Source organism: Pteropus medius, unplaced genomic scaffold (assembly GCF_902729225.1).
Source record: "Pteropus medius unplaced genomic scaffold, Ma_sr-lr_union100, whole genome shotgun sequence".
Lineage (NCBI taxonomy): Eukaryota > Metazoa > Chordata > Mammalia > Chiroptera > Pteropodidae > Pteropus > Pteropus medius.
The window spans coordinates 27,344,986-27,489,164 of NW_024354875.1; the positions used below are offsets into that span (position 1 = coordinate 27,344,986).

The following is a 144,179-nucleotide window of genomic DNA, read 5'->3' on the forward strand; positions in this document are numbered from 1 at the left end:
TGTTTTTTCACTACTTAGCACAATAATTACTTAATAGTATAGAGTTGAACAGAGTTCCCATATGCCCCACACCATTTTTCTATTACTAACATCTTACATTAATATGGTACATTTGTTATAATTAATTGACCAATATTGATAGTCTTATTAACTAAAGCTATGTTCGATTAATATTTTTTAGTTTTTAATTAATTTTATTTTCTATTTCAGAATCTCATTCAAGATAGATTACCTTTAGTTATCATGTCTCCTTAGGCTCCTCTTAATTGTGACACTTTCTCAGACTTGCCTTGTTTTTGACGGCTTTGACAGTTTTGTGAAGTATTCTTCAGGTTTTGTAGGAGGTCCTTTATTGTTTTTTTCATAATTAGACTGGAATGTAGATTTTTGAGAGGAAGGTCACAGAGATAAAGTACCATTTTCATCACTTTATATCAAAGATACATACTATCAACATGATTGATCAGTTGCTGTTGACTTTGCTGATTTGCTGAGGAAATGTTTGTCTTCTTCACTATAAAAATACTCTTTTTTCTCCTTTCTATATTGTACTCTTTGGAAAAAAGTCATTATGCATACAATTAAGAAGTGCAGAGTTATGCTCTCCTTCTTGATGACAGAGTACATAAATTATTTGGAGTCTTATGCACAGGAGATCTCTCTCCCATTTGTTTATTTATTCAATCACTTATCTATATCAATATGGATTCATGGATATTTATTTTTTACAAATTGGGTTATAACCCAATATAACTTTATTTTGTGACTCAGATTATTCCAACTTTAGCCAATGGTTGCTCTTTCAGTTGGTTTCTGTATACCTCTGACACATCATTGTTTATGTGGATTTTTCTTTTCTGAGTACTTCTTTATATTCTGGTATTACAAGATGTTTTAGGCCCATCTTTTACATTTCCTGTCTTAGTCTTAGAATCAGCCATATCTGTGAGGAGATCTGGTTCTTTTTATTGGAGAATGGTATTAGAAACCAAGAGCTGAGCATGGGGGTGGATTTAACCTTTTCTAAGCAGTTAGAATAAAACTAAAACTAAAACTTAAAAAAAAAAAAAGTTTTATAATAAAATTATGTAAGTGGCTTCAAATATAGTGGGGAGTTTGGTAATTCATCTCCTCTCTCTTTGGTAAAAGCAATGTTCTAAATCTGTATGCCTCCAGTGAATTGCCTGCTCTCTGCCAAGCATGTTTTAGAGAGTTGAGGTACAATGGAGAACTACACAATACTCCTGCTGTTGTCAAGTCTACATTCCAGTTTATAAAGATAATAAACTGCAAAACAAGTAAATGAACAAGGCAATTTCTGAGAATAATAAATGCAATGAAGAACAGAAAACAACAATATTTTTAAAAAGGACATGGTTGCATGAGGGCCGGGCAGTTAACTTTGGCTGGTTAGGGAAGACATCACTGAGGAGGTAAAATTTGAGTTGAAGTAAGTTTTCAGCCACGAGATCATGGTCGTGTGTTTCAAATAGAAGGAATTGTGAGTGTAAATGCCGTAAGGAAAGAGAGACCAAATTTTATAGGTGTTTGTAAATTATTATAATGGTTTTATCTTTATTCAAAATACGACTAGAAACCATCGGCAAGATTTAAGTAGAGACTCACATAATCTGATTTGTGTTTTTAAATAATCATTCTGAGTTTATGTGGAAAATGGGTTGCAGAAATAAAATTAGTGAAATCATTCATGAGACAAGTTTAGTAACCCAGGTGAGCCAGGGTTACTTTAGTAAGCCAGTGCTAGAATAGACTATCTAGTAGCCGTGGTGATAGAGACATGTGAGCAAAGTTTAAGGTATCTTGTGAATAGACATAGTAAACCTGACTCTGGGTGATGGGGCTAAAGATGAAAGAGCCAGGGTTAAATTTGTCTGTTGTCTCCCCAGTGACTGTGGGAGAAGCCTTCAGGGAAAAGCCCTTTTTCAGGAGCAGTCCCAAGTCAACAAAGACTCGATCGAGATTAATTCCTTAAACTATCCCTGGCTGCAGCGCTAATTGCAGAGTTTCACTTTCTCAGTATGGTTTCAGTGAAACATCACTGGATCACAATGTCTATTTCTTCTTCCCATTAAATTTAAATTAATTTGAATTTCCCCTTACCAGAAAGGTAATGTATGTTCATTAGAGTTCATTTAGTAAACACATACAAGGGAACTAAAGGACATATAATTTATCCTTACATTTTCTACCATAAATATGTTTGTTAGTTGGTTAGTTCTTTTATAAATGTGCTTATGCTCTACTTGCTGGTTTTTTTTTTAACCTGATTTTTTTGCTTGTCATTAAATGTTTTTGTATGCAATCATTTTTATGTCTGCATGTTATTCTATTATGGGAACACCAAAATTTATTTAGCAAAAGACTTGTTGAGCCCTTGGAGTTTTTCAATATTCCATTGTAAAAATATTTCAACAAGTAGTATGTAAGCTAAATATTTACTTACATTTTTATTGGGTTCTTTTGCTAGATTTCCAGATCTTGAATTGCTTGATTAAAGGATATAGATATTTTCAAGGTTCTATATGATTAATTGCCACATAGAAAAATTGTAGTGATTTTACATTTTTCACAGCATTGCATACAAAATATCAGTTTCTTTTATGCCAGTATGCCCGTACTGAGTAGAAGCATTAATTTTTTTTTTCAAATTTGGTAGTCGAAAATGGAGTTCCTTTGCTTAATTGGTGATGAAGTTAAAAAGTTTGCCCGTTATTTTATGAGGTCTTGTATCTTTCTTTAACTTGTTGTTTAGTCATATCTGTTGCCCAGTTTTTTTCTATTGTGATGATGTTTATTGAATTATATGAGGATTTTTGTATTTAAAATACATAATTTAAAAATAAATCTGCTATTATATCTGTTGCAATGGTTTTCCAATTTATAGTGTCTTTTAATATTTTTATATATACAGAAATTATATGTTTTATTTACATATGTTATATTTATTTATATTATGTTATTTGCATATATATAAAACTTTGATGGTCTCTCATAGTTGAATACTTAGACTACTCACCCAATGACTATATAAATGTTTAGAATTTTAAGCATTTTATGTTTTTAGTTTTAGTCTATCTAGTGTCTATGGTAGTAAAGAGTATGCTAGGGATACAGTTTTTTATGTTAAGAATTAAACCGTAGTTCCAAGACAATTTTTTTGTCAATGTCCCACACAGCTGGGAAAGCTGGGCGTTCACTCCCTTTCTTGCAAGGGAGAAATCATGGCTGAGAAGGTCTACGCTGTGCCACCTTGAGGGAGGGATGATGCAGGCAAAGTCAAGCTGTTCCTCTTTTCCATTCCAGTGTATCCCAAATCATATATATAAAGGTTTTGCTCTATATATTGGTGTGCTAGAAATTCTCCTCTGGAAACCTGGATTTCCACAAAGGCTCTCTTGTCTGTAAATAACTTCCTGAGTCAGTATTCTCCAGCTGCTCCTGGACTGTGGCTGAGTGGGACTAGAACCAATTCATAGGCTTCTGCAGGGACCACAGCTGGTACTGAAGTCCAATACAGGTGGGTGAGATGCCTCCTTGGTCTATTGACATATCATGTTAGATTCCACAATTCCCACAGAGATACCTTTGTTTGTGGATGGATGCTGGATTTTTGTTGTTGAATAGAGGAAGGGAAATTCAAGGGATGTCTTATGCTATCATAATGCTGACATGACTTCACTAAACCACTAGGATTTAATTGGAGTTAACCAGTTTAGCCCTCCTAAAGAGTCTTAATGCATGTCTTCTTCTAAACCTCAGCTTAGTTATTTGTCCTTGTTAAAGGCCTAATGTCTTTATTACTTTATTCTTAGAAATCTCTGTCTAACATAAATATGCTAACTCACTATTAGAAAATGTTTCACTTTCTGCTTGATCATATACTGAAAAAAATTTCCACTGAATATGTTTCTGTCTTCAATAGAGTCCAGCATTACAGTGAGTTTTTTTTTGTGTGTGTGATACCCAGTGCTTCTGAAAATACATATGAACTTTCGTCCTAATTATATGTAATTCAAATGTCACTTCCATTAAATGCTCTCTCTAATGTTTTTGTACGTAATGTCACATTGTCTTCTGTACTTCCATCACATCCTGTAGCTATCTCTACACTTGTCATGCTGTGGACTAGCCAGATATCGGTGCACCTGGGTCATCTCTTATGTGAACTTGTGCAATGCGTAAGGTCGGACATCATGTCGTGGTTCTACCAAGCTACCCAGTACCTACATATACTGCCTTCTGTAGGAGGTGATCAATAGATTGTTGAACTCGAGTCATTTAAAATTTTAATCAGGCTACTCCTTGAAATTTATTATTTTCATAACATAATTATATCCTACTTCAAGTGACTTGTTAAAACAGCTCTCAATAGTTTATTTTAATATAACTGCCTCGAATAGCTTTTAAATTTAGTGTTATAGTAGACTACCTGGTGATTTGTAAAAGAATATGAATGCAGTATACGTAAAATTTTCAGAAAAAACAAGTAATAAATATAATTGTGGAGAGGTCTTAGTCTCTCTGTCTCTCTGTTTATCTGTCTGTCTGTCTGTCTGTCTCTCAAAAATCTCTATTTCCAAATCTCAATTATAAGAAATTCTCTTATTCCATGAGTAAATAATTTTTATAAGTAATAAGAGAAGTAATCAACAGTCATACATATGCTTTTGCATACACACATAAATGCACACATTCTATCCCCTCCAATCATTTTCTTCCCAATTCAACCAAAAAATAATAATAAAATGACCTAGCTTCTATAGAAAGTAGTAAAATATAGATTTCAGTATTCTGTCATTATAATAGCAGGGAATGTGTGTCTTTTTTCAAATCATTAATTGCAGAAATGTTTGAGACAACACTTTACTCAGCTAATAAGTTTAATCTCTGATCCCATGTAGTTCATCATTTTCCCCTGAGCTTCTGGTTTCTCAGATTCCTGACCTTGGTTAACTCTTCAAAAAAAAAATCTGCTCATTATTAAAGACTTAATAGAGATATATATGAAACAAAATATGATTTAGTAAGTCAATATAATACATTTTACAACTCAAGACATTCTAGGAACATGTAAGTAGATTTGTATATATTACTATCTTAGTTTTTGTGACAGTGTTTCTAGCAAATGAAGAGAAATGGTGTTTCATGAGCTAGTGTTCTTTACAACAAGTAATAGAAATAGATTAAGGAAAATGTTCACAAGGAAAGAAGGAAGGGGAGGAAGGAAGGAAGAGGAAGAAAGAGGAAGAGGGAACGAGAAAGAAAGGAAGGAAGGAAGAGAGGAAAAGAAAAGAAAGGAAAGAACCTGTTGGCTGGGTATAGAAAAGCTAATAGACATAGTGTCAGATAAGACATGTACTGGGATAGTCCAATAAATAGATGGTAAGAACCAATGGAACATTAGCGATTCTGGAAATGAGTGGTAGAAAATAGAATGAAACAAACTATAACAATAATAATAAAGAAAAAAGTCAATGGGAGTTATATTTTTACATTTAGACTTTCAAAAGAGATCATGACAACTCTTTGTCCCAGAAATTTTATGCAGAGTGCTGTGTTGTTTATATGTTGGGTGTCTTCCAGCCCAGTGGTTCTAGTACCTTGCATGGCATAAAGTTCTCCATGCCCCCATAGCTTAACAAATAAGTATTGATCTGAGAAACCTTAAATTTCCCTTGGACTAGCCACTGGTAAGTGTCAAATTGAATAGAAAGATTAACTTTTCTACTGCATTTTGAGTTATAATGTAAATTAATGTGTTAACTTTATATCTATTGGTTCCTGGGGGAAAGAAACAGATTAAAAAGAGAGGCAGAAAAAGATAATTTCAAGAGTACGTAGCTTTTAATGTGTGGTTTTCAGTTTGTAAACTGAGAACTTTCATAGCCTTTTATGGTAGGCTGTACAATGGCCCCAAAGATACCCATGCTCTAATCCCTGGACCCTGTGAATGTTTACCTTATGTGGCAAAAAAAAAAAAAAAAAAGGACTGTGGATGTGATTAAGTTAAGGGTCTCAAGATGGGGAGAGTATTCTGAGTTATCTGGTTGGGTCCTAAATATCATCATGAGAACTCTTATAAGAGGGAGACAGAGGGATATTTGAGTACAGAGGAAGCAGGAAATGTGACAACAGAACAAGAGGTTGGAATAATGCAAGGAAGGGTTCACAGAGCAAGAAATACAGGCCTCTAGGAGCTAGAAAAGGCTTGGAAACATAATCTACCTCAGAGACCCTGGAGGAAATGTGGCTCTTCCAACACCTTGATGTCAGCCCAGTAAAACTCATTTCTGACTTCTGACCTCCAGAACTATAAAGAATAAATTGTGTTATTTTCAACCACCAAGTTTGTGGTAATTTGTTATATTAGCCATAGGAAACTAATACATTGTTGTTAAGTATGAAATTATTAAGGCATCAGTAAATTAGAATCCTTAATGCCATAACCTGTATTTTTCATGTGAGCCAACTTCTGATGATTTAAAGAAAAGGAGCATTTTGCATATTACTAATGTTATATATTCGTTAAAAGCTAATTTGAAAAGCATCTTTTCACCTTTATAATCAAAGGAAGAAGATTAATTTTCTACTTTATCAATGGCTATTGAGTGAATTGAAGGCATAGGTTGGATTATTCATATTCATCTCATATTTCTTATCATTGTCAAGAAACATATTTGGGGCATTTGTGGTTTGGAGCAGCAAATAGACATGGCAGTGAAAGGTCATAGTCATACTTCTGAACAAAAAGATAATTTGAAGAATGATGATGAAATAGTAGCTATGTTGTATACACCATATTCTGAGACCTGAAGGTTCCTTGTTGGCACTGTAACAAGAGGCAACCATAGCCTGTATCTTCTGGCTGGGATGGCCAAAGATAGGCACCAGCAGGGATTGGAGAGCTGAAGAGAATGAAGTTAGGGTATTTATTCCTCACACCCCTTCCTGACAGATTCCATGGTAGAATGTGAAGATTATAACTCCTTCAAGGTGACCCCTACTCCCTCCTGATTGCAAGAATCATTACCTCTTGCTTCCTACTGTTTCTAGCCCTGGGGGAAGTATACCATTCCTTTGTTGGTTTCTCTTAACCCTAAAATGCCTTTATGATTAGTCTTTTTGTTTGTTTGTTTTAATCTTTTCAATTAAATTCTCCTGTGTCATCTATGGTTCTGCCAAGAATATTTACTATACTACAGACACTAGTGAAACAATTCACATGATTCAGATTATTTTATCCTCACAATGACCCTGTGAATTAGGTACTGTTATGATGACATTTAAAATATGAGTAAATTGGGTTCATCAACCTAATTCCAGTGTGAGCCCCTCACCCCCACCTCACATCAGCAAACAATTCTGAGACACCTTACTGGTGGCTGAGAATTTAACTCAATTCTGACAGTATCTACCAGGAGATAGCATCAGATTCCACAGATTAAGGGTTTAATCTTACAAGACACCCTCAACGTGCATTCTCACCACACACTTCAGATGCCAGTTACAAGTCCAGACTACCTGTTCTTCTGACTGACTGCCTACAGATTGAATGACCCTCTCTAACTCAGAATGCCAATTGCAAGTCCAGATTATTACATGTACTTCTGACCAAATGACTATAAATCAGAAGATCCCACAACACCGTCCTTGGGTTCGATTAATTTGCTAGAATGGCTCACAGAACTCAGAGAAACATGTTACGAGATCACTGTTTTTTTTGTAAAAGGATATAACCCAGGAACAGCCAGATAGAAAAGATGCATAGGACAAGGTATGTGGGAAGGGGCACAGAGTTTCTATGCCTTCTTGACGTCTACTACTCTCCCCACATCTCCAAGTGTTCACCAACTCAGAAGCTCTCCGAACCCCATTCTCTTGAGTTTTTATGAAGTCTTCATTACACAGACATGACCGATTAAATTACTGGCCATTGATGCTTGATTATCCAACCCTTCTCACCTACCCTCTCTGGATGTAGGGGGTGATGGGGAAAGGACTAACACTTCTAATTCTCTAATCACTTGATTGAGTCTCCTGGCAACCAACCCCTATTCTTTGTGTTTTCTAAAAGTCACCTCCTTAGCATAACAAATGACACCTTTTTCACTCTCAACAGATGGGAAATTCTGAGTTCCTGGAGCTGTGAGCCAAGAATTGTGGATATAGACCAGATAGATATGAGAAATATATTTTGGTCATCCAAATGACCAAATTTATATTTTCTATAAATCACAATATTGTGATGAGGATACTAAAAAACATAGAGTTTAAATAACTTGATGGTCATATAACTAAGAACTGTCTAAGCCAACATGGAATCCGGGGAGTTTGACTCCAGAGCTGAATTTAGATGTGGTAATAAGTTAATTAATATATTTTTAAAGATAATCTCATATTTTTAGTGTTCATATAAATCCCATAGACAAGATGTAAGTACAGAAAAGAATGGAATAAGTAGAAACAAGTCAGAAAATTTAGTTCATAGTTAATAAAACTAAACACATAAGACACAGAAATCTAGATTTGGAAATGGTTTATACATGCATTCTGCATATCTGAATGCTTCAGGATGTTATTTAATATCTTAAGTCAGGCAAATAATGGCACTAAGAGGGGCAGCATTTTCTTTAATATACCAAAAATATCCTTTTATTATACAAATTGCCAAAATCTATTGCTGTCTGTGATCATTTTTCAGTGATCAAAAACAGTTAATTAAAGGCGAAAAAATACTGCTTAAATCTCTAAAGATTTGCTAATGTAAAATCAATAAATGCATTTTACTTATCTCCCTGAAAATGCGCATTGTCTTCTTCAATTGCCTTCATTAATTTTTTTAAAAATATCATACAGTTAGAAGATGAAAATTTTATTTCCTGGAAAATTCTTGCTGATCTTCACATAAGGATGTAACAAAAATCACATCAGAATTTATTGTTATTTCATCTATAGAAACTGGAAGAGAAGATGCCATTTGTTAGACCCCTCAGTGTCTCCTGAACCTGTCCTTCCTAACCTTAATATTCAAAATTTTCTTCCCATTTATATATAAATGTTTCATGAAATTTATGAAACTTATGAAATTCTTCATGACATGACATAGGTTTGAGAGTGCCATTTTGGTCTGCATGATACCTAACAGATTGATTTGTGATAACATCACTGGCAGACCACTTACAGCCTCTATTGAGGGCCAGCAAACTATGACCTTCTATTGGCTTTTTTGTTTAAAATAGTTTGGAAATAAAGAGGATATTTTATGATGTAAAAATTATATGAAATTTGAAGTTTAGTGTCCATAAATAAAGTTTTATTGGAACATCTATGCTCATTTTTTTATTTATTGTCCATGGCTATTCAGGCTACTACGTACAACACAGTAGCACAGTTGCAGCAGAGATCAGGTGGCTCACAAAGCCTAAAACACTTACTAAATGGCCCTTATAGAAACTGAGTTGCAGACCTCCAACCTATATACTCACATTGCAATACAATTGTAAAGTATACGTATTTGACAGTATTTAAAGTTCTGAATGAATGCTCTTACACAGTGAAATGTATATTGCAGATACAGCCTATTGATTTGACCATTTTTAGTTGATTCTTTTAGCTTTTCTAGGTACATAATTTTATCTGTAAATAATTATGATAATTATATCTACTCTTTTCCAATACTTTTAATCAACGTTTCCTCTACTTCTGATCATTGGTAGATTTTCCTGGAGAAATCAAAAATTAAAATTTCTAGCTTTATCCTAATTTTGATAAATATCTATAGCGTTTTTCATCACTAAAATATATTTACATCAGTGTTCATAGTGATATAAGTGTATTGATGTAAATTTGATTTGAGACAGATAGACTTTATCATGTAAGGGGATTTCATTTATTTCTCATTAGAGAGAGCATTTATAATAATTTACAAATAAATGTGAGACTTTCTAAGTGTCTTTTAGCCTCTGGCTGTAGTTCATATTTTTTATCGATCCATTGATATACTGTATTTCATTAACATATTTTCTGTATTTCATTATATATATTTCATTAAGATAATTTCAATATTAATAAAATATTGCATCATTTTTGTATTGCTATTTTGGATGTTATTTTTGATGCATTATTTTATTTAGTAGCTGATGAATTTTATTTAAGATTTTTATATCTGTATTCATTAGCGATGTTGGTTGTAGTTATCCATTTTTGGTAAAGTTTTACCATAAAATTTATATTTTTTTCTGAAAAAACTTTTGATAATTTTCTATTTTTCTATGCTTTAGTCAGTCGTTTTTTTAAAATGTGGGAATAACGTGTTTGTAGATAGTGTCAATATTGATTTTTTAGAAGAGATCGATAAGTCATCTATAAAACAATACCTTATTGGTAAAATAGTTTTACTGTTTTTCGTTTCATTTATTTATAATTTTCCTGATCAAGTTTTCTATGTCTTATACAATTTTAACAACTTCATTTTGATACGTGTCATCTATTTCATAGAGAATTTCAAAGATTTATAAAGTTTAAAATAAGCTTTATAAATTCAATGTATTGTTGTCAAACAATGTGGAATAGGTCTACAAATTCTACCTTATTTATTGAGATGGGATTTTTTGTTTGTTTAATTGCTTGTTTGTTTAAAAGCTTGCAGCTTTGTTACTGTGTAATTGATCAATTTTAGAAATTATAAAACGAAATTTTCTTTATACAGTACAAAGTTTGGTACAGCTATTAAAATAACAGTAATAATTATTTTTACTCAGATCTTCAATGCCTTTACTTTGTTTTCATATGTGATCTCTCAATCTCTCAAAAACAGAGAAATGAATTTCTAAGAGTTTTGCATAATAGGATACTATTATTGTTTATAAATTTATGACTAGTACATCTTTATTGAAAGATTAACCTTTATAAATAAAAATTATCTTATTTATCCATTGGTTATTTTTGCCTTGAAATGTATTTTGTCTCTAATAACATTGCAAAACCTACATTTTTGTTTGTATTCGATTGGTATATTTTTGCTTATTTTTTATTTTTAATCTTGGCAATTTGTTCCATGCTTCTTTTAGATAAACAGCATCTGTTCAACTTTTGCTTTGTGATCTAATTTGGTATTTTTTGTTATTTAATATGAATAAACCAATTCAATATTTATTATCGTGTTAGGTATACTTGGACTTTCTTCTCATCACTTATTTTGTGGTTTCTACTTTTATTCTTTATTATTTTTCCTGATTTGCTTATTGGACTATATCAACTATAGTTTTTCCTTCTTTTTTTCTCCCTCTGTTTTTTCTAATTATTCGGAATGAATACATAGCCATGCTTTCATTTTGTTGTTTTAAAAGAAATTGTCAGCATCATAAATGAAAGAGTATCTGTTAACTATCCCCATGTAAGATTAAAATATTAATTTTTTCCTTCTCTGTTCAACTATGTTCTATTTTTTTAAACATAATTTGGCATTTCATACTGAAGAAATGTTCTGCATAAGCGTATTGTTTTATAACCATGTTGACTGGTTTAAACTTAGCCCTGAGGTATAGCTCCATGTCCTGAGAGTTCTTTTATATTACAATTTCTTCATTCTTTCTATCATCTTCTGTAGAGCTGAAGTATACCTTAAAATCGTCTTTTCATAAAGGATGCGTTGATGATACACTCGCTTAGCTCTTGCTGTATGAGAATGTTTTTCTCATGCCCTCATATAGGGATAACAATTTGTTGGCAAACAAATATTTTTCTCTAAAATTTCTTGTTCTTTTATTCTCTGATATCTAATCTGAGGAAGAGTTTGCTTGTGTTTTTCCCCTCTTTGGACACTAAACATTTTCCTCATTGGAAATTTGAAGAATTTGTATTTTTATCTTTTAACCTTCTTTAGCTTAACAAGATATGTCTATATTTTGGTTTGTTTTAATTAATTTACCTATTATTTGGTGGTCTTTTTTGATTTAGAGGCTCTTTTGATATAAAGATTTCATTCTTTCTTGAGATTAGAAGTTATTGCAACTTTGATGTTTTCTTTAGTTTCTCCTGCTGAAATTATTCTCTTTAATTTTAACATCTCCCAGGCTTTTGTCTAATATATTTTTTTTATATTCTTAATAATAAATTTTTATATTTTCTTCCTCTGAGAGCTGTAGAAAATTATTGAGTTTGTCTTCCATTTAATGGATTTAATTTTCTGAATTTTCAATCTGCTGTTTACTGTTCATATTGTACTTACGAATTTAGCTATTTTTAAAAGTATCCTTGCAGTCAATTGGATTCTCTTGCTAATTGTTTGCTTTCGTATTTATAATGTCCTCTTAATCTTAATCAGACTAAATTTTGACATTAACATGTCCTTTTCTGTTTCTTGCAGCAATTATGTTTCATTTTAAGGAGGCATCTGCACCAATTTTTAAGAACATGCCCCTTATTTTGAACAATGACATCTTTTTATGTCTGTTGATTTTTCTCTGCTTACTCATCCTGACAGAGAGAATTCTATGCTGTGTATCATTGGGATTTGAAATGGTTCTGTCAAGCATTGTTCATTTCCTATAAACATCTAAAAATATTTTAGGCAGAAAAGAAACTCTAAATTCTCAGTCGTTATAACTTTGCCATGTCCAATAGCTTAAAGAAGGTGAAAGCTAATCAAGGCAGGGACTGTGTCAGTTCAGCAGCCAGAACTGAATCTTAGGAAGTGAAGCATTATTTTCTGAATTTAATTGCCTTCATAAAGAGCTGTATTGCTGTTTTGTTGTTGTTGTTGTTTTTGTTTTCGTTTTTGTCTGGAATGTCTGTTTGCACCTGTTGTAAGCCAGGCACAGACTTCGCAATCTGGTGGATATCTCAGAAATATTGGTGAAATCTGCAATGTCCTACTGCTGCAAAAAGGTTTCTTCCTCTAACCCTGGCCATGGGATCCCATTGTGATTATGGTGTTCTATTGGCATGTCTTTCATTCATTTCTGAGTTATAGTGATCATCCTTATGCCTGCAGTTCTGCAAAGTTAGGTTTTCCTTCAGTCTACTCCTAATGGACCAAATCTAGGAAAGACACTTATGGCATGTGCATATCTTTCTTCCTGGTTTCCAATGATACACATTTGCCCTTCTCAACTCATTTCAGAGTGTTCAATGCTCTTTGAACTAGCATCTAGCAGCTAAGAGGGTGGGATATAGGAAGAAGAGGAATTAAATGTCTGTGATCAGGAGTCTATATTACTCTAAACTACATGCCTTCAGATCCTAAGATCTTCATGAATAAAGGAAAGAGATATAACAGAAGTATTCAGTGACCCTAATAAATATGTATTTTTATTTACTTAATAGAAAAGAATTCCCATTTTTAACTTTCAGATTAAATAACTTTTGTTTTTTTTTTTCTTTTAAAAAATCTCAAAGCTTGTTCTTTACTTTAGAAATAACAAATTATTACCAGTAAAAAGAAGACTGGACAAGGAGTCAGAAAATTAGAACTCTGGTCCCATATCTGACACTAAATACCTATACTCTTAAATTCTATAAGCTTCGATTTTATCACTATTAAAGTGAAAGGAATGGAGTACATTCTCTCTAAAGTGCTTTCTAGCTCTGTGTTTCTTCTAGTGCACATGAATAGCACCATTGTTGATTCTATCCATGTTTAAAAGTTATAAAGTAAATCAGCAAGAAGGGATGAGGTTATTTCCTCATTTAAAAGACAAGAGGTTGCTCAATACTCCAGTTCTGAATTACTAGTAAAACAGAGAAGTTAGACGCTAGGTAACCGGTGTACTGTCAAATGGTTTAACCTTGGCTTTGCACTGTTAACTTTCTCTGTGCTATTAATTTCATATTATTCGTGGAAATAAAATATGCTAACTACCTTAAGTGGGGGTACACCTATAGTGATTCAGACGATGCTCCATGTGGACCTTTTTGCTGTAAATAGTCTCTAACAGAGAATATTGCTGATTCTACCACTGCCTTTCATACCTTGCCAGAGCATCCCATCATTTTAGTCACTCTGCATTACTATGTATGATGTTGAATGTATTTTAGTTGTTTGAAAGGAGAAAAAGGATGATCTTTCAGTCATACTAAAGTGTTGGTTTGTAATAAATAGCAATTATTTACTGTTTCTCTGGGTATTTTGTACAATATAAGAGACTCTTCAGGGCTTTGGTTATCTCTCAAATGGAATGAACACTTTTAACCGATAATTATTGAGCAATGTCTCAAGTGCAAAGAAAGTTTCAGTAAAGGTCTTAAACCCAACTAGTGTTTTATCCAGATATCTATTCTGCCTGGAAATGGTAAAAGAATACAGACTATGATTCATAAAATATCAAGATCTAAATGATTTGCTCTTCTGGGTATGTGTATTTCATGCTTATCTCTAATAATTATTGGAACTTTTTAAACACGCTCTTTTACCAAGTCCCTTAGTGATCAAGTTCTCTTCTGTTAAATTATCAAATAATGGTGGCCTTTTTAAAATTTATTGTTATTATTGGCCTCTTTGGTGGAGCAGTAATTCAATTTTCCTTTAAATAAAAATTTCATTCACTCTTTGTATTGACTGCTTAAAATGTCAGAATATTCTTAATACTATTTTTATGTTCACCCAGACTAACAAAATTTAAATAAAGGAAAGGATTATTTTTTTACTTTTTCATTGTATTTCTTTTTACTATATGTTTTAAAAAATATTTTATTTCTGTTAATAAGTGAATCTAATTTTAATACTCTTTCTAGAAAGATCATTTTACTCTTTGTTATAGAAAAAGTTTATGAGAGTCTAATGAACCATGGATATATTCACCTACTCTTAAAAAGTGTATTTATCTTTATATTAATCAATGCTATGTCTATTGGCCATTCAAATTTCACTCAATTTTTTTAAATGAAATAATCGGATGTATTTATCGTTTACCACATTCCCCCTCCTCACACCTGCAATTTAATTTCCAATCAACTTAGGTTTCTTCCTGTAAAAGATTCCTCACTAGTATCCTTGATTTTAGGCTTCATCTTGCTCCGGTATCTCAGAGCAGAATAAATTTTTTAACACAACTTTCATTCTATTTTCCTCCATAAATTTGGGATTGCTTTATATGAAATTGGACTTCAAAGAAGATGAAGACTAAAGAGGGCTGGGAAAACCAGAGTAGGTGTCTGCCTTCAGTGCATCAAGTCCCACCAAACAAAAACCGTGGAGTCACCTTAAGCTTCTGTAGCTCCTTTTCCATCATTGTGCAGTCAAACCTCAAATTTTATTGAAGCAACCTCAGAAATGCTCATTCATCACTTCTTTATCCTATTGCTTTTGCTCCATTCTAACATTCATGGTCTCTTGTCTGGGCTCTTACAATAGTCTTTTATCGTATCTCCTGCCCCATAGGGATTTATATTCTAGACCATTTTCATACTATCAGAATGATATCTAAAAAATACACCTGGTTGTGTTACTGTTTTGAATAATATTCCCCAATGATTTTTCATGTACATTATAAAATCCAGATTGCTTAACTTGCACATTAGGCAACTCTACCCCATGGACTTTATACTTTAGCATGTGGTTCTGTTGGCCTGGGAGGTGGTAGCAGTCACAGTCTGTCCTGATAATAATAAATGTAAAATAAAATTTAGAAATTTTAACACTGTGATAAGAAATAAAGCTATGACTGACATTTTACAGTTTGCATATGTGACTAAAGTCACATGGTGGTTAAGAACTTGGACTCAAGGCATCAAGTTGTCCCAGTCCAAATTCCGAATTCTGACTTCATCACTTACTGATCTGTTCTTGGGCAACATATAAACGTCTTTGAGCCTCCTCGTGTAAAATAGGGTTGATAATTGTTCTTACCTCACAAGTTATCATGAAGATTGAATTTAATAATACAGTGTACATGTGAAACACTTAGAACATACTTGGCCTTAGTAAGATTTCAGCAAATATTAGCTTTCATTGACTAACAATAACAACAACAAAAGTATTGATCATTATGATGTTCTGTTTTGCTACATTTCTGGAGTATTTAGATAGAAAAATTTTTCTAATTTTGAGCCTAAGTTGACTTCCCATGAGGACATCATATTCTCTTTTAAGTGGGGAAAAATACTAGTTTAATAGTTAGGGATCCTATATATGTATGAATTATTACCTAAACTTACCTGTTTATCAATATCAAGTCTCCACAACGTCTATATTTTTATTAAACCATCTTTTGCAAACAACTGATAATACCCATTTCTTATTATTACCATTGGGATGATCTAAATCCATTGTTGCCTCAGTGGCACCGAGGGGACCTTGGTTATTTCTGCAGATGCAATAAAGAATTACAGATCAGCAAAATTTAGGAAAAGTAGGATTTGCTAAAGTACATTTCAAGAGAGAAATGGGCTACACAGAATTCAGGAAGAGTCCTTTATATTGGCCCTAGATGGATGGTTTCGGGGTGGGGGATACTAGATGATTGGCACGTGAGGTCACTTTGATTGACACTTGACTGTTGAATAACTTTTTCTACTATGCATGCAGTTACCCAGAATTAGTCTGTTATAATTAGATTCATGAACTTCTGGGCATATATATGATATTATAATGATGGTATAAAGAGGCTAAGGTTAAGGAAGGTCAGAATACGTACTAACTTCACAGGCGCTTGTGGCCGGACTAAACCAGTGATTAGCTTTGTGGTTTTTAGTTCCTGATACTTCAGCATGCAATGGTAATCTTTAACCATAAAATGGATGTTTTGAGAAGGTCCTAAGGGAAGTCTCTGGGTTGGGCCTTCATTCCCCTGTCATTCATGTCTACTTATCTGTCTAACGTTATCGGTGGTAATTCAAAATGGCCTAATTATTCTTTCCTGAATGTTTCAGTACAAACTCTTTTAATCTAACTCTTTTTAAGCACTACCTGGCGTAGTACTTTACTCAAAAAGCTGAAATGATCGAGTGAATTTGATCTCTCTTGTTAATCTTAATTTAACTGTATTTTCATCCATTTACACTGACATTCCCTATACCTAAGATTATTCCTCTTGATTTCAAAGCTTAATAATTTTTTCTTTGTTCTTGACCCTATTGTATCATATTCCAAGAGAAAGTCCCCTTAAGGTAGTACTTTCTCCATATCTTTGATTTCTTATTCTTCATTAACTCCTTTTGTTATGCCTTCAAGCAAGCATGGCTCCCTCTTATGTTAAAAAATGAACTCTGGTTCTATTTTGTTTTTCTTTCCTTAACAGCGAATTTCTTAAACAAGTATTTTGCACCTAATTTTTATATTTCTTTATAAGCCACATGTTGCTATCTACTCTCACTACTGTACTAAAATTATAATCTTAAGTATGTATTAGTATTTTCATATCAATATTTTATAATATTTAAGATATTTTATAATATACACTTTTCTTTTTGATATTTCACTTTCCTTAAAAGCTTCGGCAAGGAGTCACTGACCTTTGGCATTGCATTCAACACCTTCTCCGTTCTAGCTCCTATTATCCTGCCCCGATTAGATCTGCAACTTGATCTAGTCAGGAATCTCCACTCCAATCCAACTGATTTTTTATTTGCTAATGTCCTGACCTACCCTGTTTTCTCTTGTAGGTCAGAGCCAGACCCTGCTTGCCACTGGGCCTTTGCTCATGATTTTCCTTTCTAGTGGAATGTCCTTCCCTTTCAGCCCAATATTTAAAGCCCACCACAAATTCCACCTCATCCAAGAAGCCTTTGCTCATCACTTCAGCCCTCAATGCCTTTAACCCTTTTCAAATAGCAAGGGATACAGACTGAATCCTTCTTGGCGTGTGTTTGAGGGTGAGATCAAATACATAAGTTGCAGTCTTGCATCTGTCATTTATTTGCTGTGCCCACTGACATAAGCTGGCTAAAAACATAGTTTCTTCATCTGTAAGATGAAGTTATTTATACCTCTCTAACTTACCTCCCAGGGTTGTTATAAGTGATAAATAAAATAATGTATATAAAAATATTTTGTAAAATTAAAAATATATATATTCAAGCTTGCCAGTGTTATCACAAATAAATCATATACTGCTTTGTATTGTGTCATTTTGTTCTCTTATGCCTTTACTGGACTCAGTACTGTTATTAAATTTCCATGTGTTTATTTTGACCACCTAATTAGGTTTTGAATTATTTGGGGGCAGGGAATATTGATGGTATTATGATCGAAGACCCAAAAATAGTCAACTCCCAATTATCTTAAAGCTAATTTTCTTAGAGGCACAACTGGGCTTGTACCTCCCTATATCAGAGAAATTTATAGTCTTATCTTGGCCATATAGAGATATTAAATGAAGATACCTGATAGAATCTCTCTCTCTCTCTGTCTCTCTCCCCCTCCCCACTCTGTCTCTGTATCTCTCTGTCTCTCTCTCAACTAAAAGAAAATTCAGTTTCAATTTGTGATCATGACTTCGACTTTTCAAAAACTGTGTGAGTCATATCTTGCCCTTTGATAATTTCCAAGTGAGGCTGCTTACAGATCAGTCCTTGCTTTTAATGATTTCAGTGTATTTTGTTTAGTCGGAAATGAGAAAAATAAATGAGAAATGTCATTCATGAGTATGGGCCTGGAAATGAATATGTAGAAGGCAAATGATCACTTCATTAGGGGGAGGTGGTATGTTTTCCTCAGCCTTTTGCCCTTTTCCCTTCTCAAGTCTGCTGTTTTTCCTGCTTAGTTAGCAGATGAAACTAGTAGAGCAATATGGTGGGATGGAAATCACATGATCCGACATATGTGAGCTTTGTGTCTATGCACACGATAGAGAACTGTCCAAAATCTACCCGTCTTATGAATTCTAACCATACTTTTATAATTCACATGCATGAAGTTATATAGGGAAACTTTTAAATATAGAATGCAAAAGATCATTTCTTTTCATTTGAAATTCCTTTTCTCCATTTATTCCTGCAGGCAAAATTGATATTTTAATAATATTAAGAAAAAGAAGAAAATGAATTTGCCTGTAATGCTTTGCAGTTCAAAAAAAAAAAAAAAGATTTACTTTAAATAGTTTGAATTCATTCCAACAGCAGCTTTATGGATTTGACTAGCTTAGGAATTATTGTTATCCTAAAGAGAGGAGGGAAAAAAGGAAGAGGAGGAAGAAAGTAGAAGAAGACAGGAAAAGCCTAAGGGTCAAGAGACTAAGTGAACTGAGGAACAGAGTGGCTAATTCTCTATTTGTTCTCTCTAAAATTTTTTAGGAGTGATCGAAAGTAAGAGAATGTGCTAGTGAGAGTAGCTGCCAACATGTTAAATAGACAAGTACATTTTTCACAGATGAAAACGAACACATTTTTTACACGTGAAAACAAAAATTTTTGTAGCAATATCTGTTTTGTAGCTATATCTTTTAAATGGTGCACCATGGTACAAAAAAAATCCCTTTTCTAATTTTTTAAAATGTCAACAAATATTTCTAGGCATTTAGATAGGCAAAATTTTGCTTTGTCTGCTTCGCTAATGTGGAGCCCTTTCTAGCTGCTAAATTTAGCTGCTGTACTTTCCATATCTCTAAGGCTGTTCTTGGGTACCCCCTGAAGACAGCCATCCAAGTTTAGACTTTGCTGAGCAGCCAGGCATGGCTATCCTGCTTTCTACATACCTTCTCTGTGCTCAGGCTCAGGACATTGAGAAGCAGTGAGCTTTCCTTTATTTCTGGTCCGATTGTTGCCTCTCAGGTTCTGGCCTGGGCTCTGATCTTGACATTTATGTCACAGGTGTCACCGGTGAAACTGCTGGGAAACCAGATGGCAGGCCTAATAGGTTGGCAGCATCTGCTATTGTACTGATTGTCCCTGCTACCTGCTCTACTTTCTTCTTCCTGTTGATGTTATTGCCTTGTGTCATTTTCATTATTTCAATGTTATTTACCTTTCCATGGGCCTTTCCAAATGTGAATACTTTTCTATATCTCATTCATTTGCTCTGCTTGGAACCTGATCACCCAGAAGGCTCATGACTCACGGACTTCCTTGGGACCTTCAAGGGCTTTTGCTTAAATGTCACTTCCTCAATAAGACTTGCTCTAAGCACCCTATTTAAATTTACAACATACCAATCTCCTCACTCACCTCCTACCCTGATATTTTCTCTCTCTTTCCTGCATTATCTTTTTCTATAGCAGTTAGTGCCACCTGCTATATTCTATTTTTAACTTACTTACACTAGGATACATAAAACAGAAGCTCCATGAGGGCAAAGTTTTGTCTGCTTTGGTCTGTTTGGTTAGTTACTGTATTCTAAGCATTCGGAAGAATGCTGACCCATGATTAGCACTTTAAAATTTGTTTTTTTAAATGGTAAACTGTAAATTCTGAAAGGTCAGACTTCTAACTTTATACTTGATATTATTCATTTTGCTTAGTACATTGCTATGTGTAAGAGATGAAGGGCATAGAGAAAAATCCAATAAATACCATCTGCTGTGTATGCTGGGTATTTTACTTATCTTCTTTAATACTCACTATAGTCCAAGTCTTTTGCCCAAAGAAGTGCAGATAGAAATTAACAGTAAAGAGACAAACTAGTTCTGTCTGGCTCCAAAGTTACAGCCTTTTTCTTCTGAAACATGGTGCCTACCAAATAATAGTAAGTCAATAAGAGCCCTTTAAAATGAATGATAGTTGCATAGATCAAATGTAGCTAGAAACTGAGTGCCAAAAATTCTTGGTTAAAAAAAAAAGAACTATAAATCAGCTTCCTAAAAAAATAAGTGACAACCCCAACAGAAGGAAATCCAAACCTGTTTAGAGCCATTCCACTCTTCAGTTAAGTGTCTGGACCCCCTAGGTGACTAATTTAAAAAGGAAGATATATATCTGGGCACATAATTTGATGTATTTGCTAAAAATATATTGTTTACAATGTTAACTCAACAAAGACAGATTCATTCTTGGCCCTAAAAAAAGAAGAAGAACTTCATACCATTGCTCTTCAATGTTTTCCGTTTGGAATCCAAGAAGTGGTAATTAATTGTATTATTAAAACAAGCCAGATTTTATTGGTAAGATCCTTTTCACTATGACTTCACATTGACCTCTTTTAATTTAGTTACGTGAATGTAAAATTAGGTCTCATATTTAATTCACACATTTACGGAGAAACCGCATGATGCAATAAGCACTGGAGACTGAAAGTGGTCAGCAACCCAGACCAATGCCCTGTCCTCATGGGGCTCACGGCCAAGCAAGAGCAGCCACTGCTCAGGGAGATAACATGTTCTGTGACCATCTTCTGGATCTTACGTTATCTCTAATCTAGAATTTATGGAAAAGCCCTTAAAAATTAATTTAATTGTCTTCCTTTTTTTTCACTTTAGTAAAAGATGACTTGATGCTCTGTATTTTAGGCAATCATAGAATCTGGGGGTTGGAAATATTTTTGGAATTATACATTCCAATTATTTACCCAGGCAAGCATCCTTTCTACAGTATCTGCTTGAGTATCTCTGGTAATTGATAACTATTTCTTATTAAAGAATAGGCATTTTGTTTTATGCAGGTCTAAGAATTTGAACAGTATTATTTATATTGAATCAAATTGTTCCTTTATATAACATCCATATTCATCTTAGATCTGTCCCTCTAGAGTGACAATAGTCTGTAGCACATCCAGGCCCCCTTCAACATGACAACTTGTTCAATACTGTATCTCTCTGAAATTTTCTATTATTCAATTGTTTTATTGAGTTTCTACTTTGTGCAAGATATTACTTTATGTGCTTCAAGAGTTACAAAGAGGAGTACATTATAGCCTTACCTCAAGGCAGTTACATAAATACAACAAATAGAATGTGAAAAATAAATGCTATTGAGTTTGAAAAAGTGAAAAGGCATACCCAGCTGGAAGGATATGGAAATATTTATGAAAAATGTAGTATTTGAGATTTAAAACTACTATTGTCTCATTGGGTTGAATTTGTGATATAGTGAATTTCAGGTCATGAAATGAGCATTTGTAACAACTGGGAAGTAGAAACACAAAGATCAGGATGCAAGTTAAGGAAAACTTGAGCAATTTCTTTCTTTTTTTACCATAAGGTACTGGTAGGGGTTGACAGGAGATAAGACTAGAAAGGAAATTTGGATCATTCTTTAAAGTCAGGGAGAGGAATTTGTACTTTATATGAATGATAATGGAGAATGATTGAAGACTCTTGGGTAAAGGAGACAAATGTAAGATTATACTTCTATTAAAATTGACCTAGAAATACTTTCTGGGAAAATTAAAGCAAAGAAAAATGTATGTAGAGGGATGCATTAAGAGGTTAATACTGCTATCTTTTTCTCTTTAAGAATAATGGAAAGGATGAAAATGAAGAAGAGTTTCCTTAAAGAAACTTTTCCAGAGTGGTTGCACCTGAAGAATTGATAAGATTGGGAGAGGCAAATAAGTGAATATTGAACTTTCTGGGCTGAGGAAATAAAGGACAGGGGCAAAAACAAGCATATGTGTGTATACGTGCATGTGTGATATGTCCCTGTATGATGGAGAGACGAGCCAGTGAAGAAGGTAGTCTGACTTTAGGTTAAGGGCATGTATTAGGAAAGATAAGGTAAGCTCAATCTATGGAGGTGACATAGATGTATATAGAAACAAACAAAAAACTCAGAAGCCTAGAATTAGCCTGGCATCACGACACAAACTATATTGAAGAGAAAGAAAATGTACTCAGTGAAGACAACAAGAAAGCTCCTGAATAAATATAGAGTTATGGCTGTTAATTCACCAATGATTTACTGGATGGTTTATCTCAAGTGAGATACTATGCTGGATACTGTGGCAACCACAAAGAAAGTTGAGATCAGATAAACAAGATGCAATAATAGGTTAGAAAGGCTTTGCATAAATAACTTTAATAAAAAAGTAGAAATGACAAACCACTAAAGTATATCTAAAAAAATGAAAATAAACTCACATTTAATAAGCATCTACTAAGTCCCAATTATAGTGCTTAGCTTTTTCTTACAAATTTATTTCATAAAACTCAAAATGAGCCTTCATTTCTACTGATAAGAAAACTAAGGTTCAGAGAGTTGAAGTCTCATTCCAACAGAAGTCAAGCTAACCTCACAATAGCAAGAATGTAAGAGGAAACAGTTATTCCTGTGGGTACCGGTTTGTTTAATAGTGGTAAACCTGTGGTAGTCTACAAATATCTTAGGTGTAGGTAGGGATTCAGTGACTTAAAAACTCAGACGTAATTCACACTACCTGTCTCAACTTGTATATCAGTGGTACATTTCTCACTTCTGAGGAAAGTGGGACAATGAAGTGTATTTAGAACTTGAGATCAGACACATTTGAGTTTAAATCTGGCTCTGTGTGGCAATGGCAATAAACCGGGATCACCACCACACTAGAAAAGTGACATTATGTCTTTCACAAAATATTACTAGAATTAAATGAGATAGCTAATATCAAGAACTGAGTAGAGTGCCAGAATTTTGTCATATTAACATGACATGAAGAAACAAATTCATAGTTTCTTATGTTCTCATTCTCTCATCTCTAATTCTCTCTCTCTGAGACAGACACATGCTTATGTGCGCACACGTGCATATGTGCGTGCTCTCTCTCTCTCTCTCACACACACACACACACACACACTTTGTATCTGTCTGCTTGTTTTCTCCTGGGGAAGATGCCCAGACATTCAGTCTAATACCCCACTGAGGAGGTTAGAGGCTGCCTTTTTCTCCCCAATAGAAGACGGTGGTGGCTGAGGGGGAAGGTTTTAAGTAGAAGTCCTCGATCAAACAGAAGGAATGAAGAAAACTAAGCTGGGAATATTTAGGCATTTGGAACAAATGGAAATGTCTCACTATCATGGGGATGACCATACTTTTGGAAACCTTCCTTACCTATTAATATCCAGAAGTGGAATTCCATGATTCTAGTATAATCAATCTATCAAAATCAAACGAATATGTAATCAGATTAGAGGTGGCTTTCCAGCCAATAAGTCAATTAGAAGGGGTTGAAGTAGTTCATGGATGTCTACTAACATGCATTTAATAAATCTAAAAATTAAGGATGTAGAAACATGTTGCTAGTCTACCTGTAATAAAATAAAAATGTTTTATAAAGATACAGGCATATCTCATTATATAGAATGTATTTTTTCCCAGGAAAGTTGAGTGTAAAGTGATTATGAGTACATTTAATAATATTTTTCAGGGATCGCCATGAGAACATTGACATGCACTTCTGTTAAAGACAAAATGTGTTTAAAAACATAACAATAAATTACAGGAATACTTATACTTTTATAAGAATATTGCTCAACAAATATAATATGAATACAAAATACTGAAAATAAAGTTTTTTTATGTTGTAACTAAACCTAGCATTTAAAGAAAAATGACGGTTTGTCTGAACGGTACATACTGAGCCTTTGGCTACATTTTCTATTGTGTTCTGTTCCTAATCTATAATACAAAAACATCTAAGCCTAGTTGTTCAGAAATTTCTCTCTCTTACGGAAATTGTTAGCTACAGAAATGAGCTAGTGGGTCAAGGTTTAAGAGGAAAGGATATGCAAAAACCCAGTGACAGTAGAAAAGTTCATGAGAAAATAGTCTCAAACCTATGGATTAAGGAAACTGGAAAATCCAGAAATAAATCTTTTATTTATAACATTTAGTAAATCTTCTTAGTTTATATTTCCAGTGTTACTCTAATGTACTGAAGAAAACTGAAAATTACACTTGTAAAATAGAATTAAAAGATCACTTTCAGAAAAAGACATTTCTTATTATTTCTCAGCTTTCTTAACTTGGGGACAAAAATCCTCTAAGTTTTTTGAGCACCTATCCACTGTCATTAATTATATAGTTATTATATAATTATTTCCTTACCTATGAGATTTAATAAGCAAATAATTTGTTTTTAGTATAAATTTAACTTTAGAGTACTCATTATTAGAAATGTGAATTTTTGTGGTCATATACTCTTTACTACTACATATCTTTGTTTTGTTATTGCCTTGTCTTTTATATAACTTTAACTATTTTTTGTGGACGTCATCATATGTAATAACATAGCTTAATTTTTATGTTTTAATTTAGAAGATTAATTTTTCTATTTTATAAGTGAAGAAAATAAAGAAGGGACTGAAAGGGAAACATAGAAATGTCAGCAGAATTTAGAAATCTAATTCTTAATGTTCTTTCTTTTCTAACTACTTAAAATAATATTGTTTGTCTTTCCCATTATTTATAGATTTTCCAAATATAGTGTCTGGCCTTAAAAGGTGTAATACAAAATCTTCCATCTGAAAAGTAGTATAACTGAATGAAGTTTAAAAGCCACGTAACATCTGTTATTTAGCATTCTAATAAAATATCATTACAGTGTTAACAAGGGTCAGAACAAACGGGAAAAAAATTAATATGCATGACTTCCGAAAAACTTGTCCTATGATATCAGAAAGAAGAGACTATAATTCTTATTTCAAACCTATATTGCATAAACATCTTTTTGAGATGGAAAAAATATTCAAGTGTTGCTCATCTTATGTCTTCTATGTTTTGGCAAAACATTTTATGTTCACCCTTTTAAATATTTTAAGACACATCCACTGGCTAAGATCAATGAGAGAGAAAGGGGTGACCCTACAACTTATATATTATTTTGGTATGTTTCTGATAGTGAGTGATTCTGGAAAAGGCTTGAGAAGCATTGCATAATGGTTAGGAACATGGATGGATTCTGTAGCCAGACAGCCTGGGTTCAAATTCTGATTCTCCTACTTCCAGCTGTGAGAACTTATGCATATTGCAAATTATTTAATGTTTTGGTGTCTCATTTTCCTCATGTTTCAAATGGGGATGATCACAGTATTTACTTCATCAGATTGTTAAGAATTAAGTGGTTTTACAGTTCTTAAAATAGTGCCTGCCAAATTAAGCACTATGTGTTATTAAAATACTTGGGAAATCACTTTGTAAAAGTCGAACTCCTTAGTTTATTTTTTGAATTAGAATCTTTTGTGCAACAAGTTAGCTTATTTTTGAGCATATCTGTAAAGTAAGACCAGAACGTTCATATATTCATTAGATAAATGAAGATAATGCTAATCCTAACCATGGAGCTTTTAGAAGTATTCAAACGCAGTAAGACAACTTCCTTTGGGGAAGGAAACTTCTAAATATCTTGTCTGGTTTGTAAGTCCCAAACATGGAATATTTATCTGTAATGAAAATGGTGAAACTAGGAAAAAAAAACCAAAAAACTTGTTTGTTTTTATTGACTAGCACCACCGCCCCCCCATTCTAGTAATAGTACCCCAACTCTACTTTTAAAGAATGTTTCTATACTATCACCACAACCCTGACTTCTCATACATTTCAAGTGAAATTTCCTCATAGTTCTGAGGGTGGGGCATTTGGCTTAGGGGAAGCCATTAAAGCACATAGCATGGCATACCCCTCCCCCTTCCACAGAGTGATTATTTCAGGGATGGACATGTGACCCAACTGTAATCAGTGAGATACAATGAGAGTTTTTCTGGATCCTTGTTCCTATTGGATTTAAGTCTGGGAGGTTGGGAGGCTGAAGCTGCTACAGCATTTTACTACAATAAGGAACAAATCTCTAGAAAAACTATCACCATGGAAATCAGAGCGAAAGGATACAGCATAACCAGGTGCTGGTAACATCAGTTGAGCTTCCAAATCATCCAAAACTTAAAGCCACTATAGACAGTAAATCTTGAATCAACGAACTCTCTTCTTCCTTCCTTCCTTCTTTTTCTCCCCCTCCCTTCCTTCCTTTTTTTCTCTCTTAAGCCAATTTGAATCATTCTTTTTCTCATAAGCAAGAGATTTGCTATAGCGACTAAAATTTTGTTTTTGACTATATTGTCTTCTTCCTCATTTCCAACAAATAATATTTTTAATAAAAGTGATGAAGCTACAAAATATGCAAAATATATCAATTTAATAATTATGACCATTTCTGATCATAATTGGTGCCACTGTTTGATTTTCATTTAATTTTTATTTTAAGCTTTAGTTGCATGAACAGATGTTTCAAGGCTGCATAAAGTTAAGAGATTTTTGGTGTCAGACCTTAAGTTTGAATTCTACTTGTAGGATATTTGGTGACTTTTTCTTAATCTTGGTGTACTTCCTTTCTTCAGTTTTTAAATAAGGACTATGAAAGTATTTATCAAACAAGATTGTGGGGAGGATGAAATGATACAGCACATGCACACATAATAGTCCAGTCAGTGACTCACACATAGTAAACCCTCAAATCTTATAACTGTGTTATTAATAACTGTGTTATTAGTTGAAAGACTGGCATTTAGCATTCCACTGTCTTCCATTTTCTTCTGGTTGCTTTTCAGCTACTCAAATCAGAGAAAAAATTAGATTGGTGTCTCATCAGGGTTATTTTATGTCTAGAGAAAGTTAACTTGTATGACACAAAAGCCATCTCTGTTGAATCAACAAAGCACTTTATTGGATTTCAGATACTCTGGGGCTGAGACTAAATTACACTGTATGTAAGACTTTCATTAATAAAATTGCTGTTTTATGAGTTTCTATTTTTACCCCTTCATTATTTACTTTCTTTTTACTTTTAATTTGAATTATTTGTATTGATTGAATAACTTCTGGTTTATCAAATAAAAAGCATGAACAGAAGAATTATTGGTTAACAGAATTAATAATTGAAATCAGCAGTCTTAATGTTTTGTTCTAAGAAAAGCCTGAACATCAGAGCTCTATTTCTGAAAGCTTTAGGCTACTTCTAACATACCTCAGTGCATACATTGTGTTTCTCTTCACGGTCCCCTCGCCCTCTAGTGGTAGTTATAAGAATGCCATCTTGTAGTCCCCGCACAGGAAATGCCTGTTCTTACTTCAGTTACCAGAATCCTTTTACAGGAAGTTAGGTGTGTGTCTTTGAAGGAGAATTAAAATGAAAAAGAAAAAAAGCATGATGGAATTTTAGCTGCAGTCTTCTCGTTGCCAGTTTATCAATCCCAAACCCTGGGTGTAAAAGATTCTGCAGGGGTAATGTTTTAACATTCTTATTATGCTTATTCTCTGTGATGCTTCTCTGCCTTTACAGTAGAATCCTTGGGGGAATCTGCAGAGGACCACTTTCATTTTGAAACTGCTGGCTGCATGTTTTAGCATGTCTTTTCTATTAGAACATCCAGGCATGACAGTTCCCTCCCTGGAGTGTGCAAAGAAGGAACTGCCATGCCTGTTGCCAGGCATGAGTCTCTGGGGCTGGGTGAGGAAAATGAGAGATGTTTTGGAGGCACTGTGATAGTCTGCTAGCTGGTAGCTGAAAGGTCCTACATAGTCGACTTCAAAAAAATGTGGAGATGGTACAGTAGCTTATTATATTTTAGATTACACTGTTTGATCTGGCATATACTATAGAAATGATCCAGATATTAATGAATTTTACTCTTAGAAAATGCACTTCATATAATTAAATGGCAATTCTCATTTTTGTAGGGTGGATGTTAAAATGGACTGACATTTTTAAAAGAAGGAAAATTGATAAGTGATTGTATACAGATGGCATTCCGGAGTCAAGATTTTGGTTGTATTATTTCGAAAAGCGTAGAAACTCTTGCCACTGATTCAGAGATAACATTTGGAATGATTGGTGTGCTTTGTTGAGTTACACATGTTAGTCCAGTAAAATATGATTAGAATACAGTAAAACTGGATTTATTGCAAATGCCAATATAATAGGAGTTTGCTTAAAAGATAAACTATGTTCAACTTATTATTTTGTTCAAGTTCAGAGCTGCTATGTAGATTTTATGAAATGGACACTATTTGAGAAAATGGGCTATCTCTACCGTATTTCCTAAGGAACTACAAATTTGGTCATTTAAGAAGCAATTACACTAGCTGGCAGCAGGTTGCTAAACCAGGGGGTCCAAGCACCAGACCTCTGACGTGGGTGACTTCCTGCCCAGTTTGGCAGGAGCTGGATCCCTTCCTGTGCAGCTTCCAAACAGTTCCAAACGCAACCGGGCATCCCCTGCTCCTTCCTGCTCCCTTGTTTTCAAGCAGTATCCACCTATGTCTCCACAGCCTGGCATTTTAGAATTTCTAGAGCTTTTTACCAGGTGCGTTGATATTGAATAAGCTCTTAAGAGTGGAAAAGTAGGCCAAAGGGAACATAGAAAAAAATGGAGAGATATATGCGAGATCCTTGCACAGCCCAGGTTCTACAATTTTGAGTGATTATTCATCTCTTGTTTTGGATCTCTGATATTTTTTTCAGAAAAGATGTTAAAAAAGATGGCTGCCAAAATATTCACACAAGTGAAATAGCAAGCATGAACCAGTATCCTCCATTTCCTAGTTCTGAATTGGATATTTCCACTTAAATCATTTTGGAAGTGAGAGATGAGATTACCTCATAGACATATATTGAATATGAAAGATCTCCATGCAGGCAAAGGAATGCATGCGTGAGAATTCCCTGGATGCCAAATACAGCTTCCTTAGTAAAATATTATTATAGATAGCTTGGTTTATATATTTTATTTTAGTAGCATGTAATTGTCACAGTAACCTTTTATCCTAATGACCATTGCTTTCTTTTTTTCTCTCTCGTTTCCATAGCACTTTCTTATGCAAGGAGCTAAACAGTGATTAAAGGAGCAGGATGAAAAGATGGCACAGTCAGTGCTGGTACCGCCAGGACCTGACAGCTTCCGCTTCTTTACCAGGGAATCCCTTGCTGCTATTGAACAACGCATTGCAGAAGAGAAAGCTACGCGACCCAAACAAGAGCGCAAGGATGAGGATGATGAAAATGGCCCAAAGCCAAATAGTGACTTGGAAGCAGGAAAATCCCTTCCATTTATTTATGGAGACATTCCTCCAGAGATGGTGTCAGAGCCCTTGGAGGACCTGGACCCGTACTATATCAATAAGAAAGTGAGTTCTTAGTCAAGTTGCCTTTATTTCCCCTCCTTCCTAGTTGGTTCCAGGCTATTCACAGGGATGTCTAGTAAAGAATGTTGTCCTTCCTCCTCTCTATCTCAGATAGCCCTAGGATGCTGGCTGGGCCTGGCCATGTAATGGTCCCATTGTCCTAGAAGTCTTTCGGAAGCACTCATTTGAACCTACATTCCCAGGACAGGCAGAGAACTGAAGAGGCATCTTGCAATGGGGAATTGAGGAAGGGCAGAAGTCTCTCACCTTACATTGTGGTGAAGCAAAAAGTGAAAACAGGGAATGAATTTTCCATATGCATATTTTATATTTCCAAGAGAAATATATGAATGAATTTTTATGCTCTTGAACTCTATATAAGTTACTTCGATCTTCAATAGGTTTATGCCTTCGTACCATAAACTTTGTCTTTTCTGTGTTTCTCCACAGAATGAATAGTAGCAGTTGACTTGCAGTGCTCAAAAAAGAGTTTGACCCAAACACAATCTTGGAAAACCCTGAAGTTCTTGTGAAAATTTTTTTTATCTAACTGATAAAAAAAAGTTTCTTCTTTGATAACTGAAGAAATTATCAAAACCTTGTTTTTATGCTTATTATGAATTACAAATAGTTTTAAAATGCTGATATCAAAACTTGATAAAGATGCTAAGAATTTCTATGGCATTGACTTCAAATTTTCATTATTTTCTTCTTTACATCCTCAAGTCACTTACCAAATTTAGGAGAATTTATAGTCCTCAGAAAGAAAAAGCACCTATCACCATGTCATATGTTGGTAATTAGTATATTACTACATTTTTTTATAAGGCTATCTTTCTAAATAGTGGTCTCACCTTTGTCTTAAAATATACTTGATGTATATTCTAAATTTTGTTTTATGTGTTATGTTTTCTTTTTCAGACATTTATAGTATTGAATAAAGGGAAAGCAATCTCTCGATTCAGTGCCACCTCTGCCCTGTACATCTTAACTCCCTTCAACCCTATTAGAAAATTAGCTATTAAGATTTTGGTACATTCATATCCTTTTTTTTTCAAATAGTCGCTTAACATGGTTTTGCTCTTTGACTGAATTATTGAGCTGGGAATTAAAAAAATATATGTGGTTGGTTGCCAGTGTTATGTACACTTTACTTTTTCTTTCCACTTACTCAACAGTTAGCATCTTGCAAATAGGATCGTAGGTAAGTGAACCACTTTTCTCCATCTTCTAAGTATTTCTCTTCTCCCTGACTCGCTACTTATTTCTTCTTTTTAAACTTTACAATGTTATGTAATGGGTAAACTTTATTAGCTAATTTACTGCTTTACATTTTGAAAATACACAATTTTATTTCTTTTCGGTCTGAATTTTACTTTCTGTTTCTCATTTCAGCATTTGAAAGCTTTGAATTAGTAAATGTTTACAGTGTGTGACTGTACACACTAGCCTTTTAAATATTTCTCCAAATTATTTTCCCAACAGTATTCTCATTGATTTTCTATTTTCCCTCCCTTCCTTCCTTCCTTCCTTCCTTCCAATCCTTCTTCCTTCCTTCCTTCCTTCCTTCGGCCTTCCTTCCTTCCTTTTCCATTTTTTTTTTCCATTTTTTTTTTTGGTCACTTGTTCTAGGTTCTATCCAAGTCACAGATCCTGATACAATTACCTCTCTCCCTCCAAAGGCTTAATGTCTGCCTACCCGTTACATCCTTATTCTATTCTTCATTTTCCTTATTGAAGTAGCTACTCCTTGGAAATGGGATTGATGGCACCTTGGTGGCTTGTAATTTTACTTACTCTTGAAAGTTACATAGAGTAGTTGTGAATGATAAGTTTTATTACAGGCAAGGGACAGTGGTCTGTCTGGCTGACAGCCAGCCCTGGAAAAAACAGGGAAGCAAAGGTTTGGCAGACGGGGGCTGTGCCAGGCAGGGGCATTTACGGGAAGAACACAGAAGCCTTGCGATGACAACTGATATGCTTCGGGGACCAGAGGGAAGATTCCTGAAGGAGAAACTGAAATTTAAGCAAAGCCTCAGATAGGACAACTTTTAATGGTTCTTCTTTAAAATAGTCTTTGCCTGGGATTTCACAACATGGTTAGCCCAGAGCCTGGCTTTAAGGCTCGCAGTATAAAAGCTCACTGCCCTTAGCAGGCCTAGAAAATATTTGAATTAGATTAGGTACGGAATTCAGGAGATGGAAATAAGCTTGGTACCATGGAACTCGGTTCAGTTCTGAGTGGAGGGGCTGTAAATCGTGACCCCAGACTTGCCTAGCATTGTGGTAAGATGTCTTCAGAAGCATGGCATTCTGGAATTCAGTCTCTTTCTAACCTCTAGTTTGTTCTCCTCCCCCTCCCCAGAAGTTTTACATAGACATCAACATATTTTAATTTGATATTTGTTTTGTGTTTTAAGATTTAATAATTTCTTCTGAATTGTCTAAAGCAATGTATTTTCTTACCTTTGTTTTTCAAGTAAGAGAACTCAGTTGTACAGGGAGAAAAAAATGTCTTTGAGTTAGCATTAGGAATGAATAACAGAGTTGAGATTTAGATTTGGGTCTCCTGAATGATAAATTATGGTTTATTATTATATTTCAAGTATTTAGAATCTGTACACTGAATAAATCTTTCTATAAATTATTTATTATATTTTAAAATAATTGTATACCCGTTATATAAACATTATTTTTACATGTAATTATGTGAAAACTCAGACTTCGTTCAACACTCGGTTCAGAGTAGACACTGGGAGAGTATGTGTTGAATAAATAAGTGACTAATGAATTAGAGATTAAAGGATCATATGCAAAACAAGTGACAAAATGGAAGGTTTGAATAGGTCAGAAAAATCTATTTTGTCCTGAATCTGATTGATGAGATGGAATTAAGAAAGCCCACTATTAAAGGAAAACGTAGCTTCTTGTTTTAAAAATTTTGTGTAGTAGAGATCTTTGAAAATGTTGTGAAAGCTCTCATCTCCACTCCAGAAAAATACTAGGAGATTAGAGAGCCCATGAATTTTAATCTAGGACCCTCTGGAAAGTGATAGTGGACGAGGGCAGTTTTAGAAGTCCTGATCAGAGAATCTGAGCATTGAGGACAAAGTTTACGGTGGGGGCTCTCTAGGAATGAAGATACAACTTGAATTTGAAGGTTTGAACTTGCTTCCCAGAAGAAAGAAAGAAAACCTCCACGGGGCAAAGTTGTGAGGAGGTCTGCAGTGATGCAAGTTGAAATGCTGAGGCAGCCGCGTAGATCTTTTAAGATTTGCCAAACAATTGACTCTCCTAGAAGCTTACTAATGGCTCATAGCTACAATTTATTTCTAGAAATCTCCCTAGAAAAAGTAAATTTTTAAAAATCTTAATTGCCAAAATTAAAATATATATATATATATTTCGTATATCTCACCTAAGAGTAGAAATATAAGGGGAAAAAAAGGCAGACGGGCTAATAGTCTAAGAGAGATAAATTCTTCAGTCTTTTGGTGATAGTGGCACACTTCATTAGAGATTCTAGTAAACTTTGGTATGTATAATACTCTACAGTTTCCAAGAGATTTTCCCAATAATTTTGTCTTTTATTTCTCACAATGCAAACCGTAGGCTCAAATCCTTGTTTTCTAACGTCAAGCATAGTGCCTTTTGCCATTAAGTTAAAAATGCTTAGAGATAGTCACAGTGGACTTGAGCACAGTGACCGTGTATTTGTTATCATTAGTTAATAGTCACTGTGTATTTGTTATCATTAGTTAATAAACCAGAAAATGTCCATTCACAATAAAGAAATTGGCATTTTAAACGTACACCGATACCTCTATCTCCAACAAAAATCCTGACTTTTTTTGTAAAGATCTGTTATCTTCATTAGAAACTATCGAATATCAAATTAGCTTTGTTTCTTGATTTTGGCAGAGTAACAAGTTATATTTATGCTTTCCATATTTTTGTCAGGGTATATTTTGAAAACTGAAAATGCTTTTGATGTGCCTAGTATCTTGTTTCATAGTTAAATAAAATATGGTTATACTTTTATATAGTAAACAAGTTAAAATTAATTTATATTCCTAAAATTCCAAGTTTTAAGTGTTTCATGTCCGTTTTTATGATTATAACTTAATATACAGTCTTTTTTTATTTTGCTTTCATCACTCATTCATCTGTTGATTTGCAAATATTTATTGAGTACCTACTATGTGGTAGATGTTCTTCTAGGCATTGGGATACAACATCGAACAAAACAAAGTCCGTGCTCCCATAGTTATGTGTATGTGTGTATTTTTGAGGAGAATGATAATAAAAATAAATCAGATGTCAACTAGCAATAAGTCCTATTAAGAAAAAAATAAAGTCGTGTAAAAAGAGAAGAGCGGCAAGATGCTGTTTTAGATCATACGGTCAGGGAAGTTCTCTCTGAAAAGACACCATTTGAACAAAGATCTGAAGGAAGTGAAGGAGTGAGACATGGAAATTTAGGGAGAAAGTAGGCGTAAGGTAAATAGCAAATATGAGGGCAAAGTATGAAGATAGAGGTGAAACCAGTGCATTTAAGAATCAGCAAGAGCCCACTGCGCCTGCAGTAGAGTGGGAAAGGCAGGGCCTAGGAGAAGATAAGGTCAGTGAGAGTGGAGGTCAGGGGCTAAAGTTGTAGGCCACGGTGAGGATACCAAATTTACTCCAAATGACACGGGGAGAGATGACCGAAGGGCTTTCAGCAGAAGAATATCATGACCTGACTCAGATGTTACAAAGATCACTCTGGCTGCTTCATGGATGATAGACTACATGGGATTAGAGTGTGGCAGCAAAAAGGTAGTTTGGGGGTCTACTGCCATTATGAAGAAAAGGGATGCTGGTGATTTGGACAATGAAAGAAACAATGGGGGTGGCAAAATGTCATCACAATTAGATGTATTTTGCAGAAGGGCTGACAGAATTTGCTCAGCAATTGGATGTAGGGTATGAGAGAATGAGCAGAGCCTAAAGATGAATCCAAGTATGTAGTCTGGTCAAGAAAGAAAAGTGTAGTTGCTGTTGACTGAGCTTGGGATGGCCTTAGGTGGCACACTATGGTGGGTAAAATCCAGAGTTTGTATTTGAACATGTTATTTTTGAGATGCCTATTAGACATCAGTGGAGGACTTAAGGAGTTCAGGAAAGGGTACTCCTGGAAATACAACGTTGAGAGAAGTCAGTATATGGATGATATTTAAAATCATGACAAAGACATTCCAAATCACACAACTAATTCAGAATTGCTTATATTCATAAAGGGGAAGAAAATGAAAAAGAGCTTTTGGTATCAGAAAACCTGGTTCAAACTCCACCTCTAAGATTTATTTATTAGCTATATGACCTTGGAGCAAGTCACTCCAACTGTTTTGAATCTCAGTTTCTCCATCTATGCAATTGTAGTCATAATATATACACCAATAATAATAAAATGTATGAGAAGTCCCTAGTACAATGACTAGCACTTAGTAGATACTTGACAAATGGTAGTTCTGACAGTTATTGTTGGTAGTAGTAGCTACAATTATAGCAGCAACTGCTGCAAGATTAACAAAGTAAAACTCTCATACTGCTTAAGGAATTCCACAAAGAATTCTGTACAAATCACTACTCTCTCGAATCCTGACTTTGCAAACAAAATGTTTATATTGCACCAGAGTTTGGAGCTATAAGTGACCAAACACAATGTAGTCATTCTCAGCTTTCTTACTTCCAGTTTTCTCGCTTTGCATGAATTAATTGAGTTCCTAGGGCACATTTTACATCGGTGACAGAGCTGACACTTCAGGCCAGGTCTTCTGATTACTAGCCCAGTGCGCTTTGCTTTTTCCATCTAACAGAAGAAAACCAATTTCTAAACCCTCAGGTACAATGTAGTTGGGGCATTACCAACATCTCTATCTCTATATATCTCAAAGGTTATTTTCAGTGGCTCTAATTTACTATTCATTACATAAGAAGTGAGCTTGTTAGCTCATCCCAAAATTATATGTATCTATGTAGAAATTAAAAACATCAAGGTTTCCCATGCAAAGAACTGCATAGGTCTGTAGGAGAGGAGGGAGAACAACATATAATTTTCACTTCCCCTATTTTCAATGCTCAAACATTATCACATATTATCACATAGGAGATTTTTAATAACAGAATGATGAGTTAACAGTGTATATGTGACATTTAGTCAATATTTCTGCTGGCTCAGAAATATATACGACTGTGTAGAAAGAGACCTACCTTATTGTGCTTTGAATTCTCCATATTTTTGTTCAAAAAACCTCTAACAAAACTCTCTACCTTGAGTTTATATATATGTTTTTAAGTTCAAAATTCCCTTGGAATGTCTCTGAATATTATGTCATTACAAAGTCTCTGAACAGAAGCACAGTCTTTCCCTTCCTAAAAAATGACAAATACCCTACATTTTATATTCAATAAACAAATGATTAATATTAATAAAATAATTGTATCCTCTAAGAGAAGTATTAGTACTATTATCTGCATTTATATAAGAAAGCTGAATGTCAGACTATTAAAGAACTTGGTAAAGCCCGCGTGGTTAGTAAAGGATGCATGTGATCCACGATTCACTGTTTTGAAGCCCATGCTGCTTCATCCAACATACAAGAATGTAGGGATGGGCATGCTACTACTCTACCTAGGTTCCATGGCAAAGGCTACATAAACCATTTTCAATATGAACTTTAAGAAATCTCTCCTCATATACACACAGAAAACATTTTAGATTTGCCAACTGACAGGTTAATATCAAAAGATTAACACAATTTATTAAATTAATAGATCAGAAAGATCACTTTTTCCCTGATATTCTACAAAGTTAGTCTGCTTCTGTATTATTTTATATACCAAAGCTCTTGAGGAAATATTATCTGGGATACATTGTTCTTTTGAAAAGTGTACTTTAGTTGATGTCTTGGCCTATGTATTTAGAAAATAATATAGGATTTATACATTTGGTTACTGGTTCTAGCCCCCTGAAATCTGGCTTGATGTAGAGTTTCTATACTTTTTCACTGTATAGTATCACCAATACAAAATCCTTATCTACCTTTTATTTTCATATTTGCATATTTGTTATGATTATCTGAAACCCTACTATTTTAGTCACTCACCAGATTCCAAGAATTTTAAAAGTATGTGACTGATAGAATAAATCCACAGTGATTTTTAAAAGTTAATTTTGAAATTTTCTATTTAGAGATATCTATTAAAAGCATAAAAACCCAACTCTAATTATCTTGTATTTTGTTTTAAAGGCAAAATAGTTTTATTTGCTTTCCTTTTTGAGTGTTTGAGGATCTTTAACTTACATGTATTTGTTATTATTAAAGTGATAGTTATGTAATGTGGGAGCATAATGCTTTATTAATTGTGGCTTACTGAACAATAATATTTCTATTGTTTATTAACGTTGAAATATATCTTTTACTTCATTGTATATAATTAAATTCTACCGTTATAAAGAGTAAACATTTTACTCATAAAGCCATGGTTTAGACCATTATGTGACATAAATCTCATGAGACTATTAAGTTACACCTTACATTTATCCTTTTTCTAAAAAAAAAAAAAAAAAAAAAGATTGAAACTTGTGTACTCAATATATGTGAAGACAGATTTCATGCTGTATTTTTGTCCCATATCAATAACTACATCATGAAAAATCATTAAAAAGGAAAAATATTCATTTAGTCAGAAATGAGTTGCAAATTGATTTCATTCAGTAGTTAACTGACACTGTGAAATGGCAAGGATGTAATGGTGAACAGTACAGACATGGTCTCTGCCCTCATGAAGTTGACAGTCTAGTAGAAAAAATCAACATGAAAAGTAGTCAATGGAAGGATAATATAAGGTGCTATAAGAGTATATAACTGATATATATAAACAGGTCAGGTGCTATTGTGAATAAGTTTCTACTAGAAATAACTTTTAATCTGAGTACTAAATAAGTATGAATTGGCTAGGGTGAAGTAGAAAGCATTTCCAAGGAAAAGAGGTGACATTTGCAAAAACCCTAATTTGAGAACAAACATATTTCGTTAGATCTAAAACAATTACAATAACATGGAATAGTGGAGAGTGCAATGAAGACTAAATAATACAAAACTAGAGAAGTAGACTGGGGTCAGAACAATAATTTATATTATGCTAAGACATTTGATCATCATCCTCACAATAGTGGGAAGCGATTACAATGATCTGAATTACGTTTACAAAGGCTATTTTGGCACAGTGTGCAGAATAGATTGAAAATAACCAAACATGGATTCAGAAAAAAACAGTTTGGAGGAAACTGCAATATCGTAGGTTAGACTTGATGGACACCTGGACCATGTAATGATGTAGTTATGCAAAAAAAAATGTTGACAGAATCCAAAAATAGAAGGTGGAACTGACAATATTTGGTGCTTAGTTGTATGTGGAGGTTTAGGGAAAGAGGAAAGTCTAAGATTGCTTCTATGTTCCTGCCTAGATCACATGGCATTTTATAAGATACAAAGATTTGAAAGGAGCAATTTTGTGGGGAGAGAGGGGCGCAGGCAGATTGGTAAGATGAAAAGATTTTTAATTCAGTTTTAGAACTCAAGATGTTTCAAATGATTTTGAAGCAGTACCAATGAGACACATAAGTGCAGATGTCATGTGGACAGTAGGGTGTGTGGAGATCTAACCTAGACAGAAATATTTGAGACTGGCGGATACAAAAATGGTGCATGAAACTATGTTGATGAGCTCTGCTCTACCAAGATGAGTATAGCAGGAGACTGGAGAAATGGCTGAGATATCCCAGGTCATTCTTTTCAAAAAAGAATTCATTTCAGAAATTGCTGAAGAAATGGAGGACTGGGACCTTATGAAGCAAGGGGCAAAGAACATAATGAAAGGGGAAGATTCATGTTTGTCAAATACTGATGAGAGAGTAAGTCAAATAAGAATTCAAAATTATCCTTTTATTTTTAGTGACAAAATGTGGAAAGTTTATTGTCTTCAGAAAGAAAAGGTAGTAGGTTGAGAATGTGATAAAATACTTGAGAAACAGGTAAACATCTCTTTCAAGAAGTTTGGCTGCGAAATGGAAAAAGTTAGGGTTGTAAATAGTTAAAGAGCACTGTGGGTTGCAGGAAAGTAGTCTCCTCCCCACCATCCCAAGATAGGACAGACCAAAGCAAGTTTATGTTGATAGGATGAGACCAAGAAAGTGGGAGATGTTAAAGGTGAGAGAAGGAAGAGATAAGAGATTTACAAAGTATTCTGGAAAAGTAGAAGGTGTCCAGAGCATGGGTGTAGGAATTGAATTCTTCCCCATTGAAACAGGAAGGAGGAAAGGATAGGTTTCAATTCAGGGAGGCTTGTCAATTTGGGGGTGGGAAGTAGAGGTACAGCCAACTGATGCTATCTCTACTTTCAGTAAAGAAAGATAAAAGGTCATCATCTACTTGAGATAGGAGGGAAGGAAAAAGAAGGTTAGAAGTTGGAGTAGAGTGGAGAATATTTGAAATCGTCTTTGTAAAGAGTAAGGGACAGAGCTAAGTGGAGAAGTATTTAGCTGTACTTTGCAGAGAGTAAGGGAGGGAGCTAAGAGGAGAAGTACAGGACTGTGTTGAGACTGGGAACCAGGCATTTAAATGGTGTCGATCTGCCAAGGGGAGTTATTTTCTCCAGTAGGGGCTAGCAGGACAACAGATCACCTTTGTGATCCTCTAGTTTTATATGCTAATAGCAAATCATCTTTAATTTTCTTATTTTTTGTTTTTTTAGCAATAAAGGAAAAATATGTTTCTTTTTTGAAATGGTGTTGTTCTGTGTTCTCTAGGTTGCAGTGCCCTCACGTGGCTGATTCACATTATTCGCATATGATCATTTTCATGTGGATGCATTTGAACAGCTGAGAATTAAGCATGTGCCTTATATCGCTACTAGTAAAAATGAAAAATCAGTTACTGCTTTGACTAAATCCAGTTGTAGGCGCAAAGAAACTTTCTTTATAGTTTAATGTTACATTGGCTACTCACTGTCCTGTTTTACTGCACTTAAAATCACAGTGATATTTTGTTATGTGCAAGTAATGTGAAAATTTATAATAAAACTAGGGAGAAGGGTTATGAATAGCATCTATTCATTCTCTGGGATAATTATAATTGTATCTAAATTTACGTTGATAAAGGTTGTTGTTTTACATAATTACAACTGAATCTTTCTGCTTTTTATTAAATATGAAAAGAAATCATTTCATTATCTGATTACCAAATATTTTCTTAGAGAATTTTGTTGTTGTTTTTCAATATAAAGAAAAGTGAAGGGCATTGACTATGTCTACAAAAGCAAAATGGGGTACAGTGAAACAAACTAGACGTTTGTTATAAGCAATATCCTCTATGATTCAGGAAGTTAAGAAAGCAATTTATTTGACATCTACTATGTATCAGGCACAGTAAGTGTAGGAGCTTTAACATATTTTAACTAATTTGATTCTCACAGAAATCCTGTAAATAGTTTCTTTTTAAAATACTTTTATAGTGAAGTGAAGCAAAGCCAAGGAAATTAAGTAATTTGGCCACAGTTACAAACCTAAGAAATGCCAACACTAAACACCAGCCATTTTCTCTTACTATTTGGAATTTTATGAGCAATTACAGTATATCATATACCCCACTTAGAATCTTATTAAAGATATTCAACCAGGGCAACCCTTCAAATAGAGGTATAATGCATTTAATAAATCACTTGAATTCTCTTGTTGAATTTTTTTTTAAATAAATTTCTCTTGCTGAATTTTTGTCAGGGTTTACATACATGATGAACAGTTGTTGAGCTGAGTCTGTCATTAAAAAACTTAAACTGATAAATTATTTACTAATGAACTCCTTGCTTTGCATTTCATCTTTTTAATTACTAAGAAGCACCTAAGTATCCTCTAAGTAGTTGATGATTGGCCTGACATGGCCTAGAAATGGGGTTGTTGAGTGACAGAAATGGAAATAATAAACTCAATAATAATAAAATTATAAGGGCATAAAAGTTCTAAATTTCACGGTGGTGAAAGGCATGGCAGTACTTGGAAGTGAGATTTTCCATTGTTCTTTGTCTTCCTTGACGATATTCTACTTTATTCAATGTGCTCATTATGTGCACTATTCTTACCAACTGTGTGTTTATGACCATGAGTAACCCTCCAGATTGGACAAAGAATGTGGAGTAAGTAGAAAATTTAAAATATCTTTCAATATTATCATCCCTTTTTATTTCAAATTGTGTATTTAATATCTTGAGATTTCATCAGTTTCTTTAACAAATCATACTAGCTATTCCAAACCAGACAAGTTAGCCAGTGATTCAAGTGCATTTCAACCACTAACTTCCTCTAGGATAAAGCTTACAGTGTCTCATTCAGTGGCTCAAATTATTGCAGTGGTTTGACTGCCAATATTTTTAGCCCTTTATCTTCCTTGTGAGTCTCAGACTCTTAGGGAGATCATCAGTGATTATCCAATGATAAAAATTATACCTTGTTTGCATATTCCTTTCTCATGGCTTTCACCTTTCACTTTTCATTAATATTTTGGATTAATACCTATTTGTTTACATCAGACCAAAAGCAGTGTATTATAGATAATATCTTCATATAGAACCATATTATTTGGGCCTTCAAATTAATTAATGTAGTAAATACAATACTCATTTAGTTACAGTCAATGAATGACTTTTAAAATGTAATGTTTCTATCTTCCTTAAATCCTACCTAAGCTCTACATTATAGGGAGATAGATACAGATCCATATGGAAGCCTCTAATTTTTATTTGTTGTTTAAGTCTCTTTTAAGATATGTACATGTAAATGACTAGATCTTTAAATGTGGGCATGGCTGTTTTTTCTCAGGTACACTTTTACAGGAATTTATACTTTTGAATCACTTATAAAAATACTTGCAAGGGGCTTTTGTTTAGAAGATTTCACATTTCTACGGGATCCATGGAATTGGTTGGATTTCACAGTCATTACTTTTGCGTAAGTATCTTAATACATTTTCATCCTGGAAGAGTAAATCATTGGTGGGAGCCTACACTATATTTCTCCTTGGTGGCTTCCCTTGACAGATCAAGCATTTTTCATAGTTATCATAAGAATTTAGAATATTTTTCATCCAATCAAATTATGTACTTTAGAGAAATTAGGAACTATCATATAAATTATATGGCTTTGGTTTCAATTAGGGCTGTAAAGTAATAAAATGTTTTCCTAAGTAACAGAGATTATGACTGATGACAATGCCATTTTTCTCTTAATTGGGAAATCTGATGGCAACACTCATTGAAGTTGAAAAGGTCTTGATGAAAGACCAATGTAGACTTAGATTTCCCTAAATTCTGAATAACTCTGATTTAATTCTACAGGTATGTAACAGAATTTGTAAACCTAGGCAATGTTTCAGCTCTTCGAACTTTCAGAGTCTTGAGAGCTTTGAAAACTATTTCTGTAATTCCAGGTAAGAAGAAACTGGTATAAGGTGGTAGGCCCCTTATATCTCCAACTGTTTCTTGTGTTTTGTCATTGTGTTTGTGTGTGAACTCCTTATTACAGATATGTGACAGAGTTTGTGGACCTGGGCAATGTCTCAGCGTTGAGAACATTCAGAGTTCTCCGAGCATTGAAAACAATTTCAGTCATACCAGGTGAGAGCTAGGTTAAACACCGAGGCTGAGTTTAGCTGCTTTGGTGCTACAATCACAGCTTTTGTGCATAAGCCTTATTGCTTGTCACCTATTGCAAATAAAATATAAAAAAGCAAGAATCGGTACATCATATTTTGGATGGATTTGATTCTTTGCTTTTACTAGTTGCTTTCTTTAAAACTTCTAAATCAGCCTTTGAGTTTAACAAGTTTTTGCATGAGGCATTTGCAGTAACAGGCTACATACATGGTCTGCATCCTATAACATCAAGCTTTCTGCATAAAAGTTAAACTATGAGGCATTCAAACTGATGCAAAATTGACCATTTAGGTCAAAAACTGGCAGTTTTCTTACCTGCAGATAAATGAAAAAGCAAGGAATAGCATGAGTGTTGCATGGGGCTCAGTTTTCAGATGTCTTCCTTTTTTAATTCATACTCAAGCTTGCAGAATTTGCAAATATATAACCTCGTAATTCAGTGACTTAAAAGAATTCTTAGTACTCTATTCATATAGATTTTTTTTTTAAATCAATAAGAGGTTAAGGAGTAAGACATCTGCAAATAAAAGCAAAATATTTACACAAGGTTGATGTTTAAGCATGAATAATAAAATCTTTTTTTTGCTCTAAGGAATGTTTGGAAATACACTTTGGTTCATTTCCATTCAGTTTTCTAATGAACAGACAAGTTCCGCTTTCATTCATTTTCACCAGCTAGCAGGCTTTTCATGAAAATATTATTCAATCACACACATTAAACTAATATTGTTGGCCGTCTGCATGACATCTTTATTTTCCAGGACAAGCTCATGATGTTTTTGTTGGTAAAGTAGCTGTTAAACAGTGTATTTGAATTTCTCCCTCTGATTTTATTTGTAGGCCTGAAGACCATTGTGGGAGCCCTAATTCAGTCTGTGAAGAAGCTCTCAGATGTCATGATCTTGACTGTGTTCTGTCTGAGTGTGTTTGCACTAATAGGACTACAGCTGTTTATGGGCAACCTGCGGAATAAATGTTTGCAATGGCCCCCAGATAATTCTTCCTTTGAAATAAACATCACTTCCTTCTTTAATAACTCATTGGATGGCAACGGTACCACTTTCAATAGGACAATGAGCATGTTTAACTGGGATGACTATATTGAAGATAAAAGTAAGATACATTCTTTTAACCATTAAGTTATTTAGTCCTTTAAATATGAAAAATACATATATGGATATTGTCTCAATTTTGATGTGAGCCAAATGACGTAGACCAATTTAAGATAAAATCAATACATGTAATACAAAAATCAAATGATATCTTACTCCTTTTTCCTTATCTGTCAATCAACGTGATAAAAGTTACCATTTGAAAATGTTATCTTTTCCTAAAGCAGTGTTGAAAGCAATACTATATTATGCTGTATAAACAAAATATTTATACTTATTTGGTAGGCACTGATCAAGAATTTTTAATCATATTAAGTAAATCAATAGTTTGAACTATTCAGTATATTATGCTGAAATGTATTGTTAAGAAGACTGGGGAAAAATAATTTGGTTCTGTTTGGTTGACTCAGTATATGTATTGAGTGCATATGATGTATCTGGAAATAGAGAATTCATTCACCAAGATAAAATCTGAATTCGTGTGCTCATCAATAAGTTAAGCAACCCCACTCCAGCCATTTGCTCATTGATCATGGGAAAGTATAAACTCAAAACCTACCTCCATAATATTCTTGTTCCAACTTATCCCTTTGGTGTCAGTCATTGTTTTAGATTTGTTTGTCAGTATAGTTGGATTTTATTTAAGGAATGGACATCAGAATAAACTTATGATGCCACATACTTCAGTATAATTTCTTACCACTGAAACCAGCCCCTCTGTTATTTGGATGCTCAAGTCCTTTCCTCTCCGTGTACAATTACCTTGCCAACTTCCATTGATCCCTTGATTATCAGTACTCCACAAGGACACTAATTCTGAGGTATCCTTCATGGTTTTTAGAACCATATAAAATATTACATTAATATTTTAAGAATTGGTATTCTTAAGATTTATAACGAGGAGATTAGGATTCATTGGATAAATGAGTAAATAAAACAAATGATTCCATGATTTATGGGGTTTTCCATTTAATTATGTTATAATAACAGCACAATGACAATCTTTGCACATAAATCTTTTCTCTATTTCTAATCGCTTCCTTTAGATGGATTTTTATTAATAGAATATTTTTTTCAGTTAAGAGATTAAGACTATGGAAATAGAGTCAATTTGCTCTCCAGAGGATCATACCACTCATTAATATTACCATATTTTAAAATCTTTTGGTAGAAGGAAAAGTATATCCTCTTCTTCCTAATTATTATAGCAGTAGAATTTTTTTAATCTTTTTTTTTTTATAATGACATTGGTTAACAAAATTCAGGAAATTTCAGGTATACAATTCAACAGCAAGGCATATATATATATATTGCATTGTGTGTTCACCACCCATAGGCAGTAGAATTTTAAAGATATGTTTATTAATATCATTAGCAAGTTATATATTTTATGTAATGTGAATTATATATTCAACATTTTTAGCCATTATTCTATCAGGTGATAGTATGTTTTAAGGAATTCATATGAACTTTTTAATTTATCAAGTATATAACATTTTGTGTTTTTTAGCAAATACATTCTCCAGCTTGTTTTTCATCTCATTTCTTAGTTTTGATGCCTAAGTGATTTTGACTTTTAGGCAATCGAGTTATTGAATTCCTTTTATTTTTTCTATATTTTAGTTTATAATTTTTTTATTTAAAGATAATAAAAATATTCACCGAAATATTCTACCTATAAAGCAGCCACCTATATATTATATATTAAAAAACCCTATACATGTTTTATATCATATTAATGGATGTGTCTTTAAATCTTTAATCTTTGAAAATATAGAATTATTTTTTGATATATATTGTAGGGTAAAGATCTAAAACTTTCTGCAAAACTATGACTTGGATTTCCCTGCATAATATATTAGGGTTTTCCTTGAATATAAGCTTTAAGTATTCCTAAAACAACCATAATAATTTTTTGTGGGGGATATGTATGTATTTTTTTAATGTGTGCGTGTTAGTAAATATATAAATATGTATGTTTATGTATACATATGTTTCTTGAGATCATCTTTGCAACTTATTAAAGTTATATGTAAGACTAGAAACTAGATATATAACTTGGAAAATATATATCTCCAAAGAAACAATTTATTTTGTTTATTTGAAAGATAGTAATCAAGCCAAAACCCGAAAGAAAACACTTATTTACAGCATCATAGAAAGAGCAAACACCTAAGCCGACTTTTCACAGGAAATTAAGTCAAAGTTGGTAGGAAAAAGAAAAAAAGTCTGAATCTGTTTGAAGTCCAAGCAAAAAGTGTTTAAAAAAGTAAAATTTTATTTACATAAAAGCAACAAGGCTTCTCTTTCTCTCACTTTTTTTGTTTTTATTTATCTATCTATTTATTTATTTATTTAGTTAGTTAGTTATTTTTAGGTGAGGCAACCTTTGGTTGACCTCACAGATTCCAAGGACCTTGTCAGCTTACAATTACTTATTTTTTTATTTTTTACGCCGACAGCACCTGGTCTTCCTAGGTGGTCTCCCATCGAAGTACTGACCAGGCTCAACCCTGCTTAGCTTCCGAAATCAGATGGGATCGGGCTTATTCAGGGTAGCATGGCCATAGACACTCTTTAAAAGAGATTTTCTAAATATTTGTTTAATTAAAAATGTTAAATTTTGATATTTGTGTAGTATTCAATTATATTTTCGTTTAACCATATACGAATTTATTATTTTATCCATTCCATTATGGTTGAAAAAATTGTAAGCTCTATTATCTAGACACAATGGCTGAAGTGTTTTGAGGGTTTTTAAATAATTCTTTCTGTTCCTCACTCTTTAAATAGGTCACTTTTATTTTTTGGAAGGGCAAAATGATGCTCTGCTTTGTGGCAACAGCTCAGATGCAGGGTAAGTTGATGTTTCGTATTGAGTTCAGTCCACACTGCTCCATCGGCCTTAATGACCTGCCACCTCCCACCCACATGGCCCCACTCCCTCCACATTCAAAGCCCTCCATAAATTCCACTTCACACTAACTCTCAAAATAGCTGAGATAAGTGTGGATTCACACTTTCTTCACACACTCATATGTGGCAATTATTTTTCCATACTAGGTCACAGCTGATCTTCTAAATTAGTTTAATGGAAAAAAGAAAAGTAGTACATACATATATATATAAGAAGCTTAAGTTAATAGAATTCATAAGTGTGTACATTTGTAAGTGTGATATTTTACATATGCTGATGTGATCTCCATGGCTTAAAATGTACTATCTCTGAAGAAATTGTCAATATCTGAAGCATGGTGAGTGTATATCTAGCATATGTTAGCAAAGCAGTTAAGACTATTGACTGGAGAGTTTGCATGGATTCCATTGAATACTGACTCCACTATATAATGTCACCTTTCTTTGCCTTGTAGTTTCCTCATGCGATAAAGGGGTTTAATAGGGTGGCTGTGAGAATTAAATGGATTACATTTATAGCTATTACAGCACTCAATATGTGCTTTTAATTATAACGATTGATATCATGTGAACATTTGTTATTAAGAAGTATTGAACATGGAGCTAAAGCCTAGGAAAATTCAGAGAAATAGTTTCCTCTTCCTATTTGGCAAGATTTTAGAATCATAGACTTCTAGTGTTCTTTCTATGGAAGATGATATGGTGGACATTAGTAACTAATACCTGTAACAAAATTCCCTATGGTAATAGGCTTTTCATTTGACTCATATGGTAAAGATTGTACTGCCTTTCTCTTTAGATCCCAGTGATAAGTAAAAGAGACTGATTTTAATTCCTTGTCTGTACTGTACTAAATGTTTTACATACAATTTCTTATTCAATGCTTGTACCTTTGCAAGACAGGTTCTGTTACTAGCCCTTTCTTACATATGAAGTGCCGGAAGTTTAGCAGGGTTAGGAAACCTGCCCTGGATCAGGTAGCGTGGAAGTGTCAGGCACAAGACTGAGGCCAGGTCAGCTTGATCATCAAGGTCATAGGACACCTTCACCAGGCAGAGTTATTTCCTCCTCTCAGTGTGCCCTCTCCCATCCTTTTTTCACCCCTCTTTTCTACTACCACAATCACACACATGCTTCTGCTTCTAGTTATCTTCAGTAAAAATCAATTTTTTCCCTTTAAATTTATTTTTCTGTTCGTGCCCACAAGTTCCCAAAGGTATTAATTATGATATTACTGCTTTTATATGGAGACATGATAAATATAATAATGACAATTATGAATCACAGGGGAGTTCATAAATAGACTTAATAGATTCTGTTATTATATAAATCAGTCCACCTAGTGCTGGTTAAGATAAGAGAAATCTGCTTTCCCTAGTGTCAGATAAAATAGGTATTGGCATCTGTAAAAACCAGAAAGCTAGCCAGCAGACTTGCAGTTACTGACTTCTTCTTTTGCTTTAACCTAATTTTAGCCAGTGTCCAGAAGGATACATCTGCGTGAAGGCTGGTAGAAACCCCAACTATGGCTACACAAGTTTTGACACCTTCAGTTGGGCTTTCCTGTCCTTATTTCGTCTAATGACTCAAGACTTCTGGGAAAACCTTTATCAACTGGTGAGAACAGATAATATGATTCTTCTGGGAAGCATGAAATATTGAAATCAAGAGAATTGCTGTAAAATACTTTATAACTTAGAGTATGAGCTTGTAACAGTCTACATAAAATTTAATAAAATATCTCTTCCATTTTACAGACACTACGTGCTGCTGGAAAAACATACATGATATTTTTTGTGCTGGTCATTTTCTTGGGCTCATTCTACCTTATAAATTTAATCCTGGCTGTGGTGGCCATGGCCTATGAGGAACAGAATCAGGCAACACTCGAAGAGGCTGAACAGAAAGAAGCTGAATTTCAGCAGATGCTTGAACAGTTAAAAAAGCAACAAGAAGAAGCTCAGGTATAGTTAGCAAACATAGAGCTCTTTTGTGTTTGTTTATCTCAGTTCTCTGACCACAATGGTGAGGTTAGTGGCATTTAGTATTCAAAATCAGCAGTGGTTAAACTGACATTTAAAAGAGGTCATAGGTGTTTGTAAGTGTTAAGATTCTGTTTAGTTTTTAGGAAATTATTATTTTTATGTTGATAATTACTGTCAATACTAATGACATCACAGCATGGAGATTTATAATTGCTTTATTACTATTTTTTTCTCCTTTGTGACCCTTCATTTACTGAAGCTCACAAACTAGACCAACATGCCCTCAATCGAAATATTTTCTTAATTTTCTGGGGAAGAGAAATTCAGTTATAGTTGCTTCTTCATGAGTGTCACTAGGGGGGAGAAAGGTCAGAAAAGCAGGGTTGAACTGAGAAGATTATTTCCTCGAGTCTGGAAAGACAAAGACTTATTTAATATTTATTTTCTACTTGAAGAGTGTTTAAATGCAAGTTTGTGGGTTGCATAAGAAAGACACAGATGTGTGAACATAATAAATCACTACATTCTCTGCCTCCTACACTGTAAGTCCTTTAATTTATACTTGATGAGGTTTCATAATAAGGCGAATATTTCTTTAATTTATTTACTTGACTTAATGACATTAACTCATCAAATTGCCTATTTTTTGGCTTTTCTTGGATCTCAAGGACAGTTCTCTTTTACCACTGAGTATCCTGAATATGTAATAAAGGTCAGATAAATGAAACATACAGGGGCAGCAACAACAAAATTGAATACTATATCTTTCCAAAAACTGTACTATTGTAATTTGCAAATTCATTCAGATGCCATGATCTGCGATTCCCTTATATATAATCTGTAAAATGTTTTTCTTGTGCATTTCTTAATAAAATTCTCAATTTAAGTCAAAGAGGGGGAAAAGGTTTATTAAAATAAAAAATACTCTACTGAATAAAATTCAATAATTTAGACTGGTACAAAAAGTCATTGCCGAGTGGAATTGTGATGGATCAAGTTAAAATAGGAAACCTTTAATTCTTAAATTCTTTCCTTATTAAGATACTTTTTAAATCAGAGAAAAATTATTAAGGTATTTAAATGTTTTGTTCATATTATTAGATAATTAGAAAGCATAGTATAAGGCCAGAGCTTGAAGGTTTTCATCCAGGTCTCATGTATCATCTTCCATATATCTGTTGATTTTAATTCTTTAATTGGTCTAACGACAATGTATTGTTTTCCAAAATATATGCCAGAATGAAGCATTGTTTTCCAAGCTCATACTTGTGTTACTAAAGATAAATTAAGCAGTAACGTGGACAGTTTCTCAAAGTGTATATGCAACTACCATTTACTTTGGGCCCTTGTAGGCAGCTGCTGCAGCAGCATCTGCTGAATCAAAAGACTTCAGTGGAGCTGGTGGGATAGGAGTGTTTTCAGAGAGTTCTTCGGTAGCATCAAAATTGAGCTCTAAGAGTGAAAAAGAGCTGAAAAACAGAAGAAAGAAAAAGAAACAGAAAGAACAGTCTGGAGAAGAAGAGAAGGAAGACGGAGTCCGCAAATCTGAATCTGAAGACAGCATTAGAAGGAAAGGTTTCCGTTTTTCCTTAGAAGGAAGCAGGCTGACATATGAAAAGAGATTTTCTTCTCCACACCAGGTAAAAATATTAGATTATATAAATTGCACTTTTTTAAAGCTAGGGCAGAATTTGGTAGAGATAAACTGCCTTCCCCCTAAATAGCATAATGCTTTCAGCGGTAATGATCATCAAGTGTTGTGATTATCACCTCAGAGAATTTGTGAGTTTTAAAACTTGTTGGAATCCCAGGAAAGCATTCTCAGAGTGTAGATCCCGGGGGACTAAGGAAGGTTTGTGATTTTAAGGTTTTGTTAAAGACTCAAACATCTCGAGGCAATTTTCCACATGAGTAATTGTCAGCAGATGTTTCTCATCCTTTCTTAGCTGCTGTGCCTGGACCCAGTGGACTGTGGGTTTTCTGGGTGGCAGGTTTCTTGAGCTGAACCGTGGACTCTTTCAGACCATCTATCTGTTCAGGTGTTCCCGTCCACGTGCAAAGTTCATCTGAAGAGTGCATTCTTCATGCCCTCACTTCAAGGGGATCCAAAGCAAAATTTCTCTAAAACTGTAGCTAAAATTCTTAGTAAGCATGCACTGAGGAAGATTTATGATACTCAATAAACATGTTTAATTGCAGTTGATTATCTCTGTCTCATGTTTAACATGGGACTTTCATTGAAATAATATCCCGATTTATATAGTGCACTAAATAAATGTTCACTGGATGCCTCTGGCTGATGTACTAATATAAGCTGTTGAAACTTTGAAATTTAAGATCTCTAATTGTCTTTAAAATTACCAAGAGAATTACCAGAAATACATAGTTTCTCAGAAGACAGTTTCACCAGTAGTGAAACCTTAGTATCTATATAGTAACGATAACAGCTAGAACGACACTGATAGCAATGATGATAGCTAACACTTAGCACAGTGCATTGCAATTTGCAATATAACTCATGTAAGCCCCTCACTACAGCCCTAGGTAGGTACCATAATCATCATCCCCAGTCTACACATATGAAGAGGAGGGTGTATTCTTTGTTGACTGCGTGTTTTATGCTTGGCATTCTTTATACACAGTCATAATTAGTGTTAACAGCCTTGCATAGTATTATTTTCGCTATTTTTTCAGCTCTTTGAAGTTAAAGAATTGCCCAATGTCATATAGTTATTGAGGGCTGAGATAGTATTTAAATCTGGCCTGACACTGAAATTCTTTAACTTTCTACCTTCTCAGGCCTACGAGTAAGAATATCTTTAAAACTGAAAAGGAAGTCTACAATTTGATGTCATTTAAAAGATACATATATTTAGAATTATACTTGCTCTTCATACATTTTATAGTATGCAGTCTCACATAATCTTATGTTTAATATGTATAAATTTTTTATAGGTCAATCTGTTCATTCCAAGTCCAAATAACATTATGAGACAGAATAAAGTAAAGAATTAATGGATTTGAATTCATATTAAAATAGAATTTGTTTTTAAGTAAATATCGACATTTACTCATTCTCATTCATGTTGCCATGGTCATAATTTCATTAGTGGAGACATTAATCTTAATAAATGTGAATTCCTTAAAAATCAACCCCCTTTTTTACAGCATTGGTCATTTTGAAAAGGAAGGAAGGAAGAAGGGAGGGAGGAAGGGAGGGAGAGTAGGAGGGAGGGGAGAAAAAAGGTATGTTCTACAAGGTAAAATTGCCTAAATTTGAAACTGCAGATTAGCAGTTAACCAAGAATCTCTCCAATTTGTTTTGTTTTTTTTGTTTTGTTTTGTTTTTCAAATCCAGTAAAACTAACTCTAGGTAAAATAGTGAAGCCTGAAAAGATTAAGCTTTGTTCTGCCTCTTTCTGCAAATTTTGCTTACAGATATAACATTTTTCCAGTACTATCTTCTTCAGACCTCCATTTCCTAGCTAGTTGGACATTATAAGTGATCACTGAATTATACAAATTGGAATGTTGGCTGGACTTGATATTTGCTTCTTAAGTGGTATCTATATTTAAAAAAGAGAAAGATTTTTTTTTAACCTAAAAAAGAAATAGTCAAACAAATAGCTAAGAAGATGGAGAGGGAAATGGAAAGGGAGAGAGAAAGAGAAAGAGAAGGAGGAGAGAGGAAAAAAGTGAGAAGGAAGGAGGGAGAGAGGGAGAATCCTGAATTCACACTAATCTCATTTAGCAAGTCCCTGGAAATAATACCGAAAATATCAAGCTAGGCAAAGTTTCTTAACCTGGGTATGGTGATGAAAAGTCTACTGCTTTTGTTAGATTTTTCAAGGGTCCAAGACTCCAAAGTATTAGAAACTATTAGTTTATGATGACATGATAGAAAGGCAGTTGTGTTGGTAAACATTTCTATTTTCACATCAAAGAAAACATAATGTAGGCTTTTACTTCAAGATTATAATTTTCTTAATAGAGTAGGTGAATTGCACAAAATATTTCTTAGACTTCACTTTGACTTATTAGTATTGGAGAGGGGAGAGAACAAAATCAGGAGTTTAATTTCTAGTCAAGTCCCAAGACAACCTGGATGTTTTATTTTGAATCCTTTATAAGATACAGTTGACCTTAAGTTATTTTATTCCCTATTCATAATAAACCAAGAAGTTTTGCTTTTTAGAGATTGATTTCTTGTGGCAGACTTTTCTTACTGACTATCCTTTGTTTGTGGCACAGTATTTGATTGCAATGGATTTATATAATTAATTAAGCAATAGAAGTTGATGCTAACAGATGGGACACAATCATTTTTCATAAAATTGTCCCATGTAAACTATCCTTTTATGTGGCATGATTCACCTTTGAACCTTGAGAAATTTTCTGAGCTATTTTATAACTTATTTTTCTACAAAGTTTCTATTGCTACTAATTGAATAGAGTACTTATAAGTTAAAATGTAATTATTGGCATTACTTCTCATTAGGCATTATTGAGAAAAATTATTCTTTTCTTAAAAGATAATTAAAAGCATACTTACTGTTAGAGAATGTAAAAAATATATAGGTATAAATTATTTTAGGTAGCTTTAAACCTTTTGGAGAAAAACTCAGACTAATAATATTTAAATGATGAAATTAATATTCTTTCTATTAATAATCATAAGAACCCAGTTCAAGCTCTCTTTAGTAAAAAAATAGAGAGGACTTTTATATCTGTGAGTAGCTTTAGTCATGCTGAACTCAAGGGCTCATAACATATTATTATGACCAAGTATTCCTCCATATCTCAGCCCAGGTAGCTCCAATATGGTAGCAAGATGCCCACTGCAGCTCCACACTTAAATTCAATATTTTTAGGAACCCTAATTGAAAATGCACCTCTTTCTCAACAACTATGAAAGAAAGAGATGGCTGCCAATGGACCATGCAGTGTCCCTGCCCATCTTGAAACCATTCTCTATGACCAGAGGTATGAAATACACTCATTGGCTAGGCCTGAGAATCATCTCTCAAAAATAGTCTGGGTATTATCAAAAGATGAAGGAGAAATAGATATCGGACCAGCAAAAACAAGTATTTACTACAGCTAAGTCATAATATTAGACTAATAATACACAGGAAGTGATTCATTGTGCTTGGTGCTGCAGTGCTTAAGAATCAAGGTAAACGGCATGATGGCAGTGACAATGTAGCCATTTAGAAAATTGTTAAATGATCATGACCAGATACTTAGTGAAAACCAAGTTTTTGTAAATATGGTGTCCTTCAAATTTCTTGAGATACACAGAAGAGTAAAAATCAGGGAATGAATCATACAGTTCTTTCCATTTGATTTGTTTAATTTATTCACGAAGACATTACTAAATATGCAAAGAAAAGGGAGAAGCCTCTCGTGCTATAATTAAATAGATCTACTAGCAAGGTTGATTTTATTTTCCTCTGTGGTAAGATCTGCATCAGGGTGTGGTTACTAGTGAGCTCTTACTGGGCATATTTTTGGCTTTAAAAGATGTTAATATAGGTGTATATTTAATTACTTTCCATTAGATTGTTAAATGAGGTTAGCCTGTAGAGAGGGGCTTAGCAAAAATTTTAGTTCTACGTGCCAGTAATGAGACTAAACAATGTTGAGGGGTATTTGTGACTATCTTAAGGCACAAGTAAAGTAAAAGAAAATGACTGAAAAAGAAAAATGAAGGAAGGGAGAAAAAGGGAAAGCAAAGAGGCGAACCTAGTTGAGATCCACCAGCAGGTACCATGGGAGCCCATAGTTCTACCCGTCCAATGACTTCCCCCTAGGTAGGTCAACCATTCTGAAACAATGAGTCAAGCCTCACGTTTTTCAAGATGCCAGCTCTTAATTCTGTTCTTCTGTTTTTTGTTTCCTTTATTGTTATTCATAGTCTTTATTGAGCATTCGTGGCTCCCTTTTCTCTCCAAGACGCAACAGTAGGGCGAGCCTTTTTAGCTTCAGAGGTCGAGCAAAGGATATTGGCTCTGAGAATGACTTTGCTGATGACGAGCACAGCACCTTTGAAGACAATGACAGCCGAAGAGACTCTCTGTTTGTACCACACAGACATGGAGAGCGTCGCCACAGCAACGTCAGCCAGGCCAGCCGTGCCTCCAGGGTGCTCCCCATTCTGCCCATGAATGGGAAGATGCACAGCGCGGTGGATTGCAATGGTGTGGTATCCCTGGTTGGGGGTCCTTCCCTCACATCTCCCGCTGGACAGCTCCTGCCAGAGGTGAGGCCAGTGGAAACTACAGCTGTCGGGAAGGGAGCTGAGGCTGGTGAAAGCTGGAATGTTTTGGATTTCCCATCTAAGAATTTTGTCAAATCGTTCTATTCAGACTTTTCTACAAGTTAATTAAAAATATAGGTTGGGTATCATAGAATATAATTAGAAGTGTCTCTTCATCATTATTACTACAGTATGAAACATGGCAAAAAGCACAGCAACAATTTATCAAGCATGCGTTTAATTAATATAATCAAGTTAAATGCAAGAAATGATACCAGTAGTGCTCATCTTAAGGATCTTATTATCACTGTTCCTTTAAAAGGAGAATTTGACACTTCCACTTGAGTGGATTTACTAAATATATGAAAATCCCATAGTGCAACATTCTTTCTCTTTGCAAGTCAGAGTGTTATAACATTTTTAGCACTCACTCAAATGACCCCAGCCATTGTACATTTGTATGGTTTAGAAGTCACTCAAAATCTATGGCCATGCTACCCTAAAAAAGCCCGATCCCTTCTGAACTCAGAAGCTAAGCAGGGTCGGGCTTGGTTAGTACTTGGATGGGAGACCACCTAGGAAGACCAGGTGCTATAGGCATAAAAAATAAAAAAATAAGGGATTGTAAACTGTCAAGGTCTTTGCAATCTGTGAGGACAACCAAGGATTGCCTTGCCTGAAAAAAAAGAAAAGAAAAAAGTCACTCAGAGTAGCTGGTAAAATCACGTGTTGTAATTTTTAGAACATATTTCAATTTTTATATTACTTTTATGAATTTTTTTGGTAAACAAAGTGGCCCTAAATCAAGCCTATGGAAAAGGGTTTCAATTAAGTGCCAGGCACTTATAGGGATATATTGTTGACATTTCCTTTGTAAAACATGTTACTTTTTAACTTTGGTATTAAATAAGACTTTATTTGTCAATATAAAAATATTCTAGCAATGTCATTTGGTTGCATTTTATAGTTTTCTGAATCATATTAAAATTTTCTTTGTATTATTATTTTTTACACAATTCCATTTATTATAATTGGACAAGCTCCTTAAGCACATTAAGGTTGTATGGAGTCAGCTATCAGTCACCTAAGAGAGGAACTTCTTACCTTGGATTACAGAAATAGACATTGATCTTCTTCACTTTTTTCTCATGACCTCTCCCACCACTTTCTCCCAGGGAAATGTCCAAGTATCCTGGGGTCAAATAAAATCATGAAAAAAGTAGAACTTTATAGCGAAGGAACCAAGAATACAGAGGGAATATCAACTTCTCTTTTAAAATAATCATAGCTAACTATGTACCAGACACTGTCCAGAACACTTTATATGTGTTAATTCATTTAATCCTCACAACAACTCTTCATCATAGTTACTAATATTATCCCTATTGTACAGAACAGGAACTGAACTCTGTGCATTGTGGAGCTAAGACATGATCCCAGGTATCCTGGCTATTGAACCCATTTTATCCACATTGCAATATTGCCTCCCATTGAATTTTTCTTTTTTTTTTTAATTTTCTTAAATGGAAAAGAAGAGATGGCTAAGAAAACAAACACTTTCATTTTAACCCAGTGTTTCTCAAAAAATACTTCACCCTCAGACTACTTACATCGAATTCCCTGGGATGCATCTTAAAAATGAAGATTCTTCATCTTCCCCTCCCCCAACCTCTGGCAACCACCATTCTACTCTATGCTTCTATGAGTCTGATGGTCAAAGGCTACAGAATTTTAGATATGCAAGATAAATAAGTTCTGGAGATCTACCATATGGCTTAGTACCTAGAGTTAACAATACTATATTGTATAATTAAAATTTGCTAAAAATGTAGATCTTATGTTAAGCGTTCTTCCCACATATAACAACAATAATGTAATAAAGGGAGTGAAAGGAAATTTTGGAAGGCAATGGAAATGTTTATGACCTTGATGGTGGTGATAGTTCACATTGTATACTAATCCTCAAACTCACTGAGTTGTGCATATTAAATATATACAGCATTTTACATGTCAATCATTCCTCAGTAAAGTGGTTTAAAGAAAAAAATGGAGATTCCTGGGTCAATCAAGACTTACTTAGACCAAAAGCCTGAGAACAAAGTCAGAGAATCTTCTTTCTTAACAAGCATTCCACATGGTTCTTATACATAATAAAATGTGGACATCACTGATCTCAATAAATGTTAATTGAGCAAACAAAAACAAATATACAACTGTATTGCATAAATACACAGAGAATGTCACTCTGTCAGAAAATATTTAGTATTTATCAGTAATTGCCATAAAATTCTTGTCCTATCAGAAAGGATGGAATAAATCTCTGAAGACAAATCGGGCCAGATTGAAACAAAGCCTAGTGAGGTTCCTCTATAGCAAGTTCCCTCATGTCTATTCTTCAATCTTATAGTCAGGTGCTGTGAGGCAGGGCACTGCACTGTGGTGCAGCATGAGCTGAAGGTGCAGAGAGAAGTAGGCTGTGAGACTGTGAGGGGAAATGAGAACAGAAAATAAACAGCTGCAGGCAAATAACACCCTCCAAAGCACATGATATCTTGAACTTTGCATGTAAATTCAGTTGAAACAATTTAACTTAAATAATTTCCTCAGTAATATCATTAGAGGTTTTGGAATCTATCATTAAAAAATTAGATGAAGCTAGGATTATTGCACATATGGTTCTGTATAGAGCAGCAGAGAATAGAGGAACTTTAAAGCAACCCTATTTTTTTCTTTAAAAAACTTTGCTTCTCTCTGATCAGGCAAAATATTTTAATTCTGAGAAATAACCTTTTGATTTCAAAGAGCTTCAATTTCAGAGGAGGTTATTTTTTCCATTAATTTTACTTCTGTTTTGCCATAAAATTAATTGTATCACCTATACGGATGTTTATCACCATTAATAACAATCACATCGATTGAGTGGAAACTTTGCTTTGAGTATATGTGCAGTAGAGGTATGCAGGTTAATAAAAATAATGTTACTCATATCAGAATGAGGTCTGAGTAGATGAACAGAGGAATTATATTGCTATTTTAGAAACAGGGAAAATCCTCAAAAAATGACTTCTTATTTATTATTAGCACTCACTCAGACCTGCATTTGAAATGCTTGAGTTTTGCCCTTTTTTCCCTGTGATAATTAACTTTATTGTTTGATCTCCTAAAGTAAGAATAAATTTCTGCCGCATGTTGAAATTCTAGAATAGAAAATATCAAATCATCATATCATTGTTAAAAATTGAAGACCGCCAAATTGGTATTATTACCTTAAGTTAGAGTTTCAATGCCAAAGATTGGTTGTTTTCTGGATGAAACTGTTTTGTAAATGTAAGACAAAATTATAAATTTGTTCTAATATTTAGTTTTATTATTAAGGATATTGGGAAATGTTACCTAACTATAATAAACAAAAACATTTTATAGTGGAATTCACAGTTTAAGGGAACTATACTGATGCATATTAAGGAACCCTTAAAAATTATTTTCATACATTAAACCAAATGTGTGTGTATAAAGATCTAATATCTCAACCTGAGAGTAAATTAAGGAACACCATGTTTCAATCTGAAGTCTTTTTGGGATTGGTTGAAAGGCTAAAAGGTTATCTATCCAATAGTAGGCATGGTCCCTCTAGCACAAAGCTCCAAGATGGAAGAATTAGAAAAGTCCATCCCGATTGCAAACCCGGGCATTCTTGAAAGCTGAAAATCTGACAGGCTTTCAAACACTTCCCAAGAATGATGATTCCAGCAATGTCTTAATGAGCCGTTCACATCTGAGTAAGCATGGTGATCATTTAGTTAAGTAGCACCTATTATAAGAACACTTTTGGTTTTGCTGCTCTTAAGAATAATAGTTATTCCATCTGAAATTTTATTTTTAGGGCACGACTACTGAAACAGAAATAAAAAAGAGACGGTCCAGTTCCTATCATGTTTCCATGGATTTATTGGAAGATCCTACAACAAGGCAAAGGACAATGAGTATAGCTAGTATTTTGACCAACACCATGGAAGGTATGTCAAAAGTCTTACAGCATAGCTACTTCATAGTACTTTGGTAATGATGAAAACAATAGTTTCATAAATTCCAAGAAAATTAGTTCTGACTTGATAACACATCATCATTATGTCTTTTACTAAATAAAAATGAAATCCATGTACATCACATGGATTCTACCATCTCTTATAAATCTTTACATTTAGTCTCCAGGAAGCTACTGCAAATTCAAGGTATACTTGGAATACTGCTTTCATAGATTAATTTCTAAACTGTTGAAGTTTGTTGTGTGTATGACATTGAAAGGAGTGTAATGATAAATGTTTATTTTTATAATGATGCTAATCCATTTGAATTGTATTAACTGCCTTAGATACAAGCTATAAAATCATTTGATTTAACCCAAAACGTAAATGAAAAATGTAAATTAGAGTTTGATATTAACCTCTTTAAAATAAAATGTTCAAAAAATTTTTAGAACTACTCGTGCATCTCTCTGACCAGAATATTACAATATTTATCAGCTTTCTCTTGAATTGCAGATTATGTCTGAGTAGTTAATATATAGTTTAGCGGTCTGGATCTCATAGTGCCAAAATAAAGGCTTTGGGGACAACTTGATCTGTGATCGATTCTTGGCTCTTTCATGTGTTAAGTGTGTTAACTTATGACTCTAAACTTCATTTTCTCTATCATTTTAATGTGGATAATGATGCTTAGGCATAAGATTGTTACAAGGATTAAACGAGGCATCATATATACAGCACCTATGTACATGTTATGCAGATGGGAATCAATAGATATTATCATTATTAGTTGTTTTATTTTTGTTGTTTTTGTTAATTACATGTTTGTGCTTTTCCAAACTGTAAGTGAATTTGAACGTCAACTATCAACTTCAAATACTTGCAAAATACTTTCATATAAAATATATTTTATCCTCCTCCCTTATCCTCTTTTCCCTTTTTCTCCTGTTCTTTTACAGCCCCTCCCTTTCCACCCCCTCCCAAGTGTGTGAGTGCGTGTGTATATAGATGTGTCGAAGGAAAATGAAAGATGGAGAATGAGAGAGAGAGTATGTACATGTGACTTTCTTATTTTTATTTATAGTTTCTCTTAATATTGGATAGATTCTTGGAATATTTCTTTTCCAATCTGAATGGAAAAATCCTGTGATGCTAATACCAATGCCAAAAACCTAAAAGTCACAGTCAGAAAGAACTCACAGTGTAGATGACCGTATATATCACAGCCATGTCAGTATTACAAGACCCAATTTTCATAATGTCCTAATGCAGTATCAGAAATCTTTTCACTGATTTCTATGGAATATTAAACTCAGTACGTTCTTCCCCAACCTCGCCTGCGTTAGCTTGCACTCCTTCTTCCCCCCCAGCTGCCAGTAGCTTGCTCCTCCCTGTCCCTCCAGGTAAATCTTTTGAAGATTCTCTGGTCTTCTGCTCCTTGCCATAGCAAAACCACTGAGAGGAAGCTGCCAGTGGTTCTGCTACAGATGTCAGCAGCATGTCTGCTCCCTAAAGCAAGAAGTAGAGAAGGAGACAGGGTAAGTCTAAATCAACAGTCCTACTTTGCAATTCTGATAGCATTAAGTTTGACCTAACGTAAGAAATTACATAATAAACACCAAACCACCAAAACATTGAACTTGTCCACTAATTAAGACAGGAGTTCAAAATGAGTGTACCCATTGGCCCTCCATGGGAATGTATCTCATGGAGTTACTTAGGAGGAAAAGAGTGTCTTAAAAATAAATATAACTGAGGAAGCAGGAGACTGAGTATTTGGTTTTAATATCTGGAGAACTTTTGACTTTATATTTTTGTGAGGGACAATGGCTGAGTTTTTGTTTTTCATTGACTGTATAGCATGAAAATTTTATTTTTTTTATTCTATTATATTTAAACACTTGGAATTTGGCATTGATCAAGGTTGGTTGTTAGCAATACTTAGGATACACATGCATACTAGAGCTGTCTTTAATATATAGTCTTTTTTTTGTTCCTGATAAGATGGAAAGGTTTCTTAGGTTGACATAATCTGTTTATTTGGGATCCTTTCTTCTAAGTCTAATCCCTTTCCCTTTTTGTGAAGCAGGCTTGTTGATCCAGCTGTCAACTTTTGTTTTCCTCCTTTTGAACTACAGCCAAGTCTTCATTGTCCAGGGTAATGAATAGCCAGCCTCTTCCTTAATGAAACTAGGAGATGAGTAAAAACGAACTCTTTGCTTTTCAAATTTTTTAAATGCAAAAGCCATATAGAAATATTTCTTGGTCACACCTTTGGGAAAATTAGTGGGAGGATGACTTAGAAGTACCAGAGGAATTGAGAAAAACCGGCAAAAGTCTAAACTGATGATTCTCAGTGTGTATAACCCACACAGGAATAATGGAGAGATGGCTGTAGTTCTCTCTTGAGTGCTTTGTTTGTTTCAAAATGTAAGATTCTCTCTCTCTTTCTTTCTTTTTTTTATTTTTATTTTTTTGGCATGAATAATCAAATGTTTTTGTTTTTGTTTTTTAGAACTTAAACAGCTTTGCTCCACTTTTTCCTGGTGTCAATCAAGACGAACAACACGGGCTGAATTTCTTCTTTTGAACTTTTATCTGTTTTGTTTTGTTTTGTTTTTCCTATACAATTCCTGTTTGCTTCTGTTTATCTACTAAATGACAGGTCACATTTTAAAAAATACTCTGTGCACAAAGAGATTTTTTCATTTCTCATTTATTGTCAATGATAATATCTTTTTATGTTCAGCATAAATATAAGGTTATTTGGAAGTCTTAAAAGCATCTACAAAGTAACTAGTGCATAATAATCGTATTTATATTTTTCCTCTGAGTAACAACACAACTATTCTTTATTGTTTACGAAATTGCATATTAAAAGAAATGGAATAAACTATGCACTGGAAGAGTTTCAATATCTAAAGAGACAGTTGAAGAATCTACCTCTAATGAAATTCTGTTAAAAATAAACAGGAAATTAATTTACTCTACGGAAGTGGTAAACTTTATAGCATTAGTTAATAGTGAATGTTTATCAGCAGAACGAAAAGGTCATTACCTATGTTCACGTTTGTCCATTCCATATTTAGTTTCTACTAAACTGTACCAGGTTTAGAGGGATATTCCAGTTGCCACAGTAGTAATACTAAAGCAACTGACCAAAATCAATTATGCCATAAATGAAAAAAGAATTTTTTCCTCTACTTTAGTGCTAAGAAGTAGTGGTCTCATTTAACAGAGCAAGTAGTAAGATGTACAGCAATGATATTGGCAGAAAACATTTTGCATCCTTTTTCCACTCAAGAGTTGATTGAGAGATCATCTTACCAAAGGAGGAGAGTAGATAATGTCCTACTCCCTAATTCTCCAAAATTCTTTTTCCAACATTTATCAAGTTTCAATATTTTCAGTATCACCTTAAAAAATCGGGGCATTTCTATCTTCTCTCTCCTATTATTTAGTTAAAATTCTTCTCAAAATCATTGTACTTTTTTCTTAAACAAATGTGTTTTAATCTGAAATTTTATATCATAAGTTTGGTATGATAATTATACAGTTTAATACATAAATGCATACCATGAAAATTTATGAATTCTACATATGTTTCACCTAAAGTCTTCTAATATTTTACCTCTAGTATGTAAGTCCCATTTTGTGAAACATGGATTTATACTAACAGTGAGAATCCTGGTTTCTGAAGGTAGATATTCCCTCTTCTTTTGTGCCCTCTAGTTAAATTAAGAAATGTAGAGAAAAGGAATCTTGTTGAGTTCAATCTGCAAGCCTATATTTAATGACGCTTAACTAGAAACATTTTGACTAAGACTAGTGAAAGAGACAAAACTATCTCATTAAAAGACCCCCCAAAACATATGTAATCCAAGAAACTGAGATTCAGCGTGACTGATAAAGGTTTTTAGGACGTTTCCTGAGAGGAATTCTTGGATAATATAAAACTCATCCATGTTCCAGACATGGCTCTGTCTGGAACATGGATGAGTTTTCAGTATATTTAACACAAACCCTACCCATTAGTTACTGATAATTTTGCAGGTAATTATCAGACAGTTTAATACTGCAGATGGAATCTTGGAAACTATGTTTAGCCAAGATGAATTTAGAAAGTTTACTAACTTTCCTATGCCCGTGATTTCTATGTCAGCTAACCCATTCTAAGTGTTTTCCTGCTTCATCATCAATTAAACCATAATGCCTTTTAATAACTTCATTTTTGTAATCACTTTCAATTTAAACCAAAGACTGCTTAATAGAAAGTAAGCAGTTTTAATAAGTATTCTAACTCTTTTCTTCCAGAACTTGAAGAATCCAGGCAGAAATGCCCACCCTGCTGGTATAAATTTGCTAACATGTGTTTGATTTGGGACTGCTGTAAACCATGGTTAAAGGTGAAACATCTCGTCAACCTGGTTGTGATGGACCCATTTGTTGACCTGGCCATCACCATCTGCATTGTCTTAAATACACTTTTCATGGCCATGGAGCACTATCCCATGACAGAGCAGTTCAGCAGTGTGCTATCAGTTGGGAACCTGGTAAGGCCCACAGAGGGTTCCTCTTTCCATTGAAAGACTTTATGATTGCCTTAATGAATTTCACATATGACTCTCAAATTAAATATGAATTAACTGACCATGTATACCTGGACAGCAAAAGTTTAGCATTCCTTTTTTAATTACAAAAATATATTGCTATAGTTAGGCAATACAAAAGATTTAAAATTTGTATGTACAATTTGATTTAGAATTAAATTAAATTGCCCATTCTTTAGAAAGATGATTATAAAGCATTGAGGACATTGGTCTATGATAACAAAATCTTGTCATATTTATCTGATATTTAGATAATTTTGGGGGACATGTATACATTTTCCAAAAAAGGAAATTATGAAATATGCCAGATCAGGTAATTTTGAAATATCATTTGTAAATACCTGAAGATAGATTCTTGGTTATCATATAGTGCTTATTATTTCCATTTGAATTTCTCCTGTAAATTTAGGAATTTATAAATGATGATTTTGGCATACATTTTCATTGAACATTTTGTGTTAAAATTCACTGGATACATGGTAGAGGGATAGAAATGAAAGTAAAGTGGTCTTACAAACAATATCAATAAATTCACACAACAAAAAGATATAGTTACCAACATAAGAGGCTCATTAAGTTCTCGTGCACCTCTCAACTTGATATGTGAACATATAAATAGGTTGTGTTTAGATAGTAAATAATATATTTATATAAAGTAAAATATATAACATTTTTAGGCTCTGAAGTAACCACTATTTTTTTACTATACTCCAAATAGGTCTTAACTGATCCAATGATAAAGTTAATATATACTGACCACTTATTTTGTACTGAACACTGTACCGAATGGTTCACATGAAATCCCTCTGTCTGGGTTCCCATAAAGTTGGTCCTAAGGTAGATACTGTGATTGTCTGCATGTCACAATTGAGGAAATTGTACCCATGAGAAATTGACAGGATGGTGGAAGGTCAGAACACTATATCAGACTATGAAAGCTATTTCAGAGACCGTTGTAAGCTCTGGTCAAAAATCATAGAACTTTAGAATGGGAAAGGACAATGACATTACCTAGTCTATATTTTACCTATGGAGGAATCTCTTCAACATTATCTCTAAAATATGAGCAAGGGATAAAAGAAAGCTTTATGGAGGTAGGTATTAGGAAATAACTCAAAGGGGCTTAAATAAAAATAAAGAGAATTCATTTCAAGTAACTAAAGTCTCTTTGGACATAGCTCCAGGTTTTAACCTGGATAGATTCAGGTTCTCAGTCAATGTCACTGGGAGTCAGCTTCTTGCCCTACTTCTTCCTAGTACGTTTCCTTTATTCTGGCTGGGTATTCTACTGATGACAATGCACTACCAACTTTTTTTCCTACCAACATAGCACACTGAGTGGAATAATTGTACTTCCTAACTCATAGCTTCAGCAGACAGCCAAGAATTTAATATTATTGGTCTGGTTGGAGTTACAGGCTATTTCTAAGCCAGTCAGTTATCTAGTTCTAGGGTTAGTATGCCGTATTTAGCAAAACAAGAACCCTGTCTGATCATTGGAGATAGAGTAAATAAGTAGAATTATGAAGAAAAAGTTAGGTCTACAATTTCCAGAAGAGAGAGTGGATAATGAAAGACATAAAAAATAAACAGGCAGTTTAAAGTGGAATTTGTTTTATGTGTCAGGGAAGATAAGATTTGTATTTGAGGTGAATCATGGAATAGTAAAATATACATAAACGGAATACATATTCTTCTCAAGTGTATATGGAATATTCCCCAGGATAAACTGTATATTAGGTCATAAAACAAGTCTCAATAAATTTAAAAAGATCAAAATGGTATGAAATATTTTTTCTGACAAAAATAGAATGAAATTAGAAATCAATAACAAAAATAAATTTTGAAAATTTACAAATATGTGGAAACTTAAAAAAACATACTCCTAAATAACCAATGGGTTAAAGAAGAAATTACAAGAGAAGTTAGAAAATACTTTGAGATGGATGAAAATGAACACACCAAGTGGAAACTTATATAGAGTGCAGCTAAAAGTGCTTAGAGGAAAACTTATGCTGTAAATGCGTATAGTAAAAAGAAGAAATATCTCAAATTCGTAATCTATCCTTTCCCCCTGAAGAAACTAGAAAAAGAAGAGCAAATTAAACCCTAAGCTAGCAGAAGAAAGGAAATAATAAAGAATAGAGTGAAAATAGAGTGAAATAGAAAATAAGAAAATGATAGAGAAAATTAACAAATTCAGAAATGAATTCTTTGAAAAGATCAACAGAAACAGTAACTCTTTAGCTAGACATTAAAAAAAAAGAAGAAGACTCAAATCAATAAAATCAGGAATGAAGAAAGAAGAGGGGATATCACTATAGACCTTAAAGAAAGGAGTATGAAGAATTCTATAAACAATTGTATGCCAAGGAGTATAAGGAATAAAAAGGAGTATAAGGAGTATAAGGAATACTATAAACAATTGTATGCCAACAAATTAGATACCCTGGATGCAATGGAAAAATTCCTAGAAAGTATACAACTACTGAAATGGACTCAAGAAGAAACTGAAAATCTGAAAAAAAAAACTTATAAGTAAAAATTGAATTAGTAATTTAAAAATGTTCTCACAAAGGAAAACCTAGGCCAAGAATAGTTTCACTGGTTAATTCTACCAAATATTTAAATAACTGACACCAATCTTTCACAAACTGTTCCAAAAAAAAATAGAACAGAAGGGAATACTTCTTGGCAGATTTTGGAATTTGAAGCCAACCAACATATAGAAATTGGACAAACTCCTTGGGTTTCCCTTTGAAATCCACGCACACTAGCTATACTTTAGGAGTAGAAACTATGTCAGAGAACCAGAAGATTCAATCAGTTAAAGAGCAAACCAAAATAGCCCTGCCCTAATTAGGTATGAAATCAAGCTACTATAAGTTCAAGGTGGCCAACATATAATTTAACTGCCTGCTAAAATCAATACTCTTCAGAGGAAAATAATTGAATACAAATTCTCTATAACACATCCACATTGCGTAAAGAATTATGTGATATGTGAAGAAATAAAAAAATGTGACCCGCAGTTGAGAGAAAGAGCACTGAATATAAATAGATTCTGAAATGACTGAATTCTAGAATTAATATAAAAGAACTTTAGAAGAGCTATTATAAACATGCTTAATAATTTGAAAGAAAAAATGGTCATAACGAATAAATAAATGGAGAATATGAGCAGAAAAAAATGAAAACTATGAAAAAAATCATCTAAGTATTTTAGAACTGAAAAGCACAAACTCTAAAATGAAAAAGTCACAACAGGTTTATAAGGGTCATTGTAGATGTCAGAAGAAAGTGTTGTTAAACTTGAAGTAAATATATAGAAATGTTTCAATTTGAGCAGCAGAAAAAACTAAAAGGAAAAATGAACTGAATCTCACTAATCTTCAGAATAACATCAAGTGGTCTCATATTTGTATAAGGGAGACCCAGAAGGAGAAAAGAGTAAGAATGGAAAAAACAAATTTTTGAAGAACTAATGGCCAGAAATTTCTCAAAATTGGTGAAAAATATTAACTTAGACACCTTAATATTAAATTATGGAACTTGAGTGAACATCAACAAGAATAAATATAAACTACATAGTACATGTCTTGGTCAAGCTGCTGAAAACAAAAGAAACTTTGGAACAGCCAGAAGAAAAATACTTAAATAGTCATGTGCCGCATAATGATGTTTTAGTTAATTACGGACCACATATACAGCGTATGAGGGAGGTCCCATAAAATTATGGAGTTGGAAAATTCCTATCACTTAGTGACATCATAGCCATCATAAGGTTGCAATGCCTTGCTTTACACAAATGCTTACCATTACCTATACTATTCAGTACAGGAGTATGCTGTACAGGTTTGTAGCCTAGGAGCTGTAGGGGAACTGAATTTGTTACCCCAAAGTATATCTCTGGTGTAAGGGTTATTTTAGGCTGGTTAATTTTAAGGGAGCAGCTCCGTAAACCAAGTAGAAGTTACCCATCCTAAAGGACGTTCGCATATGTAAGTGAAATCTCCGTTTGTAAGGGCGTCTCCCTTGCTGTACCAGGAAGAGGGGGGTGACCTTATCTCTGGAAATTCTTATCAATGCAGAAGACAAAGACTTAAATTTGTTTGACAACCTTACCCTTGTTTACAATGCTTTTCTTGGTAACCTCCTGACACCCCCCCACCCCCAACATCTTATTTTGTCTCTAGCTGGAGATGGTATTTAAGGTGGTGGCTTCACTCGTTTTGGTGAGTTACTCAGTTTTCCCAGGTCTCTTCCATGTGTACATGTTATTAGACTTTTGTTTGTTTCTCTGTTAATCTGTCTTTTATTATAGGAATGTCTCAGCCAAGAATCCACAAGGGTAGGGGAAAAATTATATTTCCTCTCCCACAGAACAATAGGCTATACCGTATAGTCTAGGTATGTAGTAGGCTATGCCACTCCGTTTCTGTAAGTACACTCTATGAGGATTGTACAATAATGAAATCACCTAAGAGTGCATTTCTCAGAATGTATCCCATTGTTAAGCGGCACATAACTATAAAACATAAGGCACTAACATTTAATCAAACATGTTAGTCTGATGAAAGAAAGAAAAAAAGAAAGTTAACTCATTATTTTAGAGTGAAACTATCCAGCAAAAGTTAATGTGAAATAAAGAATTTTAATATAAACAAAACCTGAGAGGAAGTTGTTGCACCAGAATTATGCTACAAGAAATGCTAAGGAGGTTCTTCAGGCTGAAGGGGAAAAACAGATCAGATGGAAATTTGGATCTGAGAATGATGATCACTAGAAATGAATAAATGTGGGTAAATAGAAAAAAACTTTTTTCCTATCTTAATTTCTTTAAATGACTACTGTTTAAAGCAAGGTTTTATAGCATATATATGTATAAAATATATGAAGATTTAGCACATTTGGGGTGGCAAATATTTCTTGGAGGAGACACCAAAAAGGCTATACATTATCTACATTTCCATAGAATATTCAAGCATTGGGATTCCACTCAACAATGAAAAGAGAATAAACTGGTGAGATATCTATATCTATATCTATATCTATATCTATATCTATATCTATATCTATATCTATATCATCTATATCTATATCTATATCTATATCTATCTATCTATATATATATCACCAGTTTATTCATATATATATATGAATTTATATATATGTGAATTTATATATATATATAAATATATATATATGGGTGAAAAGAGAATAAACTGGTGATATATATATGTATATATGTGGGTGAATTTCAACTTGAAGTACTCAAGAGATATTTGGAGAAGTCAGTAAGACTCTCAGTTTTCTTATTTGGCCACTGAGGTAAAGAGTGATTCCATTTACACGTACTGAGGTAGCGAATATCAGAAGAGAAGCAAGGCTGTGCAGAGAAAGTGGTAAGGTGAATTGTAGACCTGTTGAATTGCAGTACCTGTGAGATAGTCATCCAATAGAGGTGTTGAATAGGTAGGTGGGTATTTAGTTCTGTAGCTCAGAAGGTATGCTTGAGTCAAAAAATAAATCTCAAAATGTTTGCTTATTATAAAAGAAAAATTAGAGCAACAGAGAGACCTCTGAATTAATCCGATATTGAACAATTTGTTAGAGGAAGAATGGCAACTGAGAAGTATCCAGGGAGATGTGGATCACTGATGCCAGGAACAGAAAATATGCCAGGAATGCGAAAAACTCCTAAAGAAGCAAGCTCACTACTATAAATTTCAATCGAATTTAGCAAGTGTGATGGTGGGTATGTTGGTGAAATTGGTCAGAGCAGTTTGTGTTGACTGGTAGGTTGTGAAGTTGAAGAAATGGAACTAGTGAAAGTAGGCAAATATAGAACCTCTTAAGGAAGTTGGACTATGATTGTATAGATGGTGATAGCTAACAGGGGAAATAGAATACAAGGGGAGTTTCTTTGATGACGGTGGTGGTAGTTTTAAGGTAGAGAAGGACCGAGTATATGTTGCTTCCTGTAAAACCCTAACAGAAAGCAGTAAGTCAGTAGCAGGAAGAGATTGAAACTACAGATTGAGAAAGTCAGTTCTTTGAAAAGTCCAAAAAAGATACCTAACACAGTTGGAGAAATTAGAGCAAATCAGGGATACTTTTTCATAAGAAGAAAAAAGCAAAGCACAAGTATGGATGTAAGTAGTTTGATAGATATAGGGGAACTGAGAAAGTTCAGGTTGGTTGACTTCTGTTATCTCTGAGACACAGAAGTGCTGAGTGGAGGATAAGAAAAAATGTTAAAGATATGTGGAGGAGAGAGAAAGTTTGAAATAGTTGTACAGAAAGAAAATGGAGAATGGAAAATACTGCTTCTCATAGCCAGAAACATAAACTTTTTTTTTTTCCTTTAACATTCTTACCATCTGTAGGGCTAGTAGCACCCATGTTTATTACAGCCTATATGTAGCCTTCTCAGCACCAGCCTTACCTTCAGGGCCACGAGAGGGGATGAGCTATCAAGTTGTCCTTTGGTGAGTTTTTGGAAGGCTAGAAAGATCAGAGCCAGAGCCAAGCAGTTGTCTACAGTGAGTTAGCTGAGCCTTTCATATAAGAATACAAAAATAACAATATTACCTTTATTAACTTAATTCTTCATCATTTATTAAACCTTAAATATAGCAAACAATTAAATAGTGATTTGAATACAAACCATTTGAGGGTATAATTTGCTGGACCTAAACCAATTTTTTAAATCCAGAATCGTAATTTGTTGAGTATAAATTAAATTGCTCAATAATTATTTATGTCTCCAAGAGTATTTACTTGTATAATAAACATTTCTCATTTAGGTCTTCACTGGGATCTTCACAGCAGAAATGTTTCTCAAGATAATTGCCATGGATCCATATTATTACTTTCAAGAAGGCTGGAATATTTTTGATGGTTTCATCGTGAGCCTTAGTTTAATGGAACTTGGTTTGGCAAATGTGGAAGGGTTGTCAGTTCTTCGATCATTTCGGCTGGTAAATTAACTGGGAATATCCATAATATTTTTATAATTATCTGGTATTTCAAGATTCCACATGATTATAATATTATTTGAATACATTTTTAAAACAAATGAGATTGGCACACAAATGGATGGCCATTTCTTCTACATCATAGCTTTAATGGATAGAGTAACTATATTCAAATGAACAGCCAACAGTTCTCTCCTTAGTAATTGAATGGCAGTACTAATGAAGAGGGAGAAAAAGGGAGTCTTAGGTGCACCCAAATCACAATTAAACAACAAAATATTCATCTCTCAGTTGTGTGGAGTTTGTTTAACTATGCATAAGGTGTGGTTGAAACTTAGGATGGGCTCACCTCTCGCAGAAGCTCGGGAAGTCATAGAGTGTCCAAGAGAAGAGGACAGAACTCCCCACACATCTGCTGTTTCAGCCAGATCAGGAAGTTACCAAATCCACTAAGAATTGCCTGTATTATATTTCGTTAATTTTAAAGAAAGGGTCTTCATTTGATCTTTATATTTTATAAGTATATAGATCTTTTAAAATCAAGAGAAAATATCACTTGACACATTTCCATTTAAAGTTTGTTATGTTTTATTGTGCTGTTACTTTGAGTTAGCTCTAACTTTTTGTGATTTGTTTTCAAATAACAGAGATTGTTATTATTAAATTACTAAAAGACTTATCTTATTGGTGATTAGTCTCAAAACTTTGTTGTGAACTCTGTTTAGAATTTCCCTTACCACTTCAAAGTTTAAATTTGACTTGAGATCCTTACAGCTGTGGTTCCCTTCACTAGTCTTCACAGAGAGCTGTGGATCTAATTTGAAGCTAGAAGGATGCAAAAAATAAAAAATAAAACAAACAAACAAAAAACAGAACAAAAATTAGAAGTAGTTGTATAAAAGTAAATATGGGTAACTACTTTTTAAAAATGTTGATAAATCTTCATGATACTGTGATGCAGTTTGAGGAAATGGGAGTATAACATCATAAACATCTTGCTTAGTGTGTCAGGCTCTTTTGCATTAATTATTCTCTGGGAATAAATTTAACATTTTGGTGTTTATATTCACTCCTTTGCGTCACTTAGATGCAATTAAATAATGTACCGTGCTTGGTCTGACATTTATTGAAGCATCAGAAATAAAATGCTGCTGCTGTTTAACCATAAATGGTATTTTAGAGGCCTCTGTGAGGTAATATAACCAGTAAGTCAAGCACAGTGGTTGAGAGCCATTTACGCACTCTAATGAGTTGTTGATTAAGTCTCTGAAGACTAAAAGGTTGACAAAATGCAGCTTCTACTTAAGTCCAACTATTTCTTCTTTGAATATAATAGATCTTTAAAATACAGCCTAATACTACAGCAAGCTAAAGATACAGTAACATTAAAGCAATGTAAAGATTTAAAGAAATTAGTTTTTTTCTCTTGTACCTTGTATAATTTAAGTGTTAATTTTATCTGCACGTGTGCCTTTTGGCATATTTCAAGTACACTGAAAAATATATCTACTTTAGGCTTTTAAATAATAAGAGCCTCTATTTCTCTGAAACAGTCTCAACTAATTAATTACGAGTAATCTTAAATATCTCAGTTCCTTACAGAAAAACAAAATGAGTATTACATATGCTTATATAAGATTCTGGAAAATTTGGTATATCTTATTTTTAAAAATGACAATAAAAACCATATACTGTAATTATTTTATTTACAATATAGACTGTTTTCAAATGGAAAATACCCCATGTAGCAAGTAAACTGATAGATTTGCTAGATAGTAGTTTGACACACAAATAATGTATCACCCTATAATTGAAACACTGTAGATTTTCCCTGTAAATAAATTTATAGATTCTTTAGAAGCCAGGAAAGTCACAGCTTGCTTTCTTTCATTTCCAGCTCCGAGTTTTCAAGTTGGCCAAATCTTGGCCAACTCTGAATATGCTGATTAAGATCATTGGCAATTCAGTGGGGGCTCTGGGTAACCTCACCTTGGTGTTGGCCATCATCGTCTTCATTTTTGCCGTAGTCGGCATGCAGCTGTTTGGTAAAAGCTACAAAGAATGTGTCTGCAAGATCTCCAATGATTGTGAACTCCCACGCTGGCACATGCATGACTTCTTTCACTCCTTTCTGATTGTGTTCCGCGTGCTGTGTGGAGAGTGGATAGAGACCATGTGGGACTGTATGGAGGTCGCTGGCCAAACCATGTGCCTTACTGTCTTCATGATGGTCATGGTGATTGGAAACCTGGTGGTATGTAGTAAAAACACTTACCTCATTTTCAGTAAAAGGTAATGTAACCATATAAAAGTATGTTCAACTGAGGAATGTTTTATGCATTTTGGGGTATTTTTGTATCAAAGCCATTTCCAATTTTTAATTATTCATGATTGCAGGAGCCAGGTATAGTTTAGACTATTGAAATGCACTCTAAAAATGTTTTTAAATTATTTATTTATTTTTCTATTGAGATATAATTGACATTAACATAAACTCTTAGGATTTCTTTTGAGCCAAAGTTGCTCTTTGTCACTAATATCTCTTACTATTCCATGGAAGGGACCATTTCTGGCTTTTATCTTTCAGTTCTTGTGTCAAAGCATGGAAGGCTTACTAAGAAGAGTCACTCATTTTATCTATAAGTACTAACAATAGTATCACTTGAAAATGTCTCAAATTTGAGTTTCCTAAAAATTGGAGTTAAAAAAGAATTAGTGATTCTCTTAGTGCATAAAAAGCGCATGGGGTCTTGGGTGCCTAGAAACTATAGTGTGAGCAAGTAACATTGACTTAAGAATCACTTATTATCTTTTTCTATGTAAAATGAACCATGCCTAGCACCTCTGTGCTGAGTGACGGGGCCATGGGAAATATGATAGGAAGATATATATAGCATAGTGATATGGCATTTACTCAAACAGGAGTCAAAATAAGAAGTATCTAGTATGTGTCAAAGGATGTGAAAACAAAATGCCATATGTCAAATTCACAAAATGGAAAATTTCCTTTATAATGGCAAGGGTGATGAAGAAAGGTGTTAAGGAATTTGGACCTGAAATATTTTTAATCAAAGTGTAAGATTTAGCTTGGTAGGAAGAAAGATAGACTGTCCCATATCAGGAAACAGTGGATCTAGTGGTTGGGGGACAGAGGACAATAGATTCTGTGGGAAGGATTAAGCTCTTATACTTTAAGTATAAAGCAGTTATACTGAGTTGCTTGATTAGGTACCATTCCAATGAAAGAGAATAAGGATTGTCATAAGCAATATTTTAAAATATGCAATTTATAAACTTGATTTCCTCTCACATAAAAGTAACTTCAAATTCCCCAAGGGAAGAATAAAGGGAAGGTAAAAATGACAAAAGATTATCATTTTATTTTTATTCATTCCCATATTTCAGCCTCCTCAATATAAGTTAGATAATTTTGACCTAGCTCAGTAGCTATCATAAAGTTACTATCAAGATGTTGGCTGAGGCCTCAGTTATCTTGACTAAGACTGGAGGATTAGCTTCCAAGAAGGCTCACCCTCAGGGCTACTGGCAGGAGGTGCCATTTCCTTTTGGCTGCTTACACAGGGCCTCAATTCCTTCCCACGAGGACCTCTCCTTAGGATTGCTAAGTATCTTCATTGCATGGTAGCTGGCTTCTCCCAGAGCAGGTGATATGAGAGAGGGGCAAAGAGAAAGCTTTCTTTATGTTTTAATCTTGAAGTCACACACTGTCACTTCTGCCGTAGTCTATTCATTAGAAGCAAGTCATTAAGAAGAGTTCACACTTTTGAAGAAGGAATTAGGCTTTAATTTTTAAAAAGAGGAGTATCAAATAATTTGTGAACATATGTTAAAGCCACTACAATACCCAGTACAACTTGTTTTCATAAAGTGGCATAAATTAGAAGAAGAGAAGAAAAGGCAGAGAATTGAGGCCTTTATGACAACAGTGAAGGAACAGATCAAACCGTAACAGGGAATTCCTAGTGGGAGTAGGAGAAAGTAAGTTTGAGGTCAGACTGCATAGAGTTTAATTTATGAAAATTAAATTTCATAACAAAACTGAATTTTTTCTGTGGGTATTAAAAAGATGGCTTTTTATCAGGAAAATGACAAAGTAGTATTTCAGTAAAATTTATTTAGCAAGAAGCTGCAGAGTAGATTTAAAGAGAAATGAAACACAACATGTCACATATCTTCTATTAGTTTACTGAAATAAGACATATCTCTCTAATACGTAATTTGTACAGAGGACTAAAATCAAAAAGAATTTCAGAAAGTACTATACCCATGGATGACATTTAATATTAATTTGGATTATTGTATATACATAAAAACATATAGCCTGTAAAATAATTATTTACATCTACTGGCATAAATTTAAAATCTATACCTTTAAGAAAAAAATTAAAGGCTCTTCTTTCTTTTTTTACTATCAGTTTAAAAAATATTTTTCTTTTGTGATATACTAGATATATTTCTGGAGTACCTAAAGTCACTTTTACTACTGTTAAGGAAAAGTATTCTTATCACATTTTTCTAAATAAGACTGAATGAATTTAATGCACCGTCTCCTACAGTTCTTTCTTCTCATCCTCACCAGAGAGAAAAAAAGTCCCCCAAAGACAAGCTGGCATAACCCACTTTCAACACACTTAAACTTCCGTATGGTGCTCTACCACAATAATCACTATAGTCACTGCCATACCTAGTCCACAGGCAGGATAGAAGTAGGGCCTCTCTTCCCCAGGCCAGGATTTTTTTTATGATCCATTCTTGGTTTCTTGACTCTATGGCCAGAGGTCCTTTTATAGGTTCAAGGCAGATGCTACAAAAAGAGAATGTGACTTTCGAAAGTTACTATTCCTAGAAGTAGCTGACCCAGTCTCCTCCCTCTCTAAGTGAAGGTGGGGTGTTAGGAGTGTTGCGAAAGTTTTGGGTTCTCACAAATTATGGATCAGGATGGAGGACTGTTGATATATGTAATATATTTCAATCTTGGACTCAAAATGGAAATTATAGTAAAAATTTTCATTCCAAAATACTACCTTGGCAGACGTGTGAAAAAGTCAGTTTCACTCAGTGAGTTAACAGTCTGCCATGAACGCTTGTGGAATCACATTCAGAGTTTCGGTCCCTGAGTGAGCTTTTTCAATTGTGTTCTCTTAAATTGCCATTGATCTCACCAACCACCTTGGTCAGTTGTTATGCAGATATCCTTCGTTAACACAGGAGGTCTAGACAAAGATTAGTGTGGCTCACGCAAATATTTTTAGGAAAATAAAGTAAATGGAAAGATAATATCATAGAGGTAAGTTGGGTCATAAAAACAACTAAACTTTCTCAAGGATTTACTATGTGCCAGGAGCTGTGTGTGAGCTACATGGATCTCTAATTGAACTCTTACAACTATCTTGTAAGCTAGGCACTGAGAAAAGTATTGTATTTATTTTATAGAAGAGGGAATTGAGGCTGATTGGTTTTGCTACTTGTCTAGAGCCATGTGGTTAGTAATTGACAGAAACTCAATATTTACTCAGTACTCTAATTCTAATGAGAAAGAGGACCAAACCATTTAAATATAATGAGTTTTTGCCCCAATGCTTAGAAGATAAAATATAGATCAGATCTCACTCTGGGAGGGTTAATGGACGTATATTAAAAATTTTCACAGAGAAAGATAAATACCATATGATTTCACTTATATGCGGAATGTAAGAAACAAAAAGAACAAAACAATCAAAAACAAATACAAATATAGAGGACAATCTGGTGATAGCCAGAGGTGAGGGGGATTGGAAAGCTGGAAGAATGGGGTGAAGGGTTAAAGTACAAATTAGTAGTTGATAGGTGGTCACGGGACAGGGAGCACAGCATAGGGAATGCAGTTAGCATTAATGTGATAGCTAGGTGGAGAGCCAGAGGAGGGAAAGAGCAATTAGCGGGATCATTTTATAAACTATGTAAATGTCTAACCAATGTACTGTATACTCTAAACTAATAATAAAATAAAATTTTTATAAAAGGAAAATTTTCTAATAGAATAAGGATAGTACATTGATAAACCTTAAGCAATCAAATTCAGAAAATAATTATGGAAACAAGATTCAATTTTATTATGAATAAAACCCAAAATTTAGCATTTACTTTTTCCTTCTCCTATCTATTTTTCAACCAAATAATATATCAAAGGCAAATCACAATAAAAAATAAATTTTTTGTAAAATTCCAGATGTAAAGGAGCAGGTCTTAGTATGAATATTCAGCAGCCATAACATAGCCATTAAGAGATGTATCAGTATAGACTCAAAAAATTACGTGAGTCTTTATTGGATCTTTTATGTGTTTACCTTTCTTGCCACCATTGGTTAGAATAACTTGTAACTAGTTAGACAAAGGAGCTCTAATCTTCATTAGTTTATTGGAAAGATAAGAATGTAGCAGGAATGCAGCATCCTTTTCATTAGAGTTTTACTTAAAATCCTACGATTCTTTTTTTGTACTATTTACTTTTTGTCCTTTACTGCTATCTCATTCTTTTGTTCTGCATGCTTGAATAATCTGGGACTCATTATAATTGTCAATCAAATCCTGAAAAAATTTATATGACAGTATTGTGCCCATGTGAGTGCCTGATTCATTAGTAAATTATCTGTTTTTGAGAACACAATGGGTTTACAGTCAACTAATATTTTCACTCACTTGTACCAGTGGAGCCTATTTTTGGAGACTCAAGTTATAGATTAATTAGTCGTCTTATTCATGGCAATATCTTGACTCCACAATCTTTAATCAATTTTAACAACAGTATAATTGTATAATAGCCATTTCTTTGTAATATTTCCAACCATTGTATAAATTTGGTGGCTATGATTTTCCAAACCAAAAAATAAAAAAATCTGGATTTTATCTAGCAAAAAGGCATACTTTTCCTAATTCGACAAGTTATCTAGGAGCAAAAATTGGTACAAATACATAAAAACCAAATTATATTTAAATATAATGAAATCTTTAGTTTTAAGAATCCAAATTATAATAAATTATTATTGTCCTGGAGAATCCAGGTTACATGAGCAAAATACTTAGCATCCGAAATAAAACATTTTTTTTTCTTTTTTTACTATACCACTATCTAGATAACTAAGATTTCTCTTTTGGAATGGAATTTAATATAGATATGTTATGCAACAATGGTTTTAGTAATTTTGCAATGAGTCAAGAGGAAATAATGTTAATAGTATTATTTGATATTCGCCAGGATTTATTTCACAACCACCCCCTCCCCCCTTTTTTTTTAGGGTAGTTTATCATAAGCTAGAAAAAATACCCATACCAAAAAATTAGGTATAAGAACAATTTTGGAAATTTGTAGTCAAGAGCAGTTGAAATAACAGAATGTTTTGATCACCTAATTTTCTTTGTTTTAGGTTCTGAATCTCTTTCTGGCCTTGCTCTTGAGTTCATTCAGTTCAGACAACCTTGCTGCCACTGACGATGATAATGAAATGAACAATCTCCAGATTGCTGTGGGAAGGATGCAGAAAGGCATTGATTATGTTAAAAGAAAAATACGTGAATTTATTCAGAAAGCCTTTGTTAGAAAACAGAAAGTTTTAGATGAAATTAAACCTCTTGAAGATCTAAATAACAAAAAAGACAGCTGTATTTCCAACCATACCACCATAGAAATAGGCAAAGACCTCAATTATCTCAAAGATGGAAATGGAACTACCAGTGGCATAGGCAGCAGTGTAGAAAAATATGTCGTGGATGAAAGTGATTACATGTCATTTATAAACAACCCCAGCCTCACTGTGACTGTACCAATTGCTGTTGGAGAATCTGACTTTGAAAATTTAAATACTGAAGAATTCAGCAGTGAGTCAGATATGGAGGAAAGCAAAGAGGTAGGAATTTTTAAATAAGACATTTTGGTGTTATGCTTTAAACTGTCAGACTATTTAAAAATATATGTTTTCTTCCTATGAGAAAATAGGAAGTATCTATTGATTTTCTATGGCACATTGATGATAGATAAATTGATGATACATTAAAATGAAGCTAGATAAATGATATGCTAATTTTTCAAGTATTTATCATTTTGAATACTAATTATATTAATATGCAGATTAAGATGAAGTTTTATAAGTACTTAACAATAATTTTAGACTTGTGAAAATGCCTCAGTTTATCCAATTTCTTTCTTATAATTCTCCCACAATGGTCGTTTTCTTCCTTCTTTCCTTCCTTCCTTCTTTCCTTCCTTTCTTCCTTTCTTTCTTTCTTTCTTTCTTTCTTTCTTTCTTTCTTTCTTTCTTTCTTTCTTTCTTTCTTTCTTTCTTTCTTTGTACGTACTAGAAAAATACTTGGTGAGAGGATAGTTCTACTGTTGATTTTGCTACATTCTTGACTCTTAGGAAATACTTCATAAAATGTGATCTTATTTAGTTTGTGAAGGTATATTTATTCATGAAAAATCTGGGATCTTTGCTTAATATTTACATATAATTTCATGTTTCCTGAAGTAAATAATTTTTTTTAAGGAGGTGAAGGTAGTAATGAGGAATCATGTTGAAAATATTTTTAAACCAACTGAGCCCAGTGCATGCTGTCTAAACAAACAAAAGGCCATAATATATTATAGAGTATAAAATTCTGAATTTACCAACTATGGTAAGAGTCTTGGTAGTTTAAAGTACTCTTTACAAGAATAGTAAGAGTACCAGAATGAATATGTTTTGGGTTTGTTTATAGGTTAATAAATGCGAAGTTGGGGGTAAAGAGAAGACGGAATATAAAACTTGAGGATTTAATTGTTTAACCATGCAAAAATGAAGACAGAATTCCCAGTAACTAATGCTTCCATAAAAAAAATAAATAAATAAAAATAACAACCAAGAACAAAGATTTATCCTATCTTGTCATTTGAATCGATTGACAGGGACAGTAAAGGCCTCTATTACTATTCTCATTCTCAAAAAGATGGATGATTTGGGGGAGTTTGAAGCACTAAGGAATACAAATTAAGTAGTGTAACAAAGTCACAGTAATTAGGGATCAGTTAACAAAATTATGAGCTAAAATATATTTCTAAGAAGGGAACCTTAGATATTTCAGTCAGTATTTCTATATTTATTCTGTAAAATTATTGAAGAATATGCTATTTTCCATTCTTTCTTGTTTATAAGATAGGTAGCATTGCTTATTCAGTGATTAAGTAGAAATGGATGTTAAGCATAAATGCAGAGACGTTTAAATGTAGATAGTAAAATTAACATGTAAGTACTCAGGTATAGCTACTAGTTTCACAAATAACCGATGACATTTGAAGGGAATATTTTTAAATCTTACTAATAAAACCATTATTTTAAAACTAAATATCTTAAGATCTGGTTAATAAAATTTTAGATAAGCATAGTTTTCTGGCCTATGCTCAAAGGGTGGGGCCTAGTTTTTAATAGTGTATATTACTAGAAACTGAAGTGAGCATTTAGAAAATAAAATTAGGTCCTTACATTTTAATAATATTCTCTTCTGGTTATTTTGGCATTATACCTAATAGTAAATATTTCCCTTATAGTAAAGGGAGTCCATTTTTATTTTTATGTATGTTTAATCTTAAGGTATCATATAAACTAAGAATTATGAAGAATCAAGAGTTGAAGCTATCAGTCAGTTTAAACAATTAGCTAAATTTGAGTGTCTTTTGAGGTATAGTTAACTTGACATCAAGTCTTCTTAATTCAGAAATTTTAAAGTCTCAGGCTTCTCCAAAAGACTATATGTTTTGCCTCGCATAACACCATTATGCTGAATAACAGCAATGTCCAGTAAGTCAGGGCTTATATTAGGAAAATCCAAACTCTCTTCTCAATTTCACTTGTTATCATTAAACTTTTTATGTGTTTTCTGTTTGAGTTAAGTATTCCAAAAATATATATATATATGTGAAGTCAGTACTTTGGAATTGGATGCAGACAATTAACCTGCCAATTGGAAATAGAATTATGTTATTGCTTCAGCTGTAGAGTTCTTTCAATACCTTCCCACCATAGGGATTGTTACCTCGATGTTCAAATTTATTATTCGGAGAAATAATATCTCAGATAAAGATAATAGCTTTATCTCAGACTTCTTAAATATAAACTCATAAACTAATAAAAGATTAGGGCAGTAGTCTAGGAAGGGTATGTGCAGGTTTTAATCTTTTGTTATTTTACTCGATAGCTTTACACTAGAAAACAAAAGAGAATTGAAACAATGAAGATTTCCAAATATTTCCCCCTGAAATATCTTTTTAGTGTTCTGTCTTCAAGTTATTTTTATCATGTCTTTTTCTTACCTGGTGGGATGGGATCATGCTGTTAAATATCATATATGATAAGAGGCTTATTGATATTCTTTTTTAAATGCTTAAAAAAATAAAAGGGAAAAAGTGAAGCACTTTTTAATTTTTGGAATGCCTAAAAGAATTCTTTTTTATAGGGCAGATTAACCAAGTAGACCCAGAAGGTGTTTGGGTGTTTGAACTAAATCCTCTTCTATTCTCTAGAATATATCATTTTAAGTTCATGTCATAATTGTGTATGCTTTAACTCTTACCTTATCTTGACTATATTTAATGTAATTCCTTTCATACTTTGTGATTTTGAATAATCGATTTTTCTTGAGAGTTTAATAATGTTGAAGGCATGCTTGAATGATTTTTTTCAAAGTGAAATTTACTAGTGCACTATGGTGACCTTCACTGCTTACCATTCTTACTTCTCACAGGAGTAAAATCAAGCTGGAGCCATCAAGAATGCAGCTCTGGTGTTTTTTAACCAGCCAGAGGCTCGTGCCATCACTTTTACCCAGGTTACCCAAGCAACTTGTATATATGTATATATATAAATATAAGCAGTTTCTAAATGAATTTTGACTGGCCTGCATGTTACTCAGCTACATTCCTTGCCCATCCATTGGCAGTAAAATAAAAACATGCACAGCTGCTCTTATGCTGAGTCATAAAGCATGGTCAGGCAAGTCTGGCAACTCTAACATTTTTAAAGGATGATTTAACTGCTAATTTTCTTACATAGATCTTAATAGAAACTATATTCACTGAAAAGTACAAGTGCATGCCTTGATGGATTATTAAGTTCCATTTAACCTTACAGCGTTCTGAACAAGCCAAGGGCCTAAAGGAGAAATGTAGGTGCTCTTTGAAACACTCTTACAGAATAAGAGTGTTTCATTCTGTAAGAATTCTGTCCTCACCCCCTTTTCTTGAATATAGCCTCAGTGAGTGTACTCTGTTGGGAATTTTTTAAATTCAGTGTCATATTAAGTTTTTCTAAAGGATAATCTGCAAATGAAAGCAATCCCTTATTCATGTGAAAACTTCCTAAAGGATGTTTTAATGTGGTATTTTCATTCTGAAAGTAGTTCTGAAATCCACTTTCTTCATCCTGTTTTTCTTCAGTTCTTTGTGTTTTTGTTTCCTCTATTTCATCCATACCTGTTGGGAAACTTTCTCTTGAAGAATATTATTTAAGTATATCGTGCACTGCCAACTCCTATATAGGAAGAGAATCTTTCTGAGCTCTTGCTCCTTTGGTGTTTTTTAAATGAAGGAACCTCCCTTGTTATGTGACTATGGCAATGAGTATAACATCATTCTATGGATACATTGGTGGACCTTTCATTTCCTGATGTTGAAATCACAGTTTTGTGCTAAAATATAGTAATCAAATTACTCAATCTAATTTAATTATTTTTCAAAAGATGTTAATTAATTTGCAGCTTAGATGCAGTTTCCTCTCCTTCAAAACTATAACACAACCCTGCCATAAGCATAAGGAGCAATGATCATGCCGTTCTTGGAGAATTCTCTTATACTTTGGAACAAAATCTTCAGTCACTGGCACTCCAGATTCATGAAGGATAACACCTCGTATATTAGAGGAAAGATATAAAATGAGACCTAAGATGTGTAATTGCTCACAATTAAACACATATACACATATACACAGCAGCTAGAGAGAATTATTTTTTCCTACTACGTATTAATTCTTCCAAAAAGCATGAGATATGACTCTTTAGGATAATGGCTTGTTTTTCCCAGTTTCTTGGAAGGAGGAAAGGTTAGTTCCCTTATTCTCTGAGTATCCCATTTTCCAAGTTCCTGTGTAAAGAGATATATGAGGGAAAGTAGCAATCAGGTATATTGTCAACAATGTTTTTAAGATATTTAGCTGGATTAAGTGTAGAAGAACACAAACTAAGTAGGAACTAATTTAAATTGACTGTATTTGTTCTCAACTCTCACATTATTATAGTTCCCAATTTCCTTAAATAGGTCTGTGATCTGCTTCAGGAAGCATTGTCTGTTAAAAGAGTACACACACTGAATTCCAGTACTTAAGAGGTGGGAAGGGGGAAAAGATATGAGGGACGATTTGGGTAAGCAATGATGGATGCTATGATTTCATCCTGGAGAAAATGCAATTCTTAAGGAAAAGTTTTCCAGTGGTATAGTGATTAAGGGAGAGAAAAAAGGTCTAAATACCCCTAGTATAAGAACAGAATGGGCCAAACATTACTGCCTTTGGGGCACTGGTAATCTGCTCAGGGGTAGGTCAGTGTGATATAAGGGTTACTTTTGCCATCCCAAGAAAGATGTTTAAGCTCTTGCTATTTATGGATTAGAGAACTTTATAATGTGCCCATTATAAAGACAAAAGGATTTTCTGGATATTGTAGTATAATAATAATAATACTTTTGATTTTTCCATCTTCCTTATTAAGAAAGTAATAGCAGCAATTATTTTTGAGTATTAAAGTGGCACTTCAGCCTTAAGCCTATCCAAAAGCAAGCAAGACCATCACTTTCATTGTTCCAGTGTTAAGACTTTTTCATATAAAATGACCCAGAACTCTTTAAGTACAAATTAGAGTTAAGAAACATATGGAACAAAGGATTGCCATTATTGGAGGTCAAAATTTTAGTTAGGTATGGAATACTTGATTTAATTTAAATTTGATTTATCTTTTTTTAAAAATCTCAATTTTTTATTAACTCAAATTAGGATATATCACTCTTTTTCCAAATTATATACAATATTTACTATTTACATTTTCTTTAAAAATGTATCTTAACGTTATAATGAGAAACACGTTTTGCTATGAAAAACTTAATAGAAAGTTAAGTTTTCTCTCCCTTTTTCTGTTGTGATTATTTTTAAAAATACTTTTACTTTCTGAAAGAAAGATATTAGTTTGGCACGTTAATGTTTAATAATAATTTAACAATGATGTGGAATGTTAAAGTCAGAAGTGATGTGTTTAAATATTCAAAGTTAAATATTCATGTCTTGATATTTATTAGATCCTTAAGCAAAATATGATTTTGCCCTGTTTAACTCCTATGACTATAATTACCCAGCACTTAGAAGAATCCAGCAGATTTTAAATATTAAGAGATTTTTGTATATGAGATTTTTCACTAAAAAAAAGTTTAATATTTCCACCTTAAAGTAAATCATTGCCAATGCTATTCATAGAAAGTGAAAACTTGCTGTTCCTATTTACTCACTTTACTATTCTGACATCGAAGTACACTCATATTTTGTTAATATGAGTTTGTTAGTGAGGTAAGCACTACTCTAACAATATCATTCAGTCATTTGTTTCCCAATAAATAAAGCACAAATAATAAAAAGGAACCTAAACATCTAAATTTTATAAAAGAGAGGCATAGAACTTGTCAAGCATGGAGCCTGAAAGTGTAGAACTAGTTCTGTTTCTGGCAAGCTGGTATTTTGGTTTGTTGCTCATGTGGCATTTTGTCGTGAGTGATGCTTAGATTGAAACATTTGCAAGCAACCTTTATTTGAAAAAAAATTTTAAATGCTTTAATACTAATAGTTCCATATAATGATATATGTTTCACAGTTCTAATTGGTGAATTTGCACTATAGTTAGGATTGATTGTAATTATGACTCTACCTGAAGCTGAAGATTTTTATATTTTTAATTTGATTCATTCGGTTTTTATGGGCACTTTACATATTTTAACTGTTTTAGTTATATTTTATAGCATTGTGATATTTGCCTCATGCAATTTTAAGAAAGTCATTGACTTGATATTACTAGAAAGGTTTTACAAATCAGAATTTCTTGCCCAGATCTCAGGATTATTGCTTAAACTTTTTTTATGAAATATTTTAATATATCTAGCTCTATTCTACATTAATACATATAAGAAATAATATAACTTGAACTAATATTAAATTCATGGTCATGAAACTTGGGTATCAACAATATCATAAAGCGCTATTTTGAACCTACCATGTTTAATTAGATATCACACCTACTAAATGTTTTAAATTAATAAAGGTTGGCTTTATTTATGAATCATCAAAGAAATTCTCTAGGGTATCCTGGCAAAATGGGGTACAGAAGATCTAGAGTTCAGCTACTGACTCACTATGACTTTTGACAAGATAATGAAAACCACATTTCCTTCTCTAAATAGACACTGGATTGGTTCATGTTGAGGATTAATGTGAAACATAGATTTTTTTATTTGTAAACCAAGTAAAGCTATTCAAGTAATGCATGAGACAGGTAGGTCCTGTGTTGTTCCACATCAGGAAGAAGATGGAGAAGGATGAGATTGCCCATCCTTAAGGAGGTGCCATTCACTGCTGGGACTGTAAATCAATGTACATAGAGTGGAAAGAAAAAAAACATTGTCAAAATGATTCAGTATTAGTTTTTCTGACTCCAGAGTTAAACTACAGTTTGCTTCATAGACTCACCTCAGGTCTGAATAATTGGGAACCTAGTGTTGAGACAGCATTGGTAATTCTAAGAGCAATTGGTTATTATTTTCACAATTCAGAATCTTGAAAGATTTGTGTTATTCTGCACTTAAGTCAGAATATTAGTTGTATCCCCTTGAATGTGAAATTAAATATTAGATAGAAGGCATTAGAAATAGTGGTAGAATAAGAGTCCACGCAATGGTCATTGATTCATTTACTCAACAAACATTTATTAAACACAAACATTGGTGATAGGTGCTAGAGATACAGAGATGGCAAAAGCACAATATTTGGTTCAAAAGAGTAAGTCTAGTGAAATATGTCTTCTAAAAATACAAAATATTTTGTTGCACTTTTAAAAAATACTAATATGACTTAAAACACATAAATATTTGGATTTAATTAAAAAAACTTCAATTAATTCTATGTCAATACTAAGTCACTGCACCAAGTGAAAGGATTGATAGTAGATATACATGATTCTCTGGAAACTTTTGGACATTTTGAACCAAGATTTCCTGGAATATCTTGTCTGGTGACTTCTCTGTCACCGTCAAGGGCTAACATTCATTATGTAATGAAGAAGTTTATTTATTCATTCATTCATTTTTTAAAACAATATTTATTGAATACCTGCAGCATATCCAGCCCTGAGGTAGGCTCTGATGCAGTAATTCACCAGTGCCGGCCTGAGCATATGGAGCACCCTGAATATGTGTCCTCATTTTTCCCTTGGGCCCACCCTCAGGTTTTCTAACCTGTATGTGCAATGTGATGCTTGTCCCTAAAAGGAATGTTTTCTATGTAGTCAGACCAGATATGAGTATGCTTCAGTTTTTCTGATTACTTATACCATGTTTCAGTGTCCTGCAAATGATAAGGTCAATATTTTCAGGACCCTAATATGTAACAACTTCATGTGACTCAGATGGAATGGATTGAGAGGGTAGGTTAGTCATTTCTTAGTCAATTATATGTATGTAAACACGGCTACATTTATCAAAGCCAATGCACAGGAAATTAGAAAAAGTCTACAAAATTAGAATATTTGTAATAATCTCACTTTGATAGTTCATCTTAAAATAAAATATATTTCAATTTTATTGACAAAGATAATTCATTATCTAGGACTGTGATATACTTGATGAGTAAAAAATAAATCAATGACCTACAAGCACCTTGTAACATATAATCCTTGATTTAAGTAATTTGGTCAAATTAAAAAAAAAATCTCCAAACTAGTTCTAAAAAGATAGATATATATGATATTTATGCTTATATCATTGGTATTGTTAAATTACATAAGATGCATTTTCAATCCCATATATCATCTATAAATATTTTACTTCATCAGCACCACCTTGCCAAGTAAATATTTTATATTAAAAAATTATTTTCATACAGGAAAGGAACCATTTTCCCAGGGAAGTTCACTTAACCTTACCCCAAATATGAGTAGACTGTTTCCAGTACTGACTACAATACCCATTTTATAGTAGTTCAGCGTATTTCAACCTGCATTTTATCGTGTGCTTAACTCATCCCCTTTACAAAGTAGCTCTAATCAGCTCAGCCATTTACTAATGTTATGCACTAATGGTAATAACATTGTAGCAGGTTCGAGAATGCTGTGGCCCAAACTACTCTGATTCCATGTGGCATTCATACCTGGCCCTGTGTCATTCCTGCAGCATTTTAAGCCCAGGTTAACGACTGGGATCTCTTCACTTTGCTGATCCCATGAACGGACTGACCTGGCTAAAGTTTGTTGCTTCAAGATTTAAAACAACTTCTTTCTAGTATATTTTTCTCCGGTGGTATTTGATTTAACCTAATGGAAAACAAAATAACAACCAAAGACTCATTTCTGCCTGTATTAACAGGACAGGTAAGAGTGCCAGAGTAACAAGTAGTTTCCAAATGCACAGTGAAACACAGGCGTGCATTGGCCAAAGAGAATGCAAAATATCAGCTCTTGCTATACAGCTAACAATGCTCTGCTCCTTTGGAAATTAGAAAACTATAGAATATATTTATTAACAACCAGTAGTCTATGTTTTCATGTCAATGAAAAGTGGATAAATTTAGATTATTGCTGTTGATGTGCATTGACCAAATCTTTTCTGCATTTGACATGAAAATACACTTGTGCAGCTTTCGTTGGTTGGGTCACAATTTTAGAATCAAACAAACTATACCATTTGCAAACTGATTTACAAAAGCAAGATCACAGACAACCATACAGCTCTGGCAACTTACATAAGCTCTTTGTAGGATTTTATTTCAGAATCTGTATACATGGGCTCAATCAAAAATTATTTCAGTTGTTAGCACCATATTTTTAAAGAAAAAATATCCTATGGTGCTGTATCTAATCTTGTGACCCCCGCCTCTACTAAAGCAAACTGGCATTATGTTTAAGATATTCTTAAATTACAGATCAAGGAAATGCATACAGACGACTTGAGGGCACGCCTTTTGAATTTTTATATTATAGATTAAAGAAAATATTTTAAAAGCTTTTCTGTGGAATTGATTTTCAGAAGTTAAATGCAACTAGTTCATCTGAAGGCAGCACAGTTGATATAGGAGCTCCCGCTGAGGGAGAGCAACCTGAGGTGGAACCTGAAGAATCCCTGGAACCTGAAGCCTGTTTTACAGAAGGTAAGGGGAACAATGCACACGTGCTCATTAGACTTCTCTCATCCATCCATCTATTCTCTCTCCTCCTTCTGCTTCATTATTTATGTCTCTCTAGCAACTATTTGTTTGCTTGATTTGCTTTTCTATATCAAAACAAAGATGCTTTTTAAAAAGATAAAATCTAATTTATGTAGTCAGATATTCTTATTTTTACTGATCCTATTCAACTCCAAGAAATGCTGCTAACAACCTGTTTTTGTTTTTGTTTTTGTTTTTTTTGGTGCCCTTTTAGAATATCTAGAGAAAAGAGAAAGCCAAATCATCTCTCTCTCTCTCTCTCTAGTTTAAAAAAAATAAAACATTTTAAAAGTCAAAGAAATAGTTTCTTGTTTTGTTAGATCATAATGGGTACTACTTGATAATTATACATTTAAAACTGCCCCTGAGTAACAGTTATCTATAGCTGTTAAGGTCAGTATTTTCATTAGTTCTGGATGGTAATGAATAACAGATAATAAAATGCTAAAATATATTGAGTTATATAATTTTGGGCACAATGCCATTTGGGTAATCTGAAGAGGATTTTCTGAAGAAAGCTAAAGTAATGTTATTTGAGGTATGGAACAGTGATCTCTTAAACAATAGTGTTGTGTGACAAATCATCCAAAATTCTTAGTATATAATAAACTATATATTTTTGCTCGCAAGTCCATGGCTGGCTAGCTGGTTTTGCTGATCTTGATTGGGTTTCTGACAAGTCTCAGGTCTTGGATGAGACAATTGGGCTGATTCTGCTCCACTTGACTCCTCTCATCCTTCACACACCGGCCTGGGCTTGTTCTCATGGTGAAGGCAAAGGCGCAAGAGATTGGAAGCCTAAATGCAAAGGGCCTGTCAAGCTTCCACTTGTGTCAGGTTTGCTTCTGTCCTGTTCACCTGGCCAGTCCAGAATTAGTGTAGAAATGCTAAAGATACAAAGATGCATTAAATAGTTCAATTCCACAAGGTATGAAATTCTTAACATTTCTTATATGAACTACTATTGTAGAAATGTTTCTTTAAAGCCCTGGGAATCACTTCATTTTTAACTCATTGTTTAGATAACAGCTATTTAATAATTCATACTATGTTTTTGCCCCAAATTCAATACCATATAGTAATTGCTTAAGTAAAAGTTTATTTTAATAATAATGATTGCCTCATGTTGTGACTAGTAACGTTATTTTATTAAAACGATTCTAAAAATGTTTCATTTAGGTGATATATGTTTATATTAAGAATATTAAAGCTGTTTTAATTTAAAATTTAAACTAATTTTTCAAAAATGTAATAAATTATTTCAAAGTTATTACAAAAGATTATGTTATATACATCTATCGATTTTAGACTTAAATGCATTGGAGAAAATAACTATTTAAATATTAATTGTCACTTTTTAAATAATTTTAAAGGGAGAGCTATTTGTTCAGCATAAGTTATGAAAGAAGCCACTTTTCTACTGTTTCCTTAAAAAAATCTGCATACATTTCAGTGCAGTTATTTGATTATGAAAAAATTTATGACTTTACAAAAATTCACATGGTATTTCACAAAATTTGGTAGTATTTCCAAATTTTGTGAAATACCATGGTAAATCCATGGTAATTTATATGGTATTAGTTATTACTCTTTTCCAGACAGTTATCTTATTTTAGAGTCATAGTATATGCATAATAATAATTATCATTCTATCAACATTTGTATTTTATAAAATAAAAAAATTTAAGTATGAAATACTACCAATATAACATTGTAAAAAATAGTAATGAATAATACGTAGATGCCCACAACCAGCTTTAACAATTTGTCATATTTGCTTCAGGGTTTTTATTTAAGAATAAAACAGATAAAGATTCAGTCTCTTTTGTACCTGCTCCTTAACTCGTTCCCTTCTTTCCCTCTCAGAGGTAAACAAGTGTCTCAAATTTGCCATTTATTATTTCCACTAACACTGGTCTTTTTCAGTTAAACGGTGTTTTGTTTTGTTTTGTTTTATCTCATATCCTCTTTGATGGTGAGGGAAACTAATTACAATGTCATTTAATTCATTACAGTGAATATTTTCAGGGCCTATAATTCTTGATCCTTTTGGAAACAGAAATGTGAAAAAGATCTTGCCTTCAAAGAAACAACAAATATACCATATATTTCTTAGATGAGAAACTAACAACATTTAATAGCGCTTTATTAAGTTTTCGTGAAACAAAGGATATGATCTGGCCAATTACATTATAAAGTAGCATATGATAAGTATCTACAAAGTAAAATATTGCCCTCCTTCATGATGAAGTTCCCATTTTTCTGTTTAATGAACAAGAGCCCTATACTGTGGTTAAAATCCTACCTCCTGACTTCTCTCTCCCACACCCCAGTGTCCCATATTCTATGTGCTGCCAGGTCCTATCAGCTCAGCGGTATCTTTTGATTCCTGACCACTGTCACCACCGTTACCCTTGATTTCACTTTCTTTAATGTTCAGTTGGTTGAATTTCATCAAAGGAGACTCTTAACTCCTTTTCTGTCTTCTTTCTTCCATCCAGTTCCTTAAATAGGCATAGATAATTCTAAACCAGTGTTCTTATCAGGTGAATCTTCACTCCCAAATAAATCCTTCAACGTTTTCCTCATTAGACAGCACATAAAATTTAAATTTTCTAACTGACTCATTTATGTTCTTATTTCTGATTGGCTCTAAGTGTCTTTTCTTAGACTTAGTCTTGACTCCTAATTCTCTCCTTCATGCAACTTGCAAACTTTCCTGTCATCAAGTTTTACTTATATCATTGTTTCTGCATTCTTTGCAGCTCCATGAACTAGACCTGATTCTTACACATCCTTCAAAGTCTAACCTCAAATCCATTTCCTCCATAAAGCTCAATATCAAATTAATCTCTGCCAAATATCAAATTGAGCTCTCACAATACCTTATTTATTTTGTGATAATTGTTGCTTTTTATAACTATGGAATCTGTGGGTAAATCACCCTGCTTAAAATGAACATTCTTTTTAGAATAAGTCTATGTTTTACACATTCTAGTATTACAATTTGTCCCATAGATTTCTTAAATACAGCAGGTATTTAATAAATATTTGTTAACAAGCTTCAGATCTAGTAGTCCACAAATTACACAGAGGTGCATATTACATTATCGATGATAATAGCCAGAATTAAAACAACACAAATATTCAGTGATTGGAGTGGTTAAGTCTAGTATTCTTATCTAGAAAAGTATAGTGAAAACTTTCAAATTCTATTTACTTATAATAAAAAAGAAAATGCTATACCATTAAGGTGAACTAAGTAAAATTCAAATATACATAATGTCCATATATGAATGGGATCACACTCATATGAATAGGGTGGAAATATCAACTTTGGTGATTTTAATTTTTTCTTTTTCCATAATGTTATAATGTAATATAAACCATTGCAATGGTCTCTTAAACAAAAAAATATTGAATGAATGATTAAAAATATAGAGATGATTTCTATTTCTATAAAGGAAGCCATCATAAAAAAATAAAGTCATTTACAGTATATCAGGTAATAGTGTAGATGAATCTCCCACCAACTTAAATGTACATAATCAAACAGTAATTTTTTTCTTTACTTACTTTGATATATTTTAGACTGTGTACGGAAGTTTAAGTGTTGTCAGATAAGCATAGAAGAAGGCAAAGGAAAACTCTGGTGGAACTTGAGGAAAACTTGCTATAAAATAGTGGAGCATAACTGGTTCGAAACCTTCATTGTCTTCATGATTCTCCTCAGCAGTGGAGCACTGGTAGGTGACATATGATCTGCTCCTTTACCTTACCTGAAACCCTTTGCCTTTCCCCTCAATAAACCTCCTGTATCATGTTTTTACAATAAGTTGTTTGTGAGGATGAGAGACATTGTGTGATATGTTTAGCACAGTTGTTAGTGGCTCAGTAAATAGCAAATTATATTGTTATGGAATTGGCTTCAGATTAAATTAAACTTAGAACAGTGTAGTTTTTATAATATTTAAAAAAGGATCTTTGACTTTCAGTCATCAGAGACAGTTCGTATTAAGAATAATTATGTAGACATGATATGGAATTATCAGCTAAATATACTACTTAACATAAACTCCACTGCTGCAGGGAACTCACCTGTCTCATTCATGCTGATTCAAGAGTGCCAACCATAGTGAATGGTAAATAGCAGACTAACATAATTACTGACTGGTAGCAAAGTGAAAGCATTACAAACTTACTGTCTGATTTCATTCAAAGGAATGGTCAATTTGGTCAAAATATCGATTTATATAATGAAAACGGTGTGACTCGTTTTCCCATTTGGTACACCCATGGTAGCATTTCTTTTATTTTTTCAATTAGTCAGTGGTGTTTGGTAAATTGATTTCCACATGAGGATTATGGCATTGTGTCTGGAGGCCTCTAAGCCCACCTCTGATTTGACTAAGAATCCTGCATCCTTCTACGTACTCAGAGCAAAGAGGGTCAGCCCTGTGTTTTAATGCCAAGTAGAAAGGGAGCTGTGAAGTCTCGTCAGTGACTAGTGTCCTTGTTGTAGGAGCTCTTGGTTCTCAGTTACAGCCAGTCAGAGCTGCACCATCCAGCACCATGGCTGGCTTCTTGGAAACTTCCCCCTTCAGCTATAAATTGAGCTGAAAAGTATTTAGGGCCGTATGTTAAGCCCTGCATAAAAACACTCTTTTTATTCCACAAGTCCCAAGGATTGTGCAGATGAGTACCCCCATCCATCCTAAAGAGCTCTGCAAAATAATGGCAGAGAGAGCTTCCAGACATATACTCACACACATGCCCAGGTTGTGTGAGGGGCAGAGAGAGAGACAGAGAGACAGAGACACAGAGAGACAGAGGGAGGGAGAGGGAGGAGAAGGGGTAGGGGAGGGAGAAGAAGAGGGAGAAATTATAATCCCGTTTCCTTCCCCAGGCTAAAGGGGCTCCTTGCCTTATATGTATACCTTACTGAGAGGGTACATTCCAGTAACTCTGCTCTGAACAAATTAGATATAATTATTGATGAATTTCTGCTTTCTGCTGTTGAGGGAAGCAGCTGACAGTCCAAAATTTTAAGCTCTTTTGAAGTACCCTGATAGCAAAATTTTAAAGTTATTTGAATTTATTGTTTGACTGAAATGCCAAATCAGCAACCATTTGCATACATGTAAATGTATAACAAAATACAGGTATGGGAAACACAAAGACTTTCCAGCCTTAAGCACCTGAGAAGAGGCTTGCAGCATGTTTTTTACTAATAAGCTATCAATTAGAAACAGTTTAAGACAATGAAATTTAATGGGATTTTTTTTTTTTCATTTACAGGCCTTTGAAGATATATATATTGAGCAGCGAAAAACCATTAAAACAATGTTAGAATATGCTGACAAAGTTTTCACTTATATATTCATCCTGGAAATGCTTCTCAAGTGGGTGGCATATGGTTTTCAAATGTATTTTACCAATGCCTGGTGCTGGCTAGATTTTCTGATTGTCGATGTGAGTATTCTGCACTTTCTTATATCATTCATTTGGCCTATGATGATATGTGCTAGTCCTCGAAATGGTTCCTGGAACATAGTAGGCACTTCTTAATTACTGTCTGTGTGGGCCCAAATATAAATGATGATTCCCATTTTCCCAATGAGAAGATGCCCCAAACCATATCTTTTTGGCCAATTTAAGTGCGTATACTTTCATAGATGAAACAGCCAAACGCTGTGTTGTAATTATTGATTTAGTTTCAAATTAATATTTAAAATCTCGTTATACAAAATAACATATTAATATAGAAGTTTTCTTTTTTCATTCTCACCTTTCACAGAATAACTGTATTTAAATTCTTCACAAGCATCTTTGATGTTAGCATCTTTGTCATCACCAGAGATCTGTTGAGAAGTGTTTGTCCCACATGTGGATTACTAATTACAATGAAATTTGAAAGTCTGAATAGCAAGAGATACTTCTTGGCTGTGAAAACAGCTTAGCCATGGAGAAATTATTTAAAAGTTTTATGAAAATACATTGGTGTTGAAAGTAAATAAGATGGAATACCAGAATATAAGAGGCTTTAAAAATTTGAATATGAGGTTGCTTCCTGATTTCTGAGTGAGAATTTTGAGGAAAGTCTCCCTTTTTATTCACAAATGTAAGACCTTAACTGAACAACAACAACAAAAATTTAATTATTTTATTAGTTTGGAGATTTACTTCTTAAATGCCTTTTAAATTAGTAGTTCATTCAGAGTGGATAGAATGAAACAAAAACCTTTTGTCTAGAAAAGACTAGGGGAGCTGTGGGAACAGGGAATGGGGAGGGGGAAGGGACAGGATGATGCTCACCATCTACATGGAGGAGGAGGACACTGGAATTTCCACAGAAAAAGCACAGGAAAGCGCAATGTGGTGCATAGTGCATTTTAAAGATAATATTCTGTTTATTGTAATAATTTGAGACATATTTTGATATATAAAATTTACATATCATGCTAGCAAAGACAAAAGTAACCTTTTTCAGAGAAAATTTTTTTTTACAGTTGCAGGTGAAAAAGAAAAAAACTTTTAATTCAATATGAGCATTCTAATCACCAAATAGAGGGAACAATTTATAACAGACAAAGAGAGTTTTTTTAATTTAAGAGAGAAAAATACTTTTGTTTTTATTTTTTTCTTAATCTGCCTAAAGCAAATCTACTATTAAATATAACATATATAAACACATGCAAAATTATATCAAAAGTGTCTAGTAATAAAATAACATAATAAATAATACTTAAAACCATGTATAATACTTAAAACCAAAAAAATACCAAGACTATAACCATTCTTTTATTGGTATAATGAGATTATAGATGATATTTTTTCTTTTCTTTATTTTCTGTATGTGGTTATGATACATTGGTATATTTCTAATAAAAATATCTTCCATTTAATATAGATATGTAATAATAAAGGTATTAAGTCAACGCTACCTGAAAATAAATTCCTAAGAAAAATCTAGTTGTCTTACAGCTGGTATTCAAATTACCTAGCATATTCTGATATTTACCTTCTTAAGATTTAAGAAAACTATTATAATATATTAAACTAATACTTTGCTTTAGTTTTTTTGCACTTTTTTATTCAAAAAATATATTTATTGAACATTATTTTGTTTTTGAAGAGACTAATATGAATGTCATTTTTTCTGGGGTTATGGGAACTTACAGTTGACTAGTAAAAACAAATGTGTATACAAGTCAAAGATGACATTTGTATTAGAAGTACCATTCAGTTCACTGAGGGAGGAGGAGAGGCCTTCATGAGGGCAATATAGTGTGAGCTACAGTTTGAGAGATGAAAATGTCATCAGGTACAGATGAGGACAAGTACACCAAAGCATTCAGACACTGATGCATGCCAAAGGGGCCTGTTCAAGAAACAGTGCCACAGAGTGAGGGAAAGCATCCTGTAATTGGATGATAAGATAAGAAAGGTAACTTGGCAAAAAGTTTGAAGAACCTGAGATGCCATCCAAAGAGATTTAGATATATGATTTAGTAAAAAAGAAGCCATTGAAGATTTTCTATGGAAAGTGACAAGAAAAGCTCACTCTTTCAGGGAGAGAAATTCAGTGAAGTTATGAACAATGGAATAAAGGGGGATTATTTGAGGCCAAAAGACCATTTAGGAGATTGCTCCAGAAAGATGAAAAGTACTAGATATATCTCCTTTTCATATTTAACTACACAAGTCACATAAAATTGGATATTTTACCATTTCTTTTAATTAGCTAATAAATATTTCCCCTGTCCAGAAGTTTTTTTATTCTAACGTTTATCTTCCATCCTTTAATTTATCCTATCTCTTTGGTTCTGTCTTCAGATAATATAAAGTACTATTCCTCATATTTATTTTTTATGCGAGGCAATTGCAAGGACTTTGTCAGCTTACAATTTTTTTTTTTTATTTTCATACGCCTACAGACCTAAGACCTAGGTGGTCTCCTATCCAAGTACTAACCAGGCCCGACCCTGCTTAGCTTCCGAGATCGGAGGGGATCAGGCTTGTTCAGGGTGTCATGGCCATAGACCTTATATTTTATATACAGAAAATATGCACAATGGGTAATTCAGTAACTTTATTTGTCAATTATCTGTAAAGAGGAGACTAACAAAGCCTAAAAATTTAGATTTTAAGAGAAATATATAAACCACTTAAGATACATTTTTATAGCTTTTTTCCAAATTTAGATATTTTGCTATTTCAGATTATATGTGCAAAATTAGTTTGAACAGCTTAAATTAGTTTTGTTGTAAAAATTTTGTTTCATTTATTTTTATTAAAAAACATAGTTTTCAAATATCCATTAATATCCTACTCCTAAAACCTATATTACACATATATTTTCATTTATCTGCTTTTGAAATTCAGGTGCACGTTAGGAGAAAATATTTTTTCTTAGCTTATACAGTTTTAATGAGTTTTCTATTTATTTTCAGAGGAATTAGATATTTCAATGCCACCTATGACAGTTAATTTTTTCTTTTTTAGCTGTTTTAAAATTTTTTATCAACTACATTAGCATAAATGATTAAAGAAAACTTGTTCTGGCAATTTTTAATTAGTTATACTAAAATCTCAACTTTTTAAAAGTTATTTAATTTGATCTAATGATTTCATATCCTCACATTGAAATTTACGGAAAGACAAAGCCAGTGTTTAGAGGCCTAGATCTTTTTGAATGTGTTTATGTTCAGATTCACCCGTGGTTTGCATAGTTTACTTGTTTATTTATACTGTTTTAATTTCCCTTTCAGGTCTGCTAAATTATATAAGAAATGATAAAATTTTAAAGATCTGTAAATGAAGATTGCATATCTGTGTCCTTTTCCTTTCTTTACATTTAATTGTTTTAAATGTTCTTGTCAAGAATCTTGCAAAGAGAACATATATAGCTTCCGCTTTTTCATAAGTTTATGGCAGTGGTTCTCAAAGTGTGCTTTACAGACCAGTATCAGACTCACCTGGGAACTTGAAGAAATGCAAATTCTCAGGCCCCACCCCAAACCTACTGAATCAGACTCCGCCTCCAGGGATCTGTGTTTTCAACAAGCCCTTTGGATGATTTTGATACTGACTAGAGTTTGAGAACTACTGGCTTATTGCATAGAGCAAGATTGAACTGTGTAAGCTTTTTTGTCTCTAAGTAAGAAAATTGTGTTGCTTTTTCTGTATAGGTCTCATTGGTTAGCTTAACTGCAAATGCCTTGGGTTACTCAGAACTTGGTGCCATCAAATCCCTCAGAACACTAAGAGCTCTGAGGCCATTGAGAGCCTTATCCCGGTTTGAAGGAATGAGGGTAAGACCAAATGCTTTAGAGTTTATTGGAATTATAATTAAGAACAGACTGACATTTTGTACCTTAGAAATGACAAATCCATGGAGAATTTGTCTTCTACATTCCTATTGACGTAACCAGTCAATCAGTGATGTTTGTCAGATGGCCATAAACTTGACATTGTTGGAGACACTCACAGAATATAATGCCTGAGTGATTGCTTCTCGCTAGATTTTTCACTCTGTGGGAAATCTTTATCATGTTGTGTAGGCTTCTGATGTGCGTCAAGATTAATTATGTTCATTTCATTTATAAACGTACAGGAAATCCCATTCACTGTAATTTAAAACCACCAGCTCATTTCTCATCATTTCATCATTGCTCTATATGATGTGTTTTGAGCCTTTCAGAGTCCAAATCTGGCCTTTTAGCTTTCAAACAGAGGCTGAGATGGCTAAGAAGTAGGTCAACTGTGGAAATATAACACTCATTTAGAAAGGTGGCACAAAGGAACAGGGAGGAATTCGTGCTGTCATTTGTCATCCCCTGGGGCACAAAACCTGAGACCACATACTGTCAGCACTGAGGAAATGATGTTGCCCTATCTCAGTGGATTTAGCTATTTAAAAAAGAATTTGTAAAATGATGCTTTTTGTGATATTTGAAAATGATTACTTAGGACCATTGTTGCAAACACAATCAGAAATGAATGGTGTGTGTAGGTGTGTGTGCCTGTGTGTTTGTGTGTGCATAGTTGCATAGAAAGGAACTGTTAACCTTTAAATTCTTTTCACTTGAACAATGTAAAATTACTAATTTTGCAGTAGTAGCATTTATTTTTAAGAATGAAATCAAACTTTCAGTACTAGAATAATTTTCGTATTTTCCATATCAAATTCGCATATATAAGAACCTTAATTCCTTGTCCTTCCATAGATTTGACTCTCTTAGAAAATACATGTATTATTTCTTTGCTATTCAGCTTTTTAAAAAATTATAACTGTATCAACCAATGTCTGCTCACATTTGTGTAGTAGAGCATTCCTTCTCGTGAACTTAAAAATTAAATGTCAAGTCTAAGTACTTCTGAATTATCAAAGAAAGTTGAAATTCCAGTAGTAACTTAACACTGTAATAAGTTCTTTAAAACTTACTTACGTTTAAAAATATATTACAGTATTATCCTTTACTAAATAGGCTCCAGGTGCTAATTTGCAAATGAATTGTGCCTTTTTCCAGTATTCATTTGGCACTGTTGCTGTAAGATATTTGTACTCATATATTTCTATGTGTGCATTTATTTATATATATTTTTTTCTCATGAGGGATTTCAAGAAGGCTAATGCGTATTTCTTTTACTTTACATGTCTATTGTTGATAGTGTATTTCTGATGTAGTTTAGGTGTGTATGTTTGTACAGAACAAGATACTTAGCTAAATATTTACTTGAGGGATAATTAAGAAAGGTACTGAAAAAGTTTTCTCAAAAGCCATGTTTAAAAAGTTTTCTTAAAAGCTGTAAATAACAAAGGCATCAAGTGAAACCCTTTTGATTCAACTTGTAATTTTTAAGATACAGCTACCCATAGTCAAGCCTATGTTTTGATTATTAGAACCTCTCATTTTGTAATTTGAGAATTTTCTTCTGAAAGGGATTTTCAAAGGAGGATCTTTAGGCCCAAAAGTGCACAGCTAATTTTTGATATGAACTGGAATACTGATCTCCTGATTTCCAAACCTTTTCTCCTCATTACATGTTCAATCTCCATGCTATGATCTCTTTGCTCCAGAGTTTTTATAGGTAGGGTAACAGTATACTACATTGCTTGGGAGAGTCCTGGCTTACACTTGCTTCTCAGAATAATTATTATTAGTGTTCCCTTTCCCCTTGAACATTGACCTTCAATTGTTCTCTTTTACTCTCAAATTTTGGATATTAAATGTTATGGTTTGCATGATTTTAAAAATCGGGATATTCACATGTGACCTTACTTCTGTAGTCATGTCACTGTTTGTACTTTCAATTACTCTTTGCATTTATAATTAATTCTATTATTTGATGAAAGTTTGTTACATCTATGGCCTTACCTCTTGATGAAGCATTCTATAATTTAAGATTTAATTTATACTATTTTTAGTATAATTAAAATTTTTAGTTGGAGCTACCAGATGCTATTTTCTGCCCAATATTTAATTTTAAGAACAGATTATTATTTTTTTTTATAGTTTGATTTTGTTCTTTTACAGTTAAAAATAGGTAAAAATAAATATTCATTGTTGACTTTTCACCTACTTTTCCTTCTCATTTTTGTGCCAGGTTGTTGTCAATGCCCTTTTAGGAGCTATTCCATCCATAATGAATGTACTTCTGGTTTGTCTGATCTTTTGGCTAATATTCAGTATCATGGGAGTTAATCTCTTTGCTGGCAAGTTTTATCATTGTATCAACTATACCACTGGAGAAATGTTTGATGTAAGCGTGGTCAACAACTACAGCGAATGTAGAGCCCTCATAGAAAACAATCAGACTGCCAGGTGGAAAAATGTGAAAGTAAACTTTGATAATGTAGGACTTGGATATCTTTCTCTGCTTCAAGTGGTAAGTGACCACTTTATTATTCTCTGTGATGTATTATTAAAATGAATCTAAAATTCTTCTTTATATTTGCAAATACTTCCTCAGGCTCATCTGCCTAGATTCTTCTTCAATCATTGGTGAGCTATCTTTTCTTCACCAGTTAAAAGTATACAGCTCCGCAAAGTTTAAAATCTCCCAAACTATGTGTTAGACCCCCGCACCAGTCCTTTGTTATTGAGATTTCTATGTAGGTTCCCATTGTTTTCCCCCATCCCTACTCTGAGCAAAGTAGAGACACTGGCTCTCCGGCGGAGTTGGAAAGGTGTGTGGGGGAGTAATAGATTTCTGTACTCTTTCTCAAGTACCAGAGAGTATGGATATCCTTGACAAGTCTCCGCTCACCCAACCTTTCCCACCGTCATAACTGAAACTTCCCTTTTTACCCATCACACAGACTGCTGTCTCATTCTCATCTTCCTGCCTGCTGCTTGAACACTTTCAGATTAGAAGATTGCTTTCTTGCAAATGAAAACCTTCCTATCAAGTGTATTATGTCTGCTATCAATTCATATAAAATTAATTCAACTTCTCAACTAAAATTCATTCAATTTCTCGCTCTAAGGCATGTCCACATGCTCCCTAAGATGATCCGCTGACAACAATACCCAACACTATATATCTATTAGAGAAAAGGATGAACCCTGTATAACTAAGGAACTGAAAAAAAATGTATAACACTTTTGTTGTCAGGATTACAATCATGTCCAGAAACACAAAAAGAACAAATATTTAAAAGAGTAAATGGCATTTGAATATAGCGTTTGTTTTCAGATTAGGAAACTGTTTCTTCTTATAGAAGAAGCATGATTCATGACTGGTGATAAGACTATTCAGAAAAAAATACATATGAAAGAAAGCATTAAGATCAAACAATGCACTATATTTTTCAACTTTTCTGATGCTAGTCCTACACACATAAAATTATTTCATCAAATTTTATGTTATATTCTTATAGGAACATCAGAGTCTAAAGTTAATAACTGCTCATTAAAGCAGTTATTAAGTCTTGATTAAAACTATCAAGATTTATTTATAGATATTAAAGATGCATATAACAACGTTATAGAAGAATATAAAGTTGCAGTATTTTCAAAGCATATATTATAAAACTTTGCCCAAAGAGTTTAGATATTAACCCCAAATTATTCCTCTTTGGAATGAATCTTGGTCAATCTGATACTTAATTTCTTTTCTAAAATTATAATTTATAGGGAGAAAATAAATTAAATGATGTGACTTTTTTACAGGCCACATTTAAGGGATGGATGGATATCATGTATGCAGCTGTCGATTCACGAAATGTAAGTCCATTTAGAGGGAAAACTGCTTAATTTGATCCAGTGAATATTTGTGCAGTGTTGTATTTTAGTGATAATGTCAATAAAATAAAACTACGGTCAATTTATAGAGCACATATCTATTACAAAAATGAAATATTCAACCTTATTTATTCCAAAATTTGATTTCAATATTTTTCTCTACTCACTGTAAACCTTTTAACATGTTTTCTAGTATCTAGCATGACACCCAGCACTTAAAAATCTGTTGACTGTATTTGCAAAATGAGACATTTTATTTTTGGCTGTAATAGTTACAGCCATTTGTACATTAGAAGCCCTCATAAGAACTTTTTTCTATCTGTCACAGGTTTCCTTAAGGTTTTGATCTTCCCTTGTAATAGAAAGGATCCAGCAAATGGTGGGAAAAAACAAACAAAACAAAACAAATAAAAACTTAATAGTGTTTCTCTCTGGGAAGTGAGATTTTTGTAGTTGAAGAAAGGGGCTTTGACAATCTACCCTATATACATCAGTACTTTTGAAATTTTTTGTACAATTTTCATTAATTTCTTACTATATAGCAATGAGGGAAGAAATCATATTTTGGAAAAAAAAATTTGTCTTGTGGTGTATTGCTGGGGCATAGTAATAAATTCATAATGTTATTTCCCTAGCTCCAACGACCAGGTGTAACTCAGGAAGAATTCCTGAGGTTTGTTTGTTCACCTTAGCAATAAAAAAGAGGGCACAGGAGCTAAAAGCCCTGCATTGTATCTCTGTAAGTACTATCAGGAACCCCACTTACGGGTTTTTTAAAATAATAATAATTATTTCTTACTATTCACTATGCTAAGGACTTTCTTACCTTATCTCATTTAATCCAAAATAACAACCTATTATGAAGTTGACTGTTAATTCCATTTTACCACGGAAGCAAAGAGGCTTAATGTGTCCATTGGTGGAACATGGTTTTAAACTCTGACCACCAACGGTGGGCTCATAACCACTTTCTACAGCAGTTTCCTGCCTATTTGATTACTTCATTTAAAGTTCTCTCTCCCTTTTTTTATCAATAACCTACATGACATGCAACTGATTTTCAGTTTCTTCCTTAATATACTGTCTGCTACATAACTTCTCTGCATTCAAGCACATTACAAAAGACAGAACCCAGTTACTTACTAAAATTATGAAACGTTGTTTGCTCTTACTCTCATTAATCAACAGAGAAATGCAAATTTAAAACACAATGAGATATCACCTACACACCTACTTGATTGGGAGTATTAAAAAGTTTAACAATATCAAGTGCTGCCAAGGATAAACAGCTGTAAAAATATATACTTTGCTAGTGGAGAAAAAGTGAATAAATACTCCTTTTAAAAAGTTAGAAATTATCACATTATTTAACAAAGTTCAAAATAGTCTTTAACCTTGCACTTCCATTTTTAGCTATATCCTGCAGAAACTTATGCACGCGTATAAGAGAATCTATATACAAGAATGAACATTTTTTTGCACTAGCAAAATACTGTAAACAACTCAAAAGTAATAGAAATAGACAAGTAATTCAATATTATACAGTAATGAAAATTGTATGTAAACATACATAACAAACAGACGAATCTTAAAAATAGAGTTCTAAAAAATATGTCTGATAGACAAAGTGTAAACACAATTAACCATATTTTTCAAGAATCCATACTTAGGTGTTCACTCTAAAGAAAAAGCAAGAAAAGAATTACTGTAAAAGTCAAGGATAATGATTACCTTTAGCAAAAATGGTAGACTTTATGTTTAGGAAGGATACACCAAGGGTTTCTGAGGTCTTGACAATGTCCTGATTTGTGAAATTTACTTTGTAACAATTTATTACATTTTACACTTATATGCTGTGCACTTTTGTGTTTGTATTGTATTTAATTTTAAAATGTTTAAAAATATCATTTTTATATTACTTTCTACTACACACACACATACAGGAAATAAAAGTCTCATCAAAGAATAGGCATTTTTATAATATTTCTAATATTTTCTACTTTATCCTATTTCATTAGAAAAAAAAATACCATATTGTCCATTACGCTCTAAATTGATTTCATGACACAATGGATTATTACCTGCATCCATTGCTGGTAAATTGGTTAGAACAAGATCCTGTCAGACCTGTTCAATAGATTACACCCAAAGCACAAACCAAGTGTCACATCTTTTTTGATAAAAAGTGTACTAGACAAGAGAGATTATCATTGTTATAGAACCAGTGTCTAAGGCCTACTTAGTAGGATGAATCAGTATGAATGAATCAAGCACTGTTTTAAGCACTTTTCACATATTAATATATTTAACCTTCCCAACTACCAGAGGAGGTTTAGGTTTTATTATTTCCAATTTACAGATAAGGGAACTGAGTCACAGAGAGTAAATTTTAAAGGTTTTAATAAAAAGTAGTGCAACTCTAACATCTTTACTGTAGGAAGAGGAAATCCTCATTTTGCATGTCCTATTGGGGTCTTTGCTTATAAAGTACATCCATAATCTTATAAAGTGCATCCATAAGACATTTATTGGGTCAAATTAATTGTATTCCCAGTAATTGATACGTGCTTTCAGAATTGAAAATTCACTAATATCCTTTTTATGAAACAAGTATCAGGTCTAATAGTTATCATTCTCCATATTTTGTAGGTAGAATTACAACCCAAGTATGAAGACAATCTGTACATGTATCTTTATTTTGTCATCTTTATTATTTTTGGTTCGTTCTTTACTCTGAATCTTTTCATTGGTGTCATCATAGATAACTTCAACCAACAGAAAAAGAAGATAAGTATACTTAAACTTCATCTTGCTCTAAAACGTGAACTGAACATGTCACACTGTTTCCTTTTTACTCCAAAATGCAATCACCAAAAAGAAAGAATTATGAAATTCATAAATTATTTTAAGATACTTAATCAGCTATAAGTTTTTAACTAATTGATAATTCAGATAGCATGTATTGATATTTCCAGTATAGAAATCTGACTGACTAAAATGCATAATTTATGTATTGAATATGTGCATCTCTGTAAATATAGATATAATTAGCAACATTAGAATGTGGGGCCAATTTTCACACAATTACTAACGTGGATTTTATAGCTAGCAAAGAACATTATTTTAACAAATTTTGTTTTCATTTCTTTACTTTGGAGGTCAAGACATTTTTATGACAGAAGAACAGAAGAAATACTATAATGCAATGAAAAAACTGGGTTCAAAGAAACCACAAAAACCCATACCTCGACCAGCTGTAAGAATAACATACTTTCATCATCAGTAAAAGCTATCTTATCTATTATTTCATGGCCCAAATTTCTAGATACTAGTATTTTTGTGAATTTGCAAAACAAAGTGTTACCTTAACAATATAAGTAAAAATTTCAAACATATGTAAAAATAAGTAAAAATTTCAAACATATGCCGATAGTATTACATAGGCTTGATGTCATTAAGGAGCTTCTGATAATGTAGGGGAGAAAACATAACCATACATATATAGTGTTGAAATATTGAATATTCTCAGAATGTAGTGGGAACAGATTGGAATAATTGGTACATCTCAGCTATGCCCCATTTTCTGTCCAGCTCTTCAGATTGAGTGGAATCAATGAAACAAGATACAGGTTTTGCTTTTTTTGGTTTTAAAAAAATCTTTTTTATCCTTCTAGCATCTTCTCCTTAAATCAGATAGCATGGTTCTTTTATGACTTTTTATGGCTATTCCAATTGTATATTTGCCAGTTGCTCTGGTTCTCTTCGCTTGCTGCAGGGAATCATTGTCAGGAAAGTTCCCAAGTTCTTCTGTCACTTCTGAAGGAATACCTCAGATACTAAATTTCAGAACTCCTCCCCTGAGGTATGCATAGTACAAGGCAACCAGTCTTCTCCAGGAATCAAGACTCTATGAATTGATTAGTAACAGTATGAAACTGACCTTGCCATCTTTGAGCCAAAAGTTCAAAAAAAGTAGATAGCTATATTGGATGAAACATAAGGAGTATACAGTTTGAGCCTAGTCTTTGAGAAATAATACAATTTGAATGGATAAGAAGAAAAGCAGAATATATTTTCTGTAAGAGAAACCATATACTCCAAAGCCATGGAAATAAATATTTCAGTTGAGAATAGTGACATATTTGAATTAGTGAATAGTAAGCACAAAGTTTTCTGGGTTAAATGAGTCAAGATTACCACTCTGAGTCTGAAAATAATTGCAGTATATTAAAAATGCAATATAGTTAAAAGAACAGCATGATAATGTGAAAAAAAAAGAAATTTTAGAGAATGGTATGAAAGGATGTTAAACACAAAATAACACTGGGCCTTAGACAAGAAGATGAGTTCATAATATGGGGTCACGCCAATAGGACTGGAAGACAGGAAATAAATGAGCCAATAAGGAAACTCAATGGGATGAGGCAGCTATAAATATATAGGAAAAGGAGAACATGTAGATAATGAAGAATCTAAAACAGTTGATGTTTTGTGAAATTTAATTTATGGTTCCACGAATATAAATGAAAGTCTTGTAAATTCATCTGGAAATACAGATTTAGCTCCTATAAAATGTCAGACTGAGATAAGGATTTTAGGGTCGTTGGACAGAATTCAATTGAGCTCTGAAGCATAGGTTCATTTTTGAAAAATAGAATAGACAGAAAAAGAAAAGTGCTGAGCATGAAACCTTAGGCACTTCATCATACAAGAAGAGGTAAATCAATGAAGGAATGAGATTAATCAATAAGGCAGTATATATAAAGAGACATATAATTAAGAAAACTTTCTAAAAAAGCTGTTTAATTACATCAAATGACATATAGATATATCTAAATAGGGGTAGGGATGCATGGGAAATGATCAGTACATTTAGCTAGAATATGATTGATGACAACTTGGCAAATTAGGAAATAATCTGGTAAAATCCATTTATCAGGTCGTTCATTAAGAACATACTATGCTAAGCATTTGGAATTAAATATTGAACAACATAGAGTCTATTTGGTGCAGCAAATAACAATCCAGTAGTCACACCAATAGAATTATCCAAGAAATAATATATTTGGCCATGAGAGCTAATAAGGGGGAGGGAGCTGATTAATAGGAAATTTAGGGACACATTCACTGAAGTGCTACATAAGTTGAGGATTGAAGAATGAGAAAGTGTCAGCAGAAGGGGAATGCAAATGGGAAGGCCCTGAGATAAGAAGGCCAGTAAGGCTGGAGTGCAGAGAGTTAAGGTTTATTTGGGACATGTTGAGAATGATGAAGTTAGGATGAAGCAGACTTTTCTGGGCTTTGTAGGCCATGCTTAAGAGTTATCTTTGTCCTTACAGCAATACCAAACCATTGAAGGGGACCTGATTATTTTGAGTTTTGTGAAGATCACCAGTACTGACAGTGACAGTGGCTTCACATTGTAGACTTGTTTTGGAGCTATTTCAGAGATGATAGGTACCCTGAACCAGAGTGGTATGGAGATAAATAAAAGTGGGTAGATGTGTGAGCTATCACAGGAATGAAATTAAAAGGCTTATCTACAAATTAAATATGAGAATTGAAGAAGGGAGCAACAAATATGACTCAGGAGTTTCTGCCTTATACAGCTGGATAAATAGTGGTATCATGCATGAAGTAGGAAGATGAATTGAAAGATTTGGAGATGCAAGTTTGCAGAATTTGATAATCTAAAATGGAGGGACTGCATGGTGCTTTATATTGATCATATTGCTAATATGAAAATAAAGACCAAGTTTCTGCTTTTAAGCAATCTCAAACCTAATGTACTCTCAGTGCTGTATTTGAGAGAAAAATGACACTGCTCTGTCCTCACACAAGTGGGAAACAAAATTAAAGTTAAATGAGTAAAGCATTTGCAATACACTGTCATCAGTATTGTGACAAATGCAACCACAAAGGTTTCGGAGAGCACAGTGCTTAAAAATTAAAACTAAGTTAGAATGCACCAGACAGAAGGAGTGGCAGAAGTCTGTTTTAGACAGAGGAGACAGATAAACAGATAAAAATATATGATAGAAGAGTGGTAGGAAATGTCAGAAAGATAGAAATAAGGAGAATATAACCAGACTTGGAAAAAGAAACTGCAGTCAACAAGAAGTAAGAAGGAAGGGTTTGGAACAGGAATTAAATGCATTTATTAGGTTGAAAGAGGTCTTGGAAGGACAGACCCAACTGAAGCAATAGAAGTCCAATCCAGCAGGCCAAATATGTACTCAGAGAAAAGAGCAAACTATAACAAACAAGTGGTTTGAATTTCAGTAGGATGTAATGGATGCCTCTCACTGGAAAAATATCAGAACACTAGTATGGAGAATACAGACCTATGAACATGTCAATCTGAGAAAGCTGACTATGAAGTATAAAGGTAGCAGAACATCAGTCAGTCATCCTAGTTGACAAGGTGGAGAAGGACAGTCTAGCAGAACTCAGTCAAGGTGTATGCTCTCGAGCACCTGAAATGCCAAGCAGATATGGGCAAACCAGAACAAAACATGGTCCAGTTAGCAGAACTGGGTTACAGGATGAGGACTTCATTTCATAAACAAGATACAGGGCCTAGCAGTGCTTGGAAATACAGTCCAAATTGAATAGGGCAAAGGTGGAAAATCTGAATTGAGAACTATAACTTTTTAAAGATAATTTTATTCTTATAGAAGAGTTACCCCGTATAATCTTCGCCCAACTTTCCCTTGTTTCATCATCTTACATAACCTTAGATCAGTTATCAAAACTAAAAAATTAACCTAGGTACAATGCCATTAGAGAATATGAAGGCAGAAACTAAGGGGGGAAAAAAACGTTACAGAAAAAGCTGTAGAAGTATTTATTAGTTCTTCAAAGTTGATTTTGATGCCTATCCCCAACTCATGGGATAACAAAGACTTATTGTAGTGGCAAATATTTACTGACTAACCATCGTACACATGATGATGTTCTAGGCACTGAGAACATAATAGGTGATTCTTAACATAAAGTCAGTTTATAAAACCTGATATCATTAACAGTATAATAAAACTAATACATTTGAAAAGAGTTGGATATTTCAACAGACCAAATTTTCTTTCAAGTATAAAACAAACATGGTGTGTTTTTATAAAAGCTGCATTTTCATATTTCTGTGTTAAAATCAAATAAGTTGAACCTGTTTTTTTTTGCCAGTTTCTAAACAAACTTTTACATATTCTTTGTTCCAGAATAAATTCCAAGGGATGGTCTTTGATTTCGTAACCAAACAAGTTTTTGATATCAGCATCATGATCCTCATCTGCCTCAACATGGTCACCATGATGGTGGAAACTGATGACCAGAGTCAAGAAATGACAAACATTCTGTACTGGATTAATCTGGTGTTTATTGTTTTGTTCACTGGAGAGTGTGTGCTGAAACTAATCTCTCTTCGTTATTACTATTTCACCATTGGATGGAATATTTTTGATTTTGTGGTGGTCATTCTCTCTATTGTAGGTAAGAAGAGGTGATCTTACCCAATTAAGGAAGTTAGTAGTAAAAAAGTATGTTCTAAACTTTGAAAGTGTTTTTTACTAATCATTTTTATTCATCCAGAAATTTCAAATAAAAATCTAACAGTTCATTCTTCAGCTTGTTTTTTCTCTAATTGCATGCTGTGCATGGAATGATGTGTAAAAAAAAATAATTTCTGCTTTTATTTATCATCTTGTCTTATTTTAGAAGACAATGACTGCAAGTTTGTCATAATACTCCTGTTCTCAGTCATACTGCTGTTGTATAGACAAGTATTGCTTTATGCACATACACATATAAATCACGGAAAGTAGTCAATAGTCCATGAACGAGAACTCCTTGATAATTGCAATAATGCACATGTGTTTATATATTAGTCACATGCATATAAGCTTCATGCTATCTTTTAGTTCAGTTTTCTATGGTTTATAATATTCTTCTTAAGTAAACATTTGTTTAAAAATCCAAAACAGATTTATTATCATCAGTACATATTAAGTGTTTATGTATAGGTTTATATATTAAATGTTTATATATTAATGAGGTGTTGGAAGTAAATATAAGAGATTAAAGACAATGTTCTGCCTATTTGAAGAAAGAACATATACATAGAAAAATAACATTTCACTCTTTATACACTGGTAAATAGAACTTTGAAACAATATCCCATTCCATTTAATACTCACAAAAGTGCTATGCAGTTGTCATATAGTGATTAAAAGATGAGACTTAGGGGTCATACAGACCTGGCCTGGGGCTGCCCTATTTTTTCTACTTACCAGCTCTGTGACCAATGGCAGGTTACCTCGCCTCTCCAGTCCCTGGTTTTCCAAGTAATATTTCTGAAAAGTGTCATCTTGAGAATTAAATGAGATTATGTGAATAAATGCACTTTAGCACTGTGCCTAGCACAAAGAAAAGTAAATGTTAAGTTTAACAACAATAACAACCACAAGGGATTATCACCATTTAGTGATATGTAAAATCAAGGGCCAGGATTCAGACCCAGGTATATCGGTCTCTAAAGCTTGGATTTTCCCCTGTACATCATTCTACTACCTCCCAAATAAAATGGATCACAGCCACCTTGGAAGAATAAGAACCTTCATATTCCTTATTCAAAACCACATACCTTATCCATTAGTTCTTATGCAAATACCAGGACTAGTATTTTAATATACTTTGTGACATCTCAAGGCCTTCAGTGGTTGACTCTTTCTTTTGATAGATGTTTTTCTTGAACTAGGAAAAATAGTTATTAACACCTTCAGTTAGTAAAATGGTGTTAACGTTATAACACCAAAGATACCAGTTTCATTGTGCTAAACAAATATTGCAGATCATTTGTGTATGTTATATGAGCGTGTATGTACATGTATAAATGTAGGTGTATACGTAATTCTCACGTCCACATTTTGTAAAACTAGTTAGTGTTTATCTTAGCTTAACAATGTTTTTGTTGTCATCTCTTGGTTTTCCACAGGTATGTTTCTGGCTGAGCTGATAGAAAAATACTTTGTGTCCCCTACCTTGTTCCGCGTGATCCGTCTTGCCAGGATCGGCCGAATCCTACGTCTGATCAAAGGGGCAAAAGGGATCCGCACGCTGCTCTTTGCCCTGATGATGTCCCTTCCCGCCTTGTTTAACATCGGCCTCCTGCTCTTCCTGGTCATGTTCATCTACGCCATCTTTGGAATGTCGAACTTTGCCTATGTTAAGAGGGAAGTTGGAATTGATGACATGTTCAACTTTGAAACTTTTGGCAACAGCATGATCTGCCTGTTCCAGATTACCACCTCTGCTGGCTGGGATGGTTTGCTGGCACCTATTCTTAATAGTGGACCACCTGACTGTGACCCTGAAAAAGACCACCCTGGAAGCTCAGTTAAAGGAGACTGTGGGAACCCATCTGTTGGGATTTTCTTTTTTGTCAGTTACATCATCATATCATTTCTGGTTGTGGTGAACATGTACATCGCTGTCATCCTGGAGAACTTCAGTGTTGCTACTGAAGAAAGTGCAGAGCCCCTGAGTGAAGATGACTTTGAGATGTTCTACGAGGTTTGGGAGAAGTTTGATCCCGATGCCACCCAGTTTATAGAGTTCTCCAAGCTCTCTGATTTTGCAGCTGCCCTGGACCCTCCTCTTCTCATAGCAAAACCAAACAAAGTCCAGCTCATTGCCATGGATCTGCCCATGGTCAGTGGAGACCGGATCCACTGCCTCGACATTTTATTTGCCTTTACAAAGCGTGTTTTGGGTGAGAGTGGGGAGATGGATGCCCTTCGAATACAGATGGAAGAGCGATTCATGGCATCGAACCCCTCCAAAGTCTCCTATGAGCCCATCACAACCACTTTGAAACGCAAACAAGAGGAGGTGTCTGCTATCGTTATCCAGAGGGCTTATAGACGCTACCTCTTGAAGCAAAAAGTTAAAAAGGTTTCATCTATATATAAGAAAGACAAAGGCAAAGAAGGTGATGGAACACCTATCAAAGAAGATATCCTCATTGATAAACTAAATGAGAATTCAACTCCAGAGAAAACCGATGTGACACCTTCCACCACTTCTCCACCTTCGTATGATAGTGTGACCAAACCGGAAAAAGAAAAATTTGAAAAAGACAAATCAGAAAAGGAAGACAAAGGGAAAGATATCAGGGAAAGTAAAAAGTAAAAAAGAAAGAATATTTCATTCTGCGATCAATTGTTTACAGCCTGTGATGGTGATGTATTAGTGTCAACAGGATTCCCACAGGAGGTCAATGCCAAACTGACTGTTTTTATAAATGTATACTTAAGGTCAGTGCCTATAACGAGACAGGGACCTCTGGTCAGCAAACTGGGACTCAATAAGCCAGAAAAACAGCATTGACAGGAGGTTTCTGTTTTCACAACCAGCTGACACTGCTGAAGAGCAGAGATGTAATGGCTACTCAGACTATAGGAACCAATTTAAAAGGGGGAGGGAAGTTAAATTTTTATGTAACTTCAATACGTGACACTTGATAATAGTAATTGTCACCACTGTTTATGTTTAACTGCCACATCTGCCATATTTTTACAAAATGTATGCTGTGAATTTATCACTTTTTGTTTTAATTCACAGGTTGTTTACTATTATATGTGACTATTTTTGTAAATGGGTTTATGTTTGGGGAGAGGGTTTAAAGGTAAGGAATATTTACATTTCTCTATTGTATAACTGGATATATTTTAAATGAAGGCATGCTGCACTTCTCATTCACACATAAAAAAAACACCACAAGGAAGAGTTTACTTCTTGTTTCAAGATGTTTTTAGATTTTTGAGGTGCTTAAATAGCTATTCATGTTTTTAAGGTGTCTCATCCAGAAAAATTTTAATGTGCCTGTAAATGTTCCATAGAATTCACAAGCATTAAAGAATTGTTTTATTTTTACATAATTCATTATACGTACATGTATATATGTATATATGTATATGTGCGTGTATATACATATATATGTATACACACACACCATTACACAGTCATTCAGAGTCCCGGCAGCATGACTATAACATTTTTGATAAGTGTCCTTTGGCATAAAATAAAAATGTTCTATCGGTCCTTTCTAAGAACCTGAATTGACCAAAAAGCATCCTCCACCACCACTTTATAAAGTTGATTCTGCTTTTTCCTGCAGTATTGTTTAGCCATCTTCTGCTCTTGGTAAGGTTGACATTGTATATGCCAACTTAAAAACTAAAAGTCTGCTTTGTAAATAGTAATTTTACCCAGTGGTGCATGTTTGAGCAAACAAAAATGATGACTTAAGCACAGTATTTATTGCATCAAATATGTACCACAGTAAGTATAGTTTGCAAGCTTTCAACAGGTAATATGATGTAATTGGTTCCATTATAGTTTGAAGCTGTCACTGCTGCATGTTTTTCTCGCCTATGCTGCTGTATCTTCCTCCTTCCACTGTTCAGAAGTCTGACGTGGGAAGCCATATGTCAGTGGTACAGTGAAACCAGATCTACCACGACCTCATTCTTCATGTCATTAAGCAATAGGTTGCAGCAAAGAAGAGCTTCTTGCTTTTTATTCTTCCACTCTTAATTGAACATTCTATGGTTAAAAAGCCCAACTGTACAAACATGTTGCAAGCTGCTTAAATCTGTTGAAAATATATGGTTAGAGTTTTCTAAGGAAATATAAATACTGTAAAAAGTTCATTTTATTTTATTTTTCAGCCTTTCGTACATAAAATGAGAAATTAAAAGTATCTTCAGGTTGATGTCACAGTCACTATTGTTAGTTTCTATTCCTAGCACTTTTAAATTAAAGCACTTACAAAATAAGAAACGAAGACTAAGATGCAGTGTAGGTTCCTGCTTTTTTATTAGTACGGTAAATTTTGCACACATTTCAATGTGAAACAAATCTCAGATTGGTCCAACATATATTTGCTTTCAAATAGTAATGCCTTATCATCGAAAGCAGCTTCAGGAAAGATCAGTTGATACTCTTGGCATTGCTTGAATCAGATGTTTTCCCCTAGTCTTCATATTGAGTAAATCGTCAGTCTTTTCCAGTGTTTGTTTATACAGATAGATCTTACTCTTATTGACCCACATGGAATTAGAACTGTATCAGATATGGTATAGGATCTAAGCTTCCCCCCGCCCCACAAAACCAGGTAGTGAATTATATTAACAGTTGCAGCAAAACATTTTGTGTTTCTTTCACAAGCAACATTAAATGTAGATTCTTTATACTAAAGCTATTGACTTGTAGTGTGTTGGTGAAATGCATGCAGGAAAATGCTATTACCATAAAGAACGGCAAACCACATTACAATCAAGCCAAAAGAATAAAGGTTTTGCTTTTGTTTTTGGATTTAATTGTTCTGTCTTTGTTTCTATCTTTGAAATGCCATTTAAAGGTAAATTTCTATCATGTAAAAATGATCTATCAAAAAAACAAATGTAAAGAATACACATGAAATATAGTAATTCATCCTTAAATTTTTTCATGGAATGGAAAGTAATTAAAAAGAGTGTACTGGATATCTAATTTTATTATTGGCCAAAAACCTAGATATGATATTGGGTAGAGTAGTGGAAAGTTACAAAAATTAATAAAAAATTGACTAACATTTTAAGTTGTGCATCCTTTCTCCTTCCCGTCTACCTACTGTTTTCTTTTGTTTTTCTTTTTCATTTTAGCTCCTTCCCTATGTATTCTTGATCTACTCTTCTGTATACTTTTCGATCCTTTCTTTTGCCTCTCAGTATTTTTTATTCAGGATAGTCTCGTTGTTTCTTTTCTGTTCACCAAATTTCTTGTTTCATGCAATCTGGAGATAATAGATTTGTATACTTAGGACCCTATTAATCTGTTGTCACTATAAAAAGTCCACATAGTATCTCTCTATTCAGTTCTACAGTTTCCTTGGCAAAAATTCTGAGTGAGCGTTGATCTCAACACTTCAAAATATATGAAGTTCTCAAATAAAACATTTGGTTTTCCCGTTTAATTATGTGCAGTTTGCAAAATGTTTCTCAATCTGGATCACATATTAGAATTACCCGAAAAGCTTTAAAAAGAATACCAGTGCATGGACCAAGACCCACTGGAACTCATATCTCTGGGGATAAAACTTACTATTTAATTTTTTTAAAGCTCCCATTGGTGCTGATTTATACTGAAGGAGGAGAGTTAATGATTTAGAGTATCTTTGCCCAATAGGAAAAAAAAATTCTACAGAAAATGTCCCTGTTGCCGTCAAAGCTTCATTATATTGACTCATTATATACAAAATGAGGTTCTCAATATGATGGCTTTGCGGGTGTTTATCTTGTAGTGTGACATTGACTCATTTATATTGGGGGTTCTCTTCTAAGACTGTAGTTGGTGGAAAAGGAATTCCATCAGAATAGTTTAGAGAGTTTTTTCAAATTATCCATGTATACTCACACACACAACATGACACCCCAACCATCCCTAGTACATATTGCATGAGATGAATATGGGGGTGGTTTTGGAAACAATATGGATTCATAAAGTAGCCTCTCAGGTGAATCTTATGGGCCTTGTTGTATAAGAACCATTAATCTGGACCAATGAGAGGCAGCTCACATTGGCCATTATAAAACACACATTTGATTCATCATTATCAAGTCATAAATCTAAACAAGAAAGACTCCCATTCTCAACTTCTCCATTCTAGAGCGCCTCTCATCATCACTTGTTTTCCTGAGTACTGATTATACAGATCAATTTACAAAGAGAAGAGAGTAGCAAAGAAAAGAAGGGAGGGGATGAAAATGGAGAGGAGAAGAAAAAAGAGGGAAGAACAACAGGGGAAAGGAGAAGAAAGGTAATATAAGAAATGGGAGGGGATGTTTCATAAATTACCCTCTTAGAGGGAAAAAAGTATTTTGCTATTAATATCTGCAGCAATGGTGGGGAAAGAGGAAAGGAAGAGGCATGAAGGGAAGAAATTTTGCTTAGTTGTTAATGTATTAGATACACGATGCAAACATGTTTCATTTTTTTTGCTTTTTGTTTTTCAAAGAAAATCTACCTATGAAAAATGTGAAGAGGACATTATGCAAGTAAATGTTACAATGATTGAATGGATAGTGGTTCTTTCTTCTGAACTAAATAAATATTTGAGTGTCTACTACACATAAGCTTTGTGATAGGAGCTCAGAGGTCAAAGATGAACATAACTGTCCAAAGGAAAGTTGTAGCCAGCAGTGAAGAACCTTGAAACTCAAGCTAAAGAGTCTGGAATTTATACTACTGGCTCTTGCGCAGTAGAATAAGCAGTGAAATCAGATACATCTGTCTTTATTTAATCTGAAAGGACTGAGGCTACATTGCTCATTTTTTGCATTACCCATTTTTTGCTAATATTTTACAGAGAGCTCATTTTTCCATCTCTTCATGTTTAAAGATGTCTGTGTTTTTATCTTTTAGTATATCCTTCTAAAAGAAGATAGCTTGATTTTAAAAATTCCAGTCTAACATTTTCTGTTAATAGTTTACCTTAATCTACTTTACGCTTATTTTATATATAGATGTATTTTAATTTTATCAACTTATTGTATGTTCTTTATTTTTCAAGTTTTGTCTTTGTTTCTTTTTTCTTTCTGTCCTCTTTTGCATTAATTTTATTATTGTTCATTCCCCCATCTCTACTGGTTGGGAAGATACCCAATATCTTTCTTCCATCTTTCCTTCTTTCCATCCCTTTTTCTTGCTTCTTTTTATATATAATTAGCTCTTAAATTTTGGCATGCCTACTAAATTAGTAAAATATAATTAATTGTTGTACCCTTATCTGAAACAATGAAGGTCCTAGATTGATTAGATATCATTGCCCACCTCTTATGTTCTTTTTATCCACTCTTTTAACTCTACCTATCTGATATCCAACAAATTAAACAATATAATTATTACGGATTTGTATAGGCAGTGATTTTTTTAGGTTTACTCACGTTAATTATTTTTTTCTTAAATTTGCTTCTTCTTCCTACTTCGTTTTGTGTTTATTTTCTTTTTAAAATATATGAACAATTCTATAAGTAAGATCTGTGGGTAGCAAACTGGCTCAGTGTTTCTTTTTCTGAAAATGGCTTTATTTCAGACACATTTTTAATAAATTAGCTTAAATTATAATCATTTCTATAGTTTACTACTTTATTCTGACAGAATTTATGCTAATATAATTTGAAGATTCACATATTTATTAATATCTTTAATTCAAAAAATTTCAGGAAAATTCTCAGCTTTTAGCATTACAAATATTTTCTCATTCTATATTTTTATTCTCTTCATCTGGAATTCCTGAGGGTTATATGTTGAAATTTCTAAATCTTTCTTTCAGGTCTCCTAATGTCTTTCTCTTATTTTTAGTGCTCTTTCTGGATAATTTGTCAGATTTTGGTATCAGAATAATTCTGTCTTTATAAAACAAGTTAGGAGGTGTCCATTCTGGAAAGAATTTTTGTAAAAATGAAATTATTTCTCCAGTAAATATTGATAAGATTCACTAGTAAAACCATCTGGAACTTGAGTTTTCTATATTATGAAAATTGATTTTCATGGTTTATTTTATTTTATTTTTTAGTGAAAGACTTAGGCTATAAATTCCTCTCTAAACATGGCTTTAAGAGCATTCACAAATTTTGTTACATTATAATTTGTTACCATCAGCTAAAAATATTTTCTAATTTTTATTGTTATTTCTTTTTATCTTATTAGAAATTTAGAAGAGTATTGCTAAATTTCCAAAAACTTGAGGGATTTTCATGATATGTTTGTTTTACTTTCTAATTTAATTTCTCTTCATTAAGCTAACATGCTCTGCATAATTTTAATTTAATATTTTGGAAAAAACTGCTTTGTAGCTCAGTATCTATCAAATGTAACATAAGTTTCATGTACAGTTGAAAATATAGTGCATTATTTAGTTGTTAGATTTGATATTTTACATTTATTTAATAGATCACATTTATTAATCATGTCATTCAAAATACATCTTTATTGAATTCTTTTGTCTTTTTTTCTATCATTTACCAAGAAAGATGTGTAAAATTCTCTCATTATGATTCCATCAAAAATAACCTTTATTCCTGTTAACTTTTACTATATATATTTACTTTTATTTGGCTATTTGGTATATATTAGATGTGTAAAATTTATAATTGCTACATTTTCATAGATTGTCCCTTTTGTCATCATGAAATAGGCTCCTCAATATCTAGTAATGATTGCCTTAGGTTCATTTTGTCTGATGTTGTTATACCTATGAGGGCTTTCACTTGGGCGGTGGTTGCATAGTATATCTTTTTTCATTTAATGTCTCTGTAACATCACATTCAATATTCAATACAGATGAGTTATTTTGTATTCAGTATGACAATCTTTATCTGACAATCTTTCATACACGCACATATACACATGCATTCTACATTTGAATTTAAGTTTATGATTTCTTTTGGATTCATTATTTGTATTATCCCATTTTATACATTTTATTACTATATTGTTTGTGGTTGCCTCAGCAATTGCCACATGCTTCTGTGACTTAATTAAATTCTAAAATAAATTAGTACTTTTACCAGTTTCTGTACATTGCTAGAACATGAGAATACTTTTATTTTTCCTCTCTTATCTTTTGTGCTATTATTGTCATATATTTTCATTTTACATATATTTTAAACTCTGGAAGACATTGTAACAGTCAACATTCATTTAGATTTCCTGAAATATTTATGCTTTTTATTCCTTCCTGAATTTTTTTACTTACCTATGAATCATTTTCCTTCTGCCTGAAAAAAAGCTCCCTTTAGTATTTCCTTTACAGTGGGTCTGCTCTCATTGAGAGTCTCAAGTTATTAATGTAACCCCAAAATGTCTCTCTTTTATTTTCAATTTTGAAAGATATTTTCACTAGATACAGAAATCTAAGATAATATTGTTTCCTAGTTTAGTATTTTGAGGATGACATTCACTGTCTTCTGTAAAATGATAATTTCCCAAAATACCACCTAAAACCATGGTTCTCATACAAATAAAAAATAAATCATGTCAAAAATTTTATTAAACTCATTTATTAATGAGAGAATCCATAAGAACCCAAACAGCAGGATCAAATGAAAATTTTGACTTACAGAGATTCATGATCTCTACATGACAATATTTATTTGCTTCTCCATGAACAAGAATTATCTGCTAGCCACCGGTGAGTTTCATGTGAACAGAGAGACTCTACAGTTCTTGACTCAAATTCTGTCTTTTCCATATGTTGCCTCCAGATGTCTGATTCACTGTTTTTGGCTCTTTCATACTCTGCTCTCTATCCCTCTCACACCAGAGGTTCAAAGAAATTCTGGATCCTCTTGCATTGTAGCCGTGGGTGACATTGTAGCCTCTGTCTCAAACTGTTCCTAAATCTATGTGACAGCACCGCATTGCTCCAGAACTATGCCAATTGGTGGTCATCTCTAAACATCTTGCAACTTTCTTGGGATATGTCCTGAAAAATGCAGAATGTATGCTCCACTTGGGTGTTACTTAAATCCATCTTTGAATGGAGGTGGTCTACCGCCACCACTCTCACCATTAGTTTCAACTATGAGGTGGGAAGGAGGTGCATGTCTGGTCTTTATTTCTTAATTTTTTCCTTCCTTTACTCCCCTGGCCAACAACAGGAAGTGTTTTTCTTTCCCATGAGGCAGGAACTTCCCTTACATAATATACTATTTTTCTTATTCTAGGACCTATAATTAGTTCAAGTCTCTGAACTCTGAGTCTTAAGTATACAAAAATTCCGCATTACTATGGACTTACAAATATCAAATTTGAAAGTAAGGGACATTTTTTCCATTATTCATGTAACTGATATCTGAATTTTTCTTGCTTAAAACAAAAGTCCCCTGGTCTTCATGAAGGAAAGATTAAAGAAAAGGAGAGAATCTTATTAGAAGTTAAAATACAATAGGGGACAACTTAAACATCTTGATATACGTAAATACATCATACATATTTTTAATAAATCTTACAGTACATTATCAGAACCAATCTTTATGAGATAAGAGGGATTATCACCCTATGTTCAATTTTGGAAAGGCTTCCTATAAAGGATGGGCATTATTAGAAAGAACTATGAGTAGGTTTATAATTTTTGCCATTATTTCCCACACTAAAAGCATTCTCTTGCAAAACATGCCAATATCTTAGGAAACTATATTCCGATATGTCTTGGTTGACTTTTTTTGGTGGTTCAATGAAAAGTTACACACAGAATTACCATACGATTCAGGAATTTTACTCCTAGGTATATTTACCATGGGAATAAAAAGATTATAGCTACACAGAAACTTGTACACAAATGTTTATAACAGGATTACTCATGACAACAAAAAGATAGAAATAACCCAAATGGCTAACACTGAATGAATAGATAAACAAGTGATATATACATACAATGAAATATTATTCAACAATAAAAACGAATAAGTACTGATACATACTACAGCTTGATGAACCTCAAAAACATTATGCTAAATTAAGGAAGCCAGGCACAAAGGTCACACATTGTATAATTCATTTTATGTGATGTATCCAGAATAAGAAAATCTACAGAGACAGAAAGCAGATCAGCGTTTACCAGGGAATGGGGCGGGGGAGGCAGATAGGGGGTGATAATTCTCTGGTTATCGTGTGTTTTATGGGGTGATTAAAAGTTTTGAAACTAGAGAGAGCTTGTGGTTGCACAACAGTGTGATAAATGCCACTAAAATGTATACTTTAAAATAGTTATAGTATGTGTATCCAACTTAATGAAAATTTATATGAAAAAAAAAAAGTTAACCTAATTGCAAACGTATCCACTAGGGGATGCTGCTTCCATTAAGAAACATGACTTATTTTATTTTTTTTTTTGGTTTTTTGTTTGTTTGTTTGTTTGTTTTTATAGCAGAGGACAAAGAGGAGAGTTAGGCTTGCAAACACATTTTCCGCTTATTTTGCATCTATTTTAGATATAAAAAATAGAAGCAAATGCATGTTTTGGAAATATTCCTGGAAAAACAATGTTTTACATTTGAATGTACTTCTTCAAGAAAAAAGTTTGTGAAGAATCCATATTAAGATTTCTTTGCTTGAGCAAAGACACATAGTTCAAAAATTAAACCTACATGAATAAATTATGAAACTAAATAAAAGGTTAATGGAAAGCATTTCAGAGACTCATATAAACCTAAGCGTCCAAGTATTCATGTCAATATGGAGTTTCAAATAAATTTTCAATATTACTGTAAGTACTTCAGAGGATCTTGAAAGAATTTATCTATATTTTCATGAGCATAGCACAATTTGATTATCCAAGTCAGCTCATGTCTTAAATTCTTTCTCTGATTCATGAAATAACTTATCATTTATTAATTAATAAAGGTACATTTGTTAAAGTCCTATCAGGAATAAAATAATTAAACCATAATCTCCTTGATCTACTGTGGCCAGGGGTTTTAACAAAGCAACACAGGAAATGTCATGCATCCACAAGTGTGGATATTTGTTTTCAGTTCCTAAACTGTGCAATAAGTTACTCTTCCTACAAAGAGAATGTTCTCCTGCTACTGCACACAACAAATCCCAATTGTAACAAAGAAGAATTAGCCTAGGGAAACAGTCCCCTAGTCAATCTGACCCAAAGCATTCTGATTAGTACCATATAATTATACCAGGACAGCCAATCTTGGAATAATTTATAAAGTCAACATTCAGCATTTTCTAAGGCATACTAAGAGGAAGCAAAGCCTTTCTAAGGAATCAGCTGGTAAATACTATAAAGACCTTACTTTGAGAAAAGTCAGAATGAGGTCACTACTAAGGTTCCCTTGAAACAAGAAGCAGGCATTCCACTGAAGGCAGTTTGGATCGAGATAAAATGTGGGGCCTGGCAAAAGGATCCAAAAATCCAGAAACATAAGCTTAATCATAGGCTTTTATATAGAAATAACTAGAAATAGACCAGAACCTACTCTATAGTCGACATATAAATCATATATAGATTTTCCTAAGGTGCTTCAATTCAGTTATTCTAAAAAACAACAAATGAGATATTCTTTTTAATCTTCATGAAATAACCTTCAAATGTTGTTACTATAGCGTATTGGTTTTTGACTGGTGAATAACAAATAACCATAATGTAATGGTTCAAACAACACATATCTATTATCTCATAGTTTCTGTGGGTCGAGAATCTGGGCACAGCTTACCTGGGTCCTCTGCTCAGGGTCTCATAAGGCTACAGTCAAAGTGTTGGCCAGGGCTGGGGGCTTCTCTGATGCTTCGGGTTCTCTTCTAAGCTCATGTGGTTGTCATGTGGTTGTTGACAGAATTCAGGAACTTGCAGCTGTCAAACCCACAGTGGCTTGTTTCTTCAATGTCAGCAGAAATGAGTCATTGCTGTTTCAAGTCTCTGAGATCACTGTAATGATGGACACATGCATTATACATTTTTTCAAGCCCACAGAATGGGCAATACCCAGGGTGAACCTTAATGTAAACAATGGGCTGGGGGAATTACAACATGTCAATGTCACTTCATTGACTGAAATAAATGTATCACTCTGGTGAGGATGTTGATAATGGGAAAGGCTATGATGGGTAAGTGTAGGGGACATATAAGAAATCCCTGTGCCTTCTTCTTAATTTTACTATGAAATTAAAACTGATCCAAAAGAAATAAAGCATTTTAAATGAAATTAAACAAATTAGGTGTGTTTATTATCTGTAAAATTCCTTTACCTTTGCCATATTCTGTTGGTTAGATGTCCTGCTTCTTCTTGAAGAGCTGTGTTGATATTGCATGACTTATGCTGGATATATGGGATTTATAAAATACTCTTTAGGAAGAAGCAATTTTTACTATAAATTAAAATTTTATTTCTTTTGTTATTACAATAAACACGAATCTGAAGCACCTTTGTTCTTTAAAAAGAACATATTTAGGATATACTAGAAAATCTTTGGATTCCAAGAAAAAAATTAATGTAAAAATTCTAATATGCTAGATTATTTTTACTCATTGTTGTCTCATTTAATAAGTATGTTCAATTGAATCCTGACTTCCCAATTTACCAACTGCAAAATTGGGAAAGCTGACCGTGCATTATATTCTAAAAACTTTTAAAAATTAAATCTAACCCATTGGATGATATGCAGTAAGTGTTTATTTAATATTAGTTCCATTCTCTTTTCCTTAACAATCTGATGGAGTAAGGACTTTAAGAAAAAATTTTAAAGCATTAAAGACAGATAGTATGTTAGAATAATAACTGTGTGGTCTTTGGAAAAATACAAAATCAGCATTGTTCTTTGGAAGTTTTCCCTCCCAAAACAAATAAGCATGTAATTGTTTTATTTTGTAGAGAAATTATGACTTAGATTAGAGAATATCTATCTGGAAGCTTTTTAGTTCATTTGTCTCAGAGAAACTAGATAATTGATTTTAAAACATTTTTGAAAAAAAATAAGAAACAATTTATTTAAACAACACCAAATCTTGGTGTCTCCTCACTTCTCTATTCATTCCTATGCCCACCAACTGTGACCCTTAAAGAGGCTCCAATGAACTCCTAATCTTTGCAGAGAACAGTTTGAAAACAATTGCAGTAGATGACATCTCATTTTATCATATTTATATGTCTATGCCAATGGAAAAAAAATGATTTGCTTACCAAATTATTCTGCTCATTTCTCTTAGTTGCCCACTAAAGATTTTTGTTGAAATTCAAGCAAGATTTAATCTTCCCTGAAGCTCGTCAGTTTTTTGTAAATTAATCAAGTGTTAATTATATCTTGAAACAATGGTTCAAAACTCACTGAAATCCTCTGAAGATTTTTAATCAAAGTAGAAAATTTTGTTTCCACATTTTTAAGTGTGCAGATTTGTTGGAACAAAATTGTGTAATGATAGAAACATCCATTTTCAAAATGCTTTTTCCATAGCCTGTATTTATTTCTTTTAGAAAAAGGTTATTTTCTTTTTATTGATCAACTTCTTGGACCTTTGTAGCTTATTCCTCTTAATTAAATTGGGAAACAGCTTGCACTAAGGTAGGAAATGTGTCAGCTGTACCATTTTCAGGTGGCTCACTTGTGGTTGCATTTTTTTGTAATGTCTTTGATCAATCAAAATTCTTTTTAAGCCACTAGTCCATTTTCTGAAACTTAGGTCAGTGAAAACTAGGGGGAAAGTCCATAAGTCCATCTAAGTGAGTCATAATGAACTGTCATGTGTTGTAATAATACTCAAATGAGAATGTTGCTCTCAAAGCCTCCTCCACGTTGCAGGCCCATCTTCCTACCCATCATAGGTGATCTGTGACTGCTCCACAATGAAATCATTGTGAAGGCCAGAGTAAAAGTAATGCTTAATGCTTCTCTTAGTTTTCAGATAAAAACTGAAAAAAAAATCTAGTATTTTCTTCCCCCATCTTCAATAGATGTCTTAATCAACTCACTTTGAAGACTAAAGTTTCTTGTCACTGTCACCAAATCCTGGTGGTGCTTGATAAAATTTAAGTTCCTGGGTCTCATCAAGACCTACTGAATCTGAGTAGCTAGACAATGATCAGAGTCATAAAATAAGCTTTAGAGGTTATTAATCTACACCACAAAATGACAATGTTCCCTCAATCAGTGATTCCTAAGTGAAGTAGAACAGGCTCACATTAGAATTAACTTGGGATGCTTGTTAAAAATATCCAGACACTGGATTTCATCCAAGACCAACTAAATCCAAATCTCCAGGGGTAGGACCTGGAATTTTGTATTTTTAAAGTGATTTCTCATGCAGGACCAAGTATAGAAACGTTTGCAGTCTAAATCATTGAAAAACATAGTAAAAACAGACATTTTCCTTATTCTTCTCAACATTCTTTTGCTAGCAAGCTTTTAGAGTTCTTTTAGGTTTTTAGATTACACCTGCCTTTCTCAAATTGTGGATACTGGGCCAGTAGCAACAGCATCACCTGGGAACTTTAGAAATACAAATTCTCAGACTCTATCCCAACCTACTGAATCAGAAATTTAGAGATGGGGCCCAGCAATCTGTGTTTTAATAAGCCCTAAATGTAATTCTAATGCACGCTTAAGTTAGAGATCACTGGTTCAGGTCAAATAATGAAAATTACTTGTCCTATTCTTTTTTTGGGGGGAGGGGGCTTTATAATAAACAAGTCTATATTTAAAAACTGACTTAATTCCTTGAAAGTTGTATTACTGACTATGAATAAAATCTCACGTTTTCTGTTTCCCTTTGTGCTGTGTGCTGCGGATGTTGACAAGAATAGCACCATTTAAAATATTTGTGTTGGAGGAGTCTGAGATTGGAATTGAGGAAATCTTTTAAGGTGAAATTCTCACAAATACTTCCTCCCAAAGACCTTGTGCCAGTCCGTGATTTCCTGGCAGATGTTTTCCATTATACTGTTACTGGGTCATGACAGACTCGCCACGGTTTGCAGTTGCCATGACAACCACATTTTTGGGTCTGCAGAGAATAGTACAGAGCTCAGAGGTGTACGTTTTCTCTTAGTAATGGAAATGTTGATCCATCAAAGGAATTGATTAGGTTGACAACTGCACATTTGATAAATCGGCAGTAAATTTGAAGGATCACATTTATTACACATGCTTTATCCAGTAGACAGTATGTTGTTTCCACTAAATTTTCTAGACAAATAAAGATCTTGTGGTAAGCATACCAGTCTTTAAAACTATAAAAAGCTGGGGGAAATGTTTTATTATTGTTATAAGCCATATTTTTCATGAAGGAGGAAATGATTCTAGGGGGAAAAAGCCACAAATTTTAGTGATTCATATTTACTGTTTTACATTCATGTTGAGCCAATTTTCCCCTTGGTCACTTACTACAAAAAAATGAAAGCAAATATTAATTTGTAAAGCAACGGTAATTTAATAACATTGTAGACTTGAAAACATTATACGTAGCATCTAATTGTAATTTCATTTGGGAAATTGTTATCTAGAGTATCATTAGGTTTACACACACAAAAATGCAATAGCAAAACATTTTCAGAATTAAAGTCCTTTGAAAAATGAACCAATTATCATTTTTAAATTAAATCAGGAGAAAGTTTTTCTCTCTCTTTCTCTCTCTCCCTCTCTCTCTCTCTTTCTCTACTAGTAAATGTCTGGACATGATAATTTTCTCTCAAATATTATTCATAGCATACCAAAATCATGTTCTGGTTGGTTTATGACATATTTGAGAATAAAAATATTTCAAGCAGAGGTATTTTAAATTATGGTAATTATTTTCGGTAGCAGGTCCCCTGAAATCTGGGTCAAAATATGTTCATCCAGTAACCTGTAAAATCTAACTCCATTTCTTCAACTACAACAATGACTAGGGACGGGCTCCATTTTCTGCTTTTATTTATTAATTTTTTTTTTTGCAATACTTTACTATTTTTAGTTTGGATTAGTTTTGATTCAATGTAATTATGTATATGCATCACATTGATAGGTGGTTGTTCCATTTTAATCAATTCTTTATTTTTGAATTGGATTATTTGTTATAACAATGAAAAGTTGAAAAATTTTTTATTTCGTCTTGGATAATATAAATTTTTTTATAGTCTTTCACTAGCAAGCTTCTCTGGATTATAGACCTTGACATTAATGTATCTGGTATTTTTCTTTTAACGACTATCTTTTTGCCTTGTATCAGTGATATGTATAGTCCTGTTATTTCCTCCTTGTAGATAATATGCTTCTTGAAGTTCAATATTATGTCTTCGTTGGTCTTTGTATCTCTTTTATTACCTAACACATACATAGGTGCTCAATAAATGCTTGTTATAATCAATTGAAATAAAATATTTTATTCCCTTATAAATTAAAAATGAGTAGATGTTAATCTGGGCTTGCTTCATACATTTCAGAATTTTCCAAATAGTCTAAAATTAACATAGGTGATTTTTATAATCTGAAAGGAAACTAATCTAACTTTTAAAATAACAAGAATGAAATTCAACAGCTACTTTTCTGCTTTCTTCTAAGCTCCACATCACCTGATAAATATGACTATGATGTTTGTATGTTTTTCTCACCCTCTACCCTTTTGGAAATTATGAATCAAATACGTTAAGGTATTAAGTCTGTTTATACAAGAGAGATTATACATTCGCACTCAGATTGGAAGCCAACAGTCTCCCTCTCTCTTCATCTTGTTCTCTCCTTTCCCATTTACCTCTAATCTTTTTCTGCTCTATGTGTTTCTAGGAAAAGGCAAATCATAGAATGTCACAACTTGAAGATACCTAAGAGACTATTAGACCACAGGTTATAATCTCTAAAGCTCCTGGAGCCAAGTAGTGCTATAAGTGAGTGAAGTGGACTTGCTGGGGACTGCGATACCCCATCTTAAGAGGGCAGTGCAGAGTCAGCTTCAGCCAATTATTGCCAAACAAGAATGTAGGCCAGATCTACCAATTTTTCAAGAAAACCCAAAAGTGAATTTTTATGTAAGCATCCCAGTTTTTAAATGTTGACAGCTGATGCACACAAAGGAAGAACTTCCTGTCAAATAAAACACATCTTCAGGACAAAATTAGGACATGAGATTCCAGTCTCCAAAATACGGTGAGACCAAGCTCTCATTTCACAAATGAGGAAACTAAAGTTAAGACTGATTTAAAAACTTGCCTAAGACCATCCCGGACCTTAGACAAAAACTTCAGTGCCTCTTCAACCAGAGATGTCGGTGACTTAATGTAGATATTTCCTTCACAAGTCAGGAAGGAAGTTTGCAAGCATGTCTTGTGTGGGAATGATGTGTCTAGGAACTGTTTTATATCTTTGCTCATGGAAGAAAAAGGCATTTGTATTTGTAGATCCAAAAGCAGCAAGAAGACTTTGAATAGATGACATGGCCCAACATCTGAGAGGTGGGTAGGGTAATTATATTTAATTCGTATTCATTACAATTTGTTTTTTTACAAATCCAAGCTCTTTCTTGCAGCAAAACATAATAATCTCTGAATTTCAGTTAGGGTTTTATTAATTTAAGAAAACAGGTATATTCTGTATTACCTCTACTAGGTTATTATTTTAATAGATGTCTTAGAGATTACTTGTAATTTAGAAAAAGAGAAAATTATCTACTAAAACTGCAAGAATAAACTTTTTCCCAAAATTTACATTATTATATTTCATTTTGTTTTCTGCGTTTAAAGTGGCTTTTCTTTAAGGTCTCAAGAAACTTCCACTAGATCTTTGGTAAGTATTAACCAGACCATTCTTATAAGAAGTAAGTTTTCTTCTTCCTTAGATAAAATTTTGGCCCTTGATGAGATTTTATATTCAAATGGCCCAGAATGCATTACTTCTTATTTCACAAACTACATAGGTTTGGAAATAAGATCAATCAGATTAGAAATGGCTAAACTATGAAAATAAGAATATGGCTGCAAAAATTGAGGAAGGCCTACATCACAAAATATATCACAAAATGCACTTCCAATGTTTAGTAAAACTTAAAAGAAAAAAAAAATAGCATCCAATCGGGGATTCTGATTTATGGATTCTGATTTAATCGATTTGAGAGGTGGCCATGCAGATAACTAATCCCAGTCTATTTCCATGTAGTGGTACTAGCACATGGTTGAAATAGCAGTAGGTCCAGAAGTAGATAAATCCTCATCCAAACCTTCAGACCAGTCCCTTACTACATCCCAGGATATCCAGCATCAGTATCTAGAGAGAAGTCACAAATCCATTTCAGTCTCATATTAATGTGCTGACTACTGAAGAGGAACCTAGAGCCTTGATTGGTTGCATCCTAAGTGCCAAAGTTGATTGAATTTGTGATTGCCATTCAGGTGTCCATTTCTCTTTTCAGTGGAATGTCTCCCAGATAAAGTGACCTCTGTCTGTAAAATTAAAGATCCTCCAATTCTCTGGAGGCTCAGGAGTAAGAAGCTGGGGCATTGGTGGAACCAAGCATCACTTGCTGGATGTCTTGGGGACATGGTCACAGTGGAGTCCACCTAACAGAAGATTTAAGAGCTTTACAGAGATAACACCAAATTTCTACATGCCAGATTGAACTTTGGCTTCCAGGGCCTAGAACAGCCCCTTGAAACCTGTCTTAAAGTTACATTTGCATAACAAAAACAGTTTTACCTAGATGATATGTATATTTGCAACATAAGAAGTTATGGAACCATGAGAGGTTGATGGAGATTATAGAATTAACCTCACACCCCAGCCATCTATTTGTGCTGCCTGTGATGGCTTAAGAACTAGGCTGGTTGTCAAAGCAATTCTCGAACCCAAAGAAAGGGAGGCTGAATCCTCTAGTATGCCCACTGCCACAGGCCTTAAAATGATGCTTTTGGAAAAAACATCAGTCTTCTGAATCACACTTAGTGGTGAGGCCTCCATTCCTGACTAAACTTAACCACAAAGGGTTATAGTTCTTAGTGTTCATTTCTTTAAACTCAACACAATCACTTTCAAGGGGGCCAGAATCAGTCTTGTTTCCAGTATGTGCCATGTTATGAATTTAAAATCCTCATCTTCTACTTCCTCCTCAATATTCACGCTGATACCTAATTTTTTGACCCTCAAAACATCAAAATTCTAATTATCCTTTTCTTCAGGATAACTGGGACAAATTGCCATGAACTTGCTTCTCCAAGGGAGACTAACATCAGGGAGTCCATGGTAATTTTCTGTGCCAAAACTTAGAGTTGCCACTTGAAAAAGAGAGAAAATATGGATATATGCATTTATTTACATCTAAGCTTTGAGAAATTTTCTAATTTACATTTTAACCCCTTCAGTGCCTTCAGATACAGATTATACAGTAGAAAACCAGCTTTTATAAACTTTAAAAGTTTAAGTTTTAATTTTGAAACTTCAAGTTTTAACACAACTTAAAAAAAATGTGTAGTGAGCACAAACTTTAAATCACTATTTATCAAACTGCGTTCTGCAGATCTTAAGTTTTATGGTTTATTAGCATTCGCCATAGATGCTCATGTGTGGGTGTAAACATACACATGTGCATTCATACACACACAGGATTGACGAGATTGGAAAATCCTGTCTTAAATAAACGTAAACTGACTAATTTACACTAAAACTTCAAAAGTTTATGCCAATTAACATTAAAAGGATATATATGAACCCATTTTCAAAATAATTAAACCAATCTATCCATTTTGGAGAATCATGTGATGAGACCAGAGTTTTTAAAAGATAATTTCAGAAAAATGTGTTCAACATGATGAACTGGAAAACCATGGACTTTGTAATCACAGGCAAGTTTCAAATGCCAGCTCTGTCATTTGCCCAGCAATGCAACCATGGGCAAGCTACCCAATTTATTGAGTAGAAATTGAATAAATAATATCTATCTCACAAGACTGATTTGAGATTAAAACAGATGAATTATATAAAGACCTTAGGAACACAGATGTTCTCAATATATCAATAAATCTGAATTTACTCCCTCCCTTCACTTCAGAGTCTTTTCTGATGGCCCTTCATGCGTATTCATATGTACTTATGTGACTCTAATCAGGTTTCACATATGGATCTTGTTCTTATTTCACTTAATTATTTACTATAAATATGGGCCTGTATTAAAGTAGTTCATACAACTTAACAGGCCAGCTATTATTTCATAGTATTAAATACTAGTTTCCTCGGACAATTGCTTATTGTTGGATATTTGAGTTATTTTCAAATTTCCCCTTTTCTAAACAGCTTTGTACGAACTGCTTGAACAAATTACTTATTTGCTTTTAGATTTTTTTATGAGTTTATTCCCCAAAGTGAAATTCCTAGGTCAAAAAAAAAAAAAAAAAGAAAGAAACCTTCATACAGCTTTTGTCACAAATAGCTCTGAATAAAATTTGAACCAATTTATAATGCCACTTAAAATACATAAGCATACTTTTTTACCTTAATCTATCACCAATGGATCTTTATTGCTTTTGCTAGTTTAACGAGTACATACTGATACCTTAAATTTGCTTTAAGACAATTTTATTTAATCTTCAGAAAGCTGTGGTTTACTGCCTTTATTTTTATGCAAATCTGCAATCTGTTTATTCAACTTCTTTGGTATTTATTAACTAGAAGCTGAATATCAAGATTATAGGATCTTCAGCCAACCTCACGTTTTAGGATAAATATCAATAATATATAGCAACTGCTTCTTTAGGATGACTAGCAAGCTTTCTCATGTACTCCAATCCTTTGCTCCCTTACTACTTCCCTTTTCCCATTCTACCTTTCAAACTTGGTAAATTTTAATGGGTTTTCATTTTTTTTAGTACAAAGATGATATCACAAAATATTCAGTGTTTAAATCTTTGCTTATGGTTGGCTTAGAGTGTTTGCGATGTCCAAGATTCTCTTAAAACACAGAAGAACCATGATCCCAAACTTATATCAATAATTTCTACCTATGGGCAAGCCTTTAAATGAGATCTTGATAAATTCCAAATTAATATGGAGAGGGGTAAGGTAAATCATTTAAGATAATTACTGAGGACTGTCTATTTCATATATGTCAGGCTCTTTCCTCCAATATTTTTCTTCATTGCCAAGGCCACTTGGTCACCTTCTACCTTGTTCTTTTGGATCAATCCTGACTTCAAACAATAGGTCCCATCTCCATAACTACAACAGCATTAAGTTATAGATCCTGCTACTCCTGTCTTGGTCTTGTACTTCAGTACTGATAACTAAATTATCTGTCTTAAACCCAAGGATTAAGGTTCTGCTTTGAGTTTGCCTTTGTTGGCACCCCACAGTGATGGTTGCGTGTTCCCTAAAACTCAAGCCTTTTGGTGGGGAAAGAGTTGGTTTGTGACAGGTTGACTGGCTATAGATACTGACTCCCTGCCTGTCCTAAACCTTAGCAAATATGAAGCCATTTTATTAACTTTTAACAGATGAGAAGCTAGGTGAATCATAATCCAAAGTCTGAAGCTCTACTCTTGTTTTCCAAAGAAAAGAGTGTGTTATTCACATGGGAAACTGAACAGAGCTCTCTTGTCAAAGAGCACACAATGAAGAATTGCTTTTAAGCATACACATGACTCAAATTTTGCCTCTTCTATATTGGGGAAACATGCATGCTTGGTAAAAGAACAGATATGGAGGACTGTATTGAAAGAAAAGAGGCAGGAGAGGGAGCCATAGAGGAAATAACCCAGCAATTGTCGGCAGAAACAGTTCACTAGATGTCACCCCACACTTGAGTCAGGATTAATGCCTTTTTAACAGAACACACTAGCAGGAAAGATACTTTCCGTCTCCTGGCATAGAACTCTCATTTCTCCCCAACCTAAATTGGTGGAATATCTGTGTGTTGAGCATGATTCCAAGTCATAAAAGTAAACTTTGGCTTTAACCAAAAGATTTTTAATGTCTATGAAGTTTTGACATTTGAGCGTTGATGTACTATGCTAACCTATTATGTATTGTCATATACTGCATATTTATTATCTAGTCATTTGAAATGCAAATAAGCAAAAGAAAAGGAAAAAAATCTATATGATATGACCTTATCTGAAGAAATAAAATTATAAATATTTTGATATATTCTTCTAGAATTCTTTCCACACACACATACACACATGCACACTAAAAATTTGGTTCATAAAGTACATTTAATGAATTCTTTACAAAAATTTGGTTCATAAAGCACATTTAATGAATTATTTACATGTCAATAAATACATTTTTTACTGTGAATATGCAATATCACTTAAATGACATAGTAGTATTCTATTATTTATTAACCAGTTCCATATAATCAAACATTGATATTATATGCCTGAGATCCTAATATGCTGGGGGAAAAAAAAATGAGCTTTAATGTATTTTTCTCATATGTTTTATATCAATGTGTATGACATCATCAAATCTTACTTAAATCATTTTAATGTTTCTCCTTGAAGTAATTGTTCAGATTTACAAAAGATTCTGATAGTAAGCCACCTTTATCTAAGTACTCAATATAAAAATCTGTGTTGACTACAATGTTTTCAATTCTGAGGAAGAAAAATGATGACTCGCTTGATGTGAGTGTTCACTCCAAGGAAGCCTGATACAGCACAGATTTCCTACCTGACTATGAGTGGGACTGGGGGATCTGCGAACAATATTTTGCTTGTGTGTGTCTTTTATTGTCAAGAGACTTTAAAGATTTCAAGGTTTTTCAAAGATGTTAGTGATATATTCTTGAGAGCCAGATGTTTTTGTGTTCACATTTTTTACTAGGTTAGTTCAGGCAATATATTTAATTTCTCTGATCTCACTTTCCCACCTGTGAATTAAAGGTCACGATATCTACCTTGAAGTGTCATTGGAATAAAATGAGATCATGCTTTTAAAGCTCCAGGTTCATAAAAGCACCAGAAGATTATGTCTTATTTATATAAGTGAATCTTTTCTTTTTTCCTTTTTCAGAAATATAATCCATGATTCCTCATATCAGTTAAGTATATGAGTAAATAATACATGTTCAACTCTGTAAAATATTCAAACACATTTTATTGAACTACACAATTATGAGTAAACCAGCTTTGCTGTTGTTATTTCCTTGTGGCTTTTGTCAATATGCTTTTGATCTGTTTACTCTAAACATTATACATCCTTACAATTTTTATCTTCCTGTTTTTTTTTTTTTTCTTTTCCTCACGTTCAATCCTTTTCTAACTGGCAAACTAGTGAAGTCATTAAGGTCCTCATGAAATAAGACCTGTTGGGTTATGAATATGCCATTTCAGCTCTATTGCTATTACATGTCAATAAATGTGCTTATGGCATACACTGGCCTTTGAAAGAAAATAATGATCAGATACTCTGGCAGCTCACACTCAACACCCTTTCCATGACAGCTTGAGTGACAATAGGAAAGAGGTTGCTTTTCTTTAACAAAGTTTTTTATTGTCTAGCCTGGTCAAGCCTCACAGCTTTGTTTGCACCTACCCAGAAAGTGAAGAAATAAAACAAGAAAACTTCTTTTATCCCTTCTCACTAGTACACACACACACACACACACACACACACACACACACATCTCTTAATCAGTTTCCCTAGCAGGATATTATGTCTAAGGAATGCTGTATTGATCCTTTGTATTACCTTTATCAGAAATGGTTTCTTTCTCAGTCATATTACTAAATAGAAAATACCACTCATCTAGACTTAACATAGAAGCAAATGTGTGTGCTTGGTGTATGTGTGCACATGTGCATAATTTTATATACATAAAATTTAGTTCTCTATCTCTCAAAATTTCTCCATCTTATAAAAATAATAATAATAATAATAATAATAATAATAAATTTTAAAAAAGAACAAAAAACAGCTCCAACTACATGGGGATAGGTTAATCTCTATTTGTAAGCATTGCTCTTCTAATACCAGGCAATTTCTTTCTTTCCTTTTCTTTCTTTTTTTCCCTAGGTAGGCTTGTCTAAATGTTTCCAGAAGTTAGTAGGTGGTGACTTTTATTTATGCTTTCTGTGCTAAACATGTCTGCTTTTACCTTGGATACTGCACAAACTGTGGTGCTCAAGCTGTTTTACTATTTAAGGCTGTACTTGCTCAAGCTGTTTTACTGTTCACTACTGCTATAGCACTGAGATCTAAACATTTAAAAGAGAGGTCAAAATAAACACATTTTGTTCCTTTACTCTATAGGTATTTATGGAGCACTTAATATTCACATGACACTACTTGTGTTATTGTGTTTATTTCTGTTATTTAATTATTTATATTAGATGTGTTTATTCTCACTTTTGGAAAAGTAAAATCTTATTTAGACTATAGTATCATATAAATATATACTTCAATTCAACTGTTGCTCTTTGTATCTGCTACATGGTGCTTACCTGAGAGGTTTCTGGTTCATGAGGTTTACTAGTTTCTGCCTTTCTGTGAACTTTGATAGGAAAGACTGTAAGCATGTAGGCTGTTTTGCATTATTTTAAAGTTTAGGAAGGATTTTAAGTTCATTGAAATAGTCAACATAATTACTCCTTTCACCTACCTACCCTCCTTGAACAAACTCCCTATTTCCTACAAATCGAGATAAACTGGTAGGAATAAAACTATATATTTGGTCTTGAACTCAAATGTCAATTGACATGTTATTTCTTCAGTTATATTTTGGAACATCTTTTTACACATTTGGCACAGTGCTTAACAATGGAGACATGAAGATGAATAAAATCCCCGTCCTTAAGGAGTTGCCAAGACTGAGCAACATGCTAACCTGTTTCCTTCCATCTGATGAAAGAATGATAGAAAGTTCTATGGACTTTCCCTTTTACGTACACCCAAGGGTTGAATTACAAACTCAAAACTAGTTACTAAAGGTTCCTAAAACTAAGCATTCATAAACTAAACTCAGCACTCTACTGCTATTTACTGAAGAATCTATATTGATATTTTATTCTTTATTTTGTCAGCAAATATTTATTTTTAAAATATCTAGCATTTATTTACAATAGTTATATGCATTGTACTAAACATACAGTTGTATATGGGTTTTAAATGTAAATCTTATCTCTTCAAATACAAAAACAAACCTAGCAGGAAGGTATTATATACAAAAGAAGAAACTAAGGCTTAGAGAGAACTAAATGATAAAACCAGGGCTGGAATGGAGGTTCTGGGGCCCATGCTTTTAATTGCTACATTGTACTAGATGTTGAACATTAAATGATGAGCACATCAAACACTTCCCCTGACCTTATGTACCCTACAGTCTAGTTAGGAAGACAGATATGAATTAAATCACACAAACATATACACACAAATAGTAATATGTGCTTGAAAGTGCAAGTCCAGGATATTAGAACAAAACTATAATGAAGAAGTGATACAATCTGACAAGGTAAGAGAAAACATTTCTAAAAGTTAGATTTGAGCTGCTTTCTTAAATATAAGCAAGCATTAGGTGGGTGACTGTAATGGAAGGAGGCTGGAGGTCAAACAAAGCATTCGCAGACAGAGGGCAAGGGCGTGAGGCAGAGGAGCACGGTGGGGTTAAAGAAATTCAAAGTGGCTGAGACACATCTGGCAAGGAAGAGATTGGCATGTAAAGTATTAGAGGCCCGATTATGCTGGATCATACAGGCAATGTTAGGAAAGTTTGTCCTTTTCCTCAGAATTCTGAGAATCCAGTTAGTGATTTTAAGCTTCTAAAAGTTCTATCTACTTCAAAACTCTTGGCAATTTTATCAACCTACTGCACGTAAACACAAAGACATATTTGAAATGTCTTCATTTTTTTTGTGTGTGAAAAACCTTTTGTTATGTCTTGAGTTGTCTAGGGTTTTTATTTAAAGTTATCATTACTTTTAGATTTTAATTACTTTTACCTTATCTTCATTATCTATTTAGTTGGTTGTAGAATTTTTTGGCTAACCCCATCTATCTAGAATGTCCAGTTTGCATCAGCAATATTTTTTGTCTGTACTTTTTAAAATAATACCTCAAGATACATATAGTATATGTTATGGTAACAATATTGTCTTAGTCCATTTGGGCTGCTAATACAGGAGATTATAGACTAGGTAGCTTATAAACAAAAGAAATATATTTCCCACAGTTCTGGAAGCTGGAAAGCTCAAGATAAAGCACAGGCCAATTCGGTGTCTAGTGAGAGCCTGTTTCCTGGTTCATAGAAGACTGTCTTCTTGCTGTGCCTTCACGTGGTGGAAGGAATGAGAGAGCTCTCTGGGGTCTCTTATAAGGCACTAATCCATTCTTTAGGGCTCCACCCTTTTGTTGTAATCAGGTCCCAAAGGCCCTACATCCTTAGAAAACCACATTGGGAACTAGGATTTCAACTTATGATTTGGGAAGGAGCAGGGGGAACTAACCTTTTTAGTCCATAACAAGTATGATGACACCTATCCATATTTCTATTGAAAATGTGTATGTAATTCCACTTCCACAATTTTCTTACAAGTAGGCACTTTATTGTTATAATTAGGTCCCTTTTTTCTGTACTGAAATATGGGCATGAGCAAAATATATGTTTTATCAAAACTTTTGTTTCAATGGGCCAAGTTCAAACAATATTTCCAAATCATACATGCCCACATTACGTGAGTCATTATCACACAATAACAACATTTCTTTAAAGGAGAGTGGTATAAAGGATGGTGGAGGCAGAGGGAAAAGAGACTCATCTCTCCAACTCCATGTGCCTCTGAAAGAAACAAGAAAGTCTTCAGACCAGGCAGGGTCTGGTCTGAGGCAATATGATCAAGTGGAAACTTGTCACTTTTTTTAAAGGAAGAGAGCAGAGGAAATAAAATGTAAAAATGCATGGAAATGAGACAGTATCACATAACTACAAAGTTATGATGGAGTTAGAATTTCAGAAAATAAACAAAGCCAAGGCCAGTGATAAGACAGGACAGATATGTAGCTTGTGAGACATCAAGATGGAAGTGTCTAGGTTGTCAACTTTTAAAAAGAGATCTACTTTTCATAGAGGTAGATTTTATGACTTATAACAACAGAGGAATCAGAGTCTGTGTTGAATCATGAAATTACTTCTTGAGAATGGTAAATTGTCAAAGACTTTTATGTGAGAAATTACATAAAAATATTGTGATGAATATTGTTAAAGTGAAATACACATTGTCGAGATTCATCAAAATTTCTATTTTTATGGAAATTAGTAATCAGGAAAAATACACAAAAAGGAGATGATCAATATGTATGTACAGAGATTTGGCTGCTGATAAACACCCATATGATAACATCGGGTCTACTCAGCACATTAGTGAAATTTGGCTAGATTTATGAATTGTCTTAGCAACCTCCCCTGGAAATGAAGTTTGGCTGATGCAATGCCATCTTAGGAAAGGCCAGATCTGCATATCGTTAACATTTGTGTTGGTGGGTTCCCAAAAATGGTATAGTCTGACCCAAAATGAGTGTTATAATAAAACCTCCCGCTTGCTATGCAGGAGTGTGAAACCATCTGAGGGAAGCAAAAAATTAGACATTTCTTCAAGCACAAATGGCTGGTGTCAAAACTAGTTGCAATAGTGCTATGTTAAGCAGCTGCACCTGCATGGTAACTAGGGAGCTATCTGGCTATGAATGTTTGTTCCACACATCAGAATTTAAAGTAGAGGATGGAATACACCGGGCAACATCTCATGAAAATGGAGTGGGGTTTTCTTCCTCCCTCCATAATTTGAGCCTGAAGCCTTAAAATAGAAGTAAACCATGACATAATGATGTTTTCATCTGTGGAAAAAATACATATTTTTCTATGCAACTAATGGCATTTAAAAGGGAAACATGTCTATTCGGTCACTGACCACTCTCACATTATAACTATCTTGGAATTTCCTTTTTAAGCAATCTTTCCTAGAGACCCAGTATTGGCTGGAGATCAATTTATTCTATGCCAAAAAGTTATTTCTCAGGCCCAATTATCTAGAAAGCTCATGAAATGTGTGCCTTGGCAGGCTGAAGGAAAAAGATTTTTTAATCAGGTTTTCCAGAGGAACTCTCAGAGTTTCCAATCCAAGATCCCATTTTGTTTTGTTTTGCTTTGTTTTGTTTCCAAGATCCCATTTGCGTTGGAAAAGGCTGCAAAGATAGAAACATTAATAAAGAAAAATGAGGAGTGTTGTCTGTAATACAACTCTAGGCAGATCTCTTGTATCAGATCCCTTCTAGTAGAAGCGAAGGGAATGGTTAAAGGATCTAGAACTAAGTATCTCCTATAAAGCCCATTTGCAACATGACCACAGTTATTTGGGTAACCTTAAGGAAAGGCCTAATGTTAGAGGTAGAATAAAGGTCTCTTTTTGTAGAATTTGGCCAGACTAGTATGTCAAAATCAAAGGGGACCAAGAGATTAGTCTGGGATCTGTATCAGGTGAAGGTCCAGGAGACTGATGATGACCTAGGACTTAGCTTATTTATACCTAGTTCAATTGCAACACCAGCCATGGGCTGAGTTCCTAGAGGCTCCAAACACACCTTCAGCCATTCAGATACTACCCTGGCTCCCTTCACCTCTGATCCCTTATTTCTATAGCCTCAGATAAAACCCCTTCTACTCCTAAACCCAAGATCCACTCCCTTCCATTTCTTATCCCTAAGGAGAAGGATACTCCTTTAAGAAAAAAAAAAAAAACTCAAGTTTATTTAAAAGGAAATGGATTTTGATCTTTAGATTTTGCTAAGTGTAGCTATTGTCATTTATTACAATTAGCTTCTTCCAATTTCTGCCTTTGAACATATCTTCCAAACTCCATCACAGAAACCAAAGGCATCGTTCATCCAATTCTACTTAAAGTCCCAGCATATATCTCACCTCTTTCAGGAAAGTTTTCATGATATACTAGATCTAATCATGTATTGTAAATTCCACATTCAAATATCCTATATTTTATACATCGTTGATCTGACAGACAAAAATTCAAAAGTTTGGCAAAATACTCTGTCAGCAAGGCTGTGGCAAAACAAACACTCTGAACATGGCTTCTAGTGGTCATATAAAATGGCAGAAGCTTCTAAGTAAAGAAAATTGTTAAATTCTGGAAAAATTGCCTGTGCGCATCATCTTTAACCTGTTATTTCTCATTATCTTTTAAATGGAGATAAAGGGAAAAATAAGATTTAAACTGTCTTTTCTATATGAATGGTTAATTCAGAATAAATATTGAAGAAATAAAGTTTCTTCATTTCAGTTATTAAGTGCACAAGAAATGATAGGATTAGACTGTCGCTAATCTTCAGCTTCTAATAAAACAATGAATCTAAGTAATTAAAAACCAAAATTCAACTGAGTAAAATTTAAAGATCTTATTGGCTTTCTTCAATGATTCATGAATCCACCAGCATCCATTCTAGCAGAAGGAAAGGAGCTCCAAGGAGCTGTACAAAATGAAAGACTTTTATAGGTAGAAAGGATTAGGAACAAGGAAGTTATACCAGGCAAAAAAAAAAAAAAAAAAAGATTCATTATGGTAAAGTCACTTTCCTTTAGGGGAAGGCAGGGTCTATCAGGCAGATTACCTAACTAGTGCCGATTAGGCAATTTCCTGATTTACTGATTTAAAATTCTATTTCTGGGAAAGTTGAAACTGTATTAAGTTTAAGTCTCATTTTGGTGATGTGGAGCTTAGCAAAGTACCTCTATTTAGAGCTTGTTGTCCTGTTTTAAACAAAGTTATGATTATGAATACCTAGTATCACATTCACAAAAAGTCAGCCTAACCTTATATTGATAGTACACTTACAATCTAGGAAGTAAAACTTAAAAGTGATCTAACTGCTAGATCTAAGTACCAGAGGAACATGTTAAATAACACCATGGAGATGCAATCAGCAAAATTGAAAATTCTTATTATATATTCTCATTTTCATGGCAATACAGTTATTTGCATAAGTTCAGTAAGAATCTCTTCTGCTTGTAATAAGAGACATTGGAAATGTTGGTTATGTTACCAAGGTTTTGACTAGAATGTCATATTTGGGAATGATGTTCATAGAATCAGACATGATCAGTTTTAAGAAACTAAGGTTAAGTCAAAAAAGCCTCCTTCAAAAAAAACCATCTGGTCTCTTGCTTTCAGGGTTTCTAGAGCCCTTAGAGGTGAATAAAGAAGGTCACTTCCTGGTAGGCTCAGGAACCTCAGGATATTTGGGGGACCTTGAGAAGAGAGAAATTCACCCAAAGCCATAGGTATTATAGGTGAAATCTGATGGCAAGTCCTTGGCTTGGCTTCCTAGCCTTAGGAGGTTTTTAAAAGTCCAATCTGAGATTTCTTATTCTAGCAACACAGACTTAAAAAGAGCCTGTATGGACATCACTATTCTCGCTGAATTTATGTGAGTAATCAGATTAAGTTTAATGAGACTAGATTAATTTTATAAACAAATTAGTCTCACTGTGATTATCTTAGATAGAAATGAGAGTAACTGTAGATAGAAAAAATGTGTTTTAATGGAAAACTAGCACACATCTTTGTGGGCCTCAAAGTCTCATCCTGTGCATTGTCTTTGAGGTTTTGTTACCTACCTATAAGCTGGACTGGATCCTGAATTTTCTCAAATATCTGGTTACCACTATTCAAACTAATATTTCTTATTTTCTCCCACCTTTCTGACTTGGAAAAACTAAGTTTATTCTTAACCCTTTGCTTTAAATAAGTTCACAACTGCAAATAATCTTTATCAGAAAATAATAATAATAATAAGCACCTCACAGCATCTGCTTTGGCAGCATCAGAACTTAAAATCTTGATGTCGTTCTGTTCTCACAAATAGAGATAGGGAGAAAAACTGGGAGAATGAAAAAACTTCAGAATTATATATGCGTGAGTGGTAAGGGAATGCAGTGGTTTAAACTGGACTGGTTTAACCTGGATAGGAAAATTTAAACTGGAATAAATATTTGGCTAAGGCATTCCGTTATCCCCTATAAAGTGCTTTCAGCAGTTAGTTCAGGGTCTACTGAGTATGAGAGCTGCACTGCAAACCAGCAGATGCTTTCTTTTACTTCAGGAGAGAAGAAAACCAAAAGTCGTTCATTGAAATTTAAAGAAATATAGAACTATCTTTGAACGAATGAAGAACATTTTTAAAAAATTGTATTAGGATTCTCAGTTTTCTAAGGCCATTTTGAGACAGGAAATACTCACCTGAAAAAATTTTATGCCCAAATCTGTCAGAATGCCTGCTGCCATTTCAAATATTTGAATTCCATAGGGGATTGGCCAAAACTCACATTATTGTATAACCATGGCAAGATTTTCCTTGTTCTTTTTGCTGTTTTGCAAATAAAACTCTTTTGTTTGCAAGCTGTAGATACCATTTATTTTTTTCCCGCAGGCATAGGACAAAACAAATGAACTCAGATATTTCACTTATAAAACATTATTAACTTTTTTGCTACTTGTTTTCTTTTACTTCTGAAATTTCACATTTAAATAATATTTTTTAGAAAATTTTAGAAGTAATGTGTTCGCCCTCATTTTTATATTCAGTATAAATAGCCCTGGATTGCTATGATTTCTTGCTATGTTCATTTCAGATCGGTAATAAATATCTATTTACTGGTAAGGAATGAATGCCTACCCACAATAATATCTGGAAGAAATGCCTCCCTGGGGGTTATGGCTGAGATCAACTTGGAGGTAATAAAATGACAAAGCATCTTTCATTTCTATCATTCCCTCTGAGATGACTACAGAAGAACAGGATGTATAGTCCTGTAGTACCCATCATAAAGATTTACACAAATTGTTCCTTTCTTTCAGATTGCTGCTACTTTCCTCAGTGTTACATACTGTCATTAAATTCTCCACCCTCACCATTACAGCTTCCATTACCACCCACATGGCACTCCGGCTTTATCCATGGGTGGCAGATGTTATCACCATATGTCATCCGATCAATTTTCCATTCAAGGGTAATGTAATGTTTGGGGGAAAGCCAACTCACACTTTAGTAAAGGCTTTCTCTGTAGTCTTCACCAGTCATAAATGCAAGCACCCTTTCAACTTCTTGGCTCTGATACCTAACCAAAAAATCAGCAGGGATCTCAGAGATGCTTTGCATGTTTCCGTGTTAGCTAGGCTCTCTCTCACAATCACCTGCCAAATTGTTTCCTATTAAGAAGCTTGGCACTATTTTGCTTTTGTCTACTTTCATTTCAGAATATTCTGGACAGAGCATCATTAGATAGATGAATACCAAAGGAGAATAGCGGTTTCAGGGCTGGTTCACGAGGTTATTACTTCTTGTTTATTTGTAGGGTCTCTCTCTCACCCCCTTGTTCCAAAAATTGGCATTGCTCATAGAGTGAAATTTTTATTCCATATACATCTAAAGGGTAGTCAAATTTAAGACAAGATCAATTTATCTGTATAGCGCTGATTCGTAATTGCTCGCTCTCTCTTTCTCTCATTTCTTTTGTTTTCTTTTTTCTCCCAACTCCACGCTCATTCTTGCTTTGGATTTACATCCTTCCACATTTATCGAATACTTATTATTTGCCAGTCACTGTGCTATGCTCTACATATTTAAATATTAAATAAAGTACAATTCTTCCAAGTTTTTTCACATCTTAAAGATATACCTTAGATTATTTTCAAACCAGCCCAGTCTAAATCACTGTATTTTCTATCTATGCTGGGAAATTAAAATGTGAGATGTTTGGGAGAAAAGGAAGTGGAAACAATTGCTTGTTTTTATTGATTCTGAAATGATCTCCCTCTCAAGTGCTAAAGCTGTCTACAATTTGGTGAAGAAATTTCTTTATATTATCCACAATCATCAGTATTTTAAAGACTTGCATTATTTCTTTTTTTCATTTTTGTCTTACCAGTTTCAAGTTAGCCAAATCTCATGGTCAAACTCATTTGAAATCCCTTAATTTCAATGATCACTTGACTTGCCTTTCTTCAGATATTTTCTAGTTATTTTATGTCTTTCTTGATCTGTGATAACCAGTAATTACTGTGGCATTTCAACTGTAGACAATTTGCAATCATACAAAATAAAAACACTTTTTAAAAAAAATTCTCATTTGCTGTGCTTCCAGAAGACAGGTAGTTTTGTGGGGATTTTTGGTAACATGAAATGATGTCTTTAGGAACCAAAGTGATATCAGTTTTTTCATGAGTTACAGCTGATGTTCAAAATCGTCATATTTTAAAGTTTAAATTACTTGTTCTTACATTATAATTTTATATTTATCCCTAATGGAAATCATCTACTACTTTATTGTTTATTCATACTGACCTCTGAAGTTTTCTTTAGTTTATTACTGTTTATTTATTATGGTACTCCGCAGGAAATGTGAGTCGAATCAGGACACTTGAATATATTTTATTGTTCCTCGAGAGCATTTTACTAATATCGCTTAATTGTTGTAAAATTAACAACCCTACTTGCAGCTGTTTTCAGCATGAATTCCTGAGGAAACCATGTTATCAATTATCTTTTCATCCGCAGCATCTCATCACTAAGCAAATTCTCTATTTTTGACACACCATTTCCCACAATCTTCTTCTAACTTAAATGTCATATTTTGTGATAGTTTTAAATGGTCACTTGCCCACATAAGTATTTATACTCTTAAAACTCTTTTTTCTTCTTCTTCTTTTTTTTTAACAGCAGAAAGAAAAGCTTTATTAGAAGAGAAAGTACACTTCCAGATGTGGAAGCAGGCCTAAGCAAGAGAAGCATGACTCAAAGGCCTAAAGCTCTTTAGCAAAGAAATCATAAGGCACATTTTTTTTTTCCCCACGAAAATACATTGTCACTTCATTCCCATTGTTATTCTAGTTATTGCTATAGTCCATGATCTACCTCTTGTTAGGCATTCTGCTGGGGTGTATCTCAAGGGCAGGGAATACATCTGCTGGTCATTTTGGATCTCTACACATTGCTCAATTCAGTATTCCAGTTCTATAGAATAGACAATATATGTATATGTAAGAAATAATTTGCCTCCATTAGAACGGAATCTCCGCAAAGTCAGAGACTTGGTCTTGTTTATCGTAGTATTTTAATACCAAGAAAAATCTTTTGTGAAATCATACTATTAGAAGTACTTTGTTAATTTTCTACAAGCAACTAATGAATAGATTCTTAATAAGTTGCCTTGGTTCCTAAGTTATTTTATTAGATATCATTGAGCATCTCTTACTATCCGATGATTGTCATGGTCTTTTCAC

General features: G+C 33.6%; 1 protein-coding gene and 2 pseudogenes across 1 annotated transcript; 2 read left to right on the forward strand and 1 right to left on the reverse strand.

Annotated features, from left to right (window-relative positions):
• The first annotated feature begins 27,991 nt into the window (after positions 1-27,991).
• SCN2A (sodium voltage-gated channel alpha subunit 2) lies at positions 27,992-114,025 on the forward strand. The gene is made up of 27 exons (XM_039855446.1): positions 27,992-28,077; positions 29,662-29,979; positions 30,898-31,016; positions 41,122-41,211; positions 41,894-42,022; positions 42,596-42,687; positions 43,567-43,839; positions 46,632-46,695; positions 48,230-48,371; positions 48,512-48,718; positions 50,092-50,379; positions 54,657-55,001; positions 58,882-59,014; positions 63,338-63,576; positions 70,443-70,616; positions 72,511-72,867; positions 78,038-78,517; positions 87,964-88,084; positions 91,733-91,887; positions 93,440-93,613; positions 97,333-97,455; positions 99,752-100,033; positions 101,320-101,373; positions 104,041-104,178; positions 104,543-104,647; positions 108,609-108,879; positions 110,381-114,025. The coding sequence occupies exons 2-27, from the start codon at positions 29,713-29,715 to the stop codon at positions 111,574-111,576; spliced, it is 6,018 nt and encodes a 2,005-aa protein (XP_039711380.1). The 5' UTR covers positions 27,992-28,077; positions 29,662-29,712; the 3' UTR covers positions 111,577-114,025.
• Positions 46,292-46,410, reverse strand: LOC120597242 (uncharacterized; annotated as a pseudogene).
• Positions 55,480-55,598, forward strand: LOC120597235 (uncharacterized; annotated as a pseudogene).
• Positions 114,026-144,179: the final 30,154 nt, after the last annotated feature.

What these genes read in the sequence shown, in the direction of transcription:
- SCN2A (XM_039855446.1), top strand. Translation starts at nt 29,713, where the DNA reads ATGGCACAGTCAGTGCTGGTACCGCCAGGACCTGACAGCTTCCGCTTC. An exon ending in CCCGGTTTGAAGGAATGAGG is followed by an intron (nt 97,456 to 99,751) that starts GTAAGACCAAAT and finishes TTTTTGTGCCAG; the next exon opens with GTTGTTGTCAATGCCCTTTT. An exon ending in ATCTTTCTCTGCTTCAAGTG is followed by an intron (nt 100,034 to 101,319) that starts GTAAGTGACCAC and finishes ACTTTTTTACAG; the next exon opens with GCCACATTTAAGGGATGGAT.